The 141,774-nt window shown below is 40.3% G+C and overlaps 7 protein-coding genes across 11 annotated transcripts; 2 read left to right on the plus strand and 5 right to left on the minus strand.

Annotated features, from left to right (window-relative positions):
* Window positions 1-8,040: 8,040 nt before the first annotated feature.
* On the minus strand, window positions 8,041-16,482 carry LOC121327471 (39S ribosomal protein L39, mitochondrial-like). Its single transcript, XM_041271538.1, has 10 exons — window positions 16,290-16,482; window positions 14,864-15,070; window positions 14,144-14,283; window positions 13,682-13,781; window positions 13,221-13,288; window positions 12,598-12,710; window positions 12,198-12,263; window positions 9,592-9,745; window positions 8,367-8,414; window positions 8,041-8,243 (listed from the first exon to the last, which is right to left on the minus strand). Exons 1-10 carry the CDS (start codon window positions 16,324-16,326, stop codon window positions 8,163-8,165), a joined length of 1,014 nt encoding a protein of 337 aa, XP_041127472.1. The 5' UTR covers window positions 16,327-16,482; the 3' UTR covers window positions 8,041-8,162.
* Window positions 16,483-20,507: 4,025 nt separating this feature from the next.
* On the plus strand, window positions 20,508-38,886 carry LOC121328049 (junctional adhesion molecule B-like). Of its 2 annotated transcripts, XM_041272511.1 has the most exons (11): window positions 20,508-20,780; window positions 26,694-26,759; window positions 27,005-27,118; window positions 27,726-27,875; window positions 27,962-28,164; window positions 30,235-30,337; window positions 30,441-30,548; window positions 31,470-31,482; window positions 33,658-33,726; window positions 34,631-34,667; window positions 35,391-38,886. In XM_041272511.1, exons 1-11 carry the CDS (start codon window positions 20,729-20,731, stop codon window positions 35,430-35,432), a joined length of 957 nt encoding a protein of 318 aa, XP_041128445.1. In that variant the 5' UTR covers window positions 20,508-20,728; the 3' UTR covers window positions 35,433-38,886. The 2 variants fall into 2 exon arrangements, with proteins under 2 accessions (XP_041128445.1, XP_041128446.1); XM_041272512.1 differs by lacking the exon at window positions 33,658-33,726.
* LOC121328051 (ATP synthase-coupling factor 6, mitochondrial-like) lies at window positions 38,756-40,936 on the minus strand. Its single transcript, XM_041272513.1, has 4 exons — window positions 40,860-40,936; window positions 39,571-39,752; window positions 39,092-39,216; window positions 38,756-38,885 (listed from the first exon to the last, which is right to left on the minus strand). Exons 2-4 carry the CDS (start codon window positions 39,738-39,740, stop codon window positions 38,854-38,856), a joined length of 327 nt encoding a protein of 108 aa, XP_041128447.1. The 5' UTR covers window positions 39,741-39,752; window positions 40,860-40,936; the 3' UTR covers window positions 38,756-38,853.
* Window positions 40,937-41,468: 532 nt separating this feature from the next.
* LOC121327973 (GA-binding protein alpha chain-like) lies at window positions 41,469-50,926 on the plus strand. 3 transcript variants are annotated; one of them, XM_041272366.1, is made up of 10 exons: window positions 41,469-41,574; window positions 43,756-43,859; window positions 44,110-44,254; window positions 45,073-45,157; window positions 45,775-46,029; window positions 46,467-46,661; window positions 47,632-47,688; window positions 48,216-48,359; window positions 48,654-48,846; window positions 50,300-50,926. In XM_041272366.1, exons 2-10 carry the CDS (start codon window positions 43,783-43,785, stop codon window positions 50,523-50,525), a joined length of 1,377 nt encoding a protein of 458 aa, XP_041128300.1. In that variant the 5' UTR covers window positions 41,469-41,574; window positions 43,756-43,782; the 3' UTR covers window positions 50,526-50,926. The 3 variants fall into 3 exon arrangements, with proteins under 3 accessions (XP_041128300.1, XP_041128301.1, XP_041128302.1); XM_041272367.1 differs by lacking the exon at window positions 41,469-41,574 and adding an exon at window positions 41,666-41,766; XM_041272368.1 differs by lacking the exon at window positions 41,469-41,574 and adding an exon at window positions 42,940-43,210.
* Window positions 50,927-56,677: 5,751 nt separating this feature from the next.
* Window positions 56,678-110,868, minus strand: LOC121327542 (amyloid-beta A4 protein-like). 2 transcript variants are annotated; one of them, XM_041271616.1, is made up of 17 exons: window positions 110,658-110,868; window positions 90,366-90,533; window positions 85,921-86,050; window positions 85,243-85,355; window positions 84,308-84,495; window positions 82,187-82,374; window positions 76,652-76,819; window positions 74,938-75,071; window positions 73,990-74,064; window positions 73,167-73,325; window positions 70,911-71,039; window positions 69,875-69,974; window positions 65,146-65,367; window positions 64,871-64,924; window positions 63,892-63,992; window positions 58,572-58,718; window positions 56,678-57,988 (listed from the first exon to the last, which is right to left on the minus strand). In XM_041271616.1, exons 1-17 carry the CDS (start codon window positions 110,715-110,717, stop codon window positions 57,887-57,889), a joined length of 2,238 nt encoding a protein of 745 aa, XP_041127550.1. In that variant the 5' UTR covers window positions 110,718-110,868; the 3' UTR covers window positions 56,678-57,886. The 2 variants fall into 2 exon arrangements, with proteins under 2 accessions (XP_041127550.1, XP_041127551.1); XM_041271617.1 differs by lacking the exon at window positions 76,652-76,819 and having other exon boundaries at window positions 110,658-110,867.
* Window positions 110,869-116,731: 5,863 nt separating this feature from the next.
* LOC121328132 (cysteine and tyrosine-rich protein 1-like) lies at window positions 116,732-128,444 on the minus strand. The gene is made up of 4 exons (XM_041272642.1): window positions 127,961-128,444; window positions 124,873-124,972; window positions 121,195-121,352; window positions 116,732-118,895 (listed from the first exon to the last, which is right to left on the minus strand). Exons 1-4 carry the CDS (start codon window positions 128,037-128,039, stop codon window positions 118,762-118,764), a joined length of 471 nt encoding a protein of 156 aa, XP_041128576.1. The 5' UTR covers window positions 128,040-128,444; the 3' UTR covers window positions 116,732-118,761.
* A 3,351-nt stretch (window positions 128,445-131,795) lies between these two features.
* LOC121327728 (A disintegrin and metalloproteinase with thrombospondin motifs 1-like) lies at window positions 131,796-138,964 on the minus strand. Its single transcript, XM_041271893.1, has 9 exons — window positions 138,333-138,964; window positions 136,762-137,102; window positions 136,457-136,589; window positions 135,864-136,031; window positions 135,391-135,680; window positions 135,046-135,232; window positions 134,651-134,826; window positions 134,295-134,470; window positions 131,796-134,007 (listed from the first exon to the last, which is right to left on the minus strand). Exons 1-9 carry the CDS (start codon window positions 138,955-138,957, stop codon window positions 133,290-133,292), a joined length of 2,814 nt encoding a protein of 937 aa, XP_041127827.1. The 5' UTR covers window positions 138,958-138,964; the 3' UTR covers window positions 131,796-133,289.
* Between the last annotated feature and the right edge of the window lie 2,810 nt (window positions 138,965-141,774).

Raw genomic sequence — 141,774 nt, forward strand, 5'->3', positions numbered from 1 at the left:
GCATGTTTATTTCACTGTCATTTAATTTTACATTTTGGTAGTCTATCCATATCCAGTATTACCAATAACCACATTAGCAGGGAAACATCAAAACCAATTGAAACAATTTTGCAATTTAAAAAAAAATAAAATAAAGATATTTAAAATGCTAATCATCATCAGTGATACTGGACCCCCCTCAGCACTATGGTTGGAAAATATGTGCACTGTGAAGTGGAGACCTGAGTGGATTGAAAGGTCACAATAAGACATATGGAAAGCCTTTGTCAGGAGGATGAGGTCAAAGGGCATGTATGATCTCAAAACCCAGAACTCACAAGCCTGCATTCTAGTTCTCTTTAAATACATGCACCACCTGCATGCTGTAGATCTGCCTTCCATATGGAATATGTGCATTACTTGTCAGTATATTAATGGACTACATTTTTCTAATTATCAGTACATCAAATTAAATAGCAGTGATCTTTATTGAACATTTTCAAACACAGGTAGATGCCTCAAGTGTGGATCAGATTTGTTGTTATAATAACTTATTGGATTGTTTTCCACTTACATCATAGGATAAATACCAGGTTAGAAAATATCACTATATACTGCATGTTTTAATGCAGACAATACCGTCTAAAAAGTGTTTTTATCATTCTAATTAACTACCTAGGAGGCAGTAACAGGTCAATAAATAACTACAATCTCTCAATCTTTCAGTTCCTTTGTTGTTTGCATCTGCATCGGTGCTTTACTTTTAATAGCTGCTCAACTTGTGCAACCCTTCTGACAAGGCAACTCAGGTGGACACCAGGACCACTCTTCGGCATCTGCATGCTTGCACATGAGATGATGTACTCACTGCTAAGATCTCTGAGTGGATCATTAGACATTGAAGATGCAACCAATCTTTAACAAACTGGAAAAGAACCCTAGTTATATGTTACTAAATATATATAAATATATTGATGCATGTTAATGCCATATAATAAAAGAGGCAATTATTGTCCCATATAGTCCAAAATATATGTTTCTGTCTATAACTACAAATAGATCAGTGTTGTTATTTAATTGGGAGAGTCAGTGTAAATTAGGGCTATATATTACTAATTAACAGGCTATAAATAGAAACTTTTAAGTATTGATAACTGAAATACTAATTTTACAGAATGTTTATTCAATATGTTTTTGTTTTTTATTTTGTTTTGTAAGATTTGTATTATCACAATGATTTGGATAATTAAGAAGTAGGATAAATTAAATAAGTGATTAGCGCTCAGTTCACGTGTTCATTTCCTTCAGTTTAAGGGCAACTGGGGGCTACAGGTATCAATAAAACAAATTCTGATTCATTTACAAAATATGTAACTTCTGTTGTTGTAAATCTATCAAATTCTAGAAGTCTTACGTCAAATGTAATTCACCCCAAAGACAGCAGCATATTTAAATACTTATTTTTTAAGTGAGCAGCTAGTCCCTTTTTTGCTACTGAAGCTTCGCAATGCTACTGAGATGAGGGGATTTTGGATGACTCATCCTGACTTATAAAAGAGAGTCGAATGTTTGAGCGCAAACCTTTTACTTATGTGAGTGCAGTTTAGTGGTGGGCACTGAGTGAACCTCCAATCAAGATCCATTCCCTCATCAGGTTAGGCAAAACTGGGTGCATCAGAGACAAAGAAATCAAAGGCAGGATGACAGAGACACAAAGTTTGTGCTGTGGCGGCAGCCTGACTATGCTGCTGGCTGCGAGAAGGGGAGGTTTGTGGCTGCGTTCAGGTAACATGCTTTTTCTTCCTTTTTCTAGCTTAACACAGTAAATCATTTCTAGTGCCTCAAAATGTAGTGTAGCCAGGGCCTGGAGAAACCTTGGCAATACACATTACTGGACTCTCTCTGTGGCCTGTAACACATAAAGTTTAAACAGAGAGTAGGGGGACCAGTGTGACACAGTGATACGAGCTGAGGGACTGGGAGGCAGTGTGACCTAGCAGTGCTGAAGGGCAGTAAGGCGATATGGCCCTAACAGCCGAGAAACTGTGAGCTCAATGATTAGAGCTGAAGGACTGGGAGGCTAATTATTTTTATGTTGAATTTACTGTATCCCTGACTCCCCACTATTGCTCTACTCAGTTAATAATTCTAGTACCGAGTGCAAATATTCTAGGTACAACAGCTATATGCCCTCCACTGTTTAACTTGCCTGCTATCAGACCACTGTACAGAATTGCTACAGACTTGATGCACTAATAGTGAGCTATTTATAATAAAGAAGTTCTACTTTGTTTATAACAGTAAGTAAGCAGTTTACAGAAAGACCATGTGATTAGATTGTTGGAGACTGTATTGGATCACCTCAGTTTAGTGAATGCTAGGTATATGGATAATAATACTCTGTTTCAGCTATAAAGCAGGCAAGGGGGTATGGGGGCTATTGTTTAGAAGCTTGTATATTAATAATGTCATGGGACTAAAATGTAATCACGCTTTGTGCATACAGTATTCACTTAAACAACATACCTTGCCGTGGTAAAGCACAATTACATTTAATTAGGTTAGAAATACAAAAAGAAAATCAGACTTTTGTAAAGGTTGAAAGTACGTAACCAACTATGTGTCAAGAGTGTGCAGGAAACCGATGAAAAGTTCCATTCTCTACCGTCCTTTCATGAGTATGGCATTGAGCCTATCATCAATGACAGCAGCCCACAGGGTTCATTACATCTGGATGATGTCACAGCAGCTTGGAAGGGAGGTAGCCATCTGCCTTTACCCTCACACTGATTCCTTTCAGACCAGTGGTTAGAGTGCTGGGCTGCAGTGTGGAACGTAGAGGTTTTGAGTAGCTCAGAGGTTAGAGTGCTGGGCTGCAGTGTGGAACGTAGAGGTTTTGAGTAGCTCAGAGGTTAGAGTGCTGGGCTGCAGTGTGGAACGTAGAGGTTTTGAGTAGCTCAGAGGTTAGAGTGCTGGGCTGCAGTGTGGAACGTAGAGGTTTTGAGTAGCTCAGAGGTCAGAATGCTGGGCTGCAGTGTGGAAGCTCAGAGGTCAGAATGCTGGGCTGCAGTGTGGAAGACAGGAGTGTCTGGGTGAATATTGGAATGGTGTGACCAATAATTCTAGCCTTAGACTGCTGAGTGCAAGTCAGGTTTAATAAACTAAAATTAAAAGCAGGGAAATGGAAACATCTGATCTCTGGGAAGACCTCAGTATTGACAGTATGGAAAATAATACATTAAATAAAAATGCCAGTGTGGGGAATGAAACTGCAGGTGCTGAGAATGAAACTGAAATCGAAGAGGACGTTAAGAAAAACACAATATTTTTGTCAATAGTTACTGTGAAGCTAAATTTAGCAAATAACTTTTATTTTAATTCCCCTGTGATAGGAAATTAAAAATCATCACCCATTCTCTGAGGCATTTTTAGTTTGACTGACACCCACTCGTAGCGAGGGAATATTCAGTGCCTCATGTAAAGACAAAAGCAATAACATATGACAGGGTGTCCTGCACAAGAAGCCAAAGAAAGAAATACACACACACACACATACTGTTTGTCTCTGAGTGGTGCAATCAGGAGAGATACTATAGGCAAAAACACTTTGTCAGTTATGCTTACCTAGTGGTGCTGGAACTATCTTGTGTGAACACTTTTATAGTCAGAGCTGCTGCTTACCTGTCTGAGCTGTCTGGCTTACAGTAGACAGTAAACAACTGTAAACTCAGCATTGTATAAAGGATGTATAAATAATTTTGGCAAGATACATTGAAACTTAGATGCATAACTACACAAGATAACCTACCAGTTCTGGTGGGTGAGATTACAGACAGAGAAAACAGTTTTTGGAAAATACCACACCCCCGAAACTTGTGCAGATGGGCTATTTTAAAGATTTAGTACTTGCGTTGTTGTTTCTACACCCTACTAGTTTGTACTCATCTCATGTTTGTTCTAAATAGTTCAGTAGTTCATATTGTATTATGACAGAAATAGCTCTGTCAAAACCATTATCTGCTTGGAAATATTGAATGTGTGTGTGTGTGAGAGAGAGAGAGAACGAGAGAGAGAGAACGAGAGAGAGAGAGAGTAAGAGAGTACTTTTTTATCTGCAGTCTCTTGAGAACCAAGAGTCCCTAAAATTAGGGAGACCCCCCCCCCTGCTTCCTGCCACAACATGCAGCAAACTAGACACAAACAGCCACCAGATAAAAAAAAATAAAATCCCTTCCTCCTCCATCAACTAGTGTCAGTGGATTTCTAAAATGAGTGATCCAAACCTGAACAAGCCTACAGATATTGTTAATTGTTAATAGCTGTGTTTCATTGATAGTGTTGGAGTGGAGTGATATTTATCTTGATTTAATTAACACATCATCTGCCGACGATCACAGCCTTGAGAGTTCACTCAGTTAATTTAGGACAGTCTATTGGGAATTTGTTTCTTTAAATTCCCTCTCCAGGGTCCTTTGGGGCTACATGCAACACATACTCAATCACGCAAAGTGAAGTACACAAATACGACTAAATGCATTTAAAATGATACAACATCATGAATCTCTCTCTCTCTCTCTCTCTCTCTCTCTCTCTCTCTCTCTCTCTCTCTCTCTCTCTCTCTTTCCCTGCAGGAATGTCACAGTACTGCAGCAAATGCCTTGTCAAGAAGCTCAGGACTGTTCACTCTGGAGCTCCAGTCCGGGGTTAATGCTAATCGTGATAGGGGTTTTGAGCTGAATCAATGACTCCTGTGGGTTAGCATTAAGCCTGTGCTGGGGGCTGCCTTCTGAGAATCTCTGATGCAAGGGGAATAAAGGGAATGAGTGGGAGGATAACGGGAGACTGAGTCACAGTGCTGGAAACCCCCTCACTGCCTCCCCCCCAACTAAGACAGGAAATACATGTGCTGCTATATAACACTAAATGCACCCAATAGGAAACTGTTAATGCATTGAAAACGAAGTTGACACAATAGCTTATGCTAAATTCAGAACAGAAGGTAGGAAGCACTTTTTTACACAGGGGGTATAAATGCATGGAATATTTTACCAAGTGAACATCTAAAACACCCATAAGGGTCCAGGTTTTCAATTTTTTTTTTATACATTTCCTTTTTATTTATTTGTATTAAGTCTTGTGTTGAACATAGACAAAAGAATAATAACTGTAGCTACACACCAGTACCACATTACAGCTTGCTTTAGTACCCAGGAAACAGTAGTTCAGACTGTAATGTGGTGGTTGTATAATCTGAACTTCCAAATTAAAGTATAACGTGTACAAATCAGTTCTGTAATCTGAATACAGTATGGATTTGTCTTTTTCTTTTTGAAGCTTTCAACAAACTAATATTTCTCAAGGGTATCTGAGTAAACCTGTTTAGCATTATTACTGATACTGTCTCTGTAACATTAAAAGAATGAGCTCCTACCTGCTGAACACACACCACCATCCAGTGCCTCCTGTCTGACTGGCTGTTTAGAGTTTCAATCAGTGCTCCAGAAGGTTGTTACAGTAGCCTACATTAGAACACTGGTCTTACCCAGATTCTTCAAATGATATTACTGGTATAAGCCATGTACTATACCGTCTATTTTGCTTAACAGCATTGCACTTTGTATCACGGATACTGTCTGACAGCAGTAGTGTGACAAGGCAGAATTAATCCATAACTTCAAAAACAGTCAATAATAAATTATAAGGTAAAACATATTGATTTCAGTATCAGCCTAATGAGTACTGAAAAGACACATTATGCAAGCACATGCTCCACTTCACTGGCTACTGCTGCGTTACACAAGGGATTGACAATTCTGCAATAAAAGATATTGATAGCTTTGCTCCATCATTTTTACATAGCTAACATACAACATGTGTCCCCCATACAAGTTAGTTAGAAGGTCTAGGGACTACTTGACAGCAAGGGAGACAGATCTGCTATATATGAATGCAGCTTTTACTGTTTCGTCTAGTGTTGCCCTATCATGCTTGCTTTGTCCTTGTTGCATTTCACTATACCCTGCTTGTTGTTTGTTATCGCTGGTTCATGAAAGACGCTTTATAGAATCGGGTTGACAGTGGGAGGGATGGAGTGTTTAGGAGATCACTTGCTCTGAAAAATGTTAATGCTGTCCATGACTGGGGTTGTGAGTCAGCAAACCCCAGCGTAGCAGCGTTGCCACTTTCAGATGGTTAATGTTCTTCAAGACAAAGACAAACATCCTTGTGTCACTCTCATTCCCAAACATAATTCCAGCTGTCATGTAAGATATACCATTACATAAAAAAACAACATTAAAACACAAACTGTTCTTTTCTTTGAACTGGCACTTGGACACGAGTTTACTGAGGTATACCTTGATAAAGTACAGTAAAGCACAGAGAACTATAGTGAAACATTGAGCTTAGTGCAGAACACTAAGCTCAATGTATAGTATAAGCATAGTAAATGCAAATACACAGCAATGTGCTTCTGTGGGTGGATGTGCAGCTCTGTGCAGCGAGTTTCTACAGGTTTCCAACATCAAAAACAACTTTAAACTTACCAGCAGTGAAACATGAAGCTGTGGAGTCTAACTTTCCTATAATGATGCTGAACTGCAGTGATCCAGATCAGCCAACAAAATGACATTACCACATTTACATTTTCATGTTACTCGATAATTGACAATGTGCCCTTCACAGAAAATAATGTGCTGCTTGCCAACAGCTCTTTTCCGTAGCATTGCACTTGAAACGTGGCAAGCTTCAACAACAGGTTCTAGGAGGGAAAATAGCACGACTTTGAGCTGAGATTTAAAGATATCCTCTGTGAATAACAGATTATACTTTTGGCAGGTGTCTGTTAGAACATGAGTTTTCCAGACATGTCATGTTTCAGACCATTTGCTGACACCCTCCTTTTGGAGGTGTCTCTGGAGATCGCAAAGCGAATAAACTGAATGAATCTGACTCTAGCTAACTAAGTGCATTGCTCTCTACAATAACACAGGCATGTCAATTAGACAAGAGGTAAAGACTGAGACGTGGTCTATAGAGACCACTCTGATGAATCAGGGTGTATATGCTGGGGAGAAAGCATGCACTGAAGCAGCAGAACTGGAAGAGAGGGTGGGGATGGGTCCCAGATGGGGGATTGTGGCAGTGGCTTGCAGTGTGCAGGTGTAGTTGGTGCAGTGCTCAGGAATAACACACACAAGACAGCAAAACTTCAATGAAACAGCTCCTTTATTTGGCTGGGTTGTATGTCAACATTAAATAATAAGCACGGGCTCTACACAGCCATGTGTATCGCTCTGTGCAAAACAAGGGTTTCAGTCCTGAAATAATATGACACATTAGAACTACACCAAACACAGACAAAATCACTTCTCCAGACAGTGTGTGCTCGAGTGCAGGTGGGGTGAAAGGCAACAGTTTTGGTGCCGGCTAGTGCTTAGCCGTCTTACAGTGACAAAAGACAACTAATTATCACAATTAAACAAACAAAACACTAATGATAATTAATTACTTCCGTTTCCTAAATGGGTCCTTTCAGTAACCACAACAAAGGAACAGATAGCTTGGCCACTTCCCCTAAAAACCCTCAGTCACGCACTCTTTCGATGGCGCGGCCAATCACGTACCCTCCAATCCGTGACTGACACATCGCCTACCGCATTAAGGAGATGACTTCTGGTATTGTGGATCCGCCTTCTTCCTGGATGACTGGCTTCCGATTGACCCTGGAATGAACTGCCAAACCATCCAGTATAGGACACACTGTTCCACAGCACCCTCAAAGGTTGGGAAGGAGATTGTTTACTTGGATTAATTCGCTCTCTGTCACAGGGATACATCCAAGGACAAAGACAACACAGATAGCTGCAGTTTCATGGAGATGCTTATGTACCATGGTTAAAGCACAGCAAAGGCAAGCATTGTAAGCACAGTGAAATAACACAGTGGTCCCTCGCTACACACCGTTATGCCGTACATTTGGATATGCCTAGAGATTACAGAATTTATTATTAGGAGTAGTAAAAAAATTAATTAAAAAAACTCTACCGCACAGCTGAGAAATCCTTTTTTTGCGTTTTATTTATTTTCTGAAGAGAAAATGTAGTGATTACAGTCCTTATAAAATATACAATATGGTAATGCAAGCCCCAGCACAGGTCAGTCTTCTTCACGGACAGGGTGTGCTAAAGCTGGGATTCAGGAAGACTCCTCTCAGCAGGGACGCTGGTGCTCACAGCCGCTTGGGACGGAGCTCTGACTTCCACCTTGAGAAGACCACAGAGAGACATAGGGTTCATGGACAGCAAAAGAAAGTGCAGTCAACTGCAAAAACACGTTCAGGTCTTTGGAGTTTGCTTTGTGTTTTAAAGGTTTGGACGAGTACTTACCAGTCTCTCTGCTCTTGTCCTTATCCTCTCCCAGATTGTATGGAAAGCCTAGAAGACAAACAATTAAGTTCCACACAATTAAGTGCATAGTGTATTACATCCCATACTTAGAGAGGGATGATTCCCAATTACATAGCAGTCCATACCCGTAACAGGTTCAATGGGTTGAATAAAAATCTGGATTTGATCAATTGAAGAATGCAAGTTGGTTATGATCAGTTCATTTTTTTTTATGTTTTTGACGTACAGCTAGTTTTGGGTAAAACCGAAAGGAAAATTTAAAACAGACAACATTTACACTGAATTTGTGCAGCCAACATTTTATAAGTAACTTGAACTCAGCAGCTTTTTAAAGCTGAAAACAATAAAAAGGTTTAATTAAGCAAATTATTAGTTCAATTAAGGATTTAATTAAGTGATTGAGAGCTCAGTTGGAATAAAAAAAAAAAACAGAAGGCACAGTGGGGGACCCAGGACGGGGTTTGAGACAATGTAGAAAGCATAAAAAAAATATGTTAAGAGATATTCATTTTTCTTTATTTATAGATTTATGTCAGCAAAAATCTAAAGCTAGAACTCTGACAGCCATCAAACAGAAACAAAGTTGGTTTATTATAAACTTTTACATATAAATATGTAAATCTATAAGGCCCTTATATTTAATTCAATCAATATGCCAATTAAGTGCAGCAAAAACATAATGAGACAAATTAAACAAATTTCAATACATGCACAGTAAATTAAGCTACCTTAATACATATAAACTGATCTGCTCACAGAAGCATTTAATTTAAAGCAGCTTCTAGATACTTGCACCAAGACTCCAACTTTTGTGTTTGCCCAAGAGATATTTCAACAACACGACTAAGTATGAAGTCAGAATCAACCAGGTAAATCTTGTTATAAGTAGTTATTTCTGCTACTATATTAACCAGCTCAAACTGCTAAGGGGGTTATTTTCTTCTAATTCTCTCTGCTCTAACAGCATCTGAAATAAGGTTGCTATCAACTCCATCTTTACACATAGGATCTCTGCCCTAATACAGCTTGCTGGATTACTACAAAGTCTAAGACGACGTTTCTACCACACATTCAAATCAGGGAGTTTATACAACTATGGTATTCTAATCTGAGGTTGTAAACTCAGAAACACTATGCTTGGATTATGATAGGAGCCCATGTTATCCACTGTCCCTCTCCTGTCTTCGTCTGTCCAGCCTCTTACCTGTAGCTGCCGAGGAAGGGAGAGCCCCTGGAATCTGCGCACTTGTCCCCAGGGACCAGGTCCCAGGCTGTGGGCTGCAGTTATCTCAAACTGAGAGCAGAACCCTGTCCTGGGAATGTGGGGCCCATCGCTCAAATCCACAAAGTCTCTGCATCTTAAAGAGAAAAACAGAACAAGCTTGCTCAGATACAGAACCTCTCCATCAGTAACCTGTAATAAAGTCAAACTGACAAATACTACAAACAGTGCCTTCACCAGTGTTAGGTAGCTTCAAATATATAACATTTTTACAGTCATTCTGTTGTTCCAACATTGATTTTTAATAATCATTCTTTCTCTTCATCAGAAACCACCTGGCATTATCTGAGTCTGTAGAATCCTAGTTGAAGATTACTTTAGGATACTTCCTGATTTCAAAGAAATCAGATAATAATGTGACCTTTAAACTCTGCTGGCCCCTAAATAACCTACTTCATAGCATTACCATACCCAGGTAACACAAAAGGACAAGGAATCTACAAACTCAAGATAATGCCAGGTAGATAATGGTAAAGAGGAAAAATAATAATTGGAGCAACAAAACTCCAGATTTACAAAATCATAAAATGAAGCATATTAATATAACATTTTCTCTATAAAGGCATGAATCTATCCTTATATGCAGCTTCCCCTGCAGCTGGATCCAAAACTGACTTTCTGCTGCCACTCCGTGGCATATAATATTCACTGCACCTGAAACTTCTTACCAGTTCAGCAATATACACAAAAGGGCATCTATTTGACTATTTAATGTAATCAAATGTCTCAGAATACAATACAATAGGTTTGTATATAGCGCCTTTCATAACAAAGTTATCACTAATAAATCTAATCATTAAAGTATGTTTTTAACCTACTTTTAAAAATCGCAAGCGAGTCTGCCATGCAAATACTCTCAGGAAGTGAATTCAGAGCATATCAATACTGTCAGCGCCGCTTTATCGGAATGCCTCAGAAGTATTTCGAATAAGCGGCTGTCCCAATTAAACCAGAGGCAGTTAAGATGACCTTAGTCACACTTTTTTGTTTCTTAATGAAAAGAAAAACAATTAAATCACTTCACATTATGGTTATTTTTTTTTTTCTTTTTATTCCTAAACAAAATGAATTGCTGTTTATTTCAAAATGAAATGAAAAACAATTATATCACATCTTATCACAGGGCAAGGTTGACATAGCAACTTTCTTGCAACAGCAGTCGAGCAACCAAGAGTTCAATGTGGTTTACGCAAGTCACAGTGCACTGCGCTGCGCTACGCAACCTGTCTTGCTCTGTAAAGCGATCTCCGTTCATCATTTAAAAATACTGTATAAAAATTAAACAAAGTGATGTCCCAATTAAATGACATAAACAGCACTGGGAAGAACCGTCTCCCAGAGTTGTAGCCCATTTAAGCAGAAATCCCGATTGTCAGTATCCCAATTAGGTGGTGCCGACTGTATATGGGCTTCTACAAGAAGCTACAAGTTTTGTAAACCCTATTTTTTTATAGCAGTTTTATATGTTCTTACTCTAAACCAGGATCTGGGGAAGGGATATGAATAGTTTTGCCCTGTGCTGAATGATTTAAAAAAAAAAAAAAAAGAAAAATATCTTACCAACCACAGTGTTTATTGCCTTTTAACAGACCCTGTGGTGCTTGTTTTAGTAATCACTTTCACATCCCTATTACCTCTGCCCAACTGCATCCTTCAGATAATACAACTTTACATCTGGCTTTATTTAATGTTAGATCTCTCTCTAATAAAGCGCCTTTAATTAATTAATTAATTAAGGACTTTAACCTGGACATTTCAGCTTCAACTAATACTTTGCTTGGAGCAGAGGACAATGTTTCTTTGAGGCTTCTCTAAATTATTCTTTCTGGTGGACTTGCCACTATCATCTGCAATGAATATATAATTAAACAGTACATTTTTGAGTGATGCTCATCTTTTGCTGTTAACTTTAACACTAAATAGTGAATGACCTGTTCTGAGTACTTTTATAAAATGGCTTTCTTATCTTAGTGGGTTTTAATGTAACTTGAGATATACATATATATATAATATATATTATATACTATATATATATATATATATATATAATATATATCAGTTAGTTCTTTTATATCGTGGAAACATGTAATATGACAATAAATTTTAACATGCTAACACCATCCACACATTACGCGATATGTTTACAAACACCAAAACAAAAACAGCGATCTACATGCCATATGTGTCAGCTTTGAGATGCTGTTGTATAAAAAGTGCTATAAAAATGCAAATAAACAAATATTAAAACAGAGAACAAGCAGAACATGTCGAGAAATTTGCTTTTCCACTTCTAGCCTGGGACAGTGGTCTCTGTAGCACTTTAACAAGCCTAGCAATCTAAAGCATGTAGGACTCATGGGACTGCAGGATTCTGTTTGAAGGAATTCAGTTTTTAGGAATGTGTGAAAAACTGTCATTTAAAATGTTTGAGGTGATAATAATAGTGAAGTGAAGGGCGGTGTGAAGGGCTAAATTGGCGTGCTGCTCCACCCAGCACTAGCCCTGGCTGTTTTAGCAGTCCCTCTTACCTGTACACTCGTACTGTTCCTTGAGGACTGTGGGCTGCCTTCTCCTCTACCTGAGCCTGCTTACACCTGAAAACACAAGCACACATTGAGTTTTTAGTAGAGGATTACATTTAAAACAAAAGCAAAACCATTTCACACTGTCCTCTTTTTTTTGGACTAGCTGTATGGTTTGTCTGAGTAACGAAAGCTTCCCATCTCGGTCTGGGCACCACCAAGTCCTGCTCCTGTTGTGCAATACAGCAGGAAATTCTCAAAAATTTTGTCCAGCAGTAACTCAGAGCATGGTTCGCTTCCCATTCTGTAGTGGAAACAGAAGACGGTGCCCCTGTTCTCAGAGGGAGCCCATGTTTCAATGCAGCTCTGCAGCTGGGCTGGGACTAAGTCACAGTGGACCACTTACTTATTGTGCTGGAACATTTCCAAGGCAACCTTGGGCTGGACCTCAAGGGGTTCAAAGGGCAAGTCCTGGTGAAGCAGGCTGTGGACTGCTCTGGTGAGAGCACGCAGGTTCTCCTGGGGGACGGTTAGAAGGACACAGTAAAACACACACAGAAATCAGCAGGACACAGAGACCTCCATCACAAACAGATGCATTGAAACGGACAGAAAATTGGGCCAAATCGTATTATAAGTTAATACATTGTGGGTAGGGTGTCTCGACGTCACCTGGAGCTTTTTGGGTGAGAAGACCACAGTATGCAGCAGCCTGCTCAAACTGAATTTTTTATTAAACATAAAAGGGTTGTTGTTTTTTTTAACTTTAGAATTGTGCCATATGTTCTATGCTCAGCATGACATTTATACACAGTTCTTAATTGGTTGACTTCTCATACAAGATTTAGAATAAATACATGCTTATCCCCAGTGACAGTCACACTTACACTTAGGAATTTGTACCTGGCACAGCTGTAGAGTGTCTGCTGACATAACCTGCTCATCATTTTCTCAAATAACAAAAATGATTTGACATTAAGTTTAACATGCAATTGAAATCAGTTAAATCTTGACATCAACTCTACTTGCCTTTGAAGGGTTCCAGGAATCTAAGTGACTGTCCAGGACAACATCATAGCAAAAGGCTCCAGAGAGAACTGAATAAGCAACAACAAGAGGCCCAGATCAGCCCAGGACTGTGTGGCAAAGACTGCAGACCAGGCACAGAAGGAAATTACAATACAAAACGGGGGAAAGTGTGCTATGCTCCTAGACCTTGGATTACCCTGTCACAGCTGATTCCAGATTTTGAGATAAGAGTTTTTAAATCTTGCCTTAAGTTATTTGTTTGATTAAAAACAAAACAAAAAAATTAAAAACAGTTGAGTTTGACATTATTGTCATGTGCTCAAAAAAATCAGGGATGACAGGCAACGTTTGAAAGAAGTCCAGACTCAGGTGAGATTCAGACTGCTTGGGAGACTTGATATACTCTCCAAATTTCTAAATACAGAATTATCAATTAGATCTGAAAAAAAAGATCCCCTCACCTGTCACCTCAGGGCTCTGAAGCAGCTCCACAGAGAACTCTTCCTTAAAAGAAGACTCTAGCACCTGTCCCATCAGCATGGCACACGACCGCCAATATGCCTGGAGGAGAGGCAGAGCACACAGGTTCAACACCACCACTTAAAGTACTGAAAAACTGCAAAATCTCCTAGAACAGCTGTAGAAAAACTATGCCCTATTTCAGCTGTGCTGTAATGATGAGGCATGACTTATTTAATTTAGCTGAGGTCCAAAAAAGGATGAAATAATCCCACGTTCTATAATTATTTCCCTTTATTCTAAAATAACATATGTTTTCATGCTAAATGTCCCTTGTACTCTTTTGGATATTTAACTTAAATGATGGGGTATTTTCAACACAATTTAAGAAAGGGAAGTGGGAAATCCAGGCCATCATATCCTGTGAGCGAGAGTGAGACAGTGGAAGAGATGGCAGCACCCACCTTGTTGACCTCCGCAGGGTCCTCATCCTTGAAGGTAAGGAACTGGATCTCGCAGGACTGGGTGAGAAGACAGTGCATGTCCCACACTTCCCCGTTCACCAGAGCCAGTACGGAGTTCTTACTGTGCCATTCACTCAAGTCTGCAGGGACAAAAAAGTACACAGGGAAGCCCAATTAGACTGTCAGTACTATTTAGTAAAACCAATCCTGCTTTAAAAAAATTGACACCATTGCATTGAGCTTCATAAACAAACATGCATTGGCATCTCAAGTATATGAGCAGGAGTCTTTTTTCAAGACCTGCTTTTTGTGTTCTGTTCATAGATTATCAATCACCTCCATTGTCCTGTTCCAAAAATGTAAATATATGCAGCAGGTTTTTTTTATTATTAAATATCAGATAAGAGGAAATGTAAAAGAAAACTGTAAATAGACTGCATGTTTATTTCCATGAGAATAAGCACATGCCCCATTGCTCACTCTTTAAAAGTAGGTTACAGTAGAATGCATTCTAACAACACTTCCTGCTTTTCCTGTCCACATACTACATGTTCCTGAAAATTAATAAATGCACATTTATCCCCAGTGACAGGGAATCTAGTGGAGACACACCTATACATGAAAGTGCTTACATATGTCACACTGACATTTTTAATTTCTTGAGAACTGTTCATCCAGTTGTGACAGAATTTAGGCATTTGCTAGTGTTTGTGTACTCACGCCTGGCACAGCTGTATGGTGTAGAGAGCCCTTTGTTCATGACAAACAGAGTCCCGGGGTGCGTCTTGCCGACCAGCTTCACTTCAATCTTCTCAATGCGAGGGGTCAGTGACTGCTGCCGTGCTTTCTCCCTCGTGAAGAGATCGTTGCGCAGCCGCTGGAGCTGCACACTGGAGAGGCGAGATGCAGAAGAGCTTGATGCAAACCCTAGGGAGGAGAACAAGCAGCAGACACACACGTTACGCAAGTTGCACAAGAATACTGCAGACAAATGAGATCCATCTTCGCAGTAAATCCAAATGATCTGGGTTACATTATGATAGAACATGCTAAATATATATATTTCTTAAAAACTGAAGGAATGTCAATATGAATCCATGGTCATTGATATGATAGGTAATATGCGGATATATTATTAACCAAGAAAATCAATTGTGTGTGTGCTGCGCAAATCAAAATGATATCTTGAATACTTTGAAACCTCTCAAACATGGACCCTTCTCAGTGCTCGTTTTCACAGGTCACAGGCACTGGCCTTCCCAACACTTCCATAGGATAACTCAAAAGAATCAGAGCCAATGAGCTGGAGATGATCCAAAAATGTTACAATGCTGTATTTGTCACTCTATTACAAGCTTGAAGAGAACATCCTAACAGGCATAATACAGTATATAACTATGACATTGCCACTGACGTGGGACACTGTGTAGAACAAGCTCCGTCAACATAGAACGACTGAAATTGCTATTTTTAACCAAATACGGCAAGGTGCTGCTTATAAAAACACTACAACCGACAACAAATTCTGCTGTTTTAATGTATATAATTTTTCCAAATGTACTGTTTTTTGCAGCAGTGATTCAAAGTATACTTAAAACCCTCACTCTCCTACAATACTGAATAACATTTCCACTCAATGACATTGAAAGAATAACACGGTGGCGTGAAATATGTAAATAACCGTACTGAACGTTTGTTGTATAAAGAATCGTAAATTCTGGTCAACGTTTGTGACAGATTACTGACTATGTCAATTGTTTAATTCCTTAATTTACTCTATACCGCGCCGTATGTAGGCTGCACGTCACAGCAAACAAAAACCTGGCAAAATAATGTAAAATAAACCAAAGGTAACGAAATCGTGCCACATTTTCCGCTACAATACTTTGTCAGTCGTGACAAATCCTGTCGATAAATTACAGTATTGCAATGCATGCCGTTTACTACGAAAAATCAATCGTTAACATAAAATCTATAACATTAATCGCTAGGTCTCTTCAGAATATTTACCGCGTTTACAAGTAGATAACGAAGATATAAATCACTACTGCTGTACAACACATTCAAAGAGGCAGACCCCAAACCCAAGGTCAGCAGGTTTTCAACAGAACAACCACGTAAACTGACATTAATGAAAGATACTTACGGCAGGACAACACACGGGACACAACCCGACAGGCCATGGTTCACAGTGGGAGGCGAGTTTATTTGAAATAAATATTCACTCCAGGTTAGATACTATCTGTGCAACAGGCTTTATTTATTTATTTATTTATTACAAATTAATCACAGTCTGTAATTTACAGTAAGGTACCATGCTTATTCTGTGCAACATTGAAAACCTATCCGGTACGCATACAAAAACTAAGAAACAATGGTTCCTAGGTTAGCGCAGACTGTTGGCACGCGAACTGTTTTGCTAGAGCGCCGTGGACTAATTTGAAGTGATTTTAACCCAAGAAACATGGTGTATTTTGTTTTCAAAATTGGGTTACATCGTGGAAGATAGTGGTTATGGGTGGCTCAGTTCTGAGACTGTTGGGCTGCAATGTGGACAGTAGTAAGTTTGAGTAGCTCAGTATTAGTACTGGACTGCACTTTGGAAGGTAGTGAGTTTGAGAAGCTAATCGGTGAGTGCTGGGATTCATATATTTCTGTTGAAAATACATTGTAGTTTATTTTACAACCAAAGATATATCTCAGTGGTTATAAAGTTGAGCGCTGGGCTGCAGTATGGGTTTAAGTAGTGGTAGGTTTGAGTAGCTCAGTACAGAGGATGCTGGGGTGCAGTTTGTAAGTAAGTGGTTTAGGAGCTCATTAGTTTGAGTATGGAAGGAAGTAGGTTTGAGTTGTTCAGTGGTGAGAGTGCTTGGTTGCAGTGTGTTTGAGTTGCTCAGTGAGAGTGTTGGGCTGCAGTTTGAAAGGTAGGGTGTTTGAGTTCCTCAGTGGTTAGATTACAGAAGAATCAGATTGCAAGTGGACTGTAGTGCAGAGGTTCATGAGTTCAACCCCTAATATTATCAGTGCCTCACATAAACAATGGCAGCCATTGTACAAGGCTCTGGAAGTGGATACTGTCAAAGGAAACCAGCTGCTGTGCAACTTCAATCCACAAGCAGATGCAGGGGAAGGCTGACCATGATGGGAGAGGGGCAATCTACAGACTGAGCGGATATCTTGTTACAGAAATGTCCTTGCTAAGAGAAGCTCTGTCCATACACTGACTGGACACAGCAGAGAGCTTAGTGGGGGTGAGCATGTGAAACAAATAAGTAGTGCAGGGCAAAGCGCTCTTTGAGCTTTATTGCATATCTCCCTTGGGACCTATTTTAATGATCCAAACCAGACCAGACTGATGGCTTTCAAGCCATATGAGGCTACTTGAGCTCTAGAATATCTCACTGAAGACCTTAAGTAAGCCGCTTTGTCAACAGCCCCTATATCATACACCACTCTGCACTTTGACCTGTGACCTTATATGACTGCTTTATTTGCTGTTATGTTACTCTTCCATTTCCATTTCTCTTATCTTTAAAATTGCTTTAAAATTTAGTTCACAGCTGTGTTCTGTGATTCCTCAAAACAACGACTGGTTGTAAAGTAAGTCTTATTTCCTTGATAAAGAGTTTCAAAGACTACTTTTCAATGATTCGTTCACAAGTTTATGTTTTTTCTGGCTTGTCGTTGTTGTGGCTCTTATTGTGAAAACTGTCTAACAGCTTAGGTCTAAACAGCAGCTGTTTAACTATATAATATGTCAGTCATGGTTTTTCACCAGCCTATGTGATTTAATCAATTGTAAAATGCATTGAAGAGAGGTGCACAGTTTCATATCAGCCACTATTTACATAATTTAGGACTGGTTTTGATTAAGCAGAACTCACGTTGAGTTACATGGATAGTAATTTGACTCCCATTGCATTGCAGTTTGAGCCATTCCAGGTTTTAATCTGAGCTTAATTAAACAGAGATGAAAAACTTAGATAGTAATTATGATCACAATAAAAACTGGAATGTCTCAAACAGCAAATGCATACTGCTGTTGAAATATATAATTTTTAATAGCACAATAAAGAGAAAATAGAATGCATGTTAACATGCTGTAAGTGTTACTAGTACTTTAAGCAAAGATAGGTATTTCCTATCAGTGACGTAGTGGTGGGCAACCCACCGCCCGCTGAAGGTGCAATAATGGTCCTCGCTACTTTGCCAAGCTTTATACTACTCCAAGCGTGCACGCGTATATATATTTGCTATATATATATATATATATATATCATATATATAAATATATATATATATATATATATATATATATGTGTGTATGTTACAATATGTTCTTTGTCTTTATGTGCAGAAATACACTTACGCCACACACACGTTGGCCCGGAACCGAACTACCTCAACATGTATGCTGTGTTATAGCGGGTAACGCTAATCTCTCTCTCTCTCTCTGATTCATATTCAAATGCTTTATTGGCATGACCAATACATAGTATTGCCAAAGCAATGGTGACAATTCTTTATCTTTTATTTTTTTTATCTATGGTTGGTGTTAGTGCAGTGAGCTTCAGGTCCAGCTGGCTGAGGGGACTCTTCTCTGGGCTCTGCACTAGGTATTGCAGGGCTTTATGGTGGTTAGAGTTTGTCCTGTTTTGTATAATCCTCCTTTGTGAGCAGACCCCACAGTTCATTGCCATACAGGGCAATGGGTTGGATAACACTTTCAAAAAATTTGAGCCAAATTTGAATTGGGAGCTTTATATGACGTTTTGTCTTAATGGCATAAAATGCACTGTGTGCTTTTTCTTTAGTGCATTCACTGCCAGATTGAAACTCCCTGACATGCTGATGTTTAGGTCTAGATAGGTATAGTTTGTGCAATGTTCTAAAGTGTTTTTGCCAAAGGTGAAGTGGTACTTATTTCTCTGAGAGCTGGCTTTTTTCTGAAATATCATGACCCTGGTCTTGTTTGTGTTTACTGCCAGGGTCCAGGTGTGACAGGACTGCTCTAGCAGTGCCAGGCTCTGCCGTAACCAATGCTTGGTGGGCGACCGCAGGACCGGGTCATCTCCGTAGAGCACAAATTTTATTTCAGCGTCATGCAGAGTGAGGCTAGGGGCTGCAGACTGCTCCAACATCGTGGCCAACTCGTTGATATAGTTATTGAACAGTGTTGGGCTCAGACTGCAGCCCTGTCTCACTTAACGCCCTTGTGAGAAAAATGTGGTTCTTTTATTGCTAATCTTAACACTTAAATTTTAAAACTCCACCTCTATCCCGATGGGATAGCACTGCACTTGTGAGATGGATTGTGGAAAGATAATGTATGAGTAACTATAAGGTATGTTTTGTCATATATTTAAAATGCACAGTGGTTCTGTTCTGTATTCTTTTCCCTTTTATTTTCGTTCCATAATGTTAGCCACAATTCTGAGTGGTTCTGAGTTGTGCTGCTTCAATACTGAGTTCCAATACTGGTCCTCAGAGATGTGCCTGAGAGTACAGCGTGACTACAAAGACAGCTGATATAATCTACTACAGTTCTCTGCACTTTCAGTCTCTTTCTGTTTGTGTCATTTGATAAATATGGATTTGAATGCCAAATTATGTTACATTTTGGAATGTGACAAAAGAGAGCTGATGGGAAATGCATAAATGTGCCTGTGGCTGATAAAACTAATGGTGTAGGGCTAGTATTGGACAGCAGTGCCCATCCACTGCTGAGAGAACACTGAACTCCATACTTCTAGAGCCCTTACTAACCTTGTGAAATGGGGATAGAGGGACAGAGCCATCAGCCACCTGCAGAGCACTTTACATAATAACTAGCAGCATAGGAGATGGAATCTCATTGTGAGTGGGTGATGGGTGATTGGGGGGTAGGGGGCTGAATGTAGGACTGATGCTAATTCCACATGCTTTGGCATTATGATTACAGATCAAGGAAAACCATTTCGTTTTGACAAAAAGTGCCTTCAATTCCACATTGTTTGATACACAGTCAAAAAAAGGATATTAGAATGCTTTGTTTTTTTAACTGAAGAATTGTATTTATGGTATATTACTTTACAGCATTTTCAAAAACTGTCTCCAGCAACAAAAGAAAAAATAGAGACCTAACATAACCAGTTACATAAACTTATAACCATACTTCCCTTGGCATGCCGAGTATGTACTTACCTATGCCCTACATAGAGAATGTCAAATACGTCAGTGTATATCCCTAAATACGTTTTTAATGATTTTAGCTAAATTAACCAGTGGGAAGGGCACATATGCTTACCATTAACTGTTAGGCTCTAGGACCCCACGGAATCCTCAACACCGCGCTCCAAAACTTTAACCAAAGGATAAAGTTTGGAGAACGGGAGCAGCCACAGGCAGATTGTAAGAGGTGGGGAGGACGGTACTGTTACAAGCGGCACCAAACCGGTCGAGATATTGCTCAGGAAACAAAACTGACCCATCTTTCAGATTTTGTATAAATTCAGTCGAACTTTTTTGTGAACCTCTTTTTTTTTTTCTTTTTTTTCTTAAAGAAAAAATAATTTGTACATGAATTAAATTGCTTGGTTTGGAAAGATGGCGGCATTGCATTTGGGGTTCCTGCTTGTTTTCTTAATATTGCAGCACAGTGAGTATTTGTTGCTTGTTTCTTGCTTTTATTGTTCGGTTAAGCCTCTTGTCCTAAACCGTTAGGTAGTTGTAGCTCAGTTTATCTGCGCAAACTCTTAACATGTTCCGACTAGTCGCGCAGTAGATGACATGTCGAGACTCGAGCCTGTCTGCTCCTTAATGCCGTACCCCAATAAATCATCACCCTTGACGTTTTATATCGATAGGAAATTAAAACGCATGCACAACTTGTGATTATTTTGATTCCTCGTTTACTTGTGGTTTGCACAATGCTGTTCTGTTTTATGGGATACTGCAGGGGGTTTCATCCCTTTTTTTGAAGCTGTACCCCTTCTGTCTGGCGGTTTCAAATCAAGTACCTCTTTACAATTCTCGCTGTACTGAGTGGTACAACAGTTGCAACAAAAGGGAGAACAATCTTATATAAACACATTTGTCCCCCCGCCCGCCCCATTTATTTAGTGTATGTCACAACAGATTGGTTGACAAACTGCTGGGTTAATTCTTTTAATTACAAGTATTTGGATGCAAAGAAATAAGAAAGTATTTGGGAATCTCTTCGGAAACCATGGTATTCGCTTTCTATTCGGCAAAGTTAGTATACATAATGCTGTAAGTGTTTATCACGTTACCATTTAAAATTACAATATCAAAAAATGTATTCAAGATAAAACTATAATAACTAACAATAATAATAATAATAATAATAATAATATTAATTATTATTATTATTATTATTATTATTATTATTGTTATTATTAATAAAGCCAACAAAAATAATCCAAAGGGATTTGGTATAACTTTCTGTCGCTTAATTTATCTTTGTGTTTTTTTCCCTCTTATTTTTCTTTTGCAAGTAAGAAATGTGTCAATTTCATTAAACAACGAAAACAAATAAAAAGTAGATATTGATGTTACTAAAATGCAGCCGGGCCTAAAAGTAAAACAAAAACCGGCAAAATATGAGTATTGTGTTTACCAGAGCATTTATACTGTACTTATAATGATGGTCCAGTGGTTAAAGAAAGGGGCTTGTTACAGTTCACTCCCAGTATCTAAGTGGCTTAGATAAAAACATCTGCTAAATGACTTAATAATAATAATTATTATTATTATTATTTATTATTATATTATATTATATTATATTATACAACAAGTTGAAAACTGCAAAGTTGCACTTAAGTTCCGATTGGGACTTCCTCCCTTTCAAGGTATCATGAATACTTTCGTGACAGACCCTCTCCAGGCCTCTGTACTTCAGTGAGCCATTAGTCTTGTAGACCCCACCTCCCTACTAAAGGTATTTTCTGGTGCCCAAAAAAGATGGTGGCTTTCTCCCCATCATAGACATGATGTTCCTCAACGAGTTCTTTAAAGGAGAGGAGGTTCCAGATGCTGACTCACTGTCACATTCTCCAGTCAGTCCGGCCGGTCGACTGGTTCACCATCGTGGACTTACGTGACGCGTACTTTCACGTTTTCATTCGTCCAGAACACAGCAAGTATATCTACTTCACCTTTCAGGGAAGCGTTTATGAGTTCACTGTGCTGACATTCGGCCTCTCCCTAGCTCCTCATATGTTTTTAAAGTGTGTGGATAATAAACTATCTCGACAACTGGTTGATATGTTCCAGTTGTGAGAGGGAGCAGTGACCCACACGGCAGTCGTGACAGAGCATCTGGCGAGACTGGGCCTTGCCATCAACAATGCAAAGAGTCGACTTACATTTGTACAGTGCACAATGTACTTGCTGGACTCCAGTACGATATGCGCATGCCTGTCGAACGGCAGAGTTGCAGCTATATCTTGGGCCCTCTTCAGAGGGGCCTCACTGTCCGATATTTGTACTGCGGCTAGCTGGGCTACTCCACATACTTTCTCCAGGTTCTACCGCCCTAATGTGGTAGATCTTGCCCTGCCTTCGTTAGGCACAAGGGTCCTTGATGGTGTAAGCTCACACCGCTGACCCTTGGGTTATACGGTTCTGATGCGTCCCTCATATGCTGCTGTTCCTTCTCCCCCGCAACGGCTCTGGTATACATTATCCCATACATAGTGCCATTGGTGGTTGTCTTCTCTTTCAGGGAACCAGGGTTACGGTAAGTAACCTAAAGATATCTGTTTAGAAAAAAAAAGAAAAATAATTCAAGATCATTATTTTCTTTTACTTTAATTTTTAGTTGTGCATTTCTAAGTCGCCCTGCATACCCTCAGGGACACACGTACCCTCCATTGAAAGCCCCTGTGTTACAATGTTCGTTGTCAGCTTTTATAGTCGCGAAGTGCGACAGTTTATTTTTATTTTATCGGTAACTTCTAATCACAAGGGTTATTTATAAACGAGTAAACAGTGGAATTGAAGGTTCTTTTAGTTTATTTAACATGTCTGGACAAACAGTGGTATTTTGTGTGGGGGTGAATAACCTCAAAGAACGACACTTATTTAAAATTAACTGGCAGTTAATTAAAATCTGCATAAAAATATATATTATTTTGTGAGCCATAGAACCCCAGCTGTATTTAGTTTTATACAATAGCCCCTATTGGCTGGATGCTGGGATGTCGGACTGCTGTTCTTTTTGGTGATCTTTATGTGCACTAGATTGTGCTTCCTGCAGACTGCCTGTCACGTTCTCACATTTTATACAGGACTAGAAACTTGCACTAGTCCTGAACCCAGTCTTGGCTTTAGAACTCCCCATGCTGAGGAATAATCGTGAAATGACCAAGTGCCAAGCCCTGCTAAATCTGTACTGCATATTGCATGTGGAGTATTGCTTCTATCTGCTGCAGGGATGGAGAGTGTAACTAGTGTGTTCACCCTCATCATTTCTCTCAGTATGGTACTTTGCAAGTCAGCGTCTAAACCACAATGTGAAAGAGCCAGGCTTGTTTTGCATCCGTGGTTTTTAGAGCTTAGAGTGTGCCAGCTGTTGAGAGAGAGAAGAATGTGTAAGATGACAGTGTGTACATACTGGCAGTGTAAGAGTATGTGTGTTTCCGTGGTGTGGGGATGGTTTAGTGGAATGTTGTTTTGTAAGGCTGTGATGAGATTGGCAGCTGTTGGGTCTGAAGTCCTGTATTTATCCACCGATCAGCTACTGTACACATTGCTCTGCTTAGCAGTGTGCTTCCACAACCCTGCCTTGGTGTGATCTAACAGGCTTGCCCCACAAGGTTGAGCTCACTTACAGTACATGTGTCATCAACAATGTACAGCTGTACCATTTGCTTTAAAAATAGTGGTGTAATACAATTCTGTTTTAATTAAGAGTCCAACTGTGAACCAGAGTGGAACTGTGCAGTCGTATTGTCGTCATTCATGTTGATAATGCGTTACTTTTCCACTGTACAAGCAAGCTGAGCTGGGTCGACGTTGAGCAAGCATGGCTTAGTCTGAACCTGTTTTTTTTTTTTTTTTTTTTATGAATCCAATTCCTCATTTCCATGCACACACAACCCGGGTTGAAAAACCTGCTTTCCCTGGTACTTTGTTTCCATGTTCATTTAGCCGACCCGCACTGGCTACCAATCTGAACAGCCCCTGATTCATTTTTTGTTGTACCCTTTCCCAAAACGGGATGGGTGGAAGTACATCACAACACTGACCAATGAAGTGACAAGTGGGAGTTAACTTTGAGTCCACATCTGGGGTGAGCAGGTTTTTCCATGCTTTAATATTATCATATTTTTATTTTTTTTTAACCAAGAAGTCCAAAGAATTGTACGGATTATCAGAAGGAAAGCAATAGCAATAACAACTGAATGCGACCTTAGCTGCAAGGCTTGCTGGGAAAGAGCCACCAACAGCCGTCAAACTCACATGGAGTAGACTATAAATGGGGGTTCAGGAGGAATGTGGGAGAAGCCGGAGCCAGGCACAATCAGCAGGGTTCAGGACTTCACTCTCCTCTGTTCTTTGAGGGTCTCCATCTGAGCATGTCAGCTCTATAATCCCTTGCCAGTGACCAGGATATAGTGGAGGTGACTGGAAACTCCTTCAGAGAGTATAATGAAATGTGGGTAGGTCATTGTTTAGCACAAGTTGTTGAGGGGACTGTAAGGAGGGTCTTTACACACTCTTACACTTTTACACATACACTTGGGAATGATCCTAATGGTGTTAATGTTATGTAGTTGTTGTTTCCTGTTGGGGATGCATATCGTTGATTAAACAAGTTCTTAATAGTATTAGAATCTGAGGATTCATGGAGTCTGTCATGCTTACACATACGCTAACCTGATAAGCCTATGTGTTCTTTCCTCACTACTGTTCTGCATACTGACAGGAATTTAAGCCACTGCTGGAGTGGAACTTTTAGCCTGGAGGTAGATAAGATAAGAAGCTCCATAGTGTTGTGTTGTGTTTCAACACAGAACTCCTGCACAGCTCTGCAGTATGCTGCATATGTATATATGGAATATATTATTCCTCGGAAATTCTCCATTTACATGCAACTTTGGTAGTATGCTAATCTGTGCAGTGCGCACGGACAGAAATTCAATATAAACAAAGGAAGTTTTGTTTTCTGGGAGAATTCCACCAGTGTGCTACTGTACATACTGCAAAAATGACTTTTAGTATTCTACATCTACAGTGATGTACCTGTGCTGATCCGTGGGCACAAAGTGATTAAACTAAACCACATATCAAATGCTGCATACTCTTTAATTGGAATATACAGAATATTCGGTTTGTATGGATTTTATATTCCGCATAACACAGTATTAACTGCAATGTAACATGCAGATACATGTGCTTATGTGGTTTGTCTTGTGATGTCACTCCGAGAGACTCTCTGCAGCACCTGCTCTGGAGGTATCTAATCACAGGGTGTGTCGGGACCACAAGCACGCTGACTCGCTCCTCCAGCTGCTCCTCACACAGGCACTCTACTGTCTTCAGAGGACACCTGTCTGTTCGTCCAGCTGGTATAATTATTTTGCTGCCTGTGCCTCTTTCTGCTATCACCCATATTTGGTTACAGGGGAATCCCACCCCTGTTTCAGTACTGAAATTCAGGCCATGTATCTTGTGTCAGAATTTGTTAAGCACAGTAACCAGTCAATGCAAGTGTTAACAAATGTACATAGCTTTGAGCAGAATTGTGTGATGAACGAAACTACTGTTTTATGTGAGTGTCAGACAGTTGCACAATAAGACTTTCAGTAATTTGATGTGTGGTTTTCTATTGAAACTAGAGTAGGAGGAAATGTGTTTAAATTTGACAGCAGATGGTCAAACCTGAAGGCATAAATGAAAAGTGAATACCTGTATTATTTTGTTTTCAATGGAAACCTCTATTTTTACCAGGGAAACTACATTTGTTAACACACAAGTATTGTATATATGGTTTGTGATGTCTGGAGCTGTTTCCTATTTATCTGACTTGGACTGCTTGCTTACTAAATACTTTGGTATCCCTGAATATATAATCGGCCCATCTTGCTAATTATTTTAATGAGTAAGCTATCTCACAAGAGCAGTGGTACCCCAAAATATGTATCCAGAACTGAGGGTGGGGCATTTACCCCCACTCCTCAGAACCCACGTTGACTAAATATATCTCTAACTGTCCCATTCAGAAAAAGACAAAATATTTTAATAAGCCATACCAGTGGCACTTCAGATAGTATTCATATACCTATCTATGGAGAATGACTGGGTGTGGTGTTTGTAGCGACACAGTGTTCCTTCTGGGTGCAAGACTAAAGCCCCTTTGTCAAAATGGCAGACTCTAATCAGTCATTTTGCTTTTTAAGAATAAACTTTTAATTGATTGTTGTTTAGTTTATGGCAACTCTTTCTAAAAAATGTTATTGCTGTACTTGGTTAGGAAGTTGACAGAGAGAGATGTCGTGATTGCTATGCACACCATGCTCTCCTAACTCTCTTGTCCTCTCTGCAGTCCCCAGGGGGGTTTTGGTGACAGTCCAGACTGAAAACAGCAAGGTGGAAGTTGAGGAGTTTGGAGGTGAGTCGCACAGTTCAGCCCAAGGAAAGAATCGAACTGGAGGTGTACACCAAAGTCATGACCCACATGTACAACAATACAAGCAATAGTCCTGACTAGTTTTTTGTAATGTTTTACAGTCTTGGTTGTATGAAGTTGTCGGCAAATGGGCAGTAGGTTATTGGTTGATAAATCTTTGAGCAACAAGTCTAAGCTTGCAATTCCCATGGTACACCAAGGCATCATGGAGTGTTTTGTTTGAACAGAGACAGTGCTGTCCTGCAAGTACCAGGTGGAGAAAGACCCGAACCCCAGAGTGGAATGGAAGAAGATCCGAAACCGGGACGTCTCCTTTGTGTACTACGAAGGGAAGATTGTAGGTAGGTCTGAGAGCCTGGGGGGGGGGGGGGGGGGGGGGCAGTAATGGATCATTTGCACACTCCAGTTGGAAGACCAGTTGCATTTTACATGACTCAAAAAGTAAAAGCAAATTTGAATTATTGCAAGTTTACTTTATCAGTTCCATATAAACAGAGAACTTTGCCAAAGTCTGAAGGAGAAAATATTTAAGACCTTTTAACAGGTGGTGTAAAACTGCTATAAACAAAATTGTGCCATCTGCCTGTCAATATTACTTCTGAGGTTGACCAGCTTTCCAGTAGTAACGCAGCTAAAGGGAATGTCCACGTGACATGTAAACACTGTTTTGAGAATACTTTTGTACTGTTTATTTTAAATCAGCAGTAGTCGGCATTGTAAATGCAATGCAAGAGCCTGACTGGAGTAAAGAGACAGTTATAAAACTTCAGACCCAAACAGTTCAGTTTAACTGATCTAGAAATACTACATCTCTAATGCTCTTAAACCTACATTAAATAATTACACTGGCTTCCCTTTTTATGTCATTACTCCAAGTCCCAGAACATGATCTACTGTTGGGCCAGGTTTCATTTTAGTCCTTTTAGTCCACTCTGTTGCTGTTCTCAGGGGGTTTCCAGGGCCGAGCGGTGATGGAAGGAGCAAGTATCCGGATAAAGAAAGCCATGCTGCTAGATTCCGGGGAGTACCGCTGCGAGGTGTCGGCCCGACAAGACAGCCGCCCACTCGGAGAGGCCACCGTCTCTCTGACTGTGCTGGGTGAGTGTCTGTCTGTCCCTCTCGAACCCCCTCTATGAACTGTGTGAGAGTCCAGGTACTAACTCTCTCCACCCCCACCCCCCCAGTGCCCCCCGACGTGCCGTCCTGTGGGATCCCCAGCTCTGTTCTGACTGGGACGGTGGTGGAGCTGACATGCCGGGACAGGCAGGGTACCCCACCCTCACTATACCGCTGGTACAAGAACGGGGTCGCCCTCCCAAACACCCCTGCACAGGACCCCCTTTTCGCCAACTCCTCCTACACACTGAACAGCAGCTCTGGGACCCTGGTGAGACACAAATTAATTCACTTTTTTACAAAATTCTTCCATCCTTTACAATGTGTTTGACATTTGAAGACGGTTTTCATAACTCTGCAAAACTCAAAAACTGGCTTGTTCGTAGATTGATGCACATTGCTTTATGTTTTTGTTTCAGCTAAGAAACCAGACGGCCTATTTTAATGGAAGTGTTGCATTGATTGACATTAATAATAATGTCGTTTCTGGTTCACAAAAGATTTTCTGAATATTTGAGGAGGATGCATTTTGTTCTGTTTTGCAGTTTCTGTAAAAGCAGGCACCCCTGTTTTCTTTCTCCTGTGTTCAGAGTGTTTCAGCACAATACATATATTAAAAAGTTTTATTAGAAACGCAAGGTTTATTTCACTTTCTTTGTTTATTCTCTTGCATTCTGCTTGCTGCTGTGATCTATCAACAGTTCTCCCCAGTATTTTACTCTCCGTTCTTCGAGAGAGTCCTAAATGATTTACATTTTGAACTGTTAATATATCAGATTCATTGTAATCTTTTTTCCAAACGTAGGCTACTTTTTTAAGTTAGTATTTGTTACCACAATGTTAAATGTCATGCTGTAATTTTTTGGTTTCTCGTTATCTGGAATTTTCATTGTTACAGTAATATGAACTAGATTGGTGTCAGAATTAACGGCGAAGCGTAGGGCTTAATGGAAATGCAGAGTATTGTTGGAGTTTCAGTTCGTGCTTGTTAAAATAACTGTCTAATCAAAATGAAAAGGCAATATAAAAAGTATTAACCAGTAACATTCACACTGGGGGAAAAACAAAAACTTAAAAAATATATAGCACTAAACTATTCATTTTAATTTGCAAACCCTTTGAACACCAATGATTTTATGTTACTGGAAAAAAAAAAAAAAGATTTGTATGAAGCAGAGTAATTCTATTCTAACCCATAGCAACATACAAAAATGTTTTCCTTTACACTTGCTTTATTTTAGTGTGACCGGGCGCCTGTCAGTCCTGCTGCTTTTTTAAAAGGGAGGTATGGTATGGGGGAGGAAAAGGAGAAAGTGGGAGAGGGTGATGGGTAGAATGGGGATGGAACAGTGTTCAATCACAACAAGACCCCTGGCCCAGTGAGAAGTGTAAGGGAAATCAAATGAAGGGAAAGTGCACCCTCGTATGGTAAATTTAGGAACTACATATTCAGTACTGTAGTGCGTTTGTCTTGTGATACTTCACAATGACTTTGAGAAGTGTTTCCCAGACAGGTGTCTCCTCAGAGGCTTAACTGTAAAGATCACATCTTAGACCTTTATGTGGCATCCCCACGTATATAGAAACTTCATACAAACTACGTGTTTTGTTTTTTTTTTTGTTTGTTTTTTGTTGTTTTTTCCTTCAAAAATGAACATTTTTATTATGAATTTAAGAAATCTTTCTAAGGTAATACATGCATTATCGTCTGTCTGATAGATAAATCAATTTATTCCTCAGTATGTAAGCATGCATCTGTCTGCAGCGGTGTAAAAGGGATCCTTCCATTGATTTTTTTACTTCTTGCAGACAGAAGGGGGAGGATTGAATTGGATATTGTTTTATTGCTGCAGTCGACATTACTGGTAACCCCCTTGTGAAATAAATTGATCGTCACTAAATTCTGTTTAAAATACTTGTGCATGAAACAACATTATATTTTCCTTTTACACAGTGTCTGTATAGTTGAAATGCTGCTGTATTGTTTTATTCTCTCAAAAAGGCTCCAGTCGAGATGGCAACCAGGTGATTTTAACCATTTCACAGCCACATTGCTTCAAGCTCGGGACATGCTTTGTCTCATACCCATTTTACTATTTCACAAACCATTCAGTCTGAGATGACATGCCCCTTTAATTATGCCCACAGGACATTTTTTGTCTTCGCAAACTCATATTTCTAGTTATAAAGTATTGGTCTGGGCAGAATGGCTTTTAAGGTTGTTTTTACTAGGAAATCCTTTTAAGGGGCCGTCCTTTGTGTTATTAGGAAAGACCTGATTTCAATAGCGGTGATACTGAGCTGCCTACTAACCCTGTGTGTGTTTGTGTTTTCTGAGTAGCAGTTCAACACAGTGTCGAAGGGAGACTCCGGGCAGTACCAGTGTGAGGCCTCCAATGGAGTGGGGGAGCCCCAGCGATGCGCTGCCAAGTTCATGCAGATTGGTGAGTCTGCTGCGCTGCTGGTGCACCTGTCTTGTTATTTTTATGCTGTCCCGATTTTGCAGTGATTTTTGAACCCTGCTGGTTTACTTGGTTTGCCTCTCAGATGATTTGAATGTGTCAGGGATCGTGGCTGCTGTTGTGGTGGTGTCCCTGGTGGTCTCGATGTGTGGGCTGGGGGTCGTCTTCGCACACCGGCAAGGATACTTCAACAGTGAGTACACTCCTGTCTCCCAGCCTGGGGCTGCTCTTAAAATGGGAAGTGAGGAAGCTCAAGCAGCTGAAGAACGAGGAGCAGACACAAAGAAACATGGCTCAGCGGTTCCTACTGATTGTCCTATCCCTCCACAGCTACAGGGCTGTAACTCAGCCCCTCACATGTGTGGAACACATTTGCAGTTTGACGTGTATCTAGAGCAGGGTTGCCCAGTTCTGGTCCTGGAGGGCTGGTGTCCCTCCTGGTTTTTGTTCCAACTGTACACTAAATTGCTTAATTGGACCAGTTAAGCTTCCAATAAGTGCTTGATTGGTCCAATTAACTAATTTAGGGGATAGTTGGAACAAAAGCCAGGAGGACACCGGCCCTCCAGGACCAGGATTGGGCACCCCTGATCTGGAGAAACAATTTATTCACTTGTAATGAAACCTGCTGCATACTTCAGCACAAGTTATTGACAGTATCAGAATCTGGGATATGTGAAGGCATCTGTCTGTTGCTTTGTCACATTATCTGTACATACTATGGTTGTGGGTCACGGTGATTTGCTTTTTCATGTTGGCGCTGTTATTTGTATTTACAGCGGTGTGGCGTTGGTTGTACTGTATATAGTTTAAGCTTTAAGCTTAACTGTTAAAAAATATTAAGGAAAGGTTATGAATAGTAAACCTATGAGCCAATTCTCACATTTTAGAACAATTTTTTTTTTTTATGTTGTATTTTGACTAATTATTATTATTATTATTATTATTATTATTATTATTATTATTATTATTATTATTATTATTATTTAAGTAGATTACCTCACAAAATGCCAGTAATTAAGTAATTTAATTAATTAATTTTGCAAATTCTGCAACAGCAGGCCTGTATATAACAACTGAGTGTACTTCTCTTTCTCTTTATTTTCCTGTACAGAGGGACATGGGCGGTAAGTATTCCAGATTTCTTTGTGTTCCAGAACTGCTTTGGTTTTAAAGGTGTGATGAATACATTCTAACAGCACTGTGAGAAGACCTGGTGGGTGGGGTAGGTGTTTCCTGGTTTTCATGTTCTTGTGTCGTCTGTGCTCAAGCTTGGTCTAACATCTAATTCGTGTTGCCTCGGTTTTCAACAGTCTGTTGAAACCAGTCAGTTGTTGGTGTGGGAGGGGGGGGGGGGGGGGGGGGGGGGGGGGGCTGCTGATCTTCCTTCATGGTGTCATGAAGATACAGTGGCTTGCGAAAGTATTCACCCCCCTTGGCATTTTTCCTATTTTGTTGCCTTACGACCTGGAATTAAAATGGATTTTTATTTGGATTTCATGTAATGGACATACACATAATAGTCAAAATTGGTGAAGTGAGATGAAAAAAATAACTTGTTTCAAAAAATTCTAAAAACTAAATAACGGAAAAGTGGTGCGTACATATGTATTCATCCCCTTTGCTATTAAGCCTCTAAATAAGATCTGGTGCAACCAATTACCTTCAGAAGTCACATAATTAGTTAAATAAAGTCCACCTGTGTGCAATGTAAGTGTCACATGATCTGTCACATGATATCAGTATATATACACCTATTCTGAAAGGCCCCAGCGTCTGCAACACCACTAAGCAAGGGGCACCACCAAGTAAGCGGCACCATGAAGACCAAGGAGCTCTCCACAGGTCAGGGACAAAGTTGTGGAAAAGTACACCTCAGGGTTGGGTTATAAAAAAATATCCGAAACTTTGAACATCCCACGGAGCACCGTTAAAGCCATTATTAAAAAAATGGAAAGAATATGGCACCACAACAAACCTGGCAAGAGAGGGCCGCCCACCAAAACTCACGGACCAGGCAAGGAGGGCATTAATCAGAGAGGCAACAAAGAGACCAAAGATAACCCTAAAGGAGCTACAAAGCTCCACAGCGGAGATTGGAGTATCTGTCCATAGGACCACTTTAAGCCGTACACTCCACAGAGCTGGGCTTTACGGAAGAGTGGCCAGAAAAAAGCCATTGCTTAAAGAAAAAAATAAGCAAACACGTTTGGTGTTCGCCAAAAGGCAGGTGGGAGACTCCTCAAACATATGGAAGAAGGTACTCTGGTCAGATGAGACTAAAATTGAGCTTTTTGGTCATCAAGGAAAACGCTATGTCTGGCGCAAACCCAACACCTCTCGTCACCCCGAGATCATCGGCAGGGACTGGGAAACTGATCAGAATTGAAGGAATGATGGATGGTGCTAAATACAGGGAAAATCTTGAGGGAAACCTGTTTCAGTCTTCCAGAGATTTGAAACTGGGACAGAGGTTTACTTTCCAGCAGGACAATGACCCTAAGCATACTGCTAAAGCAACACTCGAGTGGTTTAAGGGGAAACATTTAAATGTCTTGGAATGGCCTAGTCAAAGCCCAGACCTCAATCCAATTGAGAATCTGTGGTATGACTTAAAGATTGCTGTACACCAGCGGAACCCATCCAACTTGAAGGAGCTGGAGCAGTTTTGCCTTGAAGAATGGGCAAAAATCCCAGTGGCTAGATGTGCCAAGCTTATAGATACATACCCCAAGAGACTTGCAGCTGTAATTGCTGCAAAAGGTGGCTCGACAAAGTATTGACTTTGGGGGGGGGGGGGGGGGGGACGGACAAAGTTTTTTTCTGTTTTTTTGTCTTACTTCTTGTTTGTTTCACAATAAAAAAATATTTTGAATCTTCAAAGTGGTAGGCATGTTGTGTAAATCAAATGATACAAACCCCCAAAAAATCAATTTTAATTCCAGGTTGTGAGGCAACAAAATAGGAAAAATGCCAAGGGGGGTGAATACTTTTGCAAGCCACTGTATTTCCTGTTGGATATTACTTGAGCCATTCCAGCTTTTATGGTCCTATATAAGTTCACAGTAAAACCAGGAATGATTCAAGGTGCTGCACAATAGGATTCTTAAGAGTCCTTGGATACTATAGAAATGCATGTCACTGCAGTGGAAAGGATTCAATAAAACCGTGACCTGTGGAAATCCTGCAGTGAGATTGGTTAACCCTCAGCTTGCTGTAACCTGTGGTAATGCCTGCCGTGAGTGCCATCCTCAAAGTGCTTTTCAAATGTTTTCACCTTCTTGGAAATCTCTACATCGCAGATCATTTTGGATCCCCCAATACGAAGACATTGTTCAGATCAGCAACCAAAACCTCAAAACAGTTGAAACGTGAGTCCAGCATGTGATCACAGAGTATGTTTCTCAATAGGGCAGTGTAAGACCACCAGACTCTTTCCACTTGCAACTTCGAGTTTGAAGCCAGATATCAAGAGGTGAAAGGTTGGGTCAGAGCTGGGCAATTCTGGCCTTTCTAGGCCAAGTGTTTGTTCCAACCATGTTCGTAATTGTTTAATTGAATCAGGTCCCAAATCCATTGATTATCTCATTACTGCCTGTTAAACCTGATGTAACATTGCTCTTCAGGACTGGACTTGTCTTTCCCTGATAAACCACCTGTTATGCTTAACATAATGGCACTACTGCCCTCTAGTGGCCACTGCAGTTAGTTCTGTGACTGTGTTTGCCTCTGTACACTTGACTGACCTTTGTGTTTCGGGTTGGCTCACGTTACGTGGTATTTGTTTTTCCTCATTGGGGATGAAATTTGCATATATTCTGGCAGGGTATCTGTCCATTCACCCATCTGTCTGTATATCTTAAACATAATTTTGCATATTCCTATTTTTTATTCTATTGGTACACAATCATTTTTCATTATACAGAAACTTCAAATTTTGAATTTGCAGCCGTGTCGGGAGATTATGTTATTAATATGTTTATTATATTACTAAAATGTTTACTTATATTAATAAAGATGTAAGTATATAGTTATAGACAACTTTATTTATAGCAAATATTAAAATATTGGTGCTACTGTTGAATAGCAAAGGGAATGCACTATTTGATCATCATGTGCGGGTAATTCAATTAACCCGTGATGCTGTTACATGTTTTTTTTCACCGTTCAATGGGTATGTTGTTTGATTATATCTTAACTTTGGTAAAACTCCATTCAATTGAGATGTGAAATATGCAAACCCATAAGGGTCTCAAACATTTCTTTTTGTTTTAGAAATGGATCAAGTGAGTACTGTACCGCTCCTCAAGATGTAAGTCATGCTTTTATTTTTAGTTTTGTTTTTATCATCCTGATATCACTTGTATGAAATATTACAAGGAAATCCCTTTGTTGCTGCAACCAAAGCGTTGAGCGAAATAGAGAACTGACTTGAACCCTTTTAAGGACCAAGCATTTTTCAGTGGGATGATCTAGCAGGGCCAGTTTTGCTGTATTTGATTTCCTACAAATTCACTTTTTTTTTTTTTTTTTTTTTTTTTTTTAAACAGTAGCATCCGCAATTGTTGTCCTTTTTTCTGAATGCTCTAAAGTTAAAGTACTTCAGAAGCCATAAAAACTTTTTTTCAACAGTGTTTTTTTTTTTTTAAGTATTTTTTTTGTGTGTTATTCTGTGACCTGAGGGACCTTTACAATTTTTTGTTTACTGTTTTTGTGTTTTATGCCTTTTATATAAAATAACAATAAATAACACTGAATTGGCAGCAATAACACCATAGAAAAACAAAATATGCTAAATAGTTATATCATATTTTATATGGAAAAATTGTTTAGATTTTTCTCATTGTACCAAATGAAGGAACATTATACCTTGTCAATTCAGACAATGTTGCACTAAGAACTATAATTAGTTTTACTCTGATTTAGTGTTCTGGGTCAATTATTGTAGGAAATGTCTGGTGAAATATCAGAAATGCGTAGAAAGCCTGCAGAGAAGCTGTGTTGATAATGGGTGAATGCAAACCTTTTATTTCAGTATTCCCAGGATTTCAAACATACCCAGTCCTTCATGCTGTGAGGAGCCAAAAGGATCCCTTTCCAAGAGCCTCTGTGAGGACAACCCAGGACTGCTCACTACCACCCCCCATATTCCCAGGACTGAGACCACTACCCTCCTCCCTGCTCCAATCCTGATCTGTGAACCATGAACTGGACTGAACAAGGGAATCCCCTGTCTTGCTGTCAGGCTGCAGACATGTGAATGTTTCATTTATTATCACCATTGTATTCCAATAGGAGTTTCTGTTGGAGGATGTGTTCAGCAAGAGCTGTGATGGAGAATCTGCAGGCTCCCTGACTCCGGTGGCAGCAGTGTGCTGCTGTTTTTATATTGTAGAATTATGTTGCCTGGTATCTCCATCTTCAATTCTCTTCTACCTACTTAACTCCTAGGTAACACTGCCATCTAGTGGTATGAAGGTGCACATACAGCAATTACCTTGAATCCACCTGAAGATCTTTTTCATAGTGACAGGTTGAAGATTTAACAAGAAATCAAAACGTTTCAAATATTTTTGGATTACCTGCAAGAGGGTTAAGAGCCAGCAGCTTGTTTTCAATAATTCTGAATTATTCTTGGCAGTCCTATCCCTGTCAAGGCTGGTTCATACTTCAGTTGTGTAACAGTTGCTGGTAGTGATTTCCCCAGTTGAATTTTTCCAAACTGTAGCTGGTTATGTCTCATGTGGTCGCAGCCAGTGCTTAAATATGAGAATGAAACTGTTCCAGAGTTTTGAGAGTGGTTACTGAATTACCTTTTCATTATTCTTGGGGACCACTACAAGTGGAAACTCAACTACAGCATTGCAACAAAACTTAATAGAACACATTAATGACTTTTTATATGGCTACCTTTTTTTAATTTAATTAGTCTCTTCTCAGATGTTTTATTTCATAATTGCTCTGGTTGACTGTATCTGAATCCTAGAGTGAATCAGAGGTATTGAGGTGTACCCCCTAAATGCACCAGTGTATTTTAATTAGGAACCTGTTTGTGTCACCAGAGTAACTGCCTCTGCTTGGAGTGCCTCTTGTATTGTTCTGTGATGTATAAGCTGGAATTGTATTACTTTGCACAGACTTGTTTGTGAAATGTAAATTAAACTTTTTGGTTTTCTTATATAATGTGGAGTGTTGAAGTCTCAATGAAGCATATTGATAGTTAATCCAATATATCCATCCACACAACTGTTGTTATTGATGCACATTAAAAGTTAACCCTATGAACAACAACCACGAAGCTTCTCATCTGTTAAGATGCAGTGTGTCTGTTTTAATGATTTGAACAGCAGCAGGTCAAAATACCAGATCCTTTAAGCCTGCTCCATGGCAGATCTCTCTGCTGGGACTTATCTAAAAGGTTAGGGAATTCTGGTTTATAGCATTAAAATAGACCCAATATTCTTACTGGTGCAATTAATCAGCAACCCTTTACTTTAGAATGAGGATCTGAAATGGCACTGGTGAAGCACAGGAACTGTTTTTATAGGACCTGTATGACCTGATTTTCCTATAACATGTCTAGCTTTAAAACATAAAACAAAGCAAAACATTGAAAGACATTCTTTACTGTTTTCCAACTGCAATAAAACCATGATCATCAGCCATTTCTTTGATGGTAGATCTTGTCAGTACAGTGGTCTGCTTGACAGCTACCAGATGGTAATGTCCTCAAAGCTGTGTTCTATTGCTTAGTTGGATTAACTAAATGTGCCCCAGTTGTGACAGCATATTGCTTTTCGTTACTATTGTGATGTCATGATCTATATGCTACCCCAGCTCCTTTAGAATAGGGTGCTTCTTGTGGAAGAGGCAGTCTGATCAGTCACTCTATTCTGTATTTTTACCATTAGTTAAATGAGAAACAGCTGCTGTCTTAAAAAAAAAAAAAAGTACTGTATTTGCAGTTGGTGCATAGAGTGAAATCACACTTAATAATCGGATTAATAATGCCTCTTTTTTTACTTTACTAGGTGAATTGTTATAATCAACCATATGGGAGAAAATACACCTATGGTACTACCATAAACATTGCAATTTAAAATAACAATTTAAAGTTGTAATTCAAGTTCAGGAATCTTAGTAACTGACTGCCAGCCCAAACCCTAGTCCTGGGTTTGTTTCACATATTTCAACCCTGGTCCCTTTCAAGCTGTAACAAATGTGACACGTGTACAACGAATACCAGAGGCACATTACTATAGCTGCACGAACTGAGGACTGAGCTGTGCAGAAACCAGCTGCTGACAATCAGGTGAAGGTCATTGGTGGTGTTTGGGCTAATTTACCATTCAAAGTGAAACAAATGAAGAAACAGCTGATTGGATTTAGATTGATTTTCTTACTCTGGAGAACAGAAATCAGCACAAATCAAGCGGCTGTTTCTTCTGTTTTACTTTGCATGGTAAATTAGCCCAGTCACCACCAATGGCCCTCAGCAGATTGTCAACATCTGATTTCTATGTAGACTTCAATCCAAATAATTTGTTCATATGTAAGGCTCCACAAGGTGAATATCAAATACGTTTTGTATATTCTTCCATTCTTTAAACTTTTACACAAAAACATGGTTTGCAGAATCTAGTCCAAAACTCTAGACTTGTACATTTTAAACAGTATACAGCGAGTAAAATGAGAATTCATTTTATGCAATGTTTGCTCCACTAGACCAGAAGTTTCCAAGCCTGGCCCTGGAGTTACTGTGGCTGCTGGTTTATGTTTCAACCAATCTGTTACTTAATTGAACCCATCATTGGCTTAATGAGTCAAGATTAACAGGTGTTCCATATCTTTAGCCACTGGTGAAGACACCTATAAAACGTGATAGGGGCTCTCCAGAACCAGGGTTGGAGACCCCTATGCTAAGACTAATGATGAGTGAGTCAGTCATATTTTGACCTGCACCCAGCCCAATTAAATTTATATTAATATTCATCTGAACCCAACAAAACTATCAGGTTTGTGATCATTACCCTTTTAATTACTATTGTTTTATAACTACTCATCTACAACTACTGCATTTAGCTATAACCAATCATTCATTTACATATGTAAAATATATCTTAAAAATACAATCTCTTCAGAAGGGACATGCTTGTAGGTGCACTGACCAAAATGTCCATCCCATGTGTTCCTAGAATGGCAATGTTTGCAGAAAAACACTACCAAAAAACAACTCTGTGTGTGACTCATGACAGATCAAGCCCGCAGATGTGTGCAGCATATTGTAACATGCTACATGCAACACTGGACAAGACACACCTGTTTACTCTCAAACAATGCGCCAGTCACTATATTTCTAGTTAAATGAACCCACTATGAAATAAGTATTTCACAAGCAAATACATTAATAAAGTTATTTATTAAATAACTACTGAAGTATCCAGTAACATGAAAAGTTAGACAAGGGATGCCAACATTGCTGGGTGCAGAGCAGGGGATTACTTGGAGGTCACTTCTTCTAACTTGGGCTCTGGAAAAGAAAGACAGAGGGGACGTCGCTGTCTCTTGAAATTGTTGAATTTAAAAACATGGTAGAGACAGGCAACTATCTGGCTTGCTGCAAAGAATCAGTGAACTGTGGCATTGGACGACAAGACAGTAACAATACTACTTGCCGAACAGTACTAGAATGTACAGGTTTGGATTCTGTAATCAGAGCAGAGCACCAGAACTTACCAACAAATTTGAACTCTGGAAATTTGGTGAGGTCACCGCCACCATACAATCTCTGCAGTTTGGTCATCTCATCATTCAAGTTCCTCTGGTACTCTGGGCCAGCATCCACAACTCCTCCAGCACTCCTGCAGGAAGGGGGAGAGAAAGATGCAGTTTAGATTGCAAAACTCTACACATCTACAAATATGATCATTTCATTTAGAGGTATAAAAGCCAAGGAAACTTACATTTCTCTCAACCTTCAATCAATGGAAGATACCAATAAGTAATCAAACCAGGTACATTTAAAGGTCTCTCTGCAGTCAGTGTCATGCTTTGAGTTTACCTCCTCATTTTCTGCCTTGCAAGATAGGCAGTTGCCAAATGCCAAAACCAAGGTGAAAATACTATGATAAACGTCAGCTCTAATAAAGATGTTGTTTTTAAATTATGAGTTGTCCTAACCGAATGAACAGATCACAAGCAAGCAAGGTACTCACTTGCTCTTGGTGGTGTACTCTCGGAGCTTCTCGACAAAGAGCTTCTGCACGGGGTCCAGTTCCTTTGCCTTGTTAAAGGCGACTGCAGTCAGCCCCAAGTTCCTGCGGAGCTGCAGGGAGACAGCCGAGCGCAGGAGGGGGTACAGCTGGAATAAGCGCTGCAGAATCATCCTGGGGTATCACTGTACAGAAAAAGGGAAAGTCAGGGGTTAGAGAATAGAGGAAATGCACAGGGAGATCATCCATAACTTATTATAACTCAATGTTAAAACTGTGTCAAGTAAACACACGCTTTTGTTGAACAACGTGTTTCACAAATGGGTGCTTCACAGCAGGAAATTATAGAGAACACAGTAAACAGACAACATGACTGGCACTTAATTGAAATCAATTGTGGGCATTTTTATTTACATAGTTCAGGAAGAATGACTACAGGTAGAAATGCATCTTGTTAGAAGAAATGACCATGTACAGGTTAATCTAAATGAGAGGGGTGGCTCTCAAGTCAAAGTGTTCTATAGTTTAGGTGTCAGTAATGTAAAAGGTAAGGTCACAGTGACCTACATTCAGTATGAGAAGAGTAATATCTTGGGTCATCAGTACCGTGTGCAAATAGAGGAATTATGCATTATTTACCCCACTGCTGTGTAAAAAAGTAGCCATATATACAGAGACAGAAGTGTTTTGAATGTGGTTTGATTTCCTTTTACACCACTAGGTTAACCTATCCCCAACCTTAACAGTGACTGACGAGCAAATCAATAAGGCTAACGTTAGCCAAAAACATAACCCTAACCCAGCCATTCATACTGGTGCAAGTAAGGCGGTCAATGCCCTAAACTGGTTTATAGCAGTCATTTCCATTGACAATCTGAAGCCAAAACAAAAGCAGGATACCATACTTTCTGTGCTTAATAATTTAACGTATTGAGAAGACGCTCTTGTTTTTGTATGCATGATAACCTAATTAAACAGCCCTTGACTATAATCATTAACACACAGAGACGGCCGAATTGTAGTTAGGTACCATTACTAAATATTTGTCCTGCAAACAATATTGAATTGAAATTGCATTTTTTATAATTCATCAATATTAATAAACATACAAACAAATAAATACATTCATGTCAAGTTCACACGCAAAATCACACCACAAAACGCATTCTTAACGTGTACACTGTCACCTAAACACTGCTGATTATAAATTAAAAAAAAAAAAAAAGATATTTATCTTTTTAACATAAGGGTTTGGTATTATTACTATAACACAACAAAACTGAAAAAGTCACCTTGCTCAACCGCTGACGCTCTGCACTGTGGGAAGGGGGAAAGAAATTGCTAAGCCGCAGTGCACTCTGGTTAAAAGGACACTACAGTGATCAATAAACAAATATATAATATTTTTCAATTCAAAGACTACAATCAAATTTTATAAATATAGTATATGTATGTCTATAATTTTGTGTAAATAAACAACTGATATAGAAAGAAAATGTTTACTTTTTTTACAGCTTCCGGTGATCAACTGAATCTCGAAATCATATTATTTTTTGCTGTATTCCATTTTTGCACAATAAATCCAATTGGACATAAGAATCTGGCCAACATACCAGCCTCTGTGGTTTTCATTTGTAATGTATTTGTTTAAATGTATAAGAGGGACTACAATTGCCATCTTGGAAGGTTTAACTGTTCAATTATCCAGCAACGTGAGGCGACGAGGGTTTTGTTGGGAATTGTAGTCCAAGTTCGGTGTGTTTTCTTTAATTGATATATAAAATAAAACCTTTCACTTATTCACACGTGTACTACACATACACTAATGCACACAGCCTATGTTGAAAAATAAAATGTTTTATATTCATTTGAATTTTTTTTTTTTTTTGCATGGCCATGTTCCCACCAAGCCACCCCCTCTCTTCTAGTACTAGTTCGCTGAATTCAGTTTAGAATCAGAGTCACTAAATTCTGGGACAAATTGTTCTGTAAATAATTATTTTGAAGGTAAGTTAAGGTCAATACCGGTATTAAAATACCAGTCTGTTAAAATCAGCGAGACGCTGTCTGTTTTAACACTGTCGTAGTCGTGCAGTTACCGCACTTTCTCAGACAGAAGTGTGTTGCTAAGTTACTATATCTGTACAAGAAACGACGGCTCTGACTAGGTTCACGTTGTGGTGCTATCTATACGAAACGGTAATACGCGTCTCTGTGCAGTCCTTTATTCTTTTTGTAGGCATCTGTTTTTGTGTATACATAGAATTGTAGTCAAACAGTGTTTTGGTCTTATGTGGTTTAGTAACTTTTACTAATGTTTAACTTGATTTTGAAGCATTAGTAGAATGTATTGCTTACACAGATCTCTGTTTTCTTAAGGCCCAGAGTAGAAGTTTTTGTGTTTACTGGACAGCGGCAGATTTAATCAATGCTGGTATCACTTAACTCCCTTATTAGAAATCAAATTGTGTGGAAAGCGTTAAATACAACATTAAATACCCGTTTGCATTTGGGGGGGGGGGAGTACATTTATAATAAGTATAACTAATATTTTATCGGTGAATCGATGCTTTGGACAGAATCATTTGGAAGTACTCTGATGGTGATGACGATACACACCAGTACACGGCATCTTCTGTGTTTGTTTTCGTATTTACCTTGCGAGTAAAGGTTCTGTTGAGGAAAGGGGACAGAGGGTGCGTTAAATAATAACTCTCCGTCTGTCCGATATATTATTTAGTACGTACAGTTAGTTTATATCCCTTGGTTCAAACGGTTGAAACTTTAGTCTCGTTGTTTATATCTCTGCCAGGATTTCCGGCCTGCTTACAACATCTTCTGTTTTGTTTCCGTTTGTTTCCATTTCCGTTTGTAGTTTTCACATTTGATACAGGAATGTCTGGTAAACCCCGGGCAGAGCTTTCTTTAAAAGTTGATAAGTCTATTTTGATATGCCTTTAAATTTAATAAACAGCATTGTGATGGCTTGTTTGGGCCACAGGCGTGCAGAGGGCGCGGTTTATTTACACCTACGTTAAAAACTACGTTGTTGACCCATGGGGGAAAAAAGAAAAGTGATAACATTGATGTTTTTAGTTTATACATCTTTTTGAAAACGCCAACCATTTTCAGAATAAGTTTTTCAACATTTCAGTTGGACTCTGTAAAGTTTTTAAAAGGTTTTCTGTTAGTTCCTTAACAGTGGGCCTAACACAGTCGTAGTTGTCCTACCCAAGGCAGTATGGCCTTCTTGTCGGACTGCATTGGCACAAAAAAAGCACGATTTCATATACTGTTTAATTTTTTACTGTATTAATGGTATACATTTTGAAATAATGTCATCAGCAAAAAAAAAAAAAAAAAAAAAAAAAAGATATGAGCGAAATTATGCGTGACAGACGTTACAAATACATAACATAGTTTTCCGAACAGAATGGAAACTGCCAGAAGCTTTCCGTACACTGCACGAAGCTATTGCCAATAATGCAAACCAGACAAAAATTGTAACGTAATGCACTTGTTAAAGAAGGTCTTGATTAATTAGCGCTGTGACCGATGTTACTCAGAAAACAGGGTCGGTAATTCATTTGATTCGAGGTTTGCACTGTAGTGTAAATGTACTGGAAATCTAATTGTTTTTCAGGTGCAGTTTTTTTTTTTTTTTTTTTTAAATATTGTGCTTTATTGTAGCTTAAATTACTTCATATAAAAACTGAAACATTAAGGGGGAGAAAAAGTGTTCTTTTTCAGAGGGAGACCAGACCATACCATATCTGGTGTCACCATATATACCTTGATTCATGTAAAGTTAAAATAAATTATGTAATAATAATGTTTAATGTTTTTACTGTGTTGTGCAGTTATGGTTCAGATTTGCTATAAGGTGGTTTCTGGTAGAATATTTTGTGGTTTGTTAAACTATTACAAACCAATACATTTTACAATTCAATTATAATACACACAGGAAAATTCAAGTGGAAGTCAGCCATTATTTGTAAAATTGAGCAATTAATTTATAATTTGAAAGTACAAAGACTTCCTTGAAACTAGATTGTTGAGTCTGCCAAAGAGCTTTTCATTACTAGTCTAAGTAAACATGGGGGGGGGGGGGGGGGGGGGGGGTGAAGATGTTTCTATTTGAAGACTTTGAATGCAGTGTAATGAATGTAGTTCTGTGTGTTTTGTTAGGCAGGCGTTGGGGAGAATTGCACAACCATGTCGAAGGGAGAGACGGAGGAGCTGATCGAGATTGAGATAGACGGACAGGAGAAGCAGGAGTGTATGGAAGAAGGGTGAGCACTCAGCCGCACTCGTAACACCCACACACGCTTGTTCAACTTCTCAAAGTGTCATCATACACCATGACAGATAACACATTCTGTCCCAATACATCTTGGCTCGCCAACAGACAGCTTGGAGTTCAATTGTGCTTGACGTATTTGCGCACATTTCTTACCCACATACAATACCTAATATAATTAGGGTTTTGTATGTGTTTTGCTTTTTATTACAACTGTTAAAGGGAGAGTCTCTGTGTTGCAGGATTGTGGAGCAGACAATAGCAACAGCTGAATTTGTCACCCAGGCCATCGACATTAATGAACCAATCGGGAACCTCAAAAAACTGCTGGAGCCCCGCCTTCAGTGCTCGCTGGAAGGCCATGAGATTTGTCTGCAAGATATTCAGGTAAATAAAAAAACAAACTTCACAACTGTATCTATTCCTAACTAATTAGTTTACTTGATGATGTGGGTTTTTTCTATTAAGTTATTTTATTGATTTTCCTTGTTTTTACAACAAAATAACAGGTTACAAACAAAGCACGTTGCAATGTAATGAACTATCTGTATACATAACCAGTTGAAAAGAAAAATATAATGACAATTAAACAAGTAAAACAAATACACATACACAAACTAAATATAATAAGTAAGCAAATCAATACCATTATTATAGTTATAAAATTTAATAAATAAAGAAGAGCCAGTGTCATACCCTTGTCTCCCTGCGTTTCCAGATGTCTCATATCTCTTTGATGTAAGTCATTCTCTAAAGTATACAAGTGTTTTTTTTAAGTGGGTTAGGTTGCCACTCTGTATGGGTGGCTGTAGGGGTGACGTCAGGCCAGGAAATGAATCCACAACACACAGCAACTGCGGGCGAAACTGAGACTCAACGGCACTCAGTGTTTTAATAAACTAACAAATAAAAGATTTAAACAAAACACTCAAAGTAAAGGGCACAATGGCCAAACGAACCCAATCCCAGAAACGAAATGCCCTCAAAGAAGGAATGTTTTACTCGACTTCACAGGTATTTGGTTAATATTTTCACCCCCTATTTTTTACTCTTGTCTGTGTGTGAAAGATCTCTGCTGACAACTGCTAATATTTCTAATCTGTTCCTTTCTTGTTACCCCACAGCAGGTTTTGTAGTGAGTGTGCCAGCCCCAGTTTTGGGAGTTTACCTGTCTAACCATTTGTCTGCTTGTCCGTCTCCTCCAGCTGGACCCTGACCACAGCCTATTTGACCAAGGAGTAAAGACTGACGGGACTGTCCAGCTCAGTGTGCAGGTCATCTCCAGACAAGGTAATTGTTTCTCATTTAGGCCCACTGGAGCACCAGGGGATTTGCAAGGAATCTGAACAGTTACAAACCATCTTTCATTCTTATTTAATTATTTTTTCATTGTGCTTTGGTTGATTGTAACATGCTGAGCAGTAGCATTGTGCGTAAAATAGTTTACTTTTTCCCGTGCCTTACAAAATGAACAACAGTTACGACAGAGGACTACCAGGTGGAGCTATACGCTAGGTTCAAATCTATTACTAATGTAGAGGTACACACATACATTTAATAAGAGTAGACAATTGAAGTGGGAGGTGAATGACTTTATTTATCAAGCAATGACTGCAGTCATCAGATTTTCAGATCTTTACTACTTCTGCAATGATGTTGAAAAGGGAAATGGGATGTGAACCTGCATGTTCAAGTTCAGATCGCAAATGTCCTTTGTTCTTTTACCCTGGGCAGTCCCATCAGAAAATACAGTTTCTGCTTAGTGGGGAACAGTCCAGGTAACTTGATTATACTATTCAGATATTATAAGACTGAAGTTTATGAGCCTATATTTAGTGTGCCAGTGAGCCGGGTCCTGTATGCTGTCCCTTAACCCTTTCTGTGTCTGTGGCTGTCTCCCCTGGCAGGCGTGGAGCCCAAGCTGAATATCTTGGAGATCGTGAAGCCGGTGGAGACGGTGGAGGTTGTGATTGACCCAGATGCACACTCGGGGGTCGTGGAAGAGGATCAGCTGGTAGAGGAGGGTCAAGTCATCACCCTGGATGGCAACAAACACATAGTTGGGGGCATCATCGCCGATGAGACCTCCGAGCAGGTCACACGCTGGGCTGCTGCCCTTGAGGGCTACCGCAAAGAACAAGTCCGACTGGGCATCCCCTACGGTGAGAAACCTGTTGAACACTAGTGGTGTCCTTCATCTTACACCCATCTGTGTTATTGTGTTAGACCACACAGTCATACATTCAGGTTTTAAACAGTGCTAGTGCCACTTCACCGTGTTGTATGTTGGAGAATATAGCTTCCAGGGAACCAACTCATTGTGTTTCAACGTCGCATGTATTGTGAAACATAACCAAAAGCAATACATAGTCCACCCAGTGACTCTTGAAGGTTGATTCTTTAGTTGATGTGAATAGATGCTCCCCCGATCTCACAAAAGTTTTGCCTTTTTACAAAATAGTTATACTGTCGTAGTCATATCATATTGTACAGGGTGTCCTATAAATGGACATCCTAGGCAATATCATTATGGAAAACCCTGTAGTATGTATTTTATTGTGACTTTTGCCTGACGAGTGGCTGGCTGTGTGCTCCCCAGACCCAGTGCAGTGGACAGCAGACCAGGTGATCCACTGGGCGGTGTGGGTGATGAAGGAGTTCAGCATGGTGGACGTGGATGTAGCTGGTATCCACATCCCTGGTAGAGATCTCTGCGGATTCACCCAAGAGGACTTCTTGCAGCGTGTGCCCCATGGAGAGATCCTTTGGAGCCACCTGGAGCTGCTGCGCAAGTGTGAGTACACTGCAGGAGAGTCTGTGCTTTGATTTACCAAAACATGCTGAGTAAACTGCAGAAGAGAGTCTGTGCTTTGAGTTACCAATGTGAGAAACTTTTGGGCTCTGAATTGATGCATTACAAGAATCTACCAGTATTCTGTGAACCAAGCAAATGTTTTTTGTCCTCAGTAATGCTAAGCTTTTAATCCTGACATTTTGGGTTTGTTCATAAATGGCTTGGGAACCAAGATGTAATATTTGCCTAAGTATAGAGTAGGCTTGACAATAATCTGTCATGCTGTGCTGGTCCCTTACTAATGACTGAACCGCCCTCAAATAGTACACCATAGTGGTGCTGGTCTGCCCCCTCTATCAGTTTGTCAGTAGCCAAGTGTAGGAAGTAGATCCACAATCTGTTCACAGTAAGTGCAGCTCCACCCCATGCTGTTATGCCATTGTGACTGCTTTGCCACACACAACCGAGGGTACCACAGGTGCTGATATTTTATCACGATTTTAAACGCTTTTTGTTTTTCAATGGTGAGGTGGTGTGATCTCTCATTCTAATCAACTTAGATCCACTTACCACTGTCTTAAGATGTCACTTAAAAAGATAACCTGTGGTGACCTAAATGGTCTTACACCATGTTAACTGTTGATGTGGGTCTCGCTCACCCTGGCTAATGAGATCAGGGTGTTTGTTCTGCTTCAAATGATGGTGTCTTATATATCATAGCAATACTATTAGAGCATTCCTCTCCACTTTGTGACAAACATGCTCAAGATGGCATTAAAGTGATTGACATTAGCACCCTTCGTCTTTACGTTTTAAACTGGACAGTAGCCTGTTCCAGAATGGAGATTAGGACCCTCTTTGTTTTTTTTGTTTTTTTTTAAACCATTTTTAATTGTCATCAGTGTCTCTTAGATCTATAGAAGTCCTTCAGTGTACAGATTTGTTAGCGATATGTGATTTTCTTCTACAGACGTGCTGGCCAGCCAGGATCAAAGTGGACAGATAGCCACTGTCACCATCGATCAGCGTGAGTATTTATTTATTTTTTTTATATACACACAAAACACAGTGATACTGGAATACACCTCCACTGCTGTCTTACTAAAATCAAAAAATGTTTCAGAGTTGAATTCAACCAGAAAAAAATGCACAAGGAAAAAACAAGTAAAGCACATAATTGAGTCTCTACGAAATCTCCATTTTATGAATTGACTTGCATTTACAATTACAACATTGATTTGTATGCTGTTGTTTTCCAAGATAATCTCAAGGATTATTACTTTGGTTAAAAAATAAATAATAATAATAATTATTATTATTGTTATTATCAGATGGAAAGAAATGCAGATTGATCACATTACTTTACAGTAAAAGAAACTACGTTTTAGTTGGGGCTTATCTTGGCGAGAGCAGAGTCCAGTATCAGCATTAAGTTTTAACACATACTCTCATGAAATGTAAATCATAGCATACCTTTCACACTATATTTGCAAAGTAAGGCCATTATATTTTCTGATTCTGATCCTGATTTCCATGTCTTTCCACACCACACAGCTGTTCAGATCATCCCAGCCACAGTCCAGCAGACCACCCCCACTGCCATCAAAGTGCTGAATAACACAGGCAAGCAGAGCAAGGTGCAGCGAGCCCCCAGGATATCTGGGGGAGAGGACCGCAGCTCTCCAGGGAACAGGACAGGTAAGAGATCTAGAAGCACAAGTGTGTGTTTTCTCATAGGAATCGGAGATTATGGGTTTTGTGTGTGTAATATGGGAGGAGGCTGTGCATAGGAAACTGAGAGGATAGGCACAAGTCTGTGCATATGCTTAGGGTAGTCCATAAAGGCCGTACAGCCTCACAAGGTAGGAAAACCTGACAGAATCTACTTAAGAGAATATAAGTTGAAACATATATTGTGAACATTAAAAATAAACCCCACTGGAGTTTAGAATGTGAGTGACAGATTCCTCCCTCTGCTCTGTGCTCTCCCAGGTAATAATGGTCAGATCCAGTTGTGGCAGTTTCTGCTGGAGCTCCTGACTGACAAGGACGCTCGAGACTGCATCTCCTGGGTGGGTGACGACGGAGAGTTCAAACTGAATCAGCCTGAGCTGGTGGCACACAAGTGGGGCCAGCGCAAAAACAAGCCCACCATGAACTACGAGAAGCTCAGCCGCGCCCTCAGGTGAGGACCTACGATATTCACACTGGCTAGTCTGCATCTAGGCTTTTGTATGACTGAATAGGAACGCCAGTGCTTCAAGTGAGTTCAAGTGATCAAAATTCAGAACATGTAGAAACAGTCAATTTTAAAAATGCTTAATTAAGTATGATTGTATTTATCATGTTGTATATAATGATGCAAATTTTCAGTAATTTTCTCTCCATGAGCAGCATGCCACATAGGAGTGCCTATCTGGTTGCATTGCATGCATAGTTGAGTGATTTGCATACTTGCAGCCAAAAGTGGGGCATTCGGTAGACCAGTCAGTTCGTAAGCTTGGTGTTCATAAAGCTGAGGTTCTACTGGACGTCGGTTTTTACTGATTTTTATATCTGATTCTTATCTATTATTCAGTGTTATCCCAGTACTATTTTCTAGGAAATGCACAATAATTTAATTAAAATGCTGTTTAATTTTCAGTTAACATTCAACTGTGGTTCTTTGTCACTTCACAAACACACTATCACCTGATTTATGTTGGCCAATCAGAGTGATTTTATTGTGGCAATTGCTGGGCGTAGGAACTACTAGCTTGATCAAAAACTAAATTTAAGTACTTACACAAAAATATATTTTTAGTGGATGAGGAATGGGGAGAATTTAATCAGTTTATGAATATTCAAAAGAAAATGAATGTTTCGAAGTATACAAAAAGCAAAAATATTAGAAGTTGGTCAGATGAGACACAGCTGCATTTAGGTACATGTTCGTGCTGACAAAGGAACATACTGAAAAATAAGCGACACGAAAAATAAATAAGCAGAACTAAAACAAGAAAGCGAACAGAGACAAGCAGTCCATCTGTGTGGCTTTTACACATGCTTTAATAAAAAGAGTATGTCAGAGCGCAGTGCTTTGCTGGACAGCCACTGTTTATTGCAGAGGTATTGTATCGGTGATTTTCTGCGACTGTACTGTGTCCATCAGCTAAAGCACTGCCTAATGTCGACAATTTTAATTGTAAGTATGTGACAGAAAATGGTGATGCTTTAGTTGGCAAACTTACATGGAACGCATTGATAGAATTGTCCAGTGTGATTTTTTTGATGCGTCTCCCGATGGCTTGGTTCAGTTTTGTTAATTTTATTTTTATGATTTCAAGGTGAATAAACCTGGCTTGTTTTGTGCTGATGCCATGTTTATACCTTCTGTAGATGCTATTTCCGTCAGCACAGCAATTGCCCAAACATTTGCCAGCTAACCTGGGGAAAATGTGGCTTCAACTTGCACAAATTCTGCTTTATCATACATACCAGGGACATTATTAATCAGAAACCAGAACTGCCACACATCATATTCCACATGTAAAGTGTGTATACTCAGATTTTTTTTTCACCCGATTTTTACCAAGTCTGGTTGATTTGGGAATTGTTGCTTGGGGTTCTTGGTCTCACTGCTCCTCTCTTTCTCTCAGGTATTACTACGATGGGGATATGATCTGCAAGGTTCAAGGAAAGCGCTTCGTTTACAAGTTTGTGTGTGACCTAAAGACGCTGATTGGCTACAGTGCGGGGGAGCTCAACCACCTTGTGACAGAGTGCGAGCAAAAGAAGCTGGCTCGCATGCAGCTTCACGGCCTGAGCCAGCCTGTCACCACCGTCACTCTCGCCACCATGCAGGGGGACAAGGACAGCAGCTGAAGGGGTTGAGGGGACAGTCTGGGGGAGGGAAAGGGGAGGGGGAGCATTGAGTGGCAAAGTAAAACTAATGAAAAGCATTGTTCCTGGACTGCTGGACATCTTTCTCTGAGACCAATATTAAAGCTGTTTGACTCTTAAAGACCCACAATAACCAAATAGGACATATATAAGGCATACAAGGAATGTCACTTAGGCACACTGTTTACCCTCTGAACCAAACATTTAAAGACGTGCTGTATTTTTAAATGAAGACTTGTTTTGACCCTTAAAACAATTTGGTTATATTTTACACTGTAGACTTAATCTACAGTTTGCTTTAGACACACTATTGTGTAGGGGGCCACATGGCGCCATGAGTAATACCGTGAGCCAACTGATCTGGTCTCGGGGAGGGGGGGGGGGGGGGGGGAGGGGGGGGGGGGGGGGGGGGGGGGGGGGGGGGGGGGGGGTCTAGTGAAAGTGGTCTTTTGTGAAGCTTCTGTACTAACTATGTGACAGCACTCTGGAGACAGAGACTTGGCATATGCAGCTGACCTACTACACTGCACTGCACTGTACTGAGACATTTTGGGTACAGAGAAAACATGTGCTCATGCTCAAAGTCAAAAACATTTTATTTTAGTCTCCAAACATTCAAAATTTCAAGCTTGTTTTAATATTTTAGAAGGATCAGGTATTAAATCTGCTGCTGTTTAATTAGATTAACAGGAGTATTAGATATGTTTTTGGAATACAAATTATTGATTCAACGCATCTTTATTGCTGTTAAATGTCCAACCAAAGGTAATTGTTGTAGGGAGACCTAACCTTCATTCAAAAGTGGAGTTGTTTCAAGTGATCAGTGTTGTGCTGAATGTAAGAGCATGTTAACAAATCTGGTTTGTTAACAATTCGTTAAATTAATCACAGATTGGCTAAAGGGGTTAAAGGTTTGTTTTTCTTGCTGTATCTTAACTTGTGTATGGAACAGAGTGCGGCACTTCCCATGTATACCTGCAGTGTTTAGTATTCAAAGGGTGGCCCCTCCTTGGCTCCTAGCTATGAAAACAGAATGTCTTGTTGGAAATGAGTATCACGTACACAATGGCAAACAAGAAGAGTGCTAGGTTTTCAAAATAGTTCTAATTATTTTCTTTATTCGAATATTGCTCTACCCAGTTTTGGTTTTCTGATTTAAACAAATTCCTAAATTGACACTTTTTTTTTAGCAGAACTTGCTAGAAATGTGTGTCAAAAATATATATATATATATATATATATATATATATAATATATATATAATATATATATATATATGAGGATCTATTATACATGTAAAAATTTCCAATAAAAAAAAAAAGTCCTTTTACCAGTCGTCTAGGAACAAAAAAAATGAGTATCCCTATTGGTGTGAGAGATGAGTGTTTTCTGTGTCTGTGTATGAATGTGTGTGTAGGGTTTAGCATAGTCCTGCCGTCTTGTTCTGATGGCAGGGGGCTATATAGTTTGCGCACAAATGTGGTCTCATCAGGGTGTGCAACCAGTTTAGGAGTCACTCCAGGTGACTGGTCTGGTCTTGTTTCCTTTTGCATATGTACAACCTTAGCATTTACATTGTATATAATTACATTTTGATAGCCATATTCCCATTGTATTCTGTTCTGTTTTATACAGTAAAGCTTGATGAATTTCTGCTTTTGTGTTTAATTTGATTTCCTTGTGTTGAAATTGGACATGTAATCGAGTAAAAAAAACATTTTAATTTCTTTTGCTTGCTAAGGTGATTTGATTTTTTTTCTGTCAACAAAAAAATACATATTCTCTTCTGCAACCTCTAGGTGTGCTGTTTATTGGGTTAAATTTCCTTGTACTTACAGCTTCAAGCTGCTGATGGATTTGTTACTTAAATACAGGTAATTTCATTGTTCTCTGAAGACAGATTTGATTAGACTTCTATAACCTGGATATATGAATGGGTTTTGCAAATTTATAGCCCAGTGGATACGTCTGATTTGATTGCAGCACTGAATCATGACAGATTTAATGTAGAAAAAAAAAGATTATATGTATTCAAAGCTCCCTGATTTCTTTTGTTCAAAAATCTTAGTCGAGCTTACTGTCTTAAAAGCTCTTCAACATGTGCCATTTCCCTTTGCCCTGTATTTGTTTTATTTCTTCAGCAGGGGGCAGTGGTGGTAGTAACCGTGGCAAAGCTAATATTGAATGCTTACATCACATGGTCCTGTTCAATTAGCAACCAGAGGTTGTGCAAGACAGGACATGACAGATTAGTTACACAGGCAAGAAAAAAAAGAAATGGTACAAAAACACAACTTTCAGTTTGTGACAGCTCATTGTAACTATATAAATACAGTAAAGGCTAGTGTGTTCAGTAGTTCACAAGATAGCCAGCAGGAAGAAGACAGCATCCATGCACAGTACTCTTTCTCTTCAATAGCGTTGTGGTGTGTACTTACAATCTTTACTACAAACAAATTGATACCCAGTGAACATGTGCTAAGTGCGACAGAAGGACCTGGCTCGTGCAGGAGATTAATCGGTCAAAACGCTGAACTCGCTAGCCATTTCAACTTTTGTGTTCAGTAGTGTATTTGAAAGGAGTTGGGAACTGTAGTATTCACAACACACAGGTACATTGGTGCAAAGAGCTCCAGCATTTCATTTGGAAGCACTTGTAAAGTTGCTCTGGCTTATTTGTTAGAGTGTGGATGGGGGTTGTGTAGATTTGTCTTATTAAATATCCAAAATATTAAGTCCCTGACAGAATGATTGGCTCATGTGAGTCCCACAGGACCCCAGAATTCCAAGGCCATTCCAACGCCATCTATGAGGCTTCACTTTTTCAGTAAAAAATCTGAAAATTCTGTGATGTGGGCAGCACTATATATGGAGAGCTGTATATGTCTATTAGTTGTTTTAAAAAAAAAAAAAAAAAAAAAAAAAAACTTTTGACATTGAATATTCATTGAAAAACATGGTATTTAGGAAATAAAGTACAGCTAACTACATCATAAGGCTGTCATTTTATCAAGGCATTCTGGTAAAACGATAGCCTATCCAGAGCAAAGCTCTGCCTGTACTTTATATTGATAAACACTAACTGCTAATTATATTAATGTATAATTATCAATTAAGTACATTCCCATATATTACATATCTGTGCTCTAGTCCAATGGTACCCATTTTCTGGTTTCCACAAACTTGACATTTGTAATAAACACAGGTGTGGCTAGTGAAACAAAAATTGATAAAAGAATGATCTGAACCTATTTAGAGGAGGATGTGTTGCATTTTCTAGTGTTTTCAAGTTACAGTACACTTTGTCTTATCAGGTCTGCTCATGGAAACGGCCAGGAGGTGAAGCCAGGTCTGTACTCTTGTCTCTGATGGTTTGAATAAGCAGCTACTCCAGCTGAGTCAGTACGAATCCTTATCGCCTTCAGCTGAATGGCTGGTCAAGAAGTTGTCTCCAGTGCCCTTGTGATTGACTGACACTCATGGGGTCCGTGAGGTGAAGGGTCAGCCAGGATCTTTACAGCTTCCCTCGTCAATAACAGCGCACCACTCATTATTTAATACTTGCTCAGTCAAACAGCTAAATCATAGCTCTTCTATTTGTGTAATGGCTACAGTGCACTGCTACAGCGTGTCTTTGGTGTTAGAAGTTTCCTCCATTACGAAATTGAAAATATGCTGCTTCTTTTGCTTATTCATGCCTTCCTTGTTTATACTGCAGATACTAAGCTATAGTCTTACCAGGGCTTCTGTGCACAGTTGGGGCACAACTGACCCCACCATCCAGAAGCAGATTCTTAAATCTGGACCCCATGACCAGATTAATGCAAACCAGCATTAGAGTGTGGAAACAGAGAGGCACGACCACAATCTGGCATATTTGGTGTTCGGTTCATGTTGGTTGTGCTCAAGAAGAGGTTGGGAGTTATACGGGCATATGCTATAACATGGTGTGTTTGTTGTGTGGTGTCCCACAAGCAGATACTTATCTTTTATTTATATTTACTGTAATGTCTTTAAAAAATATATAGGATCACTATAGAAAGCAGATTTGGGAAGTAAACAAAGTGGTTCTTTAAAAATGGAAATATTTATATTTCTATTCACGTCTAGCCACAATGTCCTTGATACTATAGTATATCATTACACATTTTGTTTTCCTTGCAGTTTGAGGTTTGATACCCATCTAGCATAATTTACATTGGATACTCATCAGGCAAATTTCCCTTTCAAAACCATCTGGAGGAACAGCATTCTGCCACCTTGCAATCCTAACTGGGACTGAGTCCCAGTTCAAACTGGTTTGATCTTGGTCTGCTGTCAAAAAGAATGATGGGACACATTTTAAATCCCTATTCCTATACAGGAAAGTGGTTTGGACTATGCTACATTTATACATAGGGGTACACAGTCCAAAATGTACCCAAAACATCTTGCACACATGCTTTGTGCTAGTAGAATGGTTTAATGTTTGTTTTACATAACCCTGGTACACAAAAGCCAGATTCAGATCTGCAATACCTACTCCTAATGTATGGTAAATTAACAGTGGACAATTTAGGGGTGCTGGCCTCCTACCTTAAAGTACTGAGTAACCATGAAATCTCCCAAGATGCCCTCTGCGCAGCCCACCCACTCCTCACAAACCTACATCGTTACACAAAACCAAAAACGTAGAACAGACATTTTTTTTCCTTTAAAGTTTATTTATGTAATACAGTGTAGAAAGCTTTCTGAATCAAAGCAATGTTTGTACAGTCTCACAGAAAAAAAAAAAAGAATTGGTGACTCCCTACTAGTTATTCTGAACCCAGAGCCAGCGCAAACCACTGCAGGTCTGTTCCACTGAGGAACGGGGATAGGGGACGAAGAAATTCCATTCATGGATTTAATAAGAGAAATAACAAAGCTCCTCAAAATACAGTGGCCAGTCCTCAGCATAAACTGTAAATAATAAACTAATACGTATGTGTAGAGGTGAGGCCGTATTCAGTTTGATCCCTATGCTGGGATTGAACAAGGATTTCGCTTGTATATTAGTATCAAATACAGGCAGAGGTGCATACAGTCAGCCCAGGGTTATCAAGGCTGAGGTTGAATGGGGTCTACTATTGGACCCTTTCTAGACCAGCAGTGTCTGGGCCTGAAGAAACTTTAGTTATTTTTCCATGTCGTCGATAGTCATCCATGAATACAGTTTTTAAGCAATCAATTTCCTGCAACAAAAGCTAGCCAAAACAGAATCATCACAATCAGCAGCACATTGGTTAGGTATATATTATCCACACCCCTTTCAACTTTGGGACAGTCCTGACTGGCTAAAGAAAGAAGGCACGCCCCTTTTGAGAATCAAATTAGAACAGCTTCTAACTCAACCTGATGGCGTGAACCTGCAGGAATCTAATTGGTTAAGAAACAAAACAATACTGCAGGTGTGGAGTTTACAAAACCACAAATCTCCAGAGCTTTGTTTCTTGTCTTTGTTTACTGTTAGGAATGTCTTCAATAAAATCAAATCAGGTTGAAAAGTCCCGTCAACTTCAGGCCTCTGGCATTCTTGCCAAAACAGAATTTGACTTTCATCCTAATTAGTAAGATGTTGACACAAAAGCTTCTTTTCAAACCAATTTAGGCCTAAACCGATGTGCAGAGTGCTTGACTGAGCTGCACCCTGGCATTTCCCCCACAGGAGACGAACCATGTTATGGAACAATAAAACTGGCCTGAGAGATATCTTAGACAGTCAGGCTCCCTTACTCATCCCTCGACACCCTAAACTTCAAAAGGTACTACAGAATTAAAAGGGACTCCTCAAAATATACATCTATTAAAAAAACAAACAAACAAAACACAACAAACCTCAACATCATACAAATGAAAGTGAGTACAGAATGGAAAGGGGTTGACCAGCCTGCCTGCCCTGTGATCCCCACTTTATCACCCTGCAGCCACTCCTACACTCTCTCTGCTGTTACAGGACCCAGCAAGTGATACCAGTAATCTGGCAGTGAGGAGAGCGGGAGATGCTATTCCTTCATCCCTCTCCACCAAACCGGGCAGACATCTCAACCCCGTGCTGGAGGCGTGAGAGTACAAAGACACGCACTGAAAACATTCCAAAACAGGGCAAGGTTTTGTTTTTTTTTCTTTTCCTGTACTTTTTAATATCATAAACACAGAAGCAGCAGCAAGCACCTTTACATGAAAGCAACTGCACAAAAAAAAAAAAAAAATACAATTTTAAAATAAATCTTAAAAAGAAAAAAAAAAAAATTGCAAGGAACTTCTATGGTAGTTTCTCACAATGCATAGTAAGCCAAAATAAAAAAAAAAATGTGAAAATTTAAAAATAAAATTGCCTCCGACACCAGGAGGAAGAGAGCCACAAGCAGGCACGGAAGGCAAAGCCTGGATACAGAACTGAATTGATTTTTATCTTAAAGCATGTTTCTCATTTTGTTTAAAATCACGTGATCACAAGATACTAACTTTACAATCCTGCTAACACACAGTCTCTACATCTTAAAATAGCAGAACACATTTTTTTTTTAGGATTTCTCTTTCGTAATTATCGTCATGCACTAATTAGTTACAGCTATCTTATTTATACATTACACAGAAATAAAAAACATTCAATTTCAGTGTCGCTTTTTTTCTTTTTGGAGAGAAAAAAACAACAAAAAGCTAGTTGAAAAGTACATTTCATGAGGAACCCTCTGTCACCTAAGCGTCTAACACACAGCACAGCTGCCACCCGAAAGAGAGAGGGAAAGAAAGGGTTACATTTAGTTTTTCTTCCTTTAAAATAACTGAATGCAAATACTAAGGGAATAGAAATGTATGTTCTGCTCGGCATGGAATACAAGTGGAGTGTATGGACATTAGAAAAGATGATTAGGGATGAACTTTAGGTGTCCTGTAATAAGCCTTCAATAGCTATGTTAGTGAGCATGCACTCAGCAGTGTGTAACAGAAACAGGCATTTAATGCATGTGTGCAACGTTGAACTAGTTGTGTAGCCAAGCAGTGGGATATTAAATGTGGGAAAATGTTAGTACGTACTGTATTGAACTACATTTTAAATGCTGTTACACTTATTAAATACTAGTTTGTGTTTGGTTACTTCATTAGGGTTTTAAAATGGCTTATTTATTGGACAAACTGTAGTTAGGGTTGTGTGGCTTTAAGAATGTAGGTTGAGGCCATTTAAGGGTTAGGTAAAGAAGGAACAATTATTTAAAGGTTTAGGGAAGTAACTACGTTTTCCTGCATTGTGTTTTTGGAGGGTGGGGGTAGGAGTGGTGTTGGGGGAAAGAGGAGGGTGTGGGGAGGTGAGGAAAGGGGCCCTAGTTCTGCATCTGCTCAAAGAACTTGTAGGTGGGGTTCTCGTAACCGTTCTGCTGCATCTTGGAGAGGTGGCGTTCCTCAGGGGTCACTGCTGCGTCCACCTGCAAGGGAACAAGAGAGGGGTCAGGAGACCATCGCTCACAGTCCGAGTGTGTATGTGTCGGTTCATAACCATGTCAAGCACCTGTATCTTTCTGAATTTGCTACTGAGAGCTGCTAACCCTGCACTGGATTAGCTTTTATTGTTTTTACTTATGGAGTTTTGTATGTGATGTAATAATTGTTTTTAAAAACAAAGAAAAAAAATGTACACTTGTATGTAGTCTTTGCTGAGTCTTCTTGGCCAGGTCACCATAGCAAATGGAATTTTTTTTCTCAACTTGTTTTCACTTGGTTAAATATATGATTGGAAGACCACAAAAGACCTCTTAGATATTTTATACAGAAATATAAAATCCAAAATTGTACCCCTTTCTTACCACCTTTCTCTCCATAAAACTGGTCTCTACAACAAACTGTTCATAATTGATTGCACTGCTTTGTTCAGTTGAGGCAGTGTGGGGTAATGGAGGGCTGCCAATCCAGTCCCTCAGCTCTCACGACTAGACCACACTGCCTCCCTTCCAGTCTCTCACGACTAGACCACCCTGCCCCTCTCTCCCTCCCAGAGGACTGCCTACTCACCTCGACAACACCATGATGGATGGAGGTGTACTGTTTCTTCCTCAGCATCACCAAGGTGATGACAATGACCGTTGCTATGACAACACCTCCCACCATCAGCCCAATGATAGCTCCTTTATTCGAGCCCACATCTTCTGCAAAGAAAACCTGACAGAAAGAACGTGTGACTAATAGCAGTTCAAAAATCACTCGGCTCACCAAACCCCCCCCCCATCTTCATGCTGCCTGTACTGTAGAATCCACCTGATTTAGACAGTTACTAATAATAATAATAATAATAATAATAATAATAATAATAATAATCTTTCAAACTTATCTATCTGTTTTTTTAATTTATGAATAAATGCATCATTACTTAAATCTCTATCCCAATGTTATAGGACATTTTTAAACCTGGTTTCAGTGCTCTATAGGTGACTTAAAGTCTGATTAAGATCTAGCGCTGCCAGCCTCACAGGTATCTGCACTTCAGTCTGGACTCCCACAGTTTGCAGAGGGCTGGAGCAGTAAGGCAATAGCACTGTGAAACATCAAGGCACTGCAGGCGGCCAGCAATCTACCAAGCATGTTTATTGATCATTTCGGTTTAGCAGACAAGAGATCCAGAGCCTTGCAGCAAAACTAGACAGACAGACTATTTGAAGTCAGATAATGAACCAGGGACAAAGTAAGAGAAGAAACAACGAAAGAAAGGAGAGAGCACTCCATGAAACACTAATTGTTTATCAAGCTTTAACAGTGTTTGACAATAATTTATAAACCACCCACTGCTGCTGCTCATATGCATGAATATTCAGCCTTGTTCTTTGCTTGTATCTTTTACTTTAACTGGAGAGGGGGCTACCCCAGGTGAGCAAGTCTTACACACAAAGTAAGGGTCTTCTATGAAGAGCAGTTCAAGCTTTTTAAAGTTACAGTGAAATTTGAAAAAGCTACATGACTCCAATTAAATGTAATAAACAACCAATGGGGATAGCAGCAATGCTAATGATTAGAAAGAAATTTTAAAGCCTTTGTTTGCAAATCTGTGTAATTAGCTGCTGCTCTTGACCTCTTGCTAAGATTCTAGGGAAAAAACAGATCTAGAGAGGTAGTGAGACAGAGAGGTATGGGGGGCAGCTGGGTAATGGTAAGATCTTCACAGTGACAGTGGAAGGCCTCTCAGCAGGCTTCAGTTTCCATGGCAACATTCCCTTAGCAACAGTCCCTGATAATTAACCCATCTGATTTTAAGGATGTTTTTCCTTTTCTTACAAGAATAATAAAAGGGACAGGGAGACTTTTAGCACCAGTAGAGACATTAATAACAGGAGAATTTCATAATCCATCCATCTCTGACAGGAATACAGGGAATGCATCTAGCCATCATTTTGATAGATATTATTTACCTCACTATGTGCAATCCTCTTTCACCCCAGAGATCCTGAAGGCTGTGTATGGGTTTAGACACCAGTTACCGGTACAGCTCAGGGCTCATTTGTTGTGCTTTATGAAATTACAGATGATGCATGTATTTGGCCCTACATACATCATCACAAATATGCTAAATAATCCTGCTGCGAGCACAGTACAATAAACTGAAACGCAGTTTGTATTAACTATATCTTCACCTTGAACGTGACTGATAACACCACACTTCAATTATAAACCAGCCATTCGTAGCACTGTATTGCTCGCCCAAGGGAATAATTCCACCGATTTGATCTCTGCTCTACTGTGCTAGGGAATATTTTGAATCTTTTATACTAAACGTTCTCAACAAAGGAAACTCCCAAGACAGTTAGCACTGTGATATTTATAATCTGTGTGAATTCAAAATGTGCAATTATTGTTCGATGCCGCACTGGTTTGGCAATGGTTAAATTGTTCTAGATACGTGATTAATGATTAACAGACTCCAGTTTCCTCAGGTAAACTGGGAGAGGTAACCTGCAGGCTCAAGAAAAGCTCATTAAATTTACGCAGTTCTGGATATGCAAACACCTACCAAGTAAGCGCTCACCATCAGCCCTTCATCAAAGTTAGATCTGCCGTCTTGTTTATACTGTATCGAATGAAACTGACCTCCATTATACTTCGCTTCCATTGCCATCCAAGCTGAGCCAGGGCCGAGCGGGGCTGGACTGGTCGGCCACCTGAAGAGCCTGTTCTAGTTTTCACTGTAGAGCCACGGCCCCAGTCGGGGCAGGGTGAGCCATTAAAATACTGATGTCAAGTTTATAGTAAATTAATGAATGCAGTTAAGTGAGCATGTCTTTTTTGTTGCAGAAAAATCCGTACTATACCAACAGTGCACAGACAAGCGAAGTGACGTTGTTACCTTTTCATCGCATTGCTATTTATTTTACTTGCATTTTGTTTAACATTAAAACAAGCTCAAGAAATTATACTACTGACAATCCAACAAAGGATTTTTTTTTTTTTGCAACACTTTGCTTGTGGTTATACGTTTCTTTAACAGTTTACACGAGATGACGGATCACTCTTGTTGACTGAAGGCTTGTTTATCTTTTATCATATGATGACTACTTTACCTGCAAGTGTCAATTATAACTATGCTCAGTTGTTTTTGTACAATAGCATTTATTTTCTGGTATAACAACACGCAAAACAAAAGTGTTGGGGACTGGAAATAATAACATGCTGCTTGGTCTTTACTAATTCACTGAACACTCTTTGAAGTTAAAAAGGTTAAAATAATGATCAAATTAACACTTGTGCCTACATGCCAATATTATCACCAGGCTGTAGGGGGCAGTATTTCACAGATCTCCTGTACTGGAACTTCAGTGTGCCTCACTTCAACATTGTCCAGATCCAACACTGCAGCATGACTCAATGTTTAAAAGAAAAATGTGACTAATAGTTAAAATTAGGTTAATTTCAACAAAATGTAAATTTCCCTACACCTTTAGCCACTTATCCCTGTGTCATTTTGGCCACCAAGGGCACTTCTAAATGTCAAGCACTTCTATAAAAAAAAATACTTGTCAAAACCCTTGATCACACCGCAATCTAAACTGGATTTATTTCCCCCCTGCTCATTCAAGAAAACACATTTCTACTTTCAGCTTTATAACTGGGACCTGTGCTGCAATTAACATGTCATACAATTTCACAATGTATTTCTGTATTGGACTTTAAAAAAAACAAAACAAACAAAAAAAAGCCAGGAAGATCACAATACTGGGTGTTCAATGTAGATGTGTTGCAATAACAAAATATTTAATGTGAAAATGCAAAGCAAACATCATCCAGTGTACACAGAAAAAAATGAGTTTCAATCTTCTGGTTCATTTCTGCAGATACAGTACTGTTATCGCTGCTGAAGTTACATATTACAGCAAGGTTCTTCTGTGATGTTTAATACATATTTTAGCTGTGTTAATGTGCTGCTCTGTCGTTCTGTGCGTCTCTGTGGTGTGCATGTCACATCTCTCAGCTAATCATCAGAAATGCTTTTGAATGCCACTTGTACCTGCCGGTGGCAAGACACTGGTAAAACAATAGAATGCTCATTTTTATTTTGTTTCTACTAGGGCTGCTCCGATTAATAGATACAAATCAGACGATTAATCAACTAAAGAGTTGATTGCAGATTTTTTTTTAATTTAAATTACTGCAGAATATATATTTTTTTATATATAAAATAAAATCAAACCATTAGAGATCTGCATTTTCTCTGCGGCAGTCCAATCATAAGTGAGCGAAGCCGGGACAGAAACAGTTGAAGGTATTCTATTCCTCGGCTGAAGGGCCTGAGTAAGTTTAACCAATGGGAATGTCAAAGATCTGCCCTGGTTCTGCAGCTGTTCAATCATCAGGACATTAATATGCTAGGCTAGTGGTGCAAAAATAGTTGAACTTTGCGCGATATTGCTTATTATAGAGCGTTATTGAGAAAATCAAAGCAATATTTCAAATAACTTTTTACAAATAAAACAGACAACGGAGGCATCCTAGTCGATTTGGTTATGAATCAATTTTCAAGAAGAATTTTCTCAGAAAAAAAGTTAGAGATTGTTAAAAGGGAGGCATATGCCGCAAATACCAAAACCAGCACAGGAAAGGGAGGGATATACTCGCCACTTAAAAAATGTAAATTATTAAAAGGTATTCGTGGCTTACTGGTAGCGGTCAATTAAAAAATGAATACTGCTGGAACTTTTGTTCAGTACAGAAAAAGCGACATGGAACAGCACTGGTTACAGCAATCTAGGATATTGAATGAAGTCAGCACAAAAACACAAGTATTTCCAGTCACTTGCGAGCCATTGTTAGTCAGAACTTTTGGACAAACCCAGATTGATGTTCAACTGGATAAGCAGAAGCGTAAGAGACACAACACATCACAATGAGCAGCAAGACCTGGTAATTCTGTGGAATTACTTTCTCTGATACTTTCTATGACACCATGTTAAGAAATCACTTGTCAATAGCCACATTATTCTTGGGTACCTGTAACAAGATTCAGAACGACTTCACCTCTTCAGTGCCTCAGGTTTTGCTAGATGCAATAAAAAGGAGTATAGGAAGCCAAGTGCGCAGCTGGAATTGTAAATGCAGCTCAGCTGGCTTGTGTTTTCAGGTATGTGACTTTTTTTTTTTTTTTTTTTTTTTTACATTCTATTGATTTAGAAGTATTACTATGCAGGACAGCCGCTAGAAGATTGTTACCGTTATTAAAATTGTGGACCGATTAAATCAACCGATACCCAGAAATTACCAGATCAAAAACTTTAAAATCGGGTGACAGTCCTAGTTTCTACATGTGCTGCTATGAGTGCCTCCATATATCCCCAAATTCTGATAAGCTAAATACGTGGTTCTCTAGTTTGCTACTAGTATACACCTAAAACACACAAACACATTACTATGCTGCTGCTCTGAAACTGAAGCATGCGGGTAGTCGACCATTCGGTACTTCCCCTACTCTTGATACAAGTAAACGTGTAATATATGTGAACGTTTGCAGACCATGGTTCTATAAAAAGTAGCCAAGTTATACAGACAAATGCTATAGCTAAAACCTCATCTTGAATCGTGATGGTTTGCATCTTTCCCTTGGAGATGGTTGAGGATGATGTTTGGTAAAGCAGGTTATTTATTTATTTATTTAATTTATTTAAAACTTCACTCACTGAGATAGCCTCATGAGAAGCAGCACCATATTTTCATGAGGGTCCTAGGGAACCGCAGGTACACATTAATCTGTTACACCAATCATATCAACATCACAGCAATTACACAAAGAACCCAATAAATGAAACAAGATTCATTACAGAAAATAAATAAAAGAATTACAAGCTTTGTCTCTCACCAGTTTCTGGTGGTGCACCTCATATCCAGAGCTGAGTCGGACCTCTGCCTCCATCCTCACTTCAGGGATCTCATCCATCTTGATGCCAGTGAGGCCGGAGCCTGGGGGAGGAAAGGGAGGGCTGTGAGACAGTGAGAACAGGACACTGCAGGGGAGGGGGGTGGTCCAGCTGAAGAGGGTCTCTGAACTGAACCAGTCAGTTACACTGAACATACCTGGAGAAGACTAAAATGCCCTCTTCTAATTACCAGTAGGTACCCATGAAATAGTCCCAGAAGGGATTATTTTGGAATAAGAGAGAAGGGAAGGGAGGGAGAAACCTTTGAGAAACAGTTCCAACATATTACTGGGAAGCTATCTATGAACAACAAGAGCAAGAGTGTCAGCTTGTACATGTGCAGAGGGGTCTATGACAATTCATCACCAGCAATTCATCACGGAGGGTACATTACCATATAACAGCTGTTTAAAATGCTACAGGTGAAAATGACCGGTGCGGCACTTGTAGGTAGTTCGAAATTTCGGCGCTTCTAGTGTTAAAATAAAGGTTTGAAAAGCAAACTTGTTATTTTTGTTTTGTTTTTTTGCTTGTTTGTTTGTTAGTTGGGTGGTCACGAACTAGTAAAGTACATTATGGGTTTTATTTATGTAATTTGTTAGTGAATATGTACTGTATCTGTTATTTATGATTTATTATAGCTCTATTTGTTTTTAGCATAGCTTTTATGATATATTGGGGTGACTATAACTATTGATTTTGTTTTTTTTTGGTCGGTGAGCAATTGTCGGTGAGTTATTGTCCGTGATGAATTTTCGCTGGTGATTAATTGTTGGTGATGAGAAGTTCATGATGAATTGTCGCTGGTGATGAAAAGTGCGTGACAAATTGACGGGATACTGGAACTAGAGAAGAAAGGGAGAGGCGATGGGAGGAAGGGAGAGGTGAAGGGAGGGACAGTGAAGGAGTAGCAGGGTGTACCTGGCCGGGTGGTGAGTCCTCTGTCAGGAGCAGGACGAGCATCCACAGGCTCCACTAAGAAGAAAAAAAAGAAATCCAGTCAGAAATCAAACAGGAAAGTCATGGGCTCAAAGGTAATGCCCATCCTGCTGCAACCACTTTAACAACTACAAAAAACTACTAGTCTTTCTGACTAAAGTAATACATCACCCCTACACCTGCTCTATGAGCGTGTCTCATAGGTGGTATTTGGACTAATTAGACCCCAGTCTATATTTCTGCTGTTTCTCTCCTACCTTCGTTCTCGGTGTTGGCGGGCACGAAGCCGATAGGGTGTATGTATCCCAACCCGTCCGAGCCTATGCCTCCTTCCTCGGAGGGCAGCATGTCGATGGGGGCAGTACGGCTCTCCGTTAGCGATGGCATGAGGGCGTCATTCCCGTAGCTGACCCGAGGCTCACTCTGCAGGGCTGACAGCTGCTCCTCCACCTCATCCTGCTCCTTCTGCACCAGCTCGTCTAAGAGGGGAGAGCAGAGTGGGGAATGGTCAAAAACTGAATACAGGGGCACACGACCACACTGTACCCTAACCAGTACGCAGTACCGGCACTTCTCAATTTCAAAAGACTTATCTACCTATCACTTTTTTTTAAAAATCCAAATGTAGTGCTATAACACGTGAGCCGGTTTTAGCTATCACCATTGAAAACCATCACAAGCAAAGGCTTGAGTAACACCCTCTTTTTTATCCAAACTAGCAAGCGGTTGACTTCAGACAAAGTAGACTACAGCTGCATTGCAAACAGCACAGGATACTTTCTCAATAGCACAGCTTGTAGACTTGTTTCAGTTAAAACTTAGAACGATTGTGTTGAGTAGCACATTAGACATTAGTCTTAACATGGATAAAGGGTGGTGTACAGAAAGATTCTGGAAGAGGACTCAGAATAGCAGATTCTCACCCTGAATAAAAATTATTTCGTGAATACAACGAATGCAAAGCTGCCCATATCCCCAGTGCTTTAGAACCATCGCTATGTCAGCATGTCAATGTGAAGCGCTTTCAGCTGCATGAATGGTATTTTGAATTAAAAGATAAATGCTCCGTCAGTCGTCTATCCAGCCTTGTATTTTTAAAGTGCGTGCCAGTCCCTGTCCCTATGGAAATTATTTTGATGGCATTATTCGCAGAGTACTTATTTTTATGATTCAGTTTTAAATTTGTTAATACACGGAATACGTTTTCATTGTATTTGCTGCAAACGATTAAGATACTCACAATATGGATAAAGGAATATCAGTAACACCTCATAATCCACCCCCTACAAACCACTACATCCCATCAAAGGGCTTTGGTACTGACACTTATTTTTCAAGCACTAACCCTAACACACATTCCACTTCTCTCAACACCTACCTTTTATATCAGCTGTATATTCTATGCACGTGGGTGTTCCGAAACTAAAGTCCTAAACTTGTGACTCAGTGTTTTTGTCTTCCCTCACTCAGACTATTGTTGTTAGCCATATAGAACTACTTTGTATCTTCTTTATACACTCCTAGTGTCAAACATTCACCCCCTTTTCCAGAATTATTTTCTTTGAAGCTATCTATCCTGTTTCTATGAGCTAAGGAAAATGCACATTTTCTGCTTAGTTGCAGAAACAATCTGTTCAATTGTTTAGCTTCTTTTTGGTTCCCTTTCAAGTACGAAATGTAACCATTACTGTATGGGTATTTACCTCCTAAAAACCCGAATCCTGAATATTTTCTCCCAAAGGTGCTCTTTGAGCCTGGGACACAGTCGTGACTCCACTGCTGAATGGATCAAAAGCACTGCAGGTCACAGATCTCTGCGCCATTTTTCCTTCCAAGGCTGACCTGATCAGAAAGCCTTGTTCGGATAAATACATTGTTGCATATATATATATATATATATATATATATATATATATATATATATATATATATATATATATATATTGCATTTTATGTGTTTTATGTGTAATAGTTTTTCTATTTACGCGTATTTTTGTGCACTACAGGCTGTTGCTAGTTACATCCTGCTTTGTTCCCTGCGTGAAGCCAGCGGCTCAAGTCCCTCCTTCCCAGACCCAGCAACATAAGGTCGGCCGAGTTTGTGCTCTCCCTCCAGGCTGCATTTCTTCTCATTCTTTCTCATTTTTGCTAATTAGCACCATAAGAGATGCAGGCTAAGCCACAGGAAAAACAGTAGCCCTAGGAGTTTGCTGCCACAGGAGCAGGCCCCCTTCTCAGGGAGCCATCTGGACTATTGGCAGCAGTGCACTATAGACATCTGGGTGCTTAGTACTGTTCAGACCGGCTATTCTCTATAATTCAAGCACAGTCCCCCCCTCTGTGGTGCTGCTGTGGTGTCTCAGGAGGTGACAGCACTGCTGCAAAAATGATCTATTCGCATGACAGACCCCCTCGACATGGAGGAAGGGGTCTACTCCAGGTACTTCCTAGTGCCAAAAGTGGGATAGTGGCCTATCTCAGACAGGTCAACCGGTATCTGAGCCAAAGATGGTTCAAGGCATTGACAAGGCAATAGCTGTTGCAGTCAATCAGGCCAGGTGACTGGTTCACCACGGTGGACCTCAAGGACGCCTATTTCCACATTCCCATAAAACCAGTACACAGAAAGTACCTGCAGTTCACCTTCCAGGGAAATGCGTATCAGTGTCTTGCTATTTGGCCTCTCCCTAGCTCTACGTGCCTTTTTGAAGTGCATGGAAGCGATCCTGCACCCACTGAGATTCAAAGACATCAGAGTACTCAACTACCTGGACGACTGGCTAATTTGTGTCAAGTCACCAGCACAGGCAGAGGCCCACACGGAACTTGTCACCAGCCATCTTCAACGGCTGGGCCTTACGCCGAATCATGTGAAGAGCCAGCTCACACCTTCACAGGTAGCCTCCTATCTGGGAGTGCGCCTGGATTTCGGGTACATGTCGGCCACTCTGTCGGAAGACAGAGTGCAGACAATAGCAGTCTGTTTGGAGCTCTTTCAGCTCAACAGAGCGCCCATGGTAGCAGCGTTCCAGAAACTTCTGGGCCTGATGGCAACAGCTTTCCAGACCTTTCCATTGGGTCATCCTGCATATGTGCCCTCTGCAGTCATGGTTCAATCGCATGGTCTTCCAGCCCACATTGAACCATGACCGCCTATTGACAGTGTCCCAGCTCTGTCTAAGGGCACTATTGGCGGAAACAGCCGGCCCATCTACTCCTAGGTGTAGCGCTGGGCAGTGTCACCAGAAGGGAGGTCATCACCACGGACATGTCTAGTCTGGGCTGGGGTGCTGTGTCGAATGGCCAGGGTGTGAAAGATGTGTGGAACCCTCCAATTTTTTACACGAGGTTCAAGGGAGACATGTGCTTATATGCACAGACAACACAAGAGTGGTGGCCTGCGGCTGCCCAGGCTCCATCGTGTGGCCCGCGAGCTTTTGCTGTGGGTGCACAAGAACTTCCTCTCACTGCAGTTAATCTGCCTGGGGTGACTAAATGGGTGTCGGAACTCCTCTCAAGGAAACTCCCCAGCAGCTCAGAGTGGAGCCGGCAGCTCTGGGTCTGGCCCCTGAACGGCTGCATTTGAGCCATCTGAGACTTTCCAACAGGGTTATTGACACCCTACAGAATGTCAAGGCAGCATCCATGCATTCCCAGTACAGTTACAATTGGGGAGTCTTCCACATGTGATGTCTGCCTTGTGGGTTAGACCCCACGACTTGCCCCATGGCAGTTGTACTATCTGGCAGCTATTTCAGTTTGCCATGTCAAGACTGACTGTCTCTCCAGGAGCTCACTTCCTGACGGGCAATTTTTGATAGGGGCTAGATAGCTTCGTCCACCTGTGAAAGACACTGTTCCTTGCTGGAGGCTAAACACTGTGCTTAATGCACTCAGAGTCTCCATTTGAACCTATGCATTCAGCTGAACTGAACATGATATCATCTAAAGCGACTTTCTTGCTCGCTATCACCTCCACAAAGTGAGGGTGAGTGAGATGCAGGCATTCTCTATCGTGAAAGCCTGCTTATTATTTATTTATTTATTACAGAGGTCAGGACAAAGGTCACGCTCCGTATCAATCCTGCCATCTCGGCTTTTCATGTCAACCACTCTGTGGAATTGGAGGCTTTCCATCCTTTTTCCTCTCCAGCTCTATTTGCTCTGCCCAGTTTAGGCCCTAGAGTATTATGTTCACAGGACAAAAAGTTGGAGGCTGTCTGAAGAATTTGTCTGCTATGGGGGAAAAAGTCCCGTGGTCAAGCCCTGTCTAAGCAGCAGCTGTCTAAGTGGATAGCAGACATGGTCAAGACTGCCTATGAGCTGTCAACTTAACCTCTCCAAAAAAACTCACTGCCCATTCCACCAGGGGCATGGCAACTTGGTTTATTCCAGGGTGCACCCTCCCATTGTTGCAATTTCAACAGATTTTTTTTTATTGTGTTTCACTGATCTCCAGCAGTGTTAGAGCAATCATGCAGCACACTGTATCACAAACACCCGTGCTCTTAACTTCTGAGACGATTGTACTTTAAAAGATACAGGCTAATCAGTCTAATTTGAGTTGTTTGCATTTAACTGTAATCCTCAAGGGCTTATTCCAAGGGAAATACATTACCCGACTGAATTAAATCTACTGTCTGGCTGCTGCTTTACTGAAAGATACCTGACGGTATGTGATAATACTGGATTTAATCTAGGGCTTGGGATGTAGGTTCTGTTTGCACCACCTCCCAGGACATTGGTGGACATTGGTCTCTTGGTGGAGACTGTTGAACTGATAAACACAATGGCAAGACCTTCCCCTGATGGAGTCAGGTCTACATCGCCATAGCAGTAGACAGAAGGCAACTGTAGCAAAGTGATGACAGTGTTGGGTTGCAGTGTGAAAGGCAGTGGGTTTGAATAGCTCAGTGTTTAGAGTGCTGGGCTGCAGTGTGGCAGGTAGCAGGCCGGAAGGTGTATCTGGGCAGCTCAGTAACTCACCCACTTGATCCTGGATCTCTTCTGCAATTCCAGGTACCTTGTAGAGCAGTCCTAGACTCTGATTCATTCGCTCCTCGATCACCCGCAGGTGAGTCAAAACCTGAGGGATGACAGGGGAAAAGGTGAGGCAGAGGGAGAAAGGGACAGTGGCAGGGAGTGAGAGAGAGAGATAGAGAGAGAGAGAGAGAGAGAAGGGGTTAGTCTTCCAAGCAACAGATGTGTATTGAAATCACCTCTCCGTTGAGTCATGGCAAATTGTATCAAGCAACAAGACCTTCAGCCCTGGGCAGCACAAGATTAGCCTAGTATGTCACTCCTCCATTCTAATGCTAATTCTGATGTTTCCAAGGCAACCAGGGAATGTCAGCCAATTGCAGGTTCCTGTTAGGCCTTCATAGTTTAGCATGCAGTCTCCAGCGGCAATTAACAAAAGTGTCAATTAAAATATGGCAGGCATGACAGGCTTATTAATTTGTCCCTGAGCAGTGCGGCTGCTGCTGGGGATGGGAAGGGTAGCTTTTCAGCCATCCCTGAGGACTGGAATGAGCCAGTGCTTTAACACAGACCCACTGACACACTCAGTAAGGCTTCCTAATGCTACAAATGTAAAAATATATGATATTTTTACATATCCAATGGAACCCTGGAACCAATTAAATCAGACAAGACATGTTCTACTGTAGAAAAAACAATAATCCCCCAGGCAATAACACAATATGGGTGGAATCTGTAATACAAGAGTTTGGAAACTTGAAGAGAAATGGATTTGAGAAAAAAAATCTGTTTTTCATATTCATTTCAAAATGGCAGTGGTTAAAATACTGTGGCAGTGAAATAGCGCACTTTCATTGGAAAGCAATGGTAATGAAACTTAATTGAAAGAATCATAGAAATGCAGCTGTGCACAAACTGTGAGAGTATCTCAAAGGCGGCAGTCTATAGCACTGTTGTGGTGAGAAGTTAAAATAATGCAAATTAATAAAGTATAACACACACAAGAACTTATCCCCATGCCCAGTAAAGCTGGTATGCCTACCTGGGGTCGGATCTGGGCAGCCTTCTTGGGATCAACCATGTGGACATGCTCAAAGTGCTTGAGCGTGTGCTGTCGGTCTTTCTGCTCGGCACGCACATACTTCTTCAGCAGGTTGAAAACATGACGGGGCTGGAAAGAGAGAGAGGGAGATGGAGAGGGTTCAATGGCATATTCCTAGTCCAACAAGCAGCAGTATTAAAATCACCTCTCTCAAGTCAGGGCTGAATAGATCAAGCAACAAACACAGTGTCAGAACATTAGGTTACTATCATAACCCTGTCACCCTGAAATAGAAATGTAACGATTAACGTACAGGTTTTTCTCTCACAAGTATAATACACCAAAAGCTGCTTGTCCGACCCTGTGACGCAGTCATGCCCACCCCTGAAGGTATAAAAGGTCTGCATTCACAGACCTGTGTCATTTTTTCTTCAAATCTGCTGCAATCATGGACGCAGCGACCTTGAAAGTTAATGGTCACATTTCTATTTCAGAGAACCAGGGTTATGATAATAACCGAACATTCCCTTTCAAGTACGAAATGTAACCATTACCTAATGGGCGAGTATACCCAAGCCGTCGCAAGGGCAATATTGCCTAAAGACTGAAAGGCTAAGCCGAGAGGCTGCCTTGTGCGTTACCATTAGGAACTCCAGTAATAAGTAGCTAGGGCTATACAATTGAGGGAGGAACTTGGCCTGTATTTTAAGGGTCGACTTGGAACTCTAGTTCCAAAACCAGGGTTTTGAGGCTCCATGACATTTAGTTTGTAGAACCTAGTAAAGGTATCGGGAGTTGCCCACACTGCTGCATTGCGTATGTCCTTGACAGATGCACCCTGGAATAAAGCCCATGAAGTAGCCATGCCCCTGGTGAAATAGGCAGTGAGCTCCTCTGGAGGGTGCAAGCTGGCTCGCTCATAGGCAGTCCTGACACTATCTGCTAACCATTTGGACAGTCTCTGTTTAGACAGGGCTTGACCATGGCAGACAAAAAATAGTTCGGACTACCTCCAACTTTTCGTCCTGTCAACGTAGGACGCCAGGGTCCGCACTAAGCAGAGAGTATGGGGCGGTCACTTCCTGTTATGCTGGAAAGGAAGTGGTTGGAAAGCCTCCAATTCCACAGACTGGTTGACATGAAATGCAGAGATAGTGTTGGGCAAAAAAAAACAAAACAGGTTTGGTACAGAGTATAACCTTTGTCCTGGTTTCTGCGAAATTAAGCAGGCTTTCGCAATTTTAAATGCATGCATCTCACTTGCCCGCTTTGCAGAGGTCATTGCAAGCAAGAAAGCCACTTTGAGCGATAAAAATTTCAGCTCAGCTGAATGCAAGTGCTCAAATGGAGGCTTTATGAGTGCATAAAGCACCACATTAAGATTCCACTTTGTACAAAAATCCTTCACAGGCCACCAAAGCTGCAAGCTCCTTTCAAAAATTGCCCCGCCAAGAAGTAAGCTCCTGGGGAGACCAAGTCATTTTTGACACAGCAAGCTGAAATAGCTGCCAGATAGACCTTTAATGTAGAGGGGGATTTCCCCTCGTCAAATGAATCCTGCAAAGATTGCAGTATAGCTGCCATGGGACAAGTCATGGGGTTGAAACCACCAGGCGACACCACTTCTGAAAGACACCCCGCTTGTACCCGTACTGGGAACGTGTATGCTGCTCTGGCATTTTGTAGGATGTCAATAACCCTATTTGACAGACCCAGACAGCTCAAATGCAGATGTTCAGGGGCCAGATCCAGAGCTACACAATAAATCGCAAAAATGATACACAGTCATAAGCTACAAGTACTTTTTTGATACCAGGTTCCCGCTAGGTCAGATCTTGAGAGGAAAAATGGCGCGGAGATCTGTACGTGCAGTCCTTTCATACCCTTCGTGTGGGCATGGCAGAGCAGGTTTCAGGGTCTTTAGGAGGTAAGCACCCATTAGGCAATGGTTATATTTTGTACTTGAAAGGTAACAGTCTGTGATGATATTGACAAAGCTCAACATAACATCTGTCACAGCTTATGACTGGGAGTAAACAGGCAATATATTTCAGCGCCATGTGATCTATAATGTAATGTAACGTGTTCTTATAAAGCACAGGCTGGGATACTGGTGAAGCTGTAGTGTGAGTGCTTTCTACTGAGTCGTCTACAGTTTAAAATAGTCATTCACAGATTCTCAGGTAAAATAAGTACTGACTCTCATAAAAAGACACTAGGCAAAACTTCTCTATGTGAGATATCAGTGGCATGTACCTTTGGGGGATCAGCCTGCAGCGCAGTGAGGTAGTTCTCGAGGGCGATGCGCCTGCGGTCGTTCAGCATGGCCTCCACGCGCGCCATGTGAGTCTCAACCAGCTGCTGCCGCTCGCCCGCTGCCTCCTGCTCTAGAGACTCTACCTTCTCCTGGAAGTGCTGCCAGAGAAAGAGGAAGAGAGAAGTGAGAACGAGAGAAAAGAGTGAAAGTGTAGAAACAGTGGGGAGAGAGAGAGTGAAAGAGAAAGGAGAAAGGAGATGTTTGGCAGTCTTTGTATATTTATTGGGTGCAGGAGTGTATACAATGGCAGAACAAGTTGTGAAACCAGATAATTAGTGTTCATGTACTATTTAATGACATTAATATAATCAATACAGTAATGCTTCTTTTCTCCTGAAGCCAGAACAAGAAATGTTCAATGTTTTGGATTCAACGCAGTGTTATCTGCTTCTGCAACATGATCACTTCTGAGCACACTTCCCTGCTTGGTTCACCCAACTGCTCTGCTGGGTCTCAATCTGCTGAAAGCCCTCTGGAATGATTGAGATTGATGTCTCCACACTGATGCTTATGGAGGACAATATGCAGGATGGGTATGGGGGGCAGAAGTATTTGTACAAGATGGTTAACAAGCCAGTTTGACAATTTGCAATGCCGCTTTTTTTTTTTTTTTTTTTTGTTAAAAACAAAAAGTTTTGAGCTATGTCAATAATTGTATAATGTATTACTTTAACCTCACCTACTGCAAGATGAACAGTTAGTCATTTTATGTTACTGGCATGTTTCATTCCTACTTTTCCACAGAGCATGCTTGTTACTCACCTGGATGACAGCCTTCTTGTCAACCCGCGGCATGTTCTTGGCCTGTCTCTCTGCCTCCTCCCATTCTCTCATCACCTGGACGACAAAAAACAAAAAAAAAAAAGTTTTTGGAGGCTACTGGAACAACACTAATAGAGTAGACAATAATTCAGAATCATCCAGTGAGCCCCTCAGGCACCAGGAATTGCCTGTTTGTGATAGGTCTCTTTACAAACAAAACCAATCAATCTGCACGAAACAAGCTACAGTAGAAGCAGCAGGTTTTGCAGATTGTTACGTGCATCTGCGTCACAAACTGATGAAAGGATTAATAGAAAGTGAGGCCACTATGGCTGCCCATCGCGGGAGCCCACGCACAGCGTGTGATCAGATTCCTCTCTTCTGTGGCTGCAGGCTTCAGTCGTGAGCATAGTCACTGCAGTTCATCACACATGGAGGTCACTCTCAGTCACATTGCGGTTCCTGGAGCATTCTCAGTCCTGCTTCTGATAAGAACAGAGACGGCTCTGATATGCACACAATCAGGTGACTCACGCACACTGGAGCCTTAACTCATATGGGGTTAAGCAAGGTTTGGCATGGTTAGCACTAGAATGGGAGAGACAGATTAGAAAACCAGGTGTTGCACAAAGTATAGGGGCCCTCGGAGTTCAACCAGTGGTGTCAGGAGCATATTATTGTACTTTTGAAAGCATATTCTTGAATCAAGTTCTAACAGGAATACTGAAAGAAAACAGGAGGTGGTTTGTGGCTGGGTATTTTGACAACATGTTATTTAAATATTCATTTCCATAGCCATTTTTTTCAAGGAATTCTAAAATCCACGGTTTGTTGTCAAACTATATATTGTTTCCAACAAAATGTCTTCTAAATCACTGTATGATTATAATGTATTAAGTCTGTTCGGCAGCCCCCTCCCCAGGGCAGGACAGTGATGGGCAGCCCTACCTGTGACATCCTCTCGCGGTGCTTGGCCTCCAGGCTCTCCTTGGCCTTCTGGAAGTGAGCGTGTTCGTTCTCATCACCAGGAGTCTCCAGATACTTGTCCACTGCATCGGGGGTGCTGGCGGCTGTAGTTGGCACTGCACATAGAGAAGGGACAGACAAAATCCAAACTTAACTGCAGGGAATGAACAGTGGCATCTAAAACTCTCCAGTCACTATTGGGCCTTCCCAGTATCTCAGCCCTAACCACTAAACCTCACTACATCCTGGTCCCTCAGCATTGACTACAAGGCTGGTTTGTAGGCGACACTGTCTCCTCCCCAGACCTTCAGCTCTAACCACGAAGCCACATTGCTTCTCAGTCCCTCATCCTAAGATCAACAAGAGTGGTCCTTGAGGACCTTATTTGACCGCAATTTATTAAATAATTAAAAAAGTACCTCCAAAAGGAGCAGCCTGAGATGGTGAATGCAGGCAGGCTGAGCGAGAGGAGGTACACCTTCTCTAATAACATTTCATGACTCTGACTCTGTGCTGATGCGGTACCATTATTCTGGAGTCACAGGGCAGGCAGACAGGCTTCAATAAATCTCTCTACCTAGTTCTTACTTTCTCTCACTTGTCTTTTCCCCTCCCTCCCCATCTTCCTCCCTTAAATCTTCTGTTGGGTGTTTAATGGCAGTAGCCATCACCCTCTCCTCTCCTCACGGAGGGTGTCTGCGTGCTGGTAATTTATGTTCATACAGAAATCAAATCTGTTCAGTCAATTCCGGCCGGCTTAAAATACAGTGGATTTTTGTGAACCATAACATGTAGATCATTTAGTGACCCTCACGAAAAAACTCAATATAAAATAATTATATTTGTTTTAAAAATAATTTGCTTTTAGAATGTTTTTTTTTTTGTCAGTTTAAAAAAAACCTTTTGTTTTGTTTCCAAGAACTGTGCAAATTATTATTATTATTATTAATAAATAATAATAACAATAATAATAACAAATAATAATAAAAATAATAAATAGGGTTCCAAATGCAGCAAAAAAAAAAAAAAAAAAACACACCACAATACATTTGTGTAAGAAAGATATGAACCTCAATCACCCCACATCCCACAAGTATTAATGTTCTGAAAAACAAAGTATTAGATCATCAGACAAGAGAAACTGTAAAACGAAATACTGTAGTTAGAGTAGATCAAACAACACCAGGTTAAATTCCCCACAAGCACACCCCCCACACAGAGAAGTGGCTTCCATACCGCAGTCTGCTGAGGCGCTTCCCAAAATGCACACAAGTGTTTGATGAAACTAAAACAGGTGCCTGCAGGCAATATTTTGGGATTGAACAGCTTTAGCCATACTAGCTTGTACTTATTCTAACTTCAATTGTGTGGTACTAAAAGTTTACAAAGACTTCTTGTCCTGGATACAAGAGCATGTATGAGACATACAAATGCATAGATGATGTGGAAGAGAAAGCTGTTCAGTTTCGCCAAACCCATGTGGGTTATTTGAGCTTTTTCAGTACCAACGTTTAATAACACAGCCAGATGGCAAGACAGAGCGAGCCAGAAAGGTATAGAGACAGTGCAATGTAGAGAGGGCTGAGGAAGAAAACAAGGTTAGCCAGGGTTAGTGACAGGGCGGAGTGCAGGAGTGAGGAGAGAGAGAGCAAGCGAGCCCCTGTGCAGTCGAGGGGGGTTGTGCATGTTCACTTACGCACGGTGCCGCACACTGACAGACAGTACTCCTGTGTCTCAAAGTTGTTGCGGTTGCCGCCACAGCCACCGTAGATGAACTGGACACACTGACCGCTGGCCAGGTCGAAGTACCAGCGAGGGAACATGGCACGGCACGGCCCAGTCACTGCCTCTTCGGAGCACACCTCTACAGGGACAAAACTCTAACTTTAACATCACTGTCTCCTATACAACCTGTTGCGGGGGGCTGACCAATCCCACCAGACACCACTTTCATCTCACAAACCACGAAGGAAAATGCAGGTTTTGGCGAACACACTAATGACAGACGCTCCAAGGGGTGTTTTTACAAAATCTGTTTTTAGGACTAAAATAAAAAATAAAAAACACAAAACTGTTGTTGGCTTATTTGGGTGTCATGAATTTCAAAACTAATTTTAAATCATTGAAAAAAAATTTAAAGAAGTTTTCAGACTAGGGAGGAACACAGTGGATAACGCTGGGACAAATATGCAAATAAATAACTGAACAAAAACTGCTTGAAATGTATTTGATGTCAAAAATTACCATGTTCATATTCGTTCATATAACAATTCACAAATGAATATCAAAAAAAATAACAGGAAAAAAAAAATAAAAAGGAAAGGAATACATACATGAGGAAACCAGTTAATTCCAAATGAAATAATACTTGAATATTGGTTTTAATTTCAAAAGAATAATTCACAAAAACACCTGTTTGTCCAAGCACTGGTGGTTGAGGATGCCGAGATGCACAATTTCACTGTCTACTAGGCTCTAATTACCCCATCCATCTCCCAATCCCCACACTTAAACTAAATGCAGAGGAGTCCCAGGAAACTCCTTCATAAAATGAATTACTCAGCCCCACCCTATGTTGAGAGAGCAGTGCTCTGACCTCCCTGCCCCTGCAGCCCCAGGACTGGGCACAGCAGTGACCTGGGAGCTCCAGAGCTCTGGCTCACTGAACACAATGAGAACACTCTCGCAGGACTCCTCTGTGTTTGACCAGCCGTTTAATAACCTCCATGCCTGAGCCACCACAGACTGCTGAATACTCAGTATTGCACAGTAACCAGTACACACTGGGTCACGGTTACATATGGTTTGGCAAAATGGGAATGTTGCAAAACCAAGAGCTTTGGTTCACAGGCTAGTACCATTTTTAAATAATAAACACACATTTTAAGAAAATAAAAGGTGCAAACTCAGCTCTGGAACAAAGGCTTACTGAAGCAAAACAACAACTTTGAGAAATCTGAACGTGGGTCCCTGTAAAAGCACAATCCAATTTTCTGTCTTCATAATGGATACTGGAATCAAAAGTTCATACTTTGTTTTATGTTCGTCCCAGTGAGAAGAGAATAAGGCTGCAGGAAACAATCCAGGTGAAAATTTCAACAAATCGCTGCTTCTGGGAGTCTGTTTGCTTTGGCCGAGCTGATATTGCTGACCAGCTAAATAAACAGGAGCAGCCATCCAGTAAACGGCTTTTAAAATATACAGTTTACCATTTGACTAAAAGGCCTGCTGAAGGATTCAGCTCCTGGCCTAACTACAACAAGCAGCAGCTGCTGCGGTGGTGGTGAATATGAGATTGGACAACAAAGCAGAAACAATGTGTAGCAGACTAATATATAAATAGGCTGTCCCTCAGATGAATTTGTATTTGTTTTTATATACAAAAGCTCTAAAGTCTAAGTCAAGCAGCCACTTGTAGCAAACACTGAACTAATTGCTGATGTTTCTGAATAGTCAAAAAAGTGATGGAACAGAGACTGAGGCAGATTTCCCACCCTAGGAGTGGTGGCAATTAGGGATGTGCCAATACTCGTATTTTCCTTAAAAAAAAAAAATTGAAGTATAAGGTATTAATTAAAATTGAATAAAATTGTGACTGACTCAACATAAAACAACGCTCTTTGTTTCCCTTTTTTCCTCTTTGTTTCCCTTTTTTTTTGACTGATTACACTATGTAACACAATTTTTGTTCCTGGGTAGTAAGTGTTATTTAAGTATAAATACAGTATAATCGTAAATCTCAAAAAACTACTCGCTTCTAAATCTTTTGTAGTCATTTTTGTATTACTTTAGTATAAACACATGTTAATTTGGATTCATATGTTGTTTTTTTCTGACTATGTGAACGAAAGACACACATTTGCCCGTTTTCCCATTGGAAATAGTGATATTTTGAAATATCACTGTCCTGGTCACAAAAGCAAAGTTTGTGGGGAATAATAGCCATTTTATATACTTTTGAGGCATAAGCAATTAGGAAATAACACTTACTACCCAGGAACAAAAAAAAAAAAAAAAAAAATTGTTATATGGTGTTATCAATTAACCCTGGCCAAATGCCTTTAAAATACGGTCTCCAAAGCCAGTCTTCTATTCTCCATGTTGTTGTTCTTTGTCAGCAAAATAGAAATGAATGGGCTTGGAATTCTTATGACTGTGTGTACGAGCCAAGGTGAGCAAACAAAGCAACCACTTGTGATCCCTGTGTGTGTTAACTGGGATCCGAGTGCTCAGCATAGGGATCAGTTTAGGGGATTTTAATCCCACCTCAGTTTATTTACAGTAGGGGTGTCAAACTCCAGTCCTCAAGGGCAGCAGGCTCTTCTGCTTTTCATTCAAAACTAATCCTTTCTATGACCTTAATTGATCAAATTAATTGCTCAATTGGACATTTAATATTTTTGCAGTTTGAGGTGCACTACCTATAAAAGTCGTGGAAAAGAGTGTTAAATGTGCCCAACTAATCAAATACTTAGACCAGTTAAGTAACAGAGCTTGGACGGTAAGAAAGCCAGAAGACACAGCGGCCCCCCCAAGGGCTGAGTTTGACACACCTGATTTAGAGTGTTAGGGAGAAGGTTTCTGGAGCGGGACCCTTTTAGGGAGAGTAGCGTTGAGCCACTGGATGGTAAAGTTTTGTTTTTAACTGTTTTACCCACACTGTTTAGTTTTTACTTTTTGTATTTATTGTCATGTACATTTTTGGATGTTCTTCCGCACTAGGACTACCATTGTTGGTACCCTAGTGTCAGCCACCTACCACTGCACCTGACTGCAATTTTTTCAAAAATATAGTTAGTCAGTGAATGGACACAGAAGGGGGAAGGAAACATAATTCCGAGCTTGCTTAGTGAAGAAAATGAACCGCAACAACAGTTTCCCCATCAAGATAATGAAGCAGTTTCAGTGTCAGTAATCAATCTCTGGCTGAGATACTGTGCCAAGGAAGTCTCATTAAAAGAGCAACAATCCGTTATTCACACATGAACTGTTTATACCACAGCCCAATTCTGTAAGAATTTGCGATTGTCCTTGTGTAACTTGTGCGTCAAACACTTGTCCAATAATCTACTGCAAGATAGGAAACACAGCTGCAATCATACAGATATTAAAGCTTTAATTTTCACTTCCAAGTCTAGACATTAAAACCCACAGCATGTACCCACTATTGACAAAATACACATTGTTAGTCTAATGCGCAAGAGATGAATAATACAAGACAGCAATTTATGAAGTTAATCTGTCTCGCTGCAGGTGGAGCTCTACTCCTCATCACCACACAGACTCTCTCACATTCCTGTTTGGAGTAAAAGCACTGTAATTAGTTCTTTACAATGAAGTATCAATTAACAAATTTATTATCGAACTGACAATGCAACAATCGCCACCAAAGCATTTGCACAAAATGGTGGCATCAGTCTCCGACACTTTACTCTCGTGTATTGAATCATGTGAAAACTTAAAAAGCAAGCCCCTTTTAAAAGTAAAATACCTTTTAAAAGCAAAATACCTTTTAACTTTTAGTTCGAACCCTTTACAAGGTTTGCAATGATTCTGAAGAGTCTTGCTGCTCCAAATTTGAGTGGTTACATTTATTAATCTACAGGTAGCCTTGCTGCTTTTCGATTGTAATGGGTAACGCTCGTGAAACGCTGAATTCCCCAAAAATAAAACTTATTTTAATATATATAATATATATAGGATAAACGTCAGTAAAACCACTCGCTATTTTTTTCTTAACAAAAATAATTTAAGAAATCATCTCTAGTCTGTGTAGTTTTTATACTTGCTGTCTATCCCGTCTGTGTGTCGCTCTGAATGGCTAGGGGTTAGTGTGGTTTCACCGTCAGTCATTTCATCCTATTCTGACAGATCTCGTTGGCTGAAGCAGTGCTAGAATACTCTCATTCGTTTAAATGACTGTCAATCATCAAGACTGACTGCACTTTAATTTGCCAGCTAGAGCACCTACATTGAAATTAGCAGGTTAAGGTAGGTAAGCTTTTGCTATTATAGGTATATACAGGGACAGTTACTAGTTTGATTTGAAAATGGGACGCAAGAGGAAAACAATTAAATCAGTGTTGTGCACAAACCCTAACCGACGGCTGAAGTCTCTGCGGGAGGACGAAGCGGCCCATCTGCCTCCAGTGACTCTGAGTGCTAAAGCACGAGAGGGGCGGAGTTCAGAATAATAAGTGCAAGTTAGTTCTGTTCAACAATATAATGTTTTGCTGTGAGCATATTATTTTTACTTGTGATTGTATGCTATATAAGTCTGTTTTATACGGTTTGTTTGAGACAATTTTTTAATTGGTGTAGACAAGGTATAACTCCACTGTGACCAAACGTTATTTCAATTAGAATGTCAGTAACCATGGTTTTATTGCATGTCAAATATGATAAATGAGACACCCCTCAGTGGCATAGAGAGTCTGTTTTTTTTTTTTTTTTTTTTTTAAGCATAAAGGTCGATTTCACCCATGCTCTGCTTGAACATAAAAATAAAGATCGAAAAAAAAAAAAAACTTTGTAAATTCTTTAAAAAATAAATGTCAGCATTAATTGTCGATTTGGCAAAAAAATAAAAATCTAATAGTAGCAAGCCTATCTATAAATGACTCTACGAATGTCTTTGAGCTTGCCATTCCAGAGGGTAATTTGATGATGTGACATTTCAAGCCCTCATTTTGTACTATAAGCCTCAGCTCCAGTCAATATCTGTATATTGTACTATTCCATTTTAAACTCACTGCCGTTTTTACTGCAATACAGCATCACCATGTGATTTTTTGAGCAGGCTGATTCTTCATTAAAACATCAAAGCTTGTTAAATGTGCAATTTTCCACTTTAACGCAATAATGGACAGAGATATCCTGGCACAGTAGAAAAGCAAATAAGGAGGAAATATTCTTCAGCTATCTAATTTAAGCCTCATGTATTCATTTTATAGAATTATTAAACAAATTCATGTAGAATCAATTACAGAACAGTTATTTTTAGCTATTCAGAAACTAACTGAAAGTTATCCCATTAAGTGGCTAAGCAACTGATGTTTCAATAAAAAACGGCACAAAATAAACACTTTACTCCAGATAGTTGCATGATGAAAACACTATAAATAAAAGTTTCTAATTATACTGCAGATCAGATGAAGCCCAACACCAGAGAATGTTGACAGCCTCACAGAAAGAGGTTATGAAGAGAGAGCTTTGGAATGGCGCTGCTCACCTCTGACAACCTCCTCTACAGACTCGGTTGTGGTGGTGGTGGTGGTGGTTGTCATGGCGATGCTGGTGGTGTGCTCGCTGGGCTCTCCCTCGGGCTCTTCCTCTCCCTCATCATCATCATCCTCATCATCCTCATCCAGTGCTGGCTCTGCCTCCTCAGTGTCTTCTAGCTCCACCTCCCGGGGCTCACTGATAGGAGGAGACGGGGACAGGGGACGGGATTAGAAAACCCAGACATGCATGGGCTTATACCTGAACATTCTGTTTTCTGAGAAAATGCAGTTAACCCTTCGGTTTAAGTGTCCTCAAGTTTATAAATCTCTGCATGACAATATGCCAGCATGTTAAACTGTGATCGTAATATGTAGATGGATTTTTGGTGATCCATTACATTAGTGCATACTCTTATTTGCACAATTATACAGGAAATGAATAAAATAAAACACAAATGTATAACTACATAAATACAGGTTCTTTTTAGACATGCAGGGAGGAGCTATGTACAGCATTCTTGATTAGTAACACAATATGTAATTTATGAGGCTGTTTACATGGGATACAAGGTTTCTCTAAACATTGTACTATTTCTATATTATATTATTATTACCAAAAATGTTTGATGTTTCTAGTGGTTAGATAAGAAAAGCAGAGGGATGTTTTTTTGTACAGGGCTTCAAATCTATCGTGAAGGGAGCTAGGGTGTCCTGGTTTATAAAGGTCAAAGCAACAGAGCACAGAGATATGAGAGCAGAACAAGAACAAACTTCCTTTAACACTGCCCTTCCTTCCCGACAGTTCAGACTGTACCGGAATGTTCAATTTCAATGAAAACGCTTTTAGTTTCAGTACATGGGAACCTGAACTATACAAAAAAAAAGTTATACAAATGCTATTCAGAGAAATCTGTATTGGAGATCCGACAGCCAGCAAATTCAATACAGTACGTCTTAAAAAAATCAGTACTGTGGACCTAAAAGCCAGCTAATACAATACAGTATGTCAGAGAAATCTGTATGAAGGATCTTGGAGCTGGAACGTTTAATACAACCGAATACTGAGAAACTTGTAGTGGGAATCTTGGAACCAGCAAATTCAACCTTCTGTGATGAATTCAAATGACATGTGTATTGGAGAAAGCATAAGATGAACTTCCAGAAGGACCTAGCAGGGGGCAAGAATAAGATGGCGCAGTACACTAAGACTTTCCACTTGGTCCTGTTTCTTTCTTAATAGCAGGGAGCTAGAATGACATTTCCCTTGTAAGTTTCTCTCCTAGCTTACAACAGTTTAGGCAGTGGGACGGAAAGAGACACGACGCTGGAGGTCATAGTAACCCACCCCCCAGTTGTGAGTGTACCACTGGGGTGGGAAATTTACCCACCCCAGACTAAATCTACCCGAATTCAGCAAGTGCTAATTTTGAACCCTGCAATTCCTTCAAAAGAGATTTTAATATATTGCCAACTACATTAGTAAATATTCAGGTGAGGCCTTTTCTTTTATCAATCAGCATAAAGTCACAATAACAAAGAGAGAGAGAGAGAGAGAGAGAGAGAGAGAGAGAGAGAGAGAGATCCTGCCAATAAAGCACTGACGAATAAAGTGGATGCGAGTGAATGGGGAAGGTGAGGGGTTAATCCTGCTGTTTGGAACGGGAGAGCGGGTGATGTGGAGAGACAGAGGGTACAGGTTTAATCCCCCTATTTGGAGAGCCTCCGGACCCAAATTTGGTAACACAGCACTTCTGCAATGAGCTCTTTGAATGCAAAGAGCTGCTTCATCAGTTCTGCATTATAAACCTCCTGCCAGTCTGTCCATCTGTAAACAAGGCTGGTTTACACACACTCAGGAGAATGTAGCTTTCATGTTTACCTACCTAAACACTTTCAAAACAAGTCCTTTTAAAAGAAAGGACACCCAATGATAACAAATTAAATGGGGGGAAAAAAGGAAAAAAACAAAAATGGCTTAGATCTGCTGGGGCCTACTGAGCCAGGCAATTTTGCAAACTTGGTGGCTGGCGTTGTGCATCCTATAAACTGGGCTGGATAGCTGACTCAACATTGAGCAGCATGCAGGAAACAAATGCTGGGATTCCTCTGAATAGCACAGCGCCTCCTACCTGCCGTCGGTGTAGTCTGCATCGGCACCGCCCCACCACACGTCCGAGTCGTCCTCCTCCAGCTCGGTGGAGTCCAGTTGGTTGGCGTCGGAGGGGCAGCACACGAACTCCACGCCACGGAAGCGGTCAATCCCACAGGGCAGAAGCATGCCGTAGTCATGGAGATTCATTGAGCGGTCACCACAGGACTGAGGGAGGAGGAGGGGATGACAGAGGGGGCAGGAAGCAATAGTGAAAGGGGATTTTTTTTTTTTTGCTTTCCAGGATAAACCCCATTGCCAAGTTATTTTAAAGCATTAAAAATGGTTCACAAAAATCTAATGATTGTATTAGGGCTGCAACGAAGGGTACATTTTGACCTTCGAAGGTTCGAGACATTACCGAAGTAAGGTTCGAACCTTCGACGGTACTAATTTGCATAATTTACTGGTGATGTTATCAAATAGCTACTTGTTTGTATTGGACTGAAAATCCTATTTTACATGTAATCCATATAAATGGAATAAAACATTCACATGTTGTTTAAAAATACACACGGACGGTTGCTCAGTTTTTTTTTTTTTAATTAAAATTATTAGTGTTGGCGTATATTTTGTATGTTTCAAACACATTCTACCATATCACTTCTCTTACACTGTCTTGTACACTAGGTATTCAGAACATATTTTACTGAAGCACTACAACTGCTATAGGTACCCCCTGTGCTTTGGATACTTACTATAGACTGCTCCATACACAGCAGCGGCACCATACAGAGTTGCTATGTATAATTCAAATACCCTCAAGAATATGTAAGAAGGAACACCCATAAGTCTTATGACAGCAAGCTAAGCAATTTTCAAGAAATGCTTAAGAGTGAAAAACGTACAACACGTGTATAGGCAGCTCTCCACTTGTGAGAGAGTACAGAGTCGTGTGTGCGAATCTGCCCTTACCTCCTTGGCGACGGTGTGCCAGTGCAGGTGGCTCTCACACATGTCCATACGCTCCTGATGGAGGAATTTGCACTTGTCAGGAACCAGCAGGGCATCACTCACAAACTCTCCCACTGTAGAGAGATAGAAAGAGAAACACCATCAACGCTGGCCTTCTAGACTAACTGCAGCACTCTACACCAGGGCTGAATACAATCTACATGTTCAGAATATTCAATGTCTTCTCTGCTTAAAACTATATTATGTGTGTGTTTGCATAACTGTATATGCCTCTATGCACCAGGCTTACTGACTTGTTTCAGTTTTTTTTCAGCCCAGGGTGCTTCTTTTGAAAACATTCCTTAGAAGCAGAGTTTGACCAATAGAGGGGTGTGCAACTAATTTCTGCACCCTCTACAACTGCGAAATAATACAATTTTAAAAAATCTCAATAGAAAAATCACAGCTGCAGAGAGAACAGAAATTGGTAGACAGAGCTTGTCAAAACACAGATAGACTTGCAGACACAGTGCTAGGCTGCTTCATGATATTATGACAACTATCAGTATGTCAAGGCCTGGCTGTGTTGCACATCATTCAAATAAAAAACAAGACAGCAAGAAGCAGCAGTCCAGCTACGTGCATCAGCCACATTGTTAGAAACTGCATTTCAGATGAGAACCATTCCCAGAGTCGTACCCAGGCAGCGGTAGGGCACCACGATGTGAGGGTGGCTGCGGCACTGCTTGCGCCCCTTCTTGCACCAGCTCTGGATGGTCACCGGCTGGTTAGCCTCCACCACGTTGGTGATTTGCAGCTCTGGATACACCTGTGGGGTGACATTTTGAGATTCAGAGAGAACACATCCATCTTCCCCTGGGTGTGCACTGCCTGCAGCACACAGGGATTCACTCATTCATTAGGTGATGTAGCATTGTTTCTCTTCAATTTACCAGATCTGCCTGTCAACAACGCTGGGCTACGAATGGGATTTTAGTCGAGAATGAGTCACCTAAATACAGGACTGAAATTACTTTGCAGAAGAACTGATGGGGAGACTTTGACAGCAGCTTATCAATCGCTTTGCCACATGAAGAAATCTGCTTTTTAAATATACTGACTACATGTAGCCTTCCTGCTTTTCAATATACATATGGAGTTACATTTAGCAATGAGATTTTCACATTGTTTTTGCCAGTACACACTCTGCAACAATGCTCTCTGCCCTGGCTCTGTTCAGAAACACATATATTGATACACAGGAGGGCAGCTCAAATGAGAAGTGTAGCAGGAACATGACTATCAATATAATTCTGAGCTGGGGTTGTGATTGCACCACCACACTCTCTGGGATATAGCAGTGCAGCAGTATGGCTTACTCCTTATTGAGTGAAAAATTAAGGGAGCCAATTTTCACGCTGATATTGGTGCCCTCCCCAGAGTATAAATCAGCAGCATGCTGCACCAGTGAATCACAGACACTCCAAAACAAAAGTGCACTGTTTGGTTTGGCTGAACTCTCGTAGTGTTCCAGAGATTGGATTCATGCCTCACCATTCGGTTTCTTTTGTTCTGTGAAAAATGTAAGAGGCAACGAGCTGTGGCCCAGAATAAAAACAAACAAAGAAGCAGGTCGAGGTCTAACTAACAGAACAGCGCAGGCATCTGGAGAAAGGGTTTACACGATGCGTGGGCCCAAACCCAACTGGCAGCAGTGTCCTTTGACATGCTGGAATACAAAACAGAGCTGTGCTGCAGTTTTAAGCTATTACGTTTCTATTTAAACAGTGCCTGTATATACCAGGGGTACATGCCACTACGTCCTCGAGGAAGAAAGGCTTCAAGGTAGCAAAGTTGGAACACAGGCAGGTTATAGGGGGTGATGTGATGGAATGTCTTTTAGGACTCAATGTACTACTGTCTTCCCCATGATAGGCTAGAGCTACCCGTCAAGTTTCACAGCTGTAAGTTCACTTTTGCACACCTGAGACCTAGATAGTAAACAGACAGTTGGAGTTACCTGTAAATACTACCACTTTAAATAAAGCAAAACCCAAAATATAACCTTGAAGAGACCAACAGGGGTGACCCCAATAGAATAGGGTTACATTTATATCACAAATGTGTAACAATGGCTCTTCGAGACATCTGTGTTACTGCTCTATGCCTTCCTGAAGCACCGTTAGATCTGAGCATCAGCTCTCCAGTCCACGTCCTCCTGCTTTCACTGCAGCATGACTGAATCACGAGGCTGCTTGCTCATACTGATCGGGTGGGCTGGTATCAGCATGTGCTGTAAATTATCTCCTGCCTCCTTGAATAACACAGACTACTTGCTCCACTGCTGTGCTGGAACAATAAATTGTACAGCTCGACGTGTCCAGAGTGACTTGTCCATGGGCACTTAACACTCTGCTACCAAAACCATACCGAGTAAGTGCTACAAACCGCCTAAGGGTAATACGCACATACAAAAAAAAAAAAACACACCACAACAATGTGCTTTTACATCTGCTAGACTCCCTTTTCACACTATAGTACAGCACTAAATATGTTGCCAACACGTAAAAGGTGAAGGCATTTCAAATCTTTTTTGCAACACCAACTTGGGTGTTTGTTTCCTCTTTCACTGAAAGGTCTTGTACCAAACTTGCTAGTATTGTTTGTTTGTTTTTAAACATTTCTGGGACGTCACCCTTTGACTTTTGTATTGATTATTTCTATGAATCTTGAAACTAAAAGTGGTTGTGTGGCTTTGAATAGAAGGGTAGTGAGGGGCAGATACATTGATTAACAAATCCAGTTTGTTACAGTTCCACAGAAAACTTATTTGTCAACAAAACCATAGTCAGAACAATTCAACAGAAAAGCAAATGCCACTATATTACGCAACAATCATGTCAACAATTATTGTATTACACATTTCAATGTAACACTTAGCATTGCGATTTCAGTTTAGCATTTCAAATTTTTAAAGAAAAGTAATAGTATAACATAATATTTTAACTGTTGCGTAACTAGCAACAACCAAATCCAATTACCAACTTAATTGTATCTCATTAAAATCGAACAAGTATCAAATTAGGAAGAAATATTTTAAATGGCATAAACAAATCAAATTGTTGAAAACATAATCCACAGTTTCTTGTGACTAAAGGCACTCTAAACATATTATCTTTACCGATTCAACACTTATCGCTGTTTATCCCTTACTTATACAGCGATTTAGAATGTCATTTAAAAATCTGATTGAGACGTTACCCAATGCAAAGAAAGTTACACAAACACATTTAAAAATGCTGACAATGCCTGTTAAGGCTGTAACCAAATGATATGGTCGCACATCACCCCCCTTAAACAACTGGCACTTAAGTTAAAGCTTGGAATAAAATGTATATGGTTTTAAATGTGCTTTTGTATTGTGCCATTGTAATGATCCTGCTGACAGGATGTAAGCTTGAGTTCCCAGACACTCCTATTAGAACGGCTGGTAGCCAAAGTTCTAGTCGCTAGGCAGGAATAGATGAGAGGGAAAATGGAGTGTTTAGGAGGAGCTTGTTTACCTGGATTGAGGCCTAAAACCCTGTACAATACTGCAATTACAAGTATACTGTAAAGTGTACCAGGCACATGATGAGGAAGTATTTAAATAAGCTGCTTAAGGGGATTGTACTGGGGCTTTGTTTTAGAGCTCCAGAAGAAAGACAGGTGGAAAAGTGCCTTAAACAGTAACAAAGAAAGCCAGTATTAAAGCAGAGCCTTGGAAGGAGTGCGAGGGGATGAAAACGCAGCTTTGAAATGCATAACAGAGACAGATTTTATTTACAATGTTATTGCATTATTAGGTTGGGATTGGTACCTTTGTTTTTGGTTAACAGTATTTAATTTTTGTGTGTATCTTTTGTAATCAAAACATTAAAATAAAACTTGCCCTCTGATTCAAGCTCAAGTTATCACTGAATAACTCTGTTTCCCACTGTTTACCAAAGGGCTGACAGAAGTTTTATAATCTTTTGTTGGGATAGCAAGTGTGCAAACAGGGTCTGTCAAACCTCTTTCACACACAAAACCCCTATACTTTCGCCATTCGCTTCTGGACTAGGTAATAAAATCGCTCCTCGTTGCCTTCACAACGGGGAACCAGTCCGGAAATAGAATCTCCGTAAAAAAAATAATTTCCTTACACACCACTACTGCATTAGCAAATTACATTCCATATGATAACTGAGTATGGAAACACTTTCGGAGCAGGATTAGTTCATTTGGGAATCAGGTTAATTTGCGTTTGATTTTCTCCCAGATAAATTTTTGTGACCTCACCCTTTGATCATTTGATTGATTGATTAATTCTACGATTCTGTTCCTCAGTGTCCCTTTTCCAGTGGGAACATGGCTTCTTTTAACAAACAATACAAAACAAAAATAAACCCTAGCTCACTAAATTTACAAAAGGATCCCTAACTTGTATACATGTCTGGCTTGTTAAATTAAAAACAGATGTATTAGCTGAACTGATTGCCAGTCAGTCATTTTTCTTGGATAGCTATGGCATTCTGGTAGATACCGTTTTTCGTTCCTCATTTCTTTTTCCCCACCCACATTTTTTAATGCCAACCTTACATTCCAGGTAAAGGCTGCGAACTATTCAGGATCCCATGTCTCTCCTGTCTACAATGTTACCCCATATTGTACCACAAAATGAATTTCCATGCAAACAACCCCCTTCTAATTTGTATTTCTCATATCTTCTGGAACAGCAGCGATTTCATCATCACTTAGTAAATCTCCATTAATTACACAGATGTTCGATTTAACTCAGCTTTTGCATTTCCTTCCTGGCTTGAACAATTGCTCAAAAAGCTTGCAGCCCACTTACATTTTGATTGAGTACTTCTCAGACTGATCGCTGGCAATGATATTTAGTTCTTCATCTGTTCTAGGTTTGGCAAAATGATCAATAACTTTACTCACCCGATTCACAGTCTCTTGTTTTTTGGATTTTTATTTTTCTAATGCCACTTTCATGGTCTGCATCTAAAAGTCCTTGCTACTATGTTGACCTTGAGAGAAGAGAGGTAAATAGCCCTTGGGTTTCTTCTAGTTTTCCCTTCAGTTTGTGATTGATAGTTTTGAGGGATGCTCACCTCCTGGCAGTACTGCAGGATGCCCTCCTTGGTGCCGATGCAGCTCTTGGTCCCACTGGGGTCTGACTCCCACTTGCCAGTCTGTACGTTGATGTGCACGTTGAGCTTCCCACAGAACATGGCCACTTGGGGCTCGGCTAGAAGACCCACAGATCCATCGGTGGGCACCTGAAACAAACAAAACAGGGAATCCACAATTCAATCATTTCAATTCTATAGCATGTCTTGTCCAGAGTCCAGCAGCAGGTTTAAAATACAATGATAGAAACATAACCATATCTAAACTGCATGAGTTACAAAGCCTTCAACCAGGGACTATACATGTGCACCAAACACAATAGACGTCTTCAGTGTAAAACCATCAAGACTCTGCATGTAACCCTTTCTCCTGTAGTGTGGTCTGCATGGGTATTATATTCAATATATTATAAATGTAGCCTGTATATCCTCATCTTCATTGGTTTGTATTCATAATAGTCCTCTGAAATACACATTCCAGCAAGCTGGGCTATAAGTGCTGTTTGTGTTCAGAAGGGGGAGCTCTTTTCTATAGGCAAAGACCCAACCAATATCCACCCTGTTGTAGCAGGGAGCCTTCTTTCAGAATGAAGATACTTTGAAATGCAGTTACTTTCCATCTTCACTGCTGAACCCATTGCAAGGTTTTTCTACAGATCACAAAATATAGCAATAGGCAGAACCAGAGTTGTAAGCATGAACTGGCAGAGCTGTGACAGCAGACGGGTTTGTTTCATGGTCCCATGGCACAAAAACAAGATCCTGAAGGACTCGCTACTGCATAAATTCAAATGTGTTCCTGTTAGCTGTTACAGTGACGGTGCATTCTGAGCCCGCTGAAGCAGAACCCCCCCCCCAAAAAAAACACAGAGGGAATTTACAAGACATGTACAGTCAGTTACTTCCAAACTGCTCTGCAATTCCCAGATGTGTCTGACTGGATGATATGTACTGTTCACAAAGCTTTAACTCAGGACTGATTTAAAAGTTTGACGGATCAAATCAAGTTCGCTAAACTTGAAACCTCCTATGCCTAACTGTCAAATTAAATCAATTAAACCCATGACCAGATCATAAAGAATGCCTCATCTTGCTCTGCTATTCCAGCAACCTGTCTGAAGTAAGGAGAGGTACCCTCTCCCTCTCCTCCATCCATAACAATTATCCTGCTCATTGATTATATGATCACAGTAACGCTGCATTAAGCCAGCTTGAGACGATCACACTATGCAAGAGATGTGTTAGCGAATGGGATTTTCATGAGCTCTTTAGAAGGAATAAACCCAACAATTCCTTCATAAAACATGCTCTGCTTCGACCACCCCGTTTTCAACCCCCCCAACTGAGATTTAAACTTTCAGGGGATGTTTTGGGGGTAACCTGAACCGCACACAAACAATAAACATTATTCCAAATGTCCAAATGCGTTGACTCGGCAAATACTTATGGTTTGATTAATCAAAACCTGAAAAAGAGAGTAATGCTGGGAGATAGTGTTAAAAAAATGTACAATAATAATACCTTTAAAAGCAGTACAGTCTGCTGTAGTTAATTACTTTTGTGACATGACATTAAGTCTCAAAGCAGTTTTAAATGTCAGGAATTGATCCAGTTCTTCGTACTATAAAATCCTTCAGTAGTTACTGTAGTGAAAGCGCTTAAATGCCTGTTCTGTAAAACTGTCAGAGATTAGGTTTCAAAATCCCACTAATCTATACTGACCATGACACTTTTTTCCCTTTTTGCCTGCTCTAATCCTCTTCTCTTTTATATTCCTCTAAACTCAACGTGAAGTTCTCAACCCCAAACACCCGACCCCCACCCCACCACCACCACCACCATGCCTCCAAGTCCCTCCCTCTTTATGGGCACCCATTAAACAATATCAGTACAACAATCTGAAACTGTAATTGTACAGCAAATAGTGGCATGGAGTGAAATTATGTGAATATATTTAGCAGGGAGCTGGGCCAAATTAAATAGTTTCTACAATAAAAATCACTAAAACACTGCCTGTAATCTGTCTAATATTTCTAGATTCCCCAAAAGAATTACTGTAGGAACTAATTGAAACTGTGGAACAAAAATATATTAACAGTATGGAAACTGTCATGGAAAGCCATGTGAATAACTGCATGACTACCAAGTGTCTCAGAGCTGTGGAATGTATTGAATTGCTCTCTAATAATAACTGTACCCATTCTTGTACAAAAATGTCATCGTTCTGAAATGATTGGCCAGAATTCTCATTCTAAAGATTGCTTTAGAAATGTATTTCTTTTTTGTATTCTAATCTTCCGTAAAGGTAATAGAACAGCAATCGCTGCAATACACATCTCAGTCCTTACAAGAGATACCTTATTGTAGAACAGCAAGTCTACTTTACATACGTACCTGTGCAATTGCTTTCAAAGTGGTGCTAGACAAGTGAAAATACTTTATATTTAATACAAAGATACGTATTTTCAGTTTGAAAGGTTCTGCAGTAGCTAACAAAATACAAATCTAACACTAACTTCCATTCGCTATGTAGGTTTGATGTGCTGTTTTGAAAGACGGAATAGCAAATATTCATTTTTATTTTTAGAAAAAAATTCTGCTACCATACTAAGTTTAAAAAAAAAAAAAAACTTGCATTGCTTACTTTCAGGTAGTCCATCACTTCCTGTGTCATTTCACCTACCCTTTTCTTCGAGGTCAGTCACGTTAGACAGTTTTAAAATTTCACTGTGTGTACCATCCAAAAGTAAAGGATGCAAAACAATAAACCCACAGTACCAGATAGCATTTTTTGTACGTAAATGCATCTTTGTAACAGTAAGTGTTTCTTTTAAAAAAAAATGCACAAGTGAGACCTATATAGCAAACAGAAATACAGGTAAGATTTATGGAGGGTTTTTTTTTTTTTTTTTTTTTTTAATTATCTACATCTCGCAGTAGTGCCAACAGTGTTTACATCAATTGAATACTCTTTTTAAATGAAAAACATCACCTATTAGACATCACCAATTACTTAACTAACACACACTTAATAGATCATTTATAAGCACTGAATAAGACTTTGCAAGGTAGTTACTACACCTATTCCCACACATGCCTTATTAACAGCTAACTGGGTGTTATGAAAGGATTTGCACTTCCTATTCTGAAGTGAAGACTGTTCTTGCCCAGGTGACGGCTTACTGGCTGCTTGTTAATCATAAATACCTTTGTAATAACAACTAATCAAAGTGGAGGGTGTACAGAATCTTTTTTTTTTTTTTTTTTTTTTTTTTAAAAAACAAGCATTCCTTTACTTTGTTTTGTTTTCAAACATGGATGCTACAAATGCATTTTTGTTTTGAAATGTGGACATTTAAAAAACTGTCACAAAATGTAATCTTACATTGCTACATAACACTTTTCCCCCATTACTAAAAATACACAACAGCTTTTAATGATTAATTACAAAAACAGACCTTCAACAATAAAACTTCAGATGCGGTAAACAATGTGGATAGGAACAAGTTTGTGAAGTTTCACCAAATTTCACATCAATCCTGTTTTAGATCAATCCTGTACCCCTTTGTTGAGATATTTGTTGTGTGGTGGGGAGTTATTAGTGCAGCACGAACTGTGTGAGTGCGGGTGGTGCCATGTACTGTGTGGTGTAGGGCAACACAGAGGTGTACTGTGTTGTGTAGGGCAATAAGAGGCTCTTACTGTTCAGTTGTGGTCTGTTGAGGGTTGAAAAAGACATAATTAGCCTTGGAAATATCTTCCTTATTCCACTGTAAGACAGCTTGCTGGAAATTAAAGATTTAATACTTGTGGTTTTAATGGTACGATCTGACTTGACCTGTATGTATGTGTTTATATATATATATATATATATATATATATATATATATATATATATATATATATATATATATATACACATACTGCTATGCATTTTGCTACTCTGATGCATTATGAGTATCAACAATTTACTCAAAGCCTCCACTAGTGTTTGCTACTAATATAACAACCTTTACACAAAGAAGGAAAAACATTGAGTAAAATAACTTGGATCACTTGATTTTCAAGGTGTGGTATCCGAAGCATAATCAACAAGTACAGAGAAACATCATCTGTAATTGACAAAACCAGGACTGGACCAACCTGTCTAAAAAGGATAAGCAATACTTGAAGATAATATCCTTAAGGAACAGAAAGAAGGCAAGTCTTGAATTGACAAGAGAACTGTCAGAAGGCACAAGTGTCGTTGTCCATCCATCAACAGTGCAAAGCACCTTTGACCATTGTTCCATAGTCCAATTTCTGTGTTCTTGTGCATATTTTAGCCTTTTAGTCTTGTTCCCCTTTCTTAACAGAGGTATTCTTACTGCAACACATCCTTTAAGTCCTGACACCAGTACCTTCTGCCAGTTCTGTTATTTTCTTTATACTTTCTCCATAACATTATATACTGTAGAGAATGAAGCTACACAGCAATGTTTCACTCACTTGCCACAAACGTGCAGATAATGTGTTATACGGTTTGAAACGTGTTGTTGTAATGTACTTGTGTGCAAAAACATTGAAAGTAATTTGCATTGTAATATGAATTCCATTGTCTCCAGGATAATGCCTACCAAGTTCAGAGTTAATTGGTTAAACAGGTTTCAAAACAGAAGCCGTTTGATATTTGGTGCGCGTTTTGGCGAATTTGGTGGCAGCCATTTTGATTATAAAACTTGAAGTGGGTTTGGTTGCTGATGGCATATGCAAAGTTTCAGGCCACCACCTTGGTTGATGCAGGACCAAATGTGCTAAGGTGTCACTGATGAGCAAACAAAGAAACCATTACCAAAATGAAAAAGAAAAGCCATTTATGACCATTCCGAATCAAAAATGAAGGGGATGAAACCAGCCAAATTTCATGTTGACTGGTTACACCGTGTGCGAACATGAGAAGTTTAAAGTTTGGGGAGGAAAAACGACCAAAAGAAAATCTTTACAATAAAAATAAGCTTTCCAGGCCAGCTTGGAAGCCTAATAATCCCAAACTATTTTTCAGAAATATACTGTGCGCTACAGGACCAAAAAAAAGTCCTAAAGCAATCATCAAGCAAAGTGTTAAGCAAAACGCCTCAAGGAAAAACAGATTAGAGCTCTGTGAATACATTTTAAATTGACTGGTGCGATTACTGAAACTTAATCAATATGCCTAGGGAGCGATCAGATGATGCTGGCTTATAAAAGTACTTATCCCCCTCGGGTATTCAAAATGTCCATTCCACTGTGGGAGGGATTCTTGCTGACACTCTGGTACCAACTGGTAATGTCTTACTCAGCTCCAACAACTAGGCTGCACTGATTTCCTCGCTGACATTCAACTCCAAACTTAAGACCATAGGTCTTTTTGTTATTACAGCCCACAGCTGTGCATTTTTTCCATGGCTTTTTTTAATCTTATATTTGTCTGGCCTCTTGGTTTTACAGTGTGTACTGAAAGAACCCTTTTCCTTAGGGTTGACGGTGTATTAAGGAAAGCACACCAGTCATGCTGGTAGAAGAACTCTATAAAGCTGCACTGTATTCCCTACTGTGACCTAGGCCACTCTCTCCAATCTGGACTGCAGTGCTCTGGGAGTCCAGGAGCAGGTGGGATCCCTGTTTGAAGCAGAAATGCCAGCCTGTGCTGCTCCTACACCCCTCACGAGCTGGCGTGGTGACAAAACCTACAAGCCCCTTCAGATACCGTACTGGAAACTATCCTAGAAAAGACTTAATCAAATTTTATAGAAGTCTTTAACCATATAATCTTTTTTGCTTTCAGTTGAATGAACTAGATCCACACTCCACAGACCCAACAGTGTGCGTCACAGTTCAGTAGTGCACTCATACAGCAACAGCATCTCCACCAATTACCTCATTGCTGAAGGGGAGATGACTTCTTCAGAGTAGATATCACTCTTGCCCCTTTAGAACCCAGTGATACAGAAGCAGTGTTGAGAAGTTCTTGGGCAGTTCACTCGTGATACTGCAGTCGTTGCAAATACACTTGAGGACATCATACTACTTTTAGTATGGGCCTTTCCATATTTATTTCCAGTACACATGCTCCTTCAGGATTCAGCTGTGGAAATGCATAGAGCCCTAGCTTTACATTGTATGGCGCTACAGCCTTGACTCGGAGATATGACTGTGAGCCACTCTTCTCACAATAACTAATGCTGTTAAAGCATAATAAATTTATAATCTCTTGTGTGTTCCTGACTCGGAGAGGACCCATACTACTGCAGTGCAGTTAACGACTAACAATCTGTTTTAGATAGTAATAAACAATCTGTACTATTACAAATGTTTCAGTTAATTTTTTAATAGTCTTTGATCATCCAATTGCACAATATCAATTGTGAAAATAAACAATGCATTTAAATACAACACCTGCTTGTCCCCCTATGGTGAGTTTATTTTCAGCTTTGTGTTTTGGCACAAAATGTAGCGAGACTGTCGCAGGAGCAAAAAAAACTGCCTTTGCAATCTTTTTTTTTTTGTTTTGCTGCAGAAAAAACATGCATACACCTGCACATTTCAAATGATATCTTAATTACCAGTTTACTGTCAACAATGTCAAATGCATGTAGTCACCACTTCATTGAAATATTTTACAGAACTATAAAATAAACAAACAAAGGAGACAACGAAAAACATGCTGAGATAAGAGATTTCAAAATTAATGTACAAAGACAGGAATGGAAACAAAAAAAACAGCTCAAGCTGGCAATGAATGCTACAAAGATTAGGAATAGCACATGTTGCACAATTTCAAATGTAAACGCAAATCAGATTGCAATTAAAAACTTAAGCAGAAAGCTGTTCTGTTAGATCACCATGGAGATAAAGCTTAACAACTTTAACCATTTAGATTCCAATCACTTACTCTCGCTCACACTGTACAAGGTGATAAAGACAAAAGAAAGAAATACTTGGATAATACAGTATTTACTCTGTTGTCCAACCCTTTAATTTGTGATTCATGTCTCACCTGATGTAATGTCCTGTATTTATGTGCAGTCACAAACTGTATTTTTATGTGAAGTCCTGTAGTAAATCATTTTTGTAATACATCTAATGATTGTGAGCAGTTTGATAATGTAGTCAGAAGCATTACTATGCAACACCATTTGGTTAGAACTTGCCTATAAATATAGGTACCTGTTTGACCCCCCCACATCACTACCAAAACTTAACTGCCAGACAGAACTGGCTGGGTCCCTCTGCCGAGGCTGGGCGATTAAGACTTAATAAGCACCAGTTTAGTGATCTGGACAGGTCACATGGGTACAAGCGAGGGGAACAGGAAGCCTCAGAAAAGAAATCCTCAGAAAAGCTGAACATTTATTCCATCTACTCCCAGACATAGGGTGAGGGGGGTGTGCAAAGGAAGGACAGCACTCTTTCATGGAATGGAGGTAGGCACAGACCAGTACCACTGCAGACACTGCTCCTGCAAACAATGTGAGCAGTCAAACCAGCAACTCCGGTCAGTATAGCTAGGCAACTATTAGTTGGCCACACTTAGCACTGGCCCGTAATGAAGCCTGGATTTGATTGTATGCAAGAGGGTCCTAAGATGCTTTGGCTGATCTACTACAGACAGGCCACTAGAAGTAAAGAGACGCTCCTGAACTCCCTGACAGACAGCAAAGAGAACCACTCAGAATAACCGAAACACCATAAAAGAGTCGAGGGAACACGGAATAAATGAGAGAAATCATAGGAAGCTACTTATCAGAATGGTGACATGACTTATCAATAGTAGGTCAAAGTAAAATTCCCTTTGTCTGGTAAGTTTAAAAGGCACCACGCATTATTATTTGAATAAGCACTTTCGTTCTGGCCCAGTCACTTGTTCACCTTAACAGGTTGCTTTCTTATTCTGCACAGAAACACTAAAGCTGAACACACAGGCTTTGCTGTTGGAAGTCTGTTCAATTTGACAGTGCTCCTGTGTGGCAGTGAATCAAGAGCAATACTGACTCTGTTTAATTGCGGTCTGTTCCTGTCGGAGGTATTAGGTGAGGAGAATGAGACAGAGACAGCTGTCTGCACCTCTCTGAGAGACCTATAGAAAGGATAATGGCTCTCTATTTCTCTCGCTAGTAACAACATGCAGACAGTAATGGTTTTGTGTATCAGTCCATGCAACAAACTACACACACACACGCAGATATGACCGAGTAACCTAGTGTTTCATTTGATTCCTTTAGGTCTTGGTGACGCCGATATTCATATATTATTCTTTGTTTAAAAAAAAAAAAAAAAATCAAGGGATGAACAGGCCTGTAACACACAAAACACTGAAATGGAGAAACTAGATGGTTTTGTGTCATGTATTAATTAGGACCACATACACACACAGGTGGCTGAGAGCACACCTGTCTTCGGTAGAGTTCCCTCACTCAGAGCAGTGGGGGGATGCTGTGAAAGCTCTACACGCTGTTCAGCTTTGTTTAGAAGCAGCGCTGCTGCCCTCACATCACCAGGCAAAGGACTGAGAGGGGCTGGTAAGAGCTGTGCTGAAAAGATTCTTTGTACTGGGGAACAGAGAGTGTACAAAGGCTGACAGAGAGAGGAGCAAGAGAGACAGAGAGAGAGAAGGGAGGGTGGATGAGAGGGAGTCTCCAAGAGTTCAACATAACCCACCAAGACTGTGAGGCCAGAGAAACCCTTCAGTCATATATCCTCCATTCCAGGGGGGTGTGCGTGTGTGTAATCGCTAATACATTAGGGACAGCAGAGGAAAGTGCAGCAGGGCTATCAAACCTGACAGCGACAATGACACTGCCAAAATGCTGCAGTGGGCTTCATTAACAGCCCTAAGGGCTTCCCAACACCAAATACAGCAATTTAGTCTAATAATCTTGGGGCCACTGAATCCAGCCACTAACTTGTTCCTGGAGGTCACAGTGGCAGATTGACATCCATTTCTTTACTGCTTCCGTATGTAGCCGCTCTACTGAAAACTGTGTCATGTCATGCCCTGGACAGGAAATAAACTGCCCAGTGCAAATTTACTTCCCAGACAATGGCAGAAACAATCATCTGCCTTGAAAAGATACAGCTGTTTCAGGAACTACTGATCTGGATCAGTACCCAGGTGGCCAAATAACAGTCTGTAGATGAGCAGTGGTGAGACAGACATCTTGAATCCACATGCACGCCACTCTTAGTGTAGCAGTGCGGCACAGTGTGTGTGAGAATAACTAGGACGATAGAGAAAGACAAGAGGAAGTACAGTTTAAGGTCACAAAAGCACACCTATGTTTTTAAAAGTGCATGTTTAAATGGGCCTTAATATTCTACCCAAATAAGATGTCCATTAGTTTAATGTAATATTGAACCTTTGTTTCAGTAGATGAAATCACAGCTGATTTTACAAGATGGTCTTTCACATTGTCTTTTATGGGGAAAAGCCTATATTATAAAAATGTACAGTGTACCCAAATTTACTGCATGGTCTCCCTATTAAAGATTCCAAGCAAATACTTCTCACAATTTCAGACTGTGTAACCATTTCCTATGGAATGGGAAACACCGTCGCTTTCAATTGAGAAAACTGCAGAGGCCTGTGGATGGAGGAGGGATAGGAATTCCCAAATTAATATTTTACACTATATATTTAAGAGTCAGTAGCAGGGTTCTGAAAAAGATAGCGTTACACACCCCCAAGTGTTATTAAAACTGTTTAAATAACTTACCTGTAATTTCTCTTTTCATTGTTAACATCCTGACAATTCTTTACACTTACAACATTACAGTCTGTTTCAAAGCTCTTTTCAAAATGTATGCTCTAGTGCACGGACAGTGTAAGGTCAATTGCCCACATTGTCAAACAGCTAACAGCAGTAACGATTCACGATGTAGTATGGAACAGAAAAGCCAGGGCACTTCCTTATATATCATATTATTGTATATATATATATATATATATATATATATATATATATATATATATATATAATTATTTAGTTGCTCTTCTGTCCGTGAGCTAGATCTCAACTCCAAACCCAGTTCAGCTGAGATCTGACTACGTTTGAGCAGTCATATGTTGAAAAAACATGATTGTAAAATCTAGTTGATTTTAAGTACAGTTGTTTTAAAATCAAACAATAGGGTGTTAACAATGAAAATAAATTATAGGTATGTTATTTAAACAGTTGTAGCAACACGTGGGGACGTACAAAGTTCTATTTTTCGGAGTCCCGATATTTAATCTAACAATGGTTAAAAAAAATCCATATTGTATTGCAACTATATCACTCACAAAAGGGAAATCAAAACAGTACTATTCAGTGTCTAAACAACCTACCAGTTTGCCTGTCTCAGTTTCATCTTTTTATGCCTGGTCTCTCAAGCACCTTGTTCTGTACTGCAGGCAGGCTGCCATCTCATATGTGAGTGTTTTACAGTCTGCTGTGATGATCACCAAATTACCAATCAAGTTCCTTGCCCCTGCTGTATCCCACCTTTCTGTCATGGTCCAAATCCTAAAAGCAAGAGACACAAATCTGCACAGACAAACAGCAGCAGCAGACAGAAAAGGCCACTTGCGCCATTGTGCTGCCCTGGGAAAGAATAGTTACGAGGATGCTTTAGGTCGCCATTCTAAAATCACACAGGAAGAATTGCAGGGATAGCCAACTCAGGGGACACATGGGAGGACAGAATGCAGCATTGAAGAACACCTTCACGATTTGAGAGAAAATGATACTGGCACCAAAATGGTGAATTCGCAATGCAACGTAAAAATAATAAAAGTAATTTATTCAAGCCATCAGTTCAGATTAGACAGTAGGTGTATTGTGATCAATCCACAATAGAAAATTGGCTAGATTCTCAGTTACTTACCTTGAACTGTCACCAACAATATAAACAGTTGGATAATGTTACCCAACCAGAATTACATAACTCAGACATGTCTGTCTAAAGCTGTCCGTTACTCCTTTTGAACTGTAAATGTCTTTTTTCTTTCAGTCAAAAAAGTGTATCACTGATGATAACGATTTATGGGTCAACATAATGCAGCAACATTAATACTGCTACAGGTACTTCCTAGTACTGAGTTCTGTCTTGTATTCTGCTAGGTAGCTCTGTCGTAGGTTACATACAATCAATTTTAAGTTTAAAAAATTAAAATGTAGCTTGGATTTGGTTGAATAAATACTGCAATGTAAACAAGCACAGCCAATAGTGGGACCCATGGCTCTCTGAACGAACACAGTTATTTACCAGAGCCTTAGTAAGCTGTCAAGGATGTGTCTGTGTAACCCGACCTCACTGCCCAACACTGGACACCAGGTGCAAACATAGGGACGCTAATTAAAGGAAGTGCCCAAAATAACAGGCCCTCAGGCAGGGAGCCACATTCCAGCCAGTCCATGAGATAGGAGCATGGTTGAAACTAGTGCTGGGACAAACACAGGATTTTCATGTTCGGATATAAATTTAAATATTCGTTCATTTTTTAAAAAGTAATAAAAGCCATTATACCGGTCTGAACGAAGGCAGAAACAGCAGCAGGGGCAGGGGGTGTGGCTGTGGCCGTGGCCCTTGTGTGCCTTCTATTTTACATGTTCAAATGGAAAAATATCCCTGGAGTAAATAATAAGTGGTGTAGGGCTTACTTTACCCCAGTGAATTAACTGCAAAACAAAGGATGCCAAATAACAGTTCAAGTTAAACATTGTTCTGTTTATTCCTGAAATAAACACTAAAGTGGACAATGCACTTTATATATTTTCATTCCTTGCCATTTATTCACAGTAAACAAAGTTCATAAAGTAATATCATGAGGTGTACTTGTGCCTTTTTGTAGATGAACAAGCAAACGAAAACTGAAATTTAACTTTAAACATTTCAATAAAACAAAAGCGTGGAATGGCATTGTAAAGTGAAGGGGGAAAAAACTCACAGTTTTGATTCTCATTTATTACATTCCACATAAAGTCGCAACGAAATATACATGACATATACAGTCTATATAAAAATCAGTACACAACATTTCCAGGAAGCTGGGTACCGTTTAAGAGAGGCATTTCAGAATGACGTACTTGCCTTATTTCTGCCCCATGAGATTCTGGCTCACTCTAAAGCAGCACAATGTATTTTTGTCCCAGCTGGCTTTCCATAGAGAGCACTATGCATGTGCATGGATAATCTGGTTTATTTACTTTTATACATGTCAAAAAAAGTTTTTTTGACTATTTGGATATTTGTCCCAGCACTAGTTCAGAAACTCTTCAGCAAAAGGTTATACTAAACAGCAGACAAATTGCTCATGCCACAGTTACTGCAAGGAAGGTCACCTGGAACAGTTCTGTCAGATCTCAGATTTAGATGGGAGAACCACCCGGAATACTATACCAGCTGTGCCATTACACACATTAACCATGGAATGTCCAAATCCTTCTGTCATAATTTTCCATGTATTCCTGGAAAGCAACCTGGTGATCTATAGGCAACTGGCAGCACCAAAATGTGTGAAAGCATCAACTGCAAAATTGAAAACGCTTCTGTTACCAAATAAATTCCAACAAAAGGCAGTGCTCAATGAGAAAACAGGACAAAATAAATGATCTACCTGTCAGTAACTCCTTAACTGCAGCCTGCTGTACAAATGGTCTTTCAAAAATGGAGAACTTTAAACCTAAAAATTCAGGGAAAACAAAACAAAACAAATAAAATAGAAGTACTATATGTGCTGACCCAAGCACTGGTGCAGTGAATGCAGCCCTGTGTACAGTTGTGGAATTAACCACAGCAGTGTAAGATTGCAGTGTGTTTTCACATCAGGAAGTGGGTCTCTGTGCTGGGCAGATATCTAGTGACAGGACACTTAACAACAGCTTCCTTCACTCATCAGCTCTGGAAAACACATGAACAGAGTTCAAGAGAAGCTTGGAACAAAAATGGAATGTGGATCCCAACTCCGGAGATCAAGTCCCAAACACACTTACTAAACACAATGCGGTACATAATACACATTTCAGTATTTTCAGCCTTGAGGTTTTAGATAGCAAATATTCTGTACACATCTATATACCGATATACTGGAGGAAATGTGTAGCTGGATGGATTACAAAACCAGTGTTCCACTCTTTGAGAAAAATCTGTGGCTACAGCAGGGTGTCCACTTCAGGGAACAGCTAATTAAAAATAATGATTTTCCAATAAAGGAGCTGGAGCAGTTTGCATCAGGGTTTAACCTTGCTCCATGCTGTCTTCATGAGGTAACTGGAATAAGAACAGAATTAACACTTGCAAGACAGGAGGCTTCATGCTGGTTAACAACCTGTTTGTGCATACAGGTAGTTAATTCCTAGATCCAGTAACAGATAGCAGCCTCGCTACATTTACTACACGCCATGGATTCTGAAAGAGCTTCCTGAACACAGTATTACACGTGAAGCCCTCCAGGCAATGTGTTAACTGAAATACATGTCGTATTTTGCCATTCGGCGATCGGGTAATAAATTAAGTGCCTTACATATGGCAATGAAATAATTTCTTCCAATAGAAATCACAGATTTCATAACAGGCATGCAGCAGGTTTTTTTTTTTTTTTTGGTTGATGCAGTGAAATTCACGCCACGTGCTCTCACAGCATTGTAAGTCTTCCAGCAGTTATCATTTTCAGCCTGAATGCTGAACACAAAATGGAAAAGGCACAATGCTAGTTATAGACACATATGAAATATTTAAGATGTCATGACTGCACCTGCTTTTGAAACTACAGGTTTCTTTTTCTTTTCTAGAGTTAAAGTTCAGCAGTAAAAGTAGCCCTGAAGCTAATAAAGGGACTGTATATCTTTACAGTTCAATAAGTCTTACTTTCTGGAAGCCCAAACACCACACCTAAAATACTGGAGCATGTATTTTTCTTTCATTGTGAATTCCCATAAAGGATAAACTTACACGCTTTACACAGTCATTTAGTTTTTGCCAAAGGCTGCTGATGTGGATCTGAAGAATGAAGAGCCATACAATGCTGCGAATCCCGCCACAATATACCGGGACTGCTGCTCTATACACTAATCTTGTTTTGAAAAGCTGCAAGTCGCTGATCACTGGGAAGTGTTGTCTGCAGTCGCTGATGGGTTCAATCACTCACGCATGACCCAGGATTAGCTGTACCCTAATCTACTGCCACACCAAGGCTTTGTTTATTGCATCAATCTTTGTAGAACAGTGGTATGAAAACAAGGAACAAATAACACACGAGCCGGGAGGTCAGATTCCTAGGTAATGGGAATAAAACGCAAGTTGCATTACATTATCACACAGTAGGGGGCTTGTAGCTGCTGGAGATTGTTGTTTTGTTGTTTGCATGGAGATGGTAAAAAGGCAGGGGGAGAGGAAGAGGAGGTAAAAGGGAAGCTGCAAATTAACAAACAGGATCATTATGGTCACACATGCCCGTGCTAATTTAGCTGTAAAAGCTTCTAATTTATGATGTGGGGAAGGATCTTAGGCATATGGGATTGCCAAATACTATCAAGTTGCTGATTGCTATTCCATTCCACTAATGCTAAAATACTACAAGAACCACAAACACTCTACCTTAATTTACAAGGTGTCAAGAACAGTTTGCAGAAACATAATTTGAACTTTCATCTTCAGTCTGGTTTGAAAAATAACTAATATTTTAAACCTGGAAATTTAATGAATGGAGCTTAGTTAGGATTTAGTGGAATCTACTGTAATGCTTAAAATTCCAATTCATATTACTAAAAATGGACTATTATATAATAATATTATAATTTACCTAGACCTGAAATTGAAATTTGACTTATCTAAAGTGTTGTTGTAGAATGTACAGCATACAACTTTAAATTACCACAGAAAGTGATCAGTAAAAAATAAAACCAAAACAAAAGGGACACTTTCTCTGTACCATTGCACCTGCTCTACCCACATATATTCTACTAGTTTGTGTCTGCAATCACGGAAACTGGCTTAGTCCCAAGAGGCTTTCATGGCAAAGAAATTGTTTTAATATCAAATCAGTCCTCCAGGACAGCAGGGAGGAATCAAGATTAACCGTCGTTTTGCATTTAATCAAACTGATTTCCCCTGTGCAGCAGCCCACTTCAGATGCGCAGACTCATTTGGTGCTGATGTTTGGATTTTTATTACACAGCTGGCCTGGGGGAGGGGCGGAGGTACACCATGGTCAGGTCTCTACCCCTGGTTTAATTATCTGTCCGTGCATCTCAGAAGTAATATGTTCACCACTGATGACTTGCTGGTCTAAACTGTGCAAGACACTGTGTTTAACAATCTACACAAATTGGTCTTTAAAAAGCTAGTCTTTTAAAAAAAAAAATAACTAAAATGGCACTTGCCGTACCTTTACAAAACCTGGTGCTAGTCAAGAAAATGATATGTTTAAAGATCAAACGTCTTTGGAAAAACACTGTAAATACCAGAGTCAGTACATTTCCACATGTCTGAAAATGAACCTGCCTTTTCAAAGCGTGACCAATAAATAAATGAATACATTGTAAAGAGATCTCTCTCTCTCTCTCTCTCTCTTAGATGATGGTTGTGTGGGATTCTATAGTAATTAAACTGAATGCAGACTTTCTGTTTCTGGCAGCTGAATAGCAGTAGCAATAGACAACATGGAGTTGATCCCCTGGCTTTTGCCACACTGCTGACCATAGACAGACGGCATAACAGCTTATGCCCCTTTTCCACTGTACAACCGAGCTGCACCAGGGCTACACTGAGTCCTCACAGTGCAGTTATGGGGAGCCTAGGTTGTTTTTCCACTGCAGAGCTCAGCCGTGTTACGGACGTCACACGCAATGTAAGACAGTTGTTATTACTTAACTCAGATTGCCAAGAGATGCGCAAACAAATGGTGTTCAAAAATTAAGATCAATGGTACAGCTGTCTCTTGTAGCGCTGTATTTTGTAACTATATTTAGGACTGTCATCAAATCTCACCGATTACAATCGACTTACTAAAAGTTCAATTAGTTCTGCTGAAGGGGAAAAAATAAAGGTTTTAAAAATATGATTTGCCAAAGGTATTCCATTTAAAGATAGTTATTTCTCATATTGTTTTTCTTCATATTAACATAAAGGTTAAGGGTAAGTAATTTGGTAGAATTTTGTGTTTTTGAGTGTGCAAGTTAAGTGTACTGTACCCACGGTTTATGTCCATCTTCCTAAACACTTCTATCTGCCCACACACAAATTAGTCTGCACTTCCTCAGCGTCCCAAGGCTGTACTTCTCTCTCATCACACTCGCTGCCCGCCACGTTTGTTGTTTTTCACCCCTGGCTCAGCTCACATCCGGATTCAGATGTCTTGTGAGGCCGTAGTTTCACGGTTTGGTTCTCGCTCAGCTCGACAAATATCCAGTGGAGAACCACCTGTACCCTGTACCGTACCGAGCCCTCCCTGGTCAGATGTGCCAGTGGAGAACCACCCGTACCAGTACCGAACCGAGCCCTCCCTGGTCAGATGTGCCAGTGGAGAAGGAGCATTCAAGTCAGAAACCGTTTCCTCATACAAACCATTGCAATTGCTGGCCCACATGGGTCAAATATCTGGCAAAAATGGGGTTAACTTCAGGCGCTATTCTCTCTTTCTTCAAACTCAATTCACACAAGACTGCCCCAGACGGACTCTTGGTGAATGAGTGTCTGAACAACGAAGAATGTCTTTTCAGGTTAATGAAATCTTTTATAACCAACTGTAAACAAAGTGTGAATAAACAAATGTGTGCCAACAATAATCTTACAAAAACATGGTTATTTTCTGAAAAAGTGCTATGAATTATCAAATGTAATTCACAAACAAAATTAAATAAAGTCAGACTGCACTAGTTTTAGCTGTAATGTATTCGCAAACAGGTGACAGTAAGGAAACTCATTCTACTGTACCGATAGTTTTATCAAACAATTTAACTAGTCTTTATGGATAAAATACTCAATAAACCCTGCATGAATATTAACTATGTTCAGTATCCTCAACCAGCACTCAGAAATACCGCACTGCAGACACCCTTGTATCGAGTACCCAACACATGTTTAGTATCCATTTTAGAGCAGAAGGAAACTAGGAGTTTTTAATCCGCTTCTCACAGTAGGATTAGGCTACATGGAAATAATGAGCTGGATACAGCATTTTATTTAATTAATTTTTTTTAATTTACTTGGAAATTGCCACCCCTCGGAATTGGTTTATAGAACAGATTTGCACAGGGTAATATACAGGGTCAGATACAGGTTCTGGTACTTACTGTAGAATGACCATAGCTAGCAATTGCAGCTTTATGTCACAAATCCTGAAATGAAGCTGTACAGCTGTTTTTACAAGGTTTAAAAAAAAAAGAAAATGCTGAACATGACAGTATTTATCAACAAACCAAGCAAGGCTGCTAATATCAGTTGAAAACTAGGGCGTACACAAATAATCTACATGCTGCCACAAAGCCCTCACAAAACACCCACTAACCGTCTGCTAAAGGACACTCATACAGGCTTAGTGAACACCAATACATCTCTAAGTGGACAGATAACCCCTGAAAAGAAAGCTACAGATTTCCAACTTCTTTTTTTGTTTGTTTGTTTTTAAAGGTAGACCAAGCAACAACTGCTCTGACTCCATCTTGTTTAAAGTGCTGTTTCTTTGGTATTGTTTCAGGGGTTGCTTAGCAACTTGGATCCCAGGAACATACGTCCCTACCCCCACCCTTTCACAGTTCATGTGCCTCACTCAACACTGATTGGGCTGCAGCACTTAAAGAAAGGCTGCTTCTGGAAATTAAAATCACCCCAGGCACTCTTACTGAATGAGCAAGGTCAACTGTAATAGTGACTGCCTGGCCATCTGGGTGGACCTGTAATTTACATGTACTCCTTTTACCTGGATTATTCAAGCAGACCGACGCAATTCCTTTGGTCTCAAGTTTGCATGCTGTGCTAAACAATAGAGGTTTTTTTCATAGGTTGCTTGGTTTTGTAAAGTTAACCAGCCTTTATACCCTCAGTGGAATGTGTCTATTAAGCTCACTGACTTATTTTATTTTTTTACATTCCTCAGGCACACATGAGGGATCTGGGTCCCTGCACCAGAGAGACAGACGATAAACTCTGAATTTAAAGCCCAGTTGAAACCTGGCCTCTTCCTTTCCAGGATGCCATAGCAACATGAGTAAGGAGGGTCATGTCTTTGTTTCCTTCAGCAGGTACATGTTTCACAGTATTTAATGTAAAACAGTTACAAGGTTTAGAATTGAAACATTCCATTACAGCAGGTACAGATACAGTTCCATCTGAACAACGGGGGAAGTCAGGCGTGCTCTTTAATCTTTACAGCTGGGTAAAGGCTGTTTTGGGGAACCTCTGGGATATAATGGAAGGTTAACACAATCATAAGAACTGCTGTACCTGGTGGAGTCAAATGTCTCCAGCAGTGAGGGCAGTATCAAGGTTAGATCTCATTACAATTTGATTAAGGGCAAGAAATGGGTATGATTTCTATACATTTCATTGTCTGTGTGACCTTGGTAGATCTGTGTGAGAGGGGAGGGGCCCCAAGTAAAAAACAAGGTAGGAACAACACAGGGCAAAACCGAGAAGACAACGCTGCTGGATTGTACCCTAGTTCATAATTTTGTTTACAGTAGTTGTTTTTGTACTTGCTTTTAATACACAATAAATGGTAATAAAACACTGAGTTACTAATTATATATGAGACAATAGGATAATAAACACAAAAGCAACACAGGCAAACAAAATGTGTCACAGGCAGTAGCCCTGTCTGGGTTTTTCTGTGTAAGACAGCCCAGTCTCTCTCATTCCCAGGTAGTGTCAGTAATGTTCAACAATCAAGCATTTTATTAACGCGTATTCCTGCAATCAATTCACACCCTTTCACCCCCTCCGGTCCCTCTGCTTCTAACAGTCAAACAATTTAACATATCCTACCTTAATCCCTGTGGATACTGGCTGAATTGTTATTACTGTATTATTAAATGCATAAAAATGCATTATAACGTGGGTTTTACTCATAAATCTCATGAATGATTACTCTGATAACAATGAAGATTACTAGTGATTAGTATTTTGAAGTACATTTTATATGTCCATAATCTTTTCACCCATCTGTCTGGTGCCACCTAATACTGTGTGGCAAAATACATGCATACTCTCCTTGTCCTAACATTATCACTTCAAACCATCTTGTTGTTTTTATTTATTTATTTAATCCCCGATAGATGCCCCCTAACCATAGCCCACAGCTCAGTCATTATCTCATCTGCCTACTCGCAGTTTCGTATTTCACTGCCCCTTGTCTACAGACTTACTGCAGTGCAGAGGCGCCATCTTCTTTGTCTCCCTCTCCGCCTCTCTCCTTTCATCTCCTCCACATACAAAACAGCATCTCCCCGCAGAAAGACAACACACCTGTGTAAATACGCAATCCCCTTCGCAGTGGATAAAAAAGGGTTTCCTCCAAGTCTAACTAACCAGACAGACGCTATCTCTTTTTCCCAGCCTTTCCACAATGGGGAAAATTCAAAAAGTCAGTTTTGTCAAAAACACACACGTCTTTTTAAAGATATATGTAACTGTTTAGCAAACTGTATAAAAGGAGAGAAACCAGAACATAGACTCTTGCTGGGTTTCAGATTGTAACAGATACCAGATGATTAATAGTAACTGTAATCGAACGTTATTAGAAAACACGCAAATTCAAAGCGCAGATTATTTATTTAAATTTGCATCTGTCCTATGCAATGAATACATGATAGGCGACCAAATCTGTGCATTTATTCTGGAATGTCACAGAAACACCTATATAAAAATCACATCTTCAATTTCAATGCCGATGGATCAATCCAACCACAGCAATTATTACACCGTCACAGAATAATTACAGTATGATGGAATAATGATATATGTTGTTTATTTTGGATCTGCAGCTTCCTCTTTCACGTAACACCATCAACACTTACACTTATCTTTTTTTTTAGCAAATAAAAACAATACAAAATAAATTAACTGCGTTTCAAACACACACACATATATATGTGTGTGTGTGTGTTTATTTGGGTTTTTTTTAAACCCAAAGATGAAATAAAGAAATGTAAAGACAGCTCGCGTTGTCTGGATTCTTCTTCTCACTTGCAAACTAATCGTTATCAGGAGAGTTGTCTTGGCTTGGCTGACTAAGAAAGGAATTGCATTCCTTAAAAAACAGGTTTATTTAGTCTTTCTTACCTCTAAAGCCAAAGCCAAAGCAGCCGCTATTAAAAGCAGCAACGCCGAATGTTGCTGCATGATGTTTCCCGGCGGCGGTATGTCCAAAAGTTCGAGGTTTGACTGGGGAAGCTATTTGCTGTGTTCCCGTATACGTCTATGTATCTCTGCTCTCTGGAAGTATTGCTAGGGTTTGTGATGGAGAACGAGCTGGGCTGGAACAGCTGCTTCTGGCTCCACGGTCACCTGATCAGAGAATAAAGAGGTGAACGAGGAGTGGTTCAATACCGACACCAAACACGAAGCGCCACTTGGTGTACAATGTAGGCATTACAAATACGTTTAGTATTCCTGAAATAAGTTATGAGGATAATATTCTTAGAAATTACTTCTTCACCAAGAAGAAGTAACCATTATAGTTATACTACTCCCCTTTAAGGTGTTCATTAGATTTTTTTAAAATTATATTTTACCTTTATATATATTTATGCAGATTGAAAATAGAATGTAAACTGCAATATATACACAACGTGAACAATACACATAATGTGGAATCGTTTAGAAAATAAAATAAAAGCATTAGTGTACGTACCAAATGATAAATCGATTACAACATAAATCGTAAAATGCAAACTAGGTAAAAAGACAATAGTAATACTGTAGCATATAAATTAATGGCATTACTCTGAGTTTAAGAATTTTCTTCAAAGTCCCCTTTTTATCCTTTTCATTTTTACTTTGACTCAGGTAAAGCCCATGTTTCCTGCCACAACACAATTAGTTCACTTCCTATGTTACTGGTAAAAATAAATAAATAATGAAAATATTTTCTTATGTGCAACACTGAACTCCAGCGCAAGACTCAGGTGGGGTTCCATCACCTGTAACAAGAAAGGAACTTATGGGCTTTACCTAAGTAAAAAAAAAAAAAATCACATGATCCACAGAAAGCAATGTTAATGTGCTAGTGAAGGAAATGGGTTTAAAGTATAGAGTATTACCCGTGTAAAGGGACAGTAACATTCAAAACATACTCAAAAGGAAGCACAAACACATACGCGCGCGCGCACACACACACACGCACGCATAAATCAATAAATGCATAAACAAATAATTCTAACGCAACTGACATGCAATTATCTCGTTGGAAATTTAATTCAAGATGATTTTTATTCTGCTGCTAAGTAATTCATATTCTTAAATGCCACTCAGACAATTGCTCAGTTTTAAATTAATTTGGCTGGCTTTTTTTTTTTTTTTTTGCTAACCAGATGCCAATATAATTAGATTCCTAAACCATTTCAAGTCTCTTTCTGTTTTTTTTAGTATGCATTCACAAATTCTATTATTCATCCAGTCTGCCGGAGTAAAAGTGATCTAGATTCAAAAAGCATTCACTCAGGATTACCTTTCAAACCAGCTTGTATGAGATTACATTTACTGCCCCCCCTCAATAAAACATTACTGCAGTCCAGTAACTGTTTTAGGCACATGCAGCCCATTGTGGCTCAGTAAATGTAGCCTTTATCGCATAGTTCGGGGGGTGCCGTAGAAAGCATTCACCTGCGGGATGACTCAGCCTGCTCTTTGTCATCCGAGCTGCTTCCACTTGGTATCCAATCTGTCAATCTCTCTCTCTCTCTCTCTCTCTCTCTCTCTCTCTCTCTCTCTCTCTCTCTCTCTCTCTCTCTCTCTCTCTCTCTACTCTATTTAAGCTATGCACTGCTTCCTGCTCTTGTCTTTTGATTTGCGTTTGCCCTCCTTCTCCACTTCATCTGCCTTCACCGCATTGTCTGCACAGGGCCCCCTCTTGGGAGGGTGGAGAGTGAGTCTCACTCCCCGGCCGGGCCAGGTTCCTCGTAGGTCAGAGGGGACCCCCTACAACACCTATTCTCTCGCAGCTAGTGCGCTTTAGCCTCAGCGAGGCTCTAATCTATATGCCTTTCTCTTATCCTAACCCTCTTCCCCTTTTCCTCCAGGTCCCGCGGGCATCCAGCTGGTGCCCGGCCCTCACCACAGGGCTCCCGTCTGATGAAGGTAGGTTCTACAGACGGGATCTGTCTATATCTTTTTCTTTTCCAGTCCAGGTACCTTTCTTTCCCCCGGGGTAGCACGTTCTCCCTACCACCAGGCAAGCTGCCAGGACGGGTCCTCCACAGAGGGGTGGTGGGGGGGATTTCCTCTATCCATGTTGTCCCCTACTCTCCACAACCATTCAAGCAGCTAGCGGAACTCCAAGCAGCATGGGACCTGTCCTGTCTGTTCGACTTTATCACTAACACTCTGTCACCCAAGTCCCACAGCACAACTTTCCCTTCCGCCACTGCAAGCGCACTGTGAACATAAAAAAAAAAAAGCATTTACCAGAGCTCTGCACCAGAATAAATGACTAGCCATTTCACCATTCTTTTTACCCTTTTACCTATACACCACAAGCCATAAACAGAAAACACAATGCGTTGAGGTTTAAAGCCGTGAACAAGTTTATGTCAGTATGTGCCGTGTAAAAATGTAACCCACAATTTAAGCAAAAAATGATAATACATTTAAACTAATTTCGACACACTACAAAGTTTTCTTACGTATGTTGTCAGTACTGCAAACTTGAGGGGTGTCTCACATGCTTATGGCTGTGTGTTCGAAAGAACCTGGAACCAAATGTATAAATATGTTTCCAGCCAATGTACCGTTCTCGCCTCTTGAGATGCTCGACTAGTATATCCACAAGGGACATTTGCTGGGCCTGTATCCATTCCGAACCTCAGCTTTTGACTGGCCTCTCATAGTAGTATCTGGGGAGAGAAGCATTTCTTGCCTGAACATGAAATTAATTTTTAAAAAAAGAAGTGTGCCTTCAGGGCCTTCAAGTTATTCTCTGCAGACCTGACAGTCCCAATTAAACCGTCTACAGCAGTCAATTTACAGTGCTCGTTTTGTTTTACGTGCTGAGAAACTTATAATATTTTCCTGAAGGGCCTGCGATGCCATCAACCAATAAATGATTTTATCTGCGGCAGTCCACTGTGAGCTGAGGTGGGACAGAAACAGTTGAAGGTCTTTGGAGTTTAGCCAATTGCAAAGTCAAAGATCTGCCCTGGTTTTGCAGCTGTCCAATCATTAGTGAGCAGAGGTAGGACATAAATATGCTGGCAGCTAGGGTAAGAGTTATAAGAATAGCTAATATTGCTTATTATAAAGACAGTGAGAATTATAATGTATTGATAACTTTGAAATAATATTTCTAATTGCTACTTACAATTTTGTTTTTTTAAATGTCATCAGACAACAGAGACGTGATCGATCAATTTGTGAAGAAAGAACGCAGAATTGATTTTGTGTACAAGTAGTCTTGTGAGTTTGGCTATTTTTTAATTTATATTTTCTTATTCATAAAGCTCCAGATCGTTACATTGTGCAAATGACAAAAGTCAAATAAAAAGCTACCCAATGCATCGATCTATTCAGCTTACTCACAAAGTAACCACAAAGTAAAACCAACCCCCCGCCGGTGGGTTTGCCCCCCCCCCCCCATGAGCCCATGATCTTCTGAGACATGAGACTCGTAGCATTTGCAACGTCATGTAGTTGTAGCGTACACACCCTGTTTACATGGGGATAGGTACCCTGGTTACAGGAGCTGTTCAAAACTGGGGACTGTCAGGACATTCTCACACACAGGAGCTGCAGTTTGGGATCTTTTCAGGACATTCTCAAATTTTTGGGCTAGTCAGTACAGTTACTTGTTTTACCTTGGAATTTATAATTGAGCATCACAAACACTGCTTAAAAAGGAGTTTTTTCAAATCGCCTCTTTAATATTTGTGTTGCCACACTACCCGTTACATAAGGAGGTAATTTGCATGTCAATAATTTATTTTGCTGGTAAAATGTTTGAAAATATTTTTTGTTTAATTTTGGGATTAGGGATGCTGTTTTTGAGAGGTGGATCGTAACAGATAGAGATGCACGCTGGTGACTTTGAGTGGGTTGCTATTGAGTGGGTAGAATAAAATGCTTATTGATTGTTGCGCTGGGCTACTCTCTCTCTCAGCTTGATGTCTTTTAGAGGTGTTGGTCCCTGTGCTCCTCACAATAATGAATCAATTGATCATTTCCTTTATTTAACTAGGGCGGACCTGAAGGCCCCTGCAAAAGTGTATTGAAAGAAATGCACATGCAAGGCTGGTTTAAGTGCAAAATATTATTTGACAACATATTATTGTGCCCCTGTGACAGGGTAGCATTGTTGGCCCAGATGGTATCGGCAGGGACAGAGACTCAGACAAGGAAAGTGCAGTTTAAGCGCTGGTGCGCACTTCAATAAAGAAAAATAGCCTATTATTTATTTATTTAATTATTTATTTCTTAGCAAATGCCCTTACCTGGGACAACTTACAGTTGTATACAAAATAAAATACATAATTACACTACAATTAAGAGAACAATATATACAGTACTTCATCACAAAAGATAGAAAGAAAACAAGGAGTAGGAGAATAAACCGCCACAGGACTGTGCTTTGGGTATGACTGAATGAACAGCATAAAGATTTCCTATATCTATGACCTCTTTCCGCAGTTTTCTGAAAACTCTAAATTAGGCATCAATATTAATGGTGAGTGACAAACAGTAAACCTGTTGTATTGATTCGCAGCTGGGTAAGTTAACACTTACATGAGCATATGTGACAGGGTACTCCCCACCCCTGTCCATATTATGTTTAGTGTTATTTTATATTTGTTGTATTATTATTTAAATGTGCTGTTTTGTGTTTATTTAAAAACACACCGTATTATTGTATGACAGCCTGGATAAAATCGTGCGAATGCATGGTCAACAGCAAGTGCTTATTGATAAACTGGCTGTTGACCACACATATGATAAAACTCGTGCCGAATGTGGGCGAGGGACAAACTAGATAATTGATAGCCAGTTAATCCCTCAGCCACAATATAAAAACCTGTAGCTTTGGCTGAACAAGGTGGTGTGTTCAGAGGCGGAATGAGAGACGTGAGTCGTAAGATAAGGAAGGTAAGAATAAAAACAATTGCTACTTGTGCTGGCTGTAAACCAGCACGTTACTTGTTTTTACATGTGTTTGTTTGTTTTGGCCACAGGACCGTTTTTGTTTTGTATAAGTGTTTGTTTTGTTTAAACTTTTTATTTATTATTAAAACACGCAGCAGTGCTTACATACTCCAGCACTGTGGTCGGTCTACTTCCTGGCCAGACATCACCACAGCATAGTACAAATTATTTAAATCAGGCTAATTAAAGTAGTTTACAGTATTCAACTGGTAAATAATCTTCAAGATCTCAGAATCAGGTGCCGTTGTTTAGAACAGGGGTCTCCAATCCTGGTCCTGGAGAGCCGGTGTCCCTCCTGGCTTTTGTTCTAACTGTACCCTAAATTATTTAATTGGACCAATTACGCTTCTAATAACTAATTTAAAGTACAGCTGGAACAAAACCCAGAAGGGACACCGGCTCCAGGACCAGGATTGGAGACCCCTGGTTTAGAATCTGTAGGGACTGATCTCACTATTACAAGATGTAATGATTTTTATACTAGGATAAGATATTACTGAAACTTTATACATTCAAAAGTGAGTAGCTTCACCTACCTTACCTTGTTATGATGTTTGAAACCATGGCTACATTGTTTTCGGCCTACACAATCAAATTGGCCATCCGTAATGCATTAACAGGCTTCCATTTCTCCATTTAAGACACTGTAGCATTTAATTTCAGTTGGCATCGCCTCCTCGTTACCGGCTCTAAAGTGGGTCATAGTCCTTTATTTTCAGTCATACAATTTCACAGGAATTTATCAGTTTAAATAATTTGTTTTTTGGTTCCCTGTACTGTGCTGCCTCCTGCTGCCTAACATTTATTCACACCTCACTGCAATAAAGTCAAATCCAATGTGCAGTGTTACATAGGATGCTTAAACACTCAAAACATTTACCATACACTTCATTTAGAGCTAAAAGTGTTATGTTCTAAGAAAAGGTTATTCTGGTTTAGCTTTTTTCTAAACAATTTACATTTTCTTATTTAAAAAGACACAAAAAAATAAAACCTGCACAAATATACACATTTTTATTTGATTTTATTGATTCAGCATTTGTGCTTATCTCAGGTACAACAATCAAATCACTTTGGTCTGCTGAATATATTCTCAATGTACATTCTAAACTTTCAGTCCTTCAAATATTTTCAACTGTTAAAACAATTACAAAGGTCATTTCTGTTATCTAATCTGGTATGTTATGAGACAATAATAATAATAATAAAAATCTGGGTATTCAAATCATAGCTGTAAAACATCTGCAGTCCCATCGATCTTTAAACAAAACCAAGACTCAAGACATTCTCCATCATGCTGCTTAGAAACAACACAAGCTGGTTCAACAGAAATTAAGGCTTTGCTTTCTCCCTCTCTCTCTCTACACATAGTTATCAATCCTGTGTTCATGACAGAAGGTTAACTTCTATAGATGCCTTTCTGGGAAGAACGCAGATAAGAACGGCAACTCTGCCACAGAGACAGTCAAGCTCAGGCAATCCTTCAGCGTGAGCCAAGACTGCTGCGGAGGGTCTTATGATTGTATGGCAACAAAAATGCGGGAATATTATGATGAACATTTTGCATTCATTCATTCAGCAGAACTGTCCATCTTTAGTCCATAGATCACACATCTCTTTTTAGCCAATTACAGTTTTTACCATTCACAGAACATTTCTCTTGCATAGTTTTCAAAGCAAAGGATTATTATATTAAAGCCTAAAAACAAAACAAACAAAAAAAAAATCAAAATTATGTAGCCCACTGCAATCTATCTGAATATTTTAGAGCAGGAGACATCTTCATTACTTAGTTTACAGCAAATTGCTCAGACTAAAGCCAGATTATTACCTAACCTCAAAGTCAATAGCCAATACACAGTCAGTGCAAACCACGTGCATCACATTTTTCAGTGTTTTAGCAATAATAATTATAAAACAATACAGTACGGTTCCCATGTTATTGTATACATGCCATATTCTATAGCAGTGTTCATCAGCATGAATATCACTCTGAATATGTTTTTGTTCTTTCCTTGTGCCCCTGAACTTCAGAAACAAGATTCCTACTAAAACAATACATTATTTTGCAATTGTGTTGAAACACCAGATCAAGTAAACATTTTATACAACGTGTCAATCCAGCATTAATATTAAATAACAAAACCCAAAACATTCAGTGAATTGTTGCTAATCAAAACTGCTTACACAAAACTGTTTTGAACAACTTCGATGCACAAAACTGCTGTTTTGCTGCAGCATTATAAATGTATTGAATCTTTTTTTGACATAATGTGCACGTGATTATATACAGAATATTAGAACACTAATTCTTCCAACACTGATGTTTTCCACACAGAACTGTGCAAGAGCAACTTGAGACCTCAGAAATAACCGTGCTGATCTAAAACTTTCAAGGTGTGTATGGATAAAAAGTGGTCATATGATTAACTACATGTCTACTACTTTATTTGTTAAGTAATCAATTCCACATCAATTCCTTGTTTCTGGGGCTTCAGCTTCAGGCATATTACTTCAAGGAGCAATACATATGCAAATCCATTCACTGCTCCTTACTGCAGGGGGTTGCACTGTGGCTAGAATGCACATTATTATGCCATTCTAAAATTAAATTAAACATGTCAAGTCTTTACCTCCCTCTGACTTCTGTGAAACGGACATATCCCTAGCTCGGTCTTACTAAGTATCTTCATCTGACATCTGCATTTTCCACATTCCCAAAATTGCTGGTGACAGAACTACCTACAAAAGAAGCTCATTCTTAATGCCACACCCGTAACCAAACACATCTCTTAGCAGTAATAGGGTTTATGATAGGTCAATACATTCATAATGGAAACTCACTAATTACGCATTGATTTACATTTGAAATGCCTTCCAATATGTGGAATAGACTAGTCTTTAAGCTGTCTGCTTGCCCCTCACGAGGCCCAGGTATGATTTCTCAGTGCTCAGTTCGACCCACCATGGGGATGTGCTGTCTTCTGGTAGTCCTCTTCAGCGTACAGTGCGAGAGGTGTACAGCTGGGGAGGGGGTCTATTTCCTTGAGTATCCTGGGTAGGGTGGAGGGGGAGAGTAGGGGACAGTCCTGGGAGGAGTGGGGGTGTAGGGAGGTGGCAGGTCGGCATGGTAATCCATCTCGAACTCATAGTTGTAAGGAGGGGGTGCCGCTGAGGAGAGGAGAGGGAAGAGCAGTTAGACAGCATGTCCTTTGAGCAACTTGCATTTCATTACCAGAAAAGGCATAGAGTGGCTAGAAAGACACAGCCACTTTGCAGTGTTACCAATTTGAAGGCAAGGTGTTGCGTGCCCCTGTAAAAATGCAGTTTGCTGTTTTGTAAGCCTTTCCCAATAATGGTACGCTTACTCAAGACACATGGTATCCACATTTAGCAGTTACTGCACTAAAAACAAGATATGCAGCAACTACAGAGTCCTAAAATGACATTGCCTATCATCCTGCAATCCCAGTTTAACAGAAAATAGTATTGCAGCAGACAACCTCTTGCTTTGTGAAAGAAAAAATACTGAAAATTACTGAAATCTTCTGATTTTTAAAATGTAGGTTTTACACAATGAGACAGTAGCTTGTTGTATATTTATGACAGAGACAGAATGATTCTTGGTGATAAATCTCTCTCCTGACCTGTGAGGGCGCTGTGTAAAAGGGACAGGATGGCCAAACAATTTATTCCCAGGGTTATAAGGAAATCGGTCATCTAGAAAAGGGGCGGAGCTATGATACACTAAATCATCGGCCCGGAAGGGAAACAATGTGGCAGCCGTGGATTGGAGGAGCGGTTGAGCTAGTTAACCGAGCAGTCGTGGTACAAAAGGGGGTGTAGCGAAGTGATCTGTTTCTTGTTATGGTTAAAAACTGAACCGGAAGTTGAACCTGTATTGTAATCGTTAATGTTTTGTTTGTTTTGTTTGTTGTGTCTAATGGATACTTGTTTGTTATTATTAGATGGCTGACACGATCCGGAGCTGCTGCTAAAGGCCAGCACTAAACCCGGACAACACTGCACTTTGTCTTACGATAAACTGTATTTGCACCATGAGCACTAGAGCACGTATTGGGGACTTACTATTTCGGGATCAACCCATGGATTACAATGAAGCAATACACGACGCTATCATTACTATTAACTGTGTTTTGTGTCCTCAGACACCTGGATTTACAAATAAAATTGTCTGTCTGTTCATTGATCACTGCTGCATTCCTGTACCTGTACACTGTTAATCACTTTGCCACAATACTACGCTGTACATTTCAGTCATTCAAGAGGTAATACCCTTCCATGGTAAAACAGTGGCACCCAGTGGCCATGTGGGTTCACAAAACATATAGACCAGGGCTTCTCAAACTCGGTCCTGGGAACCCCCTGTGACTGCTGGTTTTCATTCCAGCCGAGCTCTCAATTACTCAACTAGACCCTTAATTGAACGGGTAATTTGCTTAATTATCCCTTTTTACTTGTTTTCAGCTCTTAAACGGTTGCATATTTCAAGTTACTTATCAAATGTTACAACTAACTTGAAATATGCAACTGTTTAAGAGCTGAAAACAAGTAAAAAAGGGCTAATTAAGCAAATTACCAGTTCAATTAAGGGTCTAGTTGAGTAATTGAGAGCTCGGCTGGAATGAAAACCAGCAGTCACAGGGGGTCCCCAGGACCGAGTTTGAGAAGCCCTGATCTATATGTTTTGTGAACCCACATGGCCACTGGGTGCCACTGTTTTACCATGGAAGGGTATTACCTCTTGAATGACTGAAATGTACAGCGTTGTAACATTTGATAAGTAACTTGAACTGCAACTGTTTAAGAGCTGAAAATAAGTAAAAATGTCTAATTAAAAAAATTACCAGTTCAATTAAGGGTCTAGTTAAGTAATTGATAACTCGGTTGGAGTGAAAACCAGCAGCTACAGGGGTTCTCCAGGACCGAGTTTGAGAAGCCCTGATATAGACTATTCACAACAAATGTTTTTCCAGTGTGTTTCATCACTCAGAAGATTGTTCCAGAGAGGGTAGAAGACAGGACATTTGTCTCTAGGACAGTCTTCCAACTTTAAGGAATAGAAAGCCGGTCCTCAATTCAAATGCTACTCCTGTGATGTGTTAGAATGCATTTATTGCAATGCCCGAACAATATACAAGTAAGCACAATTATTTTGAGGGAGGAAATGAAGGCACATTTTTAGAGAGGAATACAATTCTTTTAACAGTAGAAAAGGTTACCCAACATGGTTATTTTTTTCTTTTTGTGTTATTTATTTTCATTTTTTTAAATGAAGGCCTTTCTCTTATTCAGCTTTTCTCTCTTGGAATGACCTGTCAATACAGCTAAGTAATGAGGGAGTCTGTGAACACCCAGGTAGGCCATGCTGCCAGTAAGTTGTATGAATCAGTGAAATAAGGAGCAGCACTGTGGGTGCAGCACTCCTGGTCCTTGCCCCGCCTCTTACCCGGATAGCCCCCGATGGTGCTGATGTGAGCTGTCCTGAAGACGCCCACGCGGGAGCTCCGCCCACTCTTCATGCACATGCAGATACAGATGGCCACACCCGCGATCACTCCCATCAGGAACACGATGCCAAACACGATCCCTGCGATGGCAGTGCCCCTAAGGAGACAAACAGGAGAGTCACAGCACATGACTGCACTGAAACTATTTTGGGGGTTACATGCAGCATAAAGTACCCAGCAATGTTCCCATCAGTCGTACCTGAACAAAACACTTTGCATAGCAGTCCTGGGATCACCAACATTGTCCTGATCCGGAGTTAAACCGTAGAGAGCCTTGGGCATTAACAAACTGTTCACAGCTCCCTCTGGAGGCCAAATGGTGTAACTTTCTTTGAATGGGACTGCTTAACCAACATTCCATCAGGGGTTAAGCACATAACAGTGTCACAGAAAGCTTAATCTCAAAATGACAGAGATGTGCACAGACACAGGCACACCTGTCAGACTGGACTCCCAGCTGCTCCATCTGCCACAGACAGGTCACTGCTTGTTCTGTGCCCCAGGCAAGCTCTCTGGGCTGATACAGATCTTCCAAAGATCCTCAAAAAGGGAGCAAATTGCTTTTTATGGCATCTTAGGACAGTTATCTACAAACCAGAAGGCATTTGCTACATATAGGCAAACAAATCGGAGGTGAATACAAATCCCATAATACTGAACCTGTTCCACTTACAAAAATAATTCAAAATTATTATTTTTTTTTTAATTTAATCGTCTCCAATTTTTTTACCCTGGTTTTCTCCCCAATTTAGTGTGCCCAATTGTTATCTGTACCCTCGGCCCACTGCTAGCAACCCCACTGCCGACTCGGGGAACGGAGGCTGGAGCATGCGTCCTCCGTGCTCCTGCTAATCTGTCATTTTTTGCACTGCGGATCCACAGCGAGGCCACCAGACCTATAGTGGCGGAGGACAACACAGATCTGGCGGCTCCACTGGAGAACTACAGGCGCCCTATCGGCCACAGGGGTCACGAATGGACGGTGAGCCGTGGATTCCCCTGCCGACCTAAGCCCTCCCTACCCGGGCGGCGCTCGGCCAATTGTGCGCCACCCTCTGGGAACTCCCGGTCACGGTCGGCTGTGACATAGCCTGGACTCGAATCTGCAATCCCCAGGTTATAGGGCACATCTGCGTGGAGCGCCTTTGCTGGATGCACCACTCAGGAGCCCCACAAAATAATACAAATTCTTAACTTACATTATAGCATATACAACACTTCCATATGGGACTGCCATTAATAATCTCAGGACTAAGCAGAGCGATCCCATTTTTCATAATATTGTTCAGCAGTTACACAGTAATAAATACTAACACAATCACTGCTGTAATATAATTTCTAATCATATATAACTGTTGCTAATCTGTTTTTTTTTTAATACAAAGATTATTGCTACAACTTGACAAGTAGATGTGCAATTGTATAATTGTGAAAGGTTCATTAATTATTTTCCTCTGCCATATCAGATCAGGGATAGTGCTTGGCATGTATTCTAAATTGAGTAATAATTTCTTTTTTTTTTTATAGAAAGAGGTTTTTGTGGCACGCTGACATGTTTGATTCTTGTACGTACAACCTTTTCACTGCAAACTTGCGAAGGCAGAAAAAAGTTTTCAATTAAAACAGCCCATTTTCCAAACACGGGCATTGAGCTTGTTTTATGGTTGGTTAGTGCACTAAGTGTGAGGTTATCAATATGAAGACACATAGCAGAGGAGTTTCAGTTTAACTGCCCCATTATCAATCGTGCAGCAGGGCAGTGTGACAAGTGAAGAGATAATGATGAGGCTCTCTGTACACTTTCTCAGGCAGGTCAGGTCAGTCCAGTCCAGAGCCCCCTCTACTGTACAGCAACAGTGAGCATGTGGCTGGTGTGCTGACCTTCCACAAACCCAGACCCCACATACAGGAAACATCAAATGCTCTAATTGCACTTATAGACAGATGTCTGCCTAGCCACAAAGCTGTTTAGCCCATCAGACAAGGTGGGTGGTCCCCCTGCCATTTGTTGTCGTGTTTAGTTTGAGTGCATTGAGTGGGAGAGGGGGCTGCTTTTCCCTGGACTCTTGCCCGAGGCTGAGAGATTGGCAGTTACTCTTCTGCAGACTCAATAACATTTAAAATGGCTGAATCGGAGTGAAAGTATAGACAGGATGAGTTTCTGAAGACTTACTCTTAGGCATCAAAGAAACAACTAAACCCCCCTCTTCAAAACGAACAAACAATAATTGTTCTACTTTAACCCAGTAAAATCATTTGTCATTTGGCAACTCACTCAGCAGTATTAGTTTTCTAATTGTACATAACCATTTCTAATCTGTTTTTTAATAGAAAGCTTGTTGTTACCAGTACAACTTGCTACAAGTTAATTAGTAATTGTCCTCTGCCGTACGAGATGCTGTATTTTAAATATGGTACTAAACAAAAACTAACTTGTATACAAATATGTTTGTGGCACACAGACACAGGATTTTCAATCATTTGTCATTTCTTTTAAGCACAAACAAGGATAGAACTGGTAAACATCTTTCACTTCACTGTACAAAGCTACAGAGTCACAACATTATATGGCAGCTCCTGGTATCCAGTCATCACTTCCTGTGCTGTAGGTCTGAATCACAGGGGATAAAAATTTATCTGGGACTTAACATTTTGTTATGCTAGGCTGCTGTAAACTCTTTTTTGGCTGAGGGGAAGAGGGGAGTTGTGGAGATGGGAGAGGGTGGGTTATTTTTCTGAAGGGCACCAGTTGACATATTGGTCAACTTGAGACAGAATGCCCCAAGCGGTGCATTATTAGGGAACATGATTGTGTGCCAACAACAGACAAAGTTGTGGATTCCCCTTGATACCTGGCTCGGGAGTACTTGGCACTGCTGAGCCTGTGCGGCCCGTCTGGATACTGTCTCTGTCTGTTTACACTCCAGTGGAGGGCTACAAGCAGACCCCACAGAGCAGCGGGGTGAATCTTTACAGGTTTGTAAGACAATTGAAAACACAAACGCTAAACAAAACCATGCATGCCCGACCTTTCCAAATTCACAGAAAAAAGCCCTGTCACAGTAAACAACAATTTCAGTTACAGCACTGTCTCAAAACCAAAAGCATCATAGGCACTGTACTAAAAATTACTAAACAATACAATCCATCTTTCACCCAATTTCATCCAAGTGCAACGGTTCATTTTAAACCACTGCAGCTGCCCTTAGCAGCTATTTCTCAGAATCTTAGAGCTAATCAGTTTTATTTTATTTCTGAACAGAGTTTGGAGGCTAAATGCTGGATCTTTCCCACCAATCTGAAATACTGTATTTGAGTTTGGTCAGTAGCATTTTTTAAACTATATTGAATTTATTCATTACATTTTAGACACCTGGCCAGTCACCAGTTTAATAATCAATATCATGTTTTTCGCAGCATAGTTTTTATTATGCCTTATTTTTGTATAACAGCTACTTCACAGCGAGTGTTTGCACTGACAGATGTACTGTGGAGTCTGAATTAGACCTTTAAGGGCTCAGCATGCTTTCGTTGATGTGAAGGCACTGTGCTGTGCCGGAGCCCTCTGAGGGCGATATCCTTTTCTTCCGATTTGACGAAGCTGGAGGGATACTTACGAGAGGACGTTGCCGATGTAAGCATAGTAGGAGCAGCAGAAGGGAGGAGAGCCCTCGCAACAGTACCTGCTGCACACATCACACTCCGCCAGACAACCCCCTGTGAAAAACACATGAAGACAGTGTGTTAACCCCTGGCCAATAAAAAAAAAGAGCTATAACTCCCACTCAGCCAATCACAACACTCCATCAACAGCATTCTGTTGTTTTTTTCCGTGACTCGGTTATGTCCTTAGTAGTTTAGATAGGTAAATAAATGCTTAGCAATTAGTGTTGGAAAATTAGAGACCACTATAGTTGCAAGGACTAAGATGAGATAGTAGCAGGTTGCAATAAAACTGCACATACAGAAAGGTAGATGATTTGACTATGTTTAGGGCAAAAACTTGTACCTGTTTATTTTTGATGATATCTGTGAAAATACCTAATCATTGATGAATAGGACATCAAATATTATATTTGATATGCTAACAAATAATATTTTTAACACTTTTAACCCCCCTATCCGGAACCTAAGTTTCTAAACTCCCTATTGTAGCTCTAGACGTAGGCTGGTGCAGTCTCATCAGTTTTATTTTGCACCCAGGTACTAAACAAACGTAACACTACACTCCTGGCTGGCTCAGTGCTGTGATGATCCTGCACAAGAAACATATTTGTTTCTTGCAGAGCTCCTTGGGAAGATGGCAAGTTCTTGGTTTGTGCATCATTATGCCAGGAAATGCGCTGGGGAGAACATGTTTTTTTTCATGTGTTCTCTCTTTAATTCTGAATTAGCTGGAAAACAAAAGTATAAAGCAAAATAAAACCTGGTACAGTATCAAATTCCCTATTCATGAAAGAAAACCCTGTTCTGTACAATAGAAAGTATATTATAGATATCAGATGTCATTTCTTCACAAAGCATTGTTTGATATTTGTCCCAGCAGTAATTATAACCTCAATTACACTGAAGGCGGCCTAGCCACAATTATTTTGTACTTGACTTATTTCTTCGTCCTTCAGCCTGTCAAAGGAAATATTCCTGTAAGCAAATCAAAATTAATTTATTATAACAAGGGAGCGTTGAAGACCTCAAAGGAAAACACTCTGGTGTGACACTGAGTGAGCTAGCAACTTTATTAGGATAGCTGGTGGGAATTCTCAGTGGCTAGGGGATCCTTGCATGGTGGTGTCAATGAACCAGACAGTATAATCCATCTCAACCCCAATATGACAGTTCTCAGGGTTTCTTAGTTCATTCAGATGCACTACAATGTTCTCACTAAGCTTTGGACTAAGAAAGCCATGTGCTGGCAAGATGAGGAGCCTCCTTCCTTCCTTCCGCCTACTCTGGGTCTCAGCCTGTGTCCCAGGAGAGGACCCTGCTCTGTGGAGCAGGAAAATGATAATAAACAGAGAGTTTGGCCACCCACTGCAGCCCTATGGGGGATGGAATGATTATTTACCGGTTGTTCCAAGGACCTATGTTTAGTTCTTTATCAACCAGTGTAACATGCATTGGTTATAATCATGTACAAGTATGACGTAAATTCACTGAAATTCTAAGCAAGATAAAAAAAATGTATATGATCCAAAATGCATATACTGTACTGCTGTACCAACACCTCCTATTAATAACGTAGGAATCGAAAATGGATAAGCGGTTCTCAAGATATATAGAAGGTGTATGAAGTGCTGTATGTACTGAAGCTACACCCCCCTACATGAATATTGTATATGACTCAGTTCCAAGCATGCTTAATATTTTAAATCCAGAGGCAGGAGAACATAAAATGAGCAACACAGTATAAAGTAGATGAGGACTAAACCCTTGCGTGTTTTGAAGACTGTTACTTAACCTCAGCTGTGTTGAAAATACTTCCTTTATCAAAGTTTCCTGTAAAATTTCAATGGAGAAAAATACAAGAAGACACCTTTTCATTTCTGTTTTGCTTCTAGAAGAGTTTGAAAGAAACACATTCTGCTGTATGTAGTAGCTGCAGGCAAATGCAGGCTTACCTATAGGTTCCTCTAGTTGTACTGATGTAGGGCAGTTGTATTGATACACATGCATATTGCATAACTTTAAACACTCAATCATAGAATGCACCATGAAATGCTTCCTCTTGAAGCATTTCTTATTGTTTAAGATTTTTTTTTTTTTGTTAAGTGTAGTTGTATAACAGTAACAAGTCCTCAATATCAGAAGAGTGGTTGTGAGGGTTGATCCACCAGGTCTACGTAACACAAGTTTGAATATATGAACATATCTTAATAGTAGATAATAAGTGACCAATCCACACATTTTGGGTCTGTTAGGGCTAAAGGTGCAATAAGGGTTTACAATTAAAAGATGGTGGCTAGCAGTCAGGACACTGTACAGCAGACCAGCAGTCCTTGTGGAATGTCAAGGAAGGTGGGATAACTTATCCATTTAACATGACTTCCAGATTCTGTCTGCAAATAAACAGAATACATATACAATACTCTATATATTTACGTTTCTCTCAAAATATAAATATATACAAAACTACTAGTTTTGTCTTGAAATGCTAGTAGCTATGGTAATGGAACCTCCTTTTAGCTAATCCTGTATGTTACTTGTCTACCGAACGTTGGGAAGAGGGTTAGAGTCGAGAACATAACTTCGTCACCGTAAAGAAATGTGTGTCAACATTTCAACAAGTACAGCTTATTTCTGCAGCCCATTTGTTAATTTTAAATGGTTCTCTCTCGGTACATCCTCCTGGTAACACCACAGATAAACATAAGTATGCCTGTTTGCATTTGTTCCCTTTGTGCATTATAGTCTGTTAATTAAAAAAATAAAAAAATAAACACACAGAAAGCAGAAATATTTTTAAATCTACACCCAAAGATCATAATGATGAAATGATGAACGGTGAGTGACTACGTTCTAAATAAGTCATACACATACTTAATAATTAAATAGTAGACTTTGTGTATGTGCACTTGTAAATAAAACATCTTAATTGACTGCACTTTACCAGCAGAGTCCCGATGCAAGAGTCGGCTTCACTGCATTGTTTGCTGTCAAGCGCAGTGTCTTCCTACATCAGCACCTATACCAATATGTCAGTCTTACCTACAAAGACCCAGAGCAGCAAGCCGCCCGGTAGTGGCTTCAGTCCGGAGTTAGTCCTCTTTGTGCCCGCCGTGTCCATCCAGAGAGACCCAGTTCCCAAGACGCTCTGCCCTGGCTCCGCGCTCTGCTGTTCAAACTTTTCTAGCGGAAGTTGATCCACCGGCTTCTTTTTTTTTTTTTTTTTTTTTTAATCCGCAGTCTGCTCAACACGTTTTAAGGGGGTGCGGAGCGGGCATCAGGGGGCGAGAGAAGTTCCTTATTGCCGTCTAAAACCAGACTGTTTTATATATACAAAATTCCAGTTTGCTGCTCGCTGGTGATGAGGTTTTGTCTAAATTGCTACCATTCTACAGCTGTGTCTGTCTAGCTCAACATAACCTTTCCTCAGTTTGTGTTCCCGTGTTCAGTTTGACTTCCTCGCATTGTTTTAATTCCCAGATTTCTCCCCTGCCTGCATGTCTATCTGCATCATCGCTGCGTCTTTACTTTTCCTGCATTTTTAGCGCCTCTCTCAAATTACAACCCCGTTGGAGGCATGGCAAGACGAGAGGACAGAGCTCTTTAAAGATACAGGCGGCATTTGTTCGGTACCATTCCACCGATCACCCATAAAGACAGCAATTGATCCTAACCCTAACACAGGCTGGTAATATACCATATCAATTTGGTTGTTGGACTGGGAATACATTAAACACAAAGTAAAATTTATATATTCCAACCCCTTTTTTAGTTTTTATAGATTTACTTTAGAAAAACAATGTTCCAATGACAAATAATAAAGCTTTTAAAACTTGTGATGAATAATGTGATTTTATTTTTTACTTCCAGTATAATTTACAGTTGCAATTTGAGTTTGTGTAGTAATCTGATGTTTCACAATTTAAAGTATTGTAACGGTAACTTCTAATATTGAAAAACACAGAATAAAAAAAAAAAAAAAAAATGAGTTCACATTAATTGTGGTCTTTGAGGTATTTGTATAATTGACTCTTGGCGGCTCCCAGTTGCTGGAATAAGTAAAATACTGAATACTGCACCCAAAGCGAAAGCGGCTCATTGGGAACAGCTGGTCTGTATACATTTACACAAGCACTGCAGTCAGTCTGATTAGCACATCGAAGTAAATTTAGTGTGACCTGCCACTCAATGGCCAATAGTGGTATAGCATCTCCTTCAAATCCTCCAGTGTTGCAGAGCGATGGAAAGTTTTTAGTCTTTGTCAATTCCGTGGCCGTGCTCTACATTTTGGAACAGACTTAAACAGGAAAAAGAGTAAATGGAAAGGCTGTGTGTAAATGGACTGGAAATAATGCACTTCAGAGAGTCTAGCTGAATGAAAGTGAGTTGTGACATCTGTATTAGGAAAGGAGGACCAGAAATGTTGTTTTTTCCCCAAGACATCCAACATATTCATAGTTGGTTTATTGCAAAAGTCTTAAACTTTAATGTCCATCTATTTAGTGGCTCATCAATCAAGCAGAGCGCTTTAGTTTCTGGGAAGTGCCGCTGTCAAAAGGGATCCCCTTCCATTTTTGTTCCCTTTCTATCTTCTACATCCAAGAGGTTAAAAATGAAAGGGGGTGATGTACTGTAACAGCACCTGTAAACTAGCCTCAGTCAGGAGCTTTTAGGTTTGCTGTCCTCTTTGCCTTAAATCAGCAATAATAACCAATTCAAATAGAAATAAATCATTTCATAACATCTTTCTAGTAAGTTCCTTTATTTTGCACAAGACTCAGGTGAAGCCAGTTTATCCACTGCCACTACACCATGGTTTACTATAGACTCACATGCTTTCAATACAAACAAAGGATTTGTAGCGTTCTGGTGAAACAATCATCTAAGTAAAGATTTAGCCACAGATTCTGTCATCCACATCTCTGTTGCTTTTTAGTTCAGCTTTTATTTAGTTGCAGCTCTATTTAGGAGGGGGTTGGGGGCTTCTAGTTATGTTTGACAAAAATAAATATGTTTTCAGTTTTAAAGCTATTCCTGAGTACAACTGCGACTTATAAGTTAATCCATCATGTGAGGGTCCTCTTGTTCAGACTGCGCAAGATGACATCTTGTATTTATAAAATAAGAGACACTCCACACACAACATATTAACAATTGTAAATGCAGACTGGCTCTTCAATGTTTGTTCAATGGTGACTCTCAGATCAGTTTTTGCAGTTACCATCCATTACACAAACCCGCTTGGTAGCAAATGGATAACATTTGGAGTACCCACTGTGGCAGACCACTAATTCAAGTATTTTGCATATATTTGAAGATGCCTTTTTTCAGCTTTTTTTTAATGTGAAATCAAAATTGGAACAAGTGTCTGGTTTGCAGCGTTAGGGTTAGGACCCCCACAGAAGTGTTGTTGAATTATAGCCCGATTTATGGCATACCAATGTTTCCCAAGCATCACTCCTGCCTTGCTTTTCACAGTAACAACATCGAGATCAGCCATTCTACACAAATCATTTAAACATTTTTAAATCAGATTCCTTATTTTGCTGCAGCTCTTTAATCCTTGCACAGCAGCTGCTATATTATTAAGTCCAAAATCTTGAATTGTGCCCACATGTGCATCAGTCATTCAAGCTGTCCACAACTCAAGCATGCACTAGCCAAAACCCATCAAATTGGAAAAATTGTGGTTTCTGTTGACATAACATTTGACACATTGGGGTTCTCCTGCTCTCTGGTGTATCAAGTTCAGTTCCTCCAAGGCGCAGAGGGTGCTATATTTGAGAGGTCAACTCAGTTTACATCTGGACAAGGTAAAGCAGTCCTAACATTATTCATATTCTTATAAATGGCCAGTTACTAGATTGGCCTTTTAATACTTGAAGACAGCTGTTTGGGATGGTTACCTTTCGGAACTCCTGATGTTATTTGCATCCAGTCATGACAGCAAGGCAGGTCAGTCATGAGCTCTGCTTACAGGTGACTACTACCTTGGTAATGCAAGTAGGAAAGGACTTTTGTATTTGAATGGACAATGAGATTTAAGGCAAAATGGAACACTGTGTTAAGGGCATGCCTATATGCATGTACTTATACAACATCAAAGTCTCTTTTAGTAGAGCAGTGATTGAAGTGTTTTATAAGTCATCTACAAGGTGGTTATTTGTAATGAAATATTGGACACTAGGGGAGTGGCTTATATCTGTGACATTGTGATGCACCTATACACAGATGCAAATGCATATGCAAATATATGAAACCATTGCAGTAACACTGGCACAGGAGACAGAGCATTCACAAGAAAAAGTCTCCTTGTAAAAAGTTTTGTGCAATTATACACGAATGGGATTTTTGCCCAGAATAGTGCCACCCTGTGGCCATCTCATTGCAGAAAGACCAACCAGGAAAGGTCCCACAACCCCAGTCCCCAGAGAAATAACACCACCACAGCCTGTTCAAATGTCACTGTGTATTTTATTAATAAATCTAGCATCAATATATATATATAATATATATATATTATATAATTATATATATATCTATATATATATATATATGACTGTACATGACTATATACACATGCACGTCCTTTCTGTTTCTTTAAAAAAAAAAGTGATAACTTATAAAGATTATATTATACAAGATGTACAAAAATAAATAATGTTTGTAATATCTTTACACAAAAACAAAATTCCTTCTCAGAAGGAACTTAATTCAATACATACTTATAAAGTAGAAGGATGGTTTACAAATCCCAGGTATCACTTACAAATTTAAAACAGCCATGCTCCCTCACCAGGGGGAAAATTGGACAGTTACAAAACAAATATTAAATAGAACAAACACTGTACCCTATAACCCAATTGTCAATTAAAACAATCAACTATGTACAACATGGTTTACACGTCGAAAAACCACAGTTACCATGACACATCTTTAAAAAAGAAATGTTTAAAGCTGCGCCCAATGATGGAGAATTCTCAAAATGTGGTAACAATACTTACAAATTACAAAATAATTCATAAATAGCAATTTCCAACAAGGAAAACGAAAGCTATTAAATAGAAATGTGAATGATCAAATCATTTCGGCAAAGCCACAGTTGCAAAGAAGGGTTTGTTCTACACCCTAGCAAACCCTTTTAGTCAATACGTACATCTAAATACATTATTTTCTCCAATTTCCCCTTTTTACTTGGCAAATACAGAATGTGGCTTTACATTTTTTTTATTTAGTGTGTCCGATTATTAATTGCCCCTCCCCCCCGATTTGCAACGTTCAATCGTTTTTGCCCTCACCACAGCATTTCCCCCACATGGCTCAGGAGACCAGGAGGTTCAGTAGGCGTCCCCTGAACCCATGACCAAGCCAGCTTCCCTTTTCACTCAGGAACGAGAGAGGATTTCAGTGAGCTACTGACCTCTGGAGTACAAAGGCCAGCCCTGGAGGTGTCCGCTCGGAGTTCACTGGGCACTGTAGCAGGATGAGGAGAAACAGTCCTTGTTGGTTTTGCCTCCATAACCCACGGGAGTCCCACAGCCAATGCGATGCTCTCGTCAGAATCCCCAGCGAAGACCAGCCTACTTCGCACAGCCAGGACCTGAACCTGCTCTGTATGACTCTCCCTGCACACCACACAGCTGTGCTTTTACTAGGATGAGGCACTCAGGGACCCCATTACATTTTTATTTTAAATCTTTTTTTTTTTTGGTTTTGTTTTTAAAACCCAACAGCAGCTTGTATAACAGATATTTCTGAACTGGTGTTAAAGCAGGTAGATATAAGAAGATTGCCCTTCAGTGCCGAGGTAGGTTGGGAGCTTCAAGAAAAATACACCTCACCCAATGTGGTGAGATATATTTGTCTTGAAGCTGTGCAGATTTCCAATAATTCTACTGGGTTTGCTTGTACTTTGAAGAGACTATAGGGTTTGAATAATTTTTTTTTTTTTTTTTTTTTAACAGATTGAGATTTAGGCTACTGGAAGCACATTAAGATTTTTACAAAGTTGTCAATTCACCAAGTTTTGCATTTAATGCAAATCGATCTGCACAGCTCTGAAAAAATATATGCACAGCAACTTGGCACCCTGAAGAGCTTATTAAAATCGATATATATTTCCCATTTCCTTATAAATCAACACAAAAACTATAATGCCCACAGCTTGCGACTTATCGCAAGATACCTGAAGGGCAAGGGTGAAAGGTTGGAGGCCCTCCCTTGCCTATCCTAGGTGATAGTTTGTTTCCCCGAATGATTTAAAGTCCTGTGCTTTTCAGTGCATTCTGGTTTGAGAAAGTCTGTTTGGCAATGTCCATCTCGCTTTCCTCTTTTTGGGACATTGATCCTCCTTTCCAGTCTCTCTGCATGTTTAGTGACAGTTCGTCATGTGACAGAGGTCAAGGAGTGGCCTCGGTCTCTGCCCCAGATCGCAATTCTCCTGTGGAACAGGCTTGCCATCGGCCCCCACACACTTGAGCAGACGCTTCCTGAAGCCGCGACCGCAGGTCTTTGAGCAGTCTGACCAATCTCCCAGCAGCCAGTGCGGGCAGTCGGTGTCGGCGCAGGGCCTGGTGTCAGCTGGTCGCAGCTCAGCGGGGCACTCTGAGGTCAGCTGACCTCTGTAGTCCTGACAGTCCACCACTCTCCTCTGCACACCCCCTCCACAGGTCCGAGAGCAGCTGCCCCACTCGCGGATCACCCACTCAGAGCCACCCGCCTCCTGGATGGCGTTGAAGCTTTTTCTATTGGGGGCGATGGGCTGTTTGGTAAAGTACGAATACTTGATGCGAGGCCGGTAGGAGTCGCCAACTGACAGCACCTGGATGGTGAGGGGCTCAGCGAGCGGCCCAACGCTGCGAATGCGCTCCAGGGAGGCAGAGGAACCGCTATAGCGAAGGAGGGAGCCCTTGAAAGAGATGTCCTGCTCCTGCGTGGACAGGGTGTACTCCCCATTCAGCACATATGAGCCACTCTGTGTCTTAATGGCCAGGTAGCTCCTATCATATTTCGAGCTTGCCTGGATTCTCTGCTTCACATCAAGGTTGGTGGCCCCCGCAGGGATTGTGACCACATCTTGATAGCCAGGTCTGCGAACAAAACAGGGAGGACGTTAGCTTCCTGGATATCGTGGGAATTTGCTGCGGCTCTATCTACCTGAATATGCAAACCTCGATTATACCAGACAAGAACATCTAGATGTAACTTGCAGGTGTTTGCTAGCGTTCTATTTAACCTGTAGTCAGGCAAAGAAAGATTGGACTTGTTTGGTAAAGTTTACTAATTGTTTACTGGGTGACTCCCTTGAATAATACTATTTAGACACGGACCTGGTTTCAGCTCCCAAGCATGCAAAGCCTTATTTAGCGGGACTCACTTTGTTCGGTCAAGAGATCCAGAGACTTTTTTGCAGGTAGAGCCATCTCCTCCACACACACCACACTTGTCGAACTTCTTATTGGAGCCGATAACTCTGTCACAGCCGGCCTTGACACACTGACCTTGAACGCACACAGACGTGGAGTCAGGACTGCAGGGGGTACCGTCAATAACCTGAGAAACGAGCACAAAAATTAAAAAATAATAAATAAGACATTAACATAAAGCTCACAATGGGATGTATGGCTGCTCTATTGAGATGTAGAGGTCCTTGTTTTAATTTTGCAAGGTTTCCATTGTGGAGTTTAAAACCTTCCATATTCCCACCCATCCAGTTAAAGCCTTGCCCCTCACCTTGGACTGCAGCACGAAGAAGTAGCCTGTTCCCTTGGCGCGACACATAAGTTTGCAGCGGTCCTTGGGGGAGACCCCTGTGTATTTGGGGACCCACTCCACGACTGGGCTGGGCCCAAAGGAGGCCTGGGAGAGGTCGGTGTGGGACCGACATTGCTCTTCACGGAACGATAGGCCTGGGAGAAGGATTCATGGAAATTAGTGTCAGACCACAGCGTAGTTTTTTTTTATAGCGCAAGATTTCCATACAAATATTAGATAAACTGGAAAAATCTAACTCAAATTACGAGATTGCTCACACTTTTAGCAGCTCTTCATCTTTTCCACAATAAAAATAAGTAATGTAGGATCTTAACTTTTAAAAGCTATAGTGAATATGGAAGCTTTTCTCTTACCGTTGCCGTCTGGGCAGTCCATAGTGTTGCAGGAGTGGTACTGCACTCGTTTGCCCTCGCAATACTTTCCTCCGTTCTTGGGGATGGGGTTGTCACATTCTCTGAAGGAGTACTGCACCCCTCCACCACAGGTGCGCGAGCAGTCTCCCCAGGGTCCCCACGCCCCCCAGGCACCATTCACTGGCGTCTGAAACACAAAACACCAGCCAATCAGCACCGGCACACTCTCTGAATGTGTGCTACTGCTGTGTACTGCTTACATTGTTATTCCAAATGCATTTAAACTTCTAAATAGATCTAAACACCGATGCCGGGTTGAATGAAAGCACTGTGAACATGTCTCACCTGGTAGAGGGGCGCGTCGCTCTTGCTCACGCACTCTCCTGCCACACACCAACTCCCAGCTCCGCAGGATGTTCCGTCAGCCCAGGGGAAGTGCTTGGTCTGGCAGACAAGCAGGCCGCCCGCGGAGGTGCCCGTACACCATAGTGTGGTGCAGGTGCTGCTGAGGTCAGGACAGTGGCGAGAGTCCTCTCCGAAAGTGAACTGGCACTGGCGGTCAGCTTCATATAGAGTCCCGGGCAGCACCATGGGCAGGGCCACTGGCTTCTGAGGCTTGTCCAACAGGCACTCTCCTGAAAGAGACAAGGCACTCACAGGTTAACATGCTGCCACATACAAATGCACAAGAATTACCCAAAAACTAACCAGATTTTTTTTTTTTTTTTAGTATAAAAATTCAGACGGTTTGTCTGACGCTTGTGTGGGTTACTGTCTGCTCCATGGCTCTAGATAATACAGAGGGAAAAGAAGCTCACCATGCCCATTATCCAGGAAGGAAGTAATCATGTAGGCACTGCAGGCAGACCAGGGCTGCTGCCGATTCAGGTTGGATAGGGTGGACGCCATCATGTGAGAGCTCCAATTGGGGCCGTTGGCACTGGCACAATGCTTGGCATCGTCATGGGGCATGTTAAACACGTGGCCTGCAAGGAAAACACAAACACACTCAACCACGTGGCTCAACACAAAGACATGCACACAGAATCATGATCACCGTCCTGCCTTTATATTTAGCAGTTAGTACGGATCTACTAAACAAAGATCAAGAACTGTATTCCCACCGACACTGAGGACACAGTCAACCTCCAACCAATAACGGAGATAACTGTAGTCATTTCCACTGATAGCGTGGCCTGAAGCACACAGTGTGCCTTTTTATGAGACACCCTCAGAGGCATACTTGTTTATCTAGCAAATCTGAAACGTGACTTCCACTTCCAAAACAGAACCATCTCTAGCAGGGAAGCTGCAGAGCATTTAGGTTCAACACACTCCAGTTTCTTAAGAGACTGGGTGTCTAGAAATTTAGAAAGGTCTCCGTATGTAAGGGTTCAGGGAGTTCTCTTACCCAGCTCATGTGCTGTAGTGAAGGCTGCCTGCAGGCCGTCATCCTCAATAATGGAGCAGCTGCGCTCTGGTTCACACACTGTGCCAACATCTGCCATGCCAAGTGTGTCACAGGTGTGGGCGCCACACAGGTCCTGCAGGGGGAGACAGAGGGAGGCTTGTTACAACACCACACTTTTATGAACTGGATTAATTGCATAAACTGTCAGCACCCAAACAGAAAAAAAGCTCTATTTTCAAAGTTAACTTGTTCACTTGCCAGCTAACAGTGGTGACAATCTGAAAAGACAGTTAAAGTGGGTGTACCTGTCTGGTAAAGAGGATAGCGGTGTCATAGTGCTCAGGGTGGCGGTCGTGTGGCGGGTTGTGCTGGCGTTGCCACTTGCAGAAGTTGCGGAGGGTGAGGGCAGCGTTGGAGGATACGTCAGGGCCTTTCTCCTCCTCGTATATGACCATGATCTTGACTACAGCCAGGCTGATGGGGTTGCGGATACTATGGTGCTTGTAGAGCTTAGCTACTACTGCCATGACAGTCAGCAGGTACTGCTTCAGCCCAGCGCCGTGGAACTCAGCCATGGACTGGTCAGCCACGAGCAGTGTCTCCACATAGCGGGGCGTTGACACAAACCGCTTACCCCTGCTGTGGCCTGGAGAGAGATGGAAAAAGAATTGTCAATCGCTGTCAGTCACACAAAGCAAGTACACTGAAACAATACTAATCTATTCCATCAGTCTATTCCCTGTGTAATGACATTCCTAATCAGACCACTTACACGTTACCCTTGTGGTAGAATCATATGCCAAAAGAAAATATTTGGAAATATTTTGGACTTTGCACAACATACAGCTATACACTGGACAACATATCTTTTTCTTCATGTCAGTAACAGAATTCACCTAAAGAATTTAAAAACCGACCACCCCCCCCCCCCCCCACCCACCTCCCCTTTCTCAGTCTAAAGATTGATAATCCCACCTGCGTTTGTGAGGAGTTTGCTAAGGAAATGGCTGCTGGAGAAAGAGGGAGAGGGGGAGGGAGAGGGAGGGAGTGAGTAAACTGTTGGCAAGATATGATAACCTGACATGCCAATACACAGAGTGAGAGGAATCACACTTGGAATAAAAATATGCTAGTTATTGTTTCACAATAACAAATACTGTACGTTTCCCACTGAGATTATATCAACTAAGGTATTAGTAGACAGACAAGCTAGAGGGAGAAAGCAAAAAAACGGACCTCCCTGCCGCCTCAACCAATAAGCATGTAGGTGGAAAGCCTCTTAGGGGGGCTGTCAGTCAGGAAGTATCACAGTCAAAAGATAACTGTTGCTGGTAGAGGACGTAACAAACGTTTGAGGAAAACCAACCGCCAGCCGGTTATTTTGACCAAACTGGTGGCTGCATGCCACAGAACTTCAGAAAATGTCCCCTAGTGAAAAGTTTTATCTATATTTTATCGATTAGACAGACAGACAGATAGATAGATAGTTAGATAGATAGATAGATAGATAGATAGATAGATAGATAGATAGATAGATAGATAGATAGGTTGATTGACTGATTCCTTAATAACCCTACTCTAATTATAATGTTTTATTCAAATTGAATACACTAAATGGTATCCTAATAATTTTACGATGCAGATGAGTCTGGGGTACAGCGGACCCGAACTTAAGTTTTAATTCCAAAAGGTCGATTTCAAACATGCTACTAGTACCACCAACAAAATAATCAGGAGAGAGGGATTCAGTAGTCTTTTTTTAAACACAATTAAAAAAAACAAAACTACAGGTAAGAGCTAAACATTTTAAAAATATTGCAACTATACATATATTTTAGACAAGAAAGGATTTTTAAAAATGCAACTCTAGTTGTACCTGCTTGTTCCTGGGCAGTCCCCTGCGGACCCTGTGGCGGCTGGGTCTCCGCTACCCGCTGCTCGTGTTCATTCACTCCACACTTGGAAGCGCCTTCCCCGGTCTGGGAGCCCCGGCTCCTCCGGCGGATGAGGTGTGGCTCAGCCCCCTCTGTGCTGTGAGCGCCGGTGCTGTTGCGAGGCTGAATGAAATATTCGTCCCCTTGGAGGTAGAAGCCGCCTCTCAGCCCGTTGCAGAGATCGAGCGCCGCCACGGAGCCAGAGTCTCCGTTTACAGAGCCCGAATAAAAACAGCGAGCCAAGCTGGCGCTGGCTGGGTTACTCTGCTTCTCCGTACCAGAGCTTCCCACGACCTGAAACGTGAAACCAGGGGCTACGAAGGTCTGGTCTGGCTCCAGTTCCAAAATCAGCCGTTTTCCAAAAGCATCCAGTTGGTATACCCGTTTCTGTCCCTCTTTCTCTTCTTCCTCCGGTGTGACAGTGCGCCTGCCCGCTTCTGTACCCTGGGCATTGGCAGTCCCGTCTACCCGGACTGGTACCACAATATCTTCTTCCCAGGCGCCGTGCACTGTGCTGACCCAGAATATAGCCACGAAAACGAATGAAATATTAAAAAATGACTGCATTCATTGCCCCCTTCAGGAATTCCTTTTTTTTTTAAGGAATATATATAAATTAAATATATAAAAACGGAAAAAAAAAAAAATATCATATATATATATATATATATATATATATATATATATATATATATATATAAAAAAAAAAAAAAAGAGTTACAATGTTGCCAAATGTTTAATTTTCTTACGCGTGGCAAATATAAACTTTATATTTGAAATATATCAGGAAGACGTTAATTTATATATATATATATATATTGAGTATCGAAGATATTATATATATCATATATTATATATTATATATTATATTTTATATATTTTAATATATATATAAAAAAAAATTATTTTTTTTTAATAGATAGGTCACCACCCATGTGGTGGGGTACCCTACAACGTCCACTTCAGGTGACGTGTTTATTTTTTATTTTAGGCTTTAAGTTGGTCCAGCAAGTTTAAAACAAAATATAAAAACCCACATGCCGCAAAAAACTTTCTTTCATTGAGTTGTCACTGATTTGTAACTGTTCTTCGGTGCTGGTGACAGAGTCTGATCGGTACCCTTTGCTCTCTGTTTCAACTCTTGGATATCTCCAAACTCTTCCCTCCAGCTCCCTTTTTAAGTAAGCAATCCCGCTCCTGCGACTTTTATATCCTGTTCGGATCCCTCCCCTTTCCTGCAACCCCTTTGATCTAGAAGATGCGAAATTCGTGCGCAAGAAAACGCAGTTAAAAAAATATAAAACTGGACACATGCCATAATAATCAATCACTGAGGAGGGGGAGGCTGGCTGTCTTTGGGATTTTTTTTCTGTCCGGCTAGGGGCGGGGTCATTATGCTACTCGAACGTACTGTACAAACCTTAACTTTTCCCTCTCTCTAAATCTCATCCCCACCACACACACACACACACACACACACACACACACACACACGTCACATAACTTTTCAATTATTAAAAGTCCAGAACACTTGCAGATGTCTATCAGACAGAGATCAGAAAACCCACATAAGTGTCCTCCTTATTTACACAGTGAGTGTGTGTGTGTATGGAGGGGAGGGGTGCTCACTGTCCTACAGTTCAAAGATTCCAACTCAAAATCAGAGGCAGAGCACAGATTGAGATGCCGCTACGCTGTTGTTGTTTTTAACGTGGAATCACTCCAATGCTCACCCTAGCTGAGTGCCCACAAGGATAGGGCTAACCCTAAACTGTTGCCTTATTTCAAACTCTTACCCAAGATATAACCAGAAAGCCTAGTCTAAATCCTCAGCCTTTTCTAGTTTACTATATTACCAGTGTAAAACTAACCATTAGTATCTTACTAGCTAATAAGACATCAGGAACCATAGACAGATTGACAGAAATGTAAATACATGTATAAATTAATACATTTGGGGTTCCTAGCTTTTTCATATACCAAGTTATTAAATAATGAAGTGTTTTTATATACTATATTTCTTTCTAATCACACGTTATTTCATAACACAGTTGCCTCTTCGCTAATCACCGGCAATAACTGCCCAAGTCCCTGGACTCTCACCAGTAAACTACATTGCTTCCCATTGCGGCTGGAACAGTTAGTTCCCTCTGCACTGATGTCACTAATCTTCTCAGACGGCTGTCGTTTCTTCCGCTAGGTGATGTCACTGACTCCCTGGAGAGCAGCATTGTATGAGAACGAGAATTAACACAATAGAAGCAGGCAGGGTTTTGGGAGAGTTTGGTGGGAATCTACGACTGAGTTCCTCTTTCACTTCTCTGAATACTGTACCCTGTGAGGGGCGACTCATATGCCACAGTGTGATACAACACCACCCAATCCTAAACAACACCACTTGTTGGGGGTTTGGAAGGATTCAGCATGGTGGAAGTACAGCACATTCCTTTCATAGCATAATTAGCACAGGAAAGACATTGAAACTCTTGACTGCCTGAGCTGCCCTCTGTTAATAAAGGTAACCGGGTGCCAGAGAATTAAATGCTGGTCTCCACCCAAGTCGCTCAGGAGCACTTACGACTCACCCTCACAAGGCCACAGGCTCATTTATCTCAGCTGCAAGTCAGCTGCATCCAGCATACGGCCACTCGACTGTCCATTTCATTTAGTGCCAGTATAGTGGTTGTTGTGTGAAATAATAGTACACCCAGAATGCAACCTGCTGGGAACCATGTCATCGACTTCAGTACTTTGTTTAACTGTCTAAGTTAATTTTTTCTAGGTTTATAACTTTATAATCTTTCTCAAAACAGGTGCACATTAGACACTGCTTCCCTCCATAAGCTTGTTGTTCTTATATTCATTCTGAACCTTCATTTTAACAATTGCTAAGAGTTTGTGCACTTTACCTTTTTATCAATTTGCAAAATGAATAGAGTTAAATCACTTTGGTTCTTGTGGATCCAGTTCCACTGCATTACCCAGCCTAAGCATCCAACATTACACAAAGTCCCAAAGACTCAATATATTAAGTGCTGCAGGGTTTCGTACAGCTATTGCTGCATAAGGTGCTAAACCTTAGCTTGTGTTTGTGCTCAGTTTAGCTGAACCGGTGCAACCTTAAACAGGGGATTTGAGTGTGTTATCTGCAGCCAGAGCTGGCGTAGTGTTGGCTTTGAAAATGGATGTGTTTGACTGCACAATAGGTGCATCAAAGGTGTTTTCAGTCATTGTTTTAGACAATTCTCAAAGCCAAAAAGATGACCTTTTCAGCCTCCGTACACAAAACAATTACTAATAGGTTCTTAATAGCAAGCGGTCACTTACACCATATGCAAAACATCTTCATTTTAGTTTCTCCCTGTTTTACATTGTAACACTGTA

Source organism: Polyodon spathula, chromosome 15 (genome assembly GCF_017654505.1).
Source record: "Polyodon spathula isolate WHYD16114869_AA chromosome 15, ASM1765450v1, whole genome shotgun sequence".
Lineage (NCBI taxonomy): Eukaryota > Metazoa > Chordata > Actinopteri > Acipenseriformes > Polyodontidae > Polyodon > Polyodon spathula.

Bases quoted from the DNA above. Each gene is read 5' to 3' on its own strand.
- LOC121327728 (XM_041271893.1), bottom strand. From the start codon at position 138,957: ATGCAGTCATTTTTTAATATTTCATTCGTTTTCGTGGCTATATTCTGG. The intron at 135,681-135,863 runs GTGAGCTTCTTT...TGTCTCTTTCAG, and splicing joins CTTCCTGGATAATGGGCATG to GAGAGTGCCTGTTGGACAAG. The intron at 134,471-134,650 runs GTGAGGGGCAAG...CTCGTTTCTCAG, and splicing joins TCTTCGTGCTGCAGTCCAAG to GTTATTGACGGTACCCCCTG.
- LOC121327542 (XM_041271616.1), bottom strand. From the start codon at position 110,717: ATGCAGCAACATTCGGCGTTGCTGCTTTTAATAGCGGCTGCTTTGGCT. The intron at 74,065-74,937 runs GTAGGGCTGCCC...TTTGTCGTCCAG, and splicing joins ACCGCGAGAGGATGTCACAG to GTGATGAGAGAATGGGAGGA. The intron at 71,040-73,166 runs GTACATGCCACT...CTCTCTTTCCAG, and splicing joins TGCAGGCTGATCCCCCAAAG to CCCCGTCATGTTTTCAACCT.
- LOC121328051 (XM_041272513.1), bottom strand. From the start codon at position 39,740: ATGATTCTGCAGCGCTTATTCCAGCTGTACCCCCTCCTGCGCTCGGCT. The intron at 39,217-39,570 runs GTGAGTACCTTG...CCCTTCCTGCAG, and splicing joins GAGTACACCACCAAGAGCAA to GAGTGCTGGAGGAGTTGTGG. The intron at 38,886-39,091 runs GTAAGTTCTGGT...TTTCTTTTCCAG, and splicing joins TCCAGAGTTCAAATTTGTTG to AGCCCAAGTTAGAAGAAGTG.
- LOC121327471 (XM_041271538.1), bottom strand. From the start codon at position 16,326: ATGGCCTGTCGGGTTGTGTCCCGTGTGTTGTCCTGCC. The intron at 14,284-14,863 runs GTGAGTACACAA...TTGTCCCTGCAG, and splicing joins ACCATACAGCTGTGCCAGGC to ACTTGAGTGAATGGCACAGT. The intron at 12,264-12,597 runs GTAAGTGGTCCA...TTGTGTTTTCAG, and splicing joins GAAATGTTCCAGCACAATAA to GTGTAAGCAGGCTCAGGTAG.
- LOC121327973 (XM_041272366.1), top strand. From the start codon at position 43,783: ATGTCGAAGGGAGAGACGGAGGAGCTGATCGAGATTGAGATAGACGGA. The intron at 44,255-45,072 runs GTAAATAAAAAA...CGTCTCCTCCAG, and splicing joins TTTGTCTGCAAGATATTCAG to CTGGACCCTGACCACAGCCT. The intron at 46,030-46,466 runs GTGAGAAACCTG...TGTGCTCCCCAG, and splicing joins CCGACTGGGCATCCCCTACG to ACCCAGTGCAGTGGACAGCA.
- LOC121328049 (XM_041272511.1), top strand. From the start codon at position 20,729: ATGGCGGCATTGCATTTGGGGTTCCTGCTTGTTTTCTTAATATTGCAG. The intron at 20,781-26,693 runs GTGAGTATTTGT...TCCTCTCTGCAG, and splicing joins TTTCTTAATATTGCAGCACA to TCCCCAGGGGGGTTTTGGTG. The intron at 27,876-27,961 runs GTGAGTGTCTGT...CCACCCCCCCAG, and splicing joins CGTCTCTCTGACTGTGCTGG to TGCCCCCCGACGTGCCGTCC.
- LOC121328132 (XM_041272642.1), bottom strand. From the start codon at position 128,039: ATGGACACGGCGGGCACAAAGAGGACTAACTCCGGACTGAAGCCACTA. The intron at 124,973-127,960 runs GTAAGACTGACA...TGTTTTTCACAG, and splicing joins GCTGCTCTGGGTCTTTGTAG to GGGGTTGTCTGGCGGAGTGT. The intron at 118,896-121,194 runs GTAAGAGGCGGG...TCCTCTCCTCAG, and splicing joins CACCATCGGGGGCTATCCGG to CGGCACCCCCTCCTTACAAC.